This window comes from Chenopodium album, chromosome 6 (genome assembly GCF_948465745.1).
Source record: "Chenopodium album chromosome 6, dcCheAlbu1.1, whole genome shotgun sequence".
NCBI classification, from domain to species: Eukaryota; Viridiplantae; Streptophyta; class Magnoliopsida; order Caryophyllales; family Amaranthaceae; genus Chenopodium; species Chenopodium album.
Window position 1 is genome coordinate 71,369,791 of NC_137839.1, and position 115,900 is coordinate 71,485,690.

Consider the following 115,900-nt stretch of genomic DNA (forward strand, 5'->3'; position numbering starts at 1 on the left):
TATATATATATTTTTTATTTCCAGAATTTCAAACATATTAAAAAAATAATTTTTGAAATATAAAACATATTTAAAATAATTATTTTTAATTAAAATTACTAATTAAAAATAAAGTCGAATTCAAGACTTCTAACAAGAAATGGAAAGTGTGTCGTACTTTCAGGAATATAGAGAGTAATTCTTATTCTTGTGGCTTAAGTCTTTTGAATAGGTCTAACTCCATGATATTGCACATTATTTTTAGTAATAGGAAAACGTGTCATTAATTCTAGGACATGATCTTGCTTAGAGAGTGTGTAGGACTACGTAGTGACGTTTGTTTGTAGTACTCCCTCTGTGTTTTAATAAGTGTTACATTTATCAAATCCGGCCGTGCTTTAATAAGTGTTACATTTTCTTTTTTGGCAAAAAGCTCCCTTTAAATATTATATATCTCTCCTCTCATGGTTCTCACCCAAACCCACTACTACTTTATTTATTATATACTTTCTCTCACATTCATTAATTTTCAATAAACTATTAACCCCACTATTTTTCTTTACAATAATATTTTAATACTCCAAGTACCCTACTTAGTACTTGCCTCTTATTTTATTTAAGTCAATTAAATTGTCTAAAGCTATGTGCCGGTCAAATAGTAACACTTATTAAAACACGGAGGGAGTAGTTAATATCGTTTTTCATTTCACTCATATGTAGGTTTGTTTATGGACTCAACATTTCTCATCACATGCATGTGTGAGGTCCATAATTTCTGGCCCAAATCACAATTCAATTTAATCTGAGCTCTCATACCATGTTAAATGGGCCTTGGCCGAACATGTCATGAAAGTCTACTTTATAATTCCAAAGAGATTTCACCTCAAAATAATATGACAATGAGAAGAGTATACGTAGTTGCTATATGTATGCCTAATTCGAATGCTCAATCTTGAATTGTTGATGCATGTTTGGTATTATGGTGTTTGGAGCTTTAAGGAAAAAAGCATAGAAAAGGGATGACTTCAAATGATCATATCTTAAAAACTACAAAAGATATCGAGTTTACTCTAACTAGAGGTGATAACTTGTTTCAAGAGTTTTCCAACAAGTGGTCATAAGTTTATTTTCAATATGAAACAAGAAAGTTGTGACTATTTTACAAATAAATATCGGTCATTTGCACTAAAGTTTACTTGAAACCATATTAGGTTCACCCAAACCTATTGCTTGTGATAGTGTTCTCCCTAATCTTGAATGAGGTTCTCCCGGACCAAGGATAGGTTCTCCCAAACCTACCTTGCTTCAGTTTTCCGTTGTTCTCACGATGAGCTCTAATCTTGGCCGTTGGGTTGTCCTTATTTCTAAGCACTACAAATACATTTATAAAGTATTTTAAGATGATTACGGAGAAACACAAACGAGACAAAGATTTAAAATTAGCTCACCAAAAATACTAGCTTTCTCTGTTGTAATCCTTCCTCCATTAAAAAGCAATAAAAGGTTCAATTTTCCCAAAAGTGGATGTAGCTCATTTTGAGTGAGTCACTATAAATATTGCGCGTGTTTTCCTTTGTGCATTTTAATTGTTTTCTCATTCCAACTTGAATTGTTATTACTCAAAGTCTCAAAAAATCCTACTTCGTATTTGAATAGCCCCTTAACCTTTTAAAGTGGATATAATATTTTTTTTTTTCTCTTCAATATACTAATATAGGACAAACATTTAAACTGATTTAATGTAAGTGGGACAAAATATCACCTCAGATGTAAGTTTCTTCAATGACTCAATATCTTGAATCAATTTTAAGTCGAATGAAAGTGTACCTAACTTGAAGCCCAATCTTAACTCACTCGATTGTTACATTAGCACACTAACTAGGTAAAGGGTGTAGTTCTATGATTGGTAGTAGAACATGAGATTATGAAAGGGCGTGGGAAATGGTCGGTGTAAGTGGTGGGCAGGAGATGGACCCCAATGGAGCCTTTGTTTTATTAAAAATTCAACTTTTAACTTTTTTGAATTTTTGTTCTTTTAGACGCTCCAAATTAAATAACTTGTCTATCCCCAATGGCATGAAATTAAGGAAGGAAAAATCCTGTCTAACATCACTTTACTAATGTGAAAGATAAGTTAATGATCCAAATTATCACAAAAGTATTTCCTCCACTGAAAATTTGTAGGGAAATTGGGATGTTTAACCAAAAGATTTTGCGCCATCTTTCTCAAGAAATGTTCAGATCCTTGCCTCCTTGGTACCTGAGAACCCCTTTTAATTCAAGCACAATTTTGAAGCTTTAAATTAATGTTGAAATTGATGCAATTATTCATAATCATTTTTTTTTGGAAGACCGTCATAATCATTTTTCTAGAGATATTGGATTTAGAACTATTTAGAACTATTATGGTCAACTAAATTAGTTTGGAAGACCTATATTATGCATCCAAGTACAAATATTCTTTAGACCAAGTCCATTGTCGTAAGCCCACTGACCTAAAATTACGAAAATACTCCTTCATGATCCAACCCATCATTAATCATTGCAAAGTACAAGTTTACCCTTAATCTATCCAATTAAGTACAATTTATGTCACCGGAAAGTACAACTATAAATATCTCTCAAATCATTAATGAGGGCAATTTTTTCCTAATTCTCTCTCCTCTCTCTACGTACTTTGGTCCTTTTCGGCAAAAGTAGCGATAGCTTTTAGCGGTCAAGTAGCGGGTAGATGTTAAAATAGCGAGTAGCGGTCAATTAGAAGTGGGTATAGTAGAGTTTAGCTGTCAAAGTAACGGCTCATATTATGAGTCTTTGGCAAAATTAGCGGTTGTAATATTAAAATATATCAAAATTCATATAAACATTTTTAAAAAGTAATGAAAATTTGCCAAACGCTACCCGATACTTCTAAACGCTACTATTTTTAACGTTTGACTGATCAAAATGCTAAACGCTACCTCAAACGACGCTACCACCAAACAGAGTATTTCTCTCTCTAAGTACTCTCTCTCTCTAGAAAGTACGTTTCCCGACTTAAGCATCGGAGGGGCTTTCCCAAGTCACACCCTCGGGGCCCGCAGCTAACCTTCTCTCTTTTGCAGGCCGAGTTCTCGGACATCAAGGTAGAGCTCTCGGATATACCCTTGCTAGGGAAATTTGGACATTTATTGGACTTAGTCTCTAAGTCATCTTGATATTATTACCCTAATACCTCGAGGAGTATTTTTTTTTCCAAAAACAGGTGGACCCGTTTGTGGGAAAAACTAACAAAAAGTCATGGTGAACACTAGGCGTCTCCGTACCACATATCAATACCCTGTTAGAGAGGCTCCGATTCTCTCGGCTAGGCATTCCCATGTAGTCGAGGAAATAACACTCCATGTTCGAAGCGACCCCGCGGGAGAAGTAAATAGCCCTCAGGTGGTCACCCGTCGGGATTTGAAGCAGCTGGCAGCCCAAATCAACAAGAACCTTGAGGAAAGTCTAAGGGCAATCGTCAATCAGGGCGGGGTGCAAGCTAAGGTAGGTTGGGGAATACTCCACAGCTTAACCCTCAGCCTCACTTGTTCCAGCTCCATCAAGCCTCCTCCCGGCCTCAGCGCTCGGAGTCCCTTCGTTCACAACCACATCAATCTCCCAACTCCCAATGGGAGTCAAGGCAGCCAACCCGACTAAGAGATGTTAGAGAGATAATCGATGACCAAAGGCCGAGGAAAGGAACTTTAGATGCCAGTTAGATAATTAACTCTAGACGGGAGAACTCAAAGGAAGAAAATGATTCAAACCATCGAGGTCAAACTAGAGTTCACTCTCAGCATGGATCAACAATATACCGGGATAGTTTGGTTAACTCGGCTATTTCAAGACAAAGGAGAAAGACCTCTCCTCAGCCCGCTCTCTCAGCAAGTAGAAGCCCCGAACGTCCTCCCTCCCCTGGGCCGAGGAGGTTTGGGATTGTCAAGAATATCACCCCCTTCAGCTAGGAGATAATGAACACATCCATTCCCCCGAAGTTCAAAATCCCTACACTAGATACATATGATGGAAAGACAAACCCAACAGACCATTTAAACGCTTACAAGGTACAAATGGGAGTTCAAATCGGGTGTGAAACCTCTTAGTGCAGATTCTTCCCTACCACTCTCAAGGGCATAACCCATACGTGGTTTAACAATCTTACCCAGGAAGCATCAGAACATTTGACATGCTAGCCAGCTGTAGACACCTACTTTTGGCCTCTTGTCCCGAAAGGAAGTGCGATGATGTTACAAAAATCCTTTCTTCATGCTAGATCAAAGTTGAAGTGTTTATGGACTATGAAAAGAATTATGAAGTAAGTTGAAACCCATATTTGAGACCAATTTATCTTAGAGCCTTGTCCGATTACTAATTAGGCCTAAAACGCGTTCATACATGTTAAAACTTGATTAATAACGGACCCAAATGCGTCAAATGCAATGATTGGATCCAATGGAACCTACATTGTTGAAAAAACGATCCAAACAGATGAAACAACTATAAAATTCCCATAAAAGTCCTATAAAGATGGATAGCCCTTTCAAAGATCTTTCCAATGGTATATTATAAGCCCAATTCCGAGCCAAAACAAAGAAGTTATGATCAAAACACTAAACCGGGCCCTAAAACTGACACCCTTGCACTCCAATGGCCATAAATTTTGATACATAACATATTTTAACCTAATTCTAACGGAATTGGAAAGTAGACATTCAGAGCTTTTCAATTGTATCTCACACACCTTAATCCGACTCCGCAATCAAAAGTTATGGAAGTTTTAAAAACGTGTTTTTGTACAAGGCAAACCGCAAACCAGCGCAACTCAATCAGTTGTGTGCGCCTTGCGCACACGACTCATTGTGATGCGCGCGGAACCCAGCGCGACTCAGAGAGTTGCGCGCGCCACCTGACTTTAAATGGCTTTTAAATGGGTTCCTTAGATGCATGCCCATGGCTTTTAAATGGCTTCCTTAGATGCATGCCCATGGCTTTTAAATGGCTTCCTTAGCATTGGATATCCCTTGATATGATTGTAGACACCCATTTGTGTCTCCCCAAAACCAAACCCGGTGATGAGTACCTTTTGCGTCGAATCATAATCGAATGAAGTGAAAGTGTGGAAAGTTTAGTGTTGCGGATAGTTTTAATTTCTTTTCTCTTCTCTCTGTTTTTGAAAACTTATTTTAAGAAAACATCCAATCCAGTTTGGTTGGTCCATGATATGGGTCTAATAGTAGTGTAGTTGGATGGGGCTTGACAAGAGCTTTCCAACGATATATTATAAGCCCAATTCCGATGAATATTGAGGAAGTTATGGCCAATTTACTAAACTAGGCCCGGTTTGAGCCTTATATGCGGCCCAATGATCTAGGGGAGGGCCTAATATAGATTTATCATTCCTAATGCAATTAGGAATGGTTTTAGTCTTCTAGATTCTTCTAGAAGGTTCTTTTCATTCCTAATTCAATTAGCATTGATAAATTGATTTTTGTTGACTTTTTAGAGTTTTAATTAGAATCAAAGAACATTTTTGAGGAAAAATACGATTTTATCCTCCTGTACGGCAATTTTTATCTGATTTTAAGAAAACACGTGAATTTCTGAATCAGCGCCAAACGCCAGCTGTAGCGCCAGGCGCTACGCTTGGCGCCTGGTGCTAATGTTGGCGTCTGGCGCTAATTAATTTTTATTTGCGTCAGAACTCTGTTTTGATATTTTATTTTTTTGGCTGATTTTCTTTATAAATAACGTCGTAAAAACTCCGTTTTGATTCACCTACAATCATCAATTCTCTCTATAATCAACTCTCTTCAAGGATCTCTTGATTATTCTCTTATTCTCTCTCTCTTTTCTAAACTAGCCTTCTCTCAAATACAAAATTCCGCATTCATTAGATCTAGATACACCTAGCCATATTCAAAGTTGCCTTCGCCCTAGACGTGAAAGGTTTAATTTATGAGGGTTTGGTCCCTAACCTCTATTTCAATTATTTAATTTAATTGTTTTATTTATTATTTTCCTTAAAGTTACTAACGTGTGTATTTTGTTATTAGAAAGAGGTACGAGGCATCCAAGTAAGTGCTTTAATTGATTTATTGATTTTATGATATAGAGTTCATGCTTAGGTTGTTATTTTAATTCCTAGTATCATGTCTAGGGTAACTTTAATACTAAGTATGATTATTATGATGCCTTCTATTTTCTTCCTAATATTTATGATGTTAGTATCATGTTAGGGTTAAAGCTTTGATTTTTATTAGTGACATGCTAGGGTTTGTTATTAATCTTGTTAGTATCATGCCTAGGGTTTTGCTATTATTATGCTTTAACATGATTCATGATTATTTTTATAATTGTTTTAATTATGGTTATAATTGTTATTATTATGATTATGATTATTATTATGTTGCTTGATATAAATTTATTGTTATTGCTTGATAACGCCTTTTATGCATGTTTAAAGGGAATTGGTATTTGTAATCACGCTTAATAAGATACTTAATAATCTTATTTAGGGTTAATATGATTATAATTCAAGTGATCGCCAATAATAGATTTATTTGTGCATTAAATTCAACCAACATAGATAAACAGGTTTAGGGTTAACCTATTGATTGCATGTTAGTCAGAAAGCGCACATGAATACGATCAGAATAAATTAGAGGCCTATTATTAGGGCAAGTTCAATCTCTTTTAGGTTGGATTTATACCTTCATCCCCGAACCCTATTTGGTTCAAGACCTTATGGAGTTGACGATCTCTTAGATCGTTAAGGGGTGTAACCTTCACCTCGTGAACGGTTTACAAGTTCCTACAAAACTTGTTGGCAACTTTTTTGCTCTATCTTCTTTCCCTTTGGACGCCACCGTACTTTAGTGTATGATCACAGTGGGGTTCAAGCTAGGGGTTAACGCTTGAAATATTCCCTACAACAACCTTGTCTATTGCTAAATCCAATGAAATAAATAAATGAGTTAGTTAATATTAACTAGTGAAGTCTTAATAAATTTGATGGTTGAGTCATGCATGTGTTGAGTCTATAATTTAATGATGCTTTATGCTTGATTATTAGTTGCATGTTAGGTATTTCTTAATTTATTTCGCAGCTTGTATGTACTGAGCTTTGCTGATTGCGTGCTTTTGTGTGTGTCTTTCTTTGGTCATGACCTTCGCCTTTCAATGACCCTGTGACGATCCAATTTTAACACTTGTAATATTGGGGAGCATATTAACCACAGGTTCTTACACTTGCAACATCTGTTTCTAGGTGGTGGGATCTTGAGTGGAGAGTTGGTTACTTTTCTTATATTTTTTATTGCTATTTACATTTAAAGTTATTTAAACTCAACTTTACTTTCATACTATTTCTATTGTTTTAAGTTTTGAATAAGGGACTTAAGGGTTTCAAGTTGTAAGATTTAATTTTGTTTTGGTTATTGGTTTTGAAACTTATATATATATATATATATATATATATATATATATATATATATATATATATATATATATATATATATATATATATATATATATATATATATATATATATATATATATATATATATATATATATATATATATATTTGTTTTAGTTTTTCCGATGCTATTTTCTGAAAAAGACTTAACGTTTGAACACGTGGCGGTAGCACGACAGTAATTCTCTTGGAATTGTTCAGGTTATTCACAGGTTTTTAAGAGAGAATTATTGGGGTGTTACACGGATCGTATTTTATGACCACATATTTAAAGCCCAAGACCGAGTTAAAGGGATTTGATTCGGTGAATAGGGGTTCAGTTTTAGTGAAGGAGTCCACAATATACAACCAAACAAGTGTCACGGACCAAGAAGGAAAGAAAGAAGAAATGGCCCAAAGCAAAAGAAGGCGCAAGGCCCAGCCGCAACTCTAGTTGACCAGGCCCGATCGGGCGAGGCCTGGCCCGGTCAGGCGAATAGCTTCTGCATCAGATTATTTGAGCTATTGGTCTTATTAGTTATTGGGCTCGCTGACTCCTCCTGATGTCGATTTCCTTGTTTTAGTGGGAATTTGTTTTCGTGGACTTTCCTTATAAAAGGAGTAGTACACTAGTAGAAAAAACATAATGGGAAGCGGTTCAAAACCCCAAATGGGAAGCGGTTTTGAACCGCATGGGTTATGGGGGCTTCCCAATTGCCATGTAAATGGCCAGCGGTTCACAACCGCTTCCCATTTGGGGGGAATGGCAAGCGGTTTGGCGCCAAAACCGCTTCCCATTTGTATTTTTTTTTATTTTTTATTTTTTATTTTAATAATATATATAATAATTAATAATAATAATAATAATAATATTAGTGACCTGTTTTGATATGCACATTAATCCAGTTTTTTAAAAATTATTATTATTATTATTAATATTATTATTAATTAATATTATTAATTAATATTAATAATTAATAATTAATAATAATTAATTAAAAATATTACAAATTTTGGAATAATAATAATTCAATAACAATAAAATGCATAATAATAATAATAACATATATAAAACTCATAAATAATGTATAGTACTAATTACAAATAAGTAATATAATGTACATATGGATTTACTACATACTAAAAATATATATAAACTCAATCAAATTCATTATCTAACTAACACACACATATATATATATATTATATATTATACCTAGATGCCATAAAATGTCACAAAAAAAGCCCACATGTCGCAAATTTCATCAACTTCTTCCTTTGTCAAAGGGCCTTCCCTTTGAATCTTACAAACCTTTGAAAAGAAAAAAATACCAAACATTAAACATCATTCATATATTACATAAAATTCAAACTAATAATTAAAAAATAATAATATATATATGTTAAATATTTCAAACATCATTCTAACTTGCCTGATTTAGCATTCAACGAACTAAGTTTTAGGACGGCTTTTACCAATTTGCCCATTTTCTACATTTCTTATCTAATAAGCAGTTTCTTTATCATAAAATGTCAATTATAACTAGTCTTAGGTGTCTAATGTTTGAAATCATAGCAAATTAGCATTCTTCTAATTTTTAGGACGGCTTTTACCAAAAATCGCCTATTTCACTACTACTTTGCCCGTTTTCTACATTTCTTATCTAATGAGCTATTTATCTATCATAACATGTCAATTAAAACTAGTCTTAGGTGTCTAATGTTTGAAATCATAGCAAATTAGCATTCTTCTAAGTTTTAGGACGGCTTTTACCAAAAATCGCCTATTTGACTTCTAACTTGCCCGATTTCTACATTTCTTATCTAATGAGCAATTTCTTTATCATAACATGTCAATTATAACTAGTCTTAGGTGTCTAATGTTTGAAATCATAGCAAATTAGCATTCTTCTAATTTTTAGGACGGCTTTTTGATGTGTCTATTTTATATAGTATTTTACCCCCGTCCCTTGGTCATAATTAGTAGTGTTTTTGGCTCTTTAGAGCCACTTTTATTACTAATTGGTGTTTTCCAGTGTTTTCGTAGATTTAGTTGACTTTTGCAGGGATTTATGATTTTGGAGTATTTTCCCGAGATATTTTGGAGCAATCACGAGCATTGGAGAAACACGACCAGAGTTTATAGCCCAGGGCCGGTTAGAGACATCGAACCGGTGATTAAGGGCTCGGTATAGGTGATACCGGGGCATTTGGACCGAGTATTCAAGACCCAAAGAGGAAACCCAGATTGGCCTGAAGAATTGGAGCCCAATCGAAGTCCAAATAGTGGCCCAAATGATCCGCCCGGCCAAAAAGGCTGGCGCCCGGAGGCGGGCCCGGCCGGGCGGGAGAAGCGTCCGGTGACGCGCACGGTCGGGCGCGAGATTGCTATTAGAGATAAAAAAGGCGTGCCCGATCGGGCGGTGCCTCGCCCGATCGGGCGCGTGTATATTTAGGAGACGATTAGCGTCGTTTTAATTTGTTTTGGTTTAGGATTTTTGTACGGAGTATAAATACTCCCCCGTAATACGATTTTAGGACCTCTTCTTCTTCTCTTAATTCTTCTTCCTTAGACTTGCTCTCTCTACTTAGACTTCTCTCTCTAAACTCTCTCTCTAAACCTTTGTTTTTATTTCTTTGATTAATTCCAGATTATTTTGGTAACGATTTCTCTTCCCTTAATCTTAGTTATTTATTTTATTCCTTTCATCATGATTTATTCTATTATTTTGATTAGTTTAGTTTTTATTATGTGTGAGTAGTTTAATTTCTAAGGTTTATGGGGATCTAATAAATAATATGAAGGGGTAAATTATTGTTGTTGATTATCGATGCTAGATTAATTTCCTATTGATTGGATTAATGCTCTGTGACTAGATTAGGCCTATCTTTTATGCATGAGTTTGACAATATTGATTCAAGAATCGAGAGATGAGAATTAATGTTTAGGTCTAGTTTCAATAGGCAAGTTAATTTATAAATGGTTAAGTCAAGATTCGAGAGATGAGATTTAATACCGATAAATTAATTGTGTGATTGTAAGAAGTAGCGAGAGCCCTTTACAATCTGGTTAATTGATGCATTGATGATTAACTATTATTGATTATTGGTATTGCATGATAATTTCTTATTGGATTGTTTTAATGTTTTACAATTGCGGCTTGTAAAAGTATAGCAATATTAAATTGATGAATCGAGCAGATGTTAATTTGATATTAAAGGCTATTTTCAATAAGAACTTAGATCTAGTAAATTGCGAGACCCTGTTAGATCTATGTTGGTTAATAAATTGCGAGAGCCTGTTAATCATGTTATTTATGCAATGTCAATGATTGATTACCCTATTTTACCCCGGAGTATTATTTATTGGTGAACCTATGCCCTAGATCCTTTTATATATTATTTTCTCCCTACTCTTATTCTTTGTAGTTTAGTTTCTTATTCAACCTTAAATATTGGTTACTTAAATAGTTTAGATTATAATAATCAATTAGGAGTAAAAAGACTAGTTTCCCTGTGGAGATCGACCCTACTTCCCTATCTACCTTAGTTAGTGATTTAGGTAATTATTTTTTATTAGTAGATACGACTTTACCCTGTCAAAATTTGGCGCCGTTGCCGGGGACATGGTTTTATTTTTATTTCTGATTGTTTTTGTAGTCTAGATTATTTCTCTTTTGTCTCAGAGAGCGTTAGTTCTCTGAGACAAATCTCATATTTGCTTCTAGTTTTTGTTTATGCCCAGGTGTTCCAGATCAGGTTATATCCCATTCGATCCTGAGATCGAACGTTCCTTCCATAGACAGAAAAACTTCTACAAGCAAATCCTGGCGGATTCTGGTGATAACAACAATAATCACCGCGATCCTCCAACTGATTCTAGCGATTTAGAGGCATCATCAGACACAGAATCAGAGATGGCGGCTCCAAAGAAGCTTAGTGATTATTCTCAACCAAAGCTTACGGATTTTCCACATCTCACCCCTACTCCGGCTCTTGATGGAGTTCAATTTGAGATCAAGCCCCAATTTATAACGATGATAGAGAGGAAACAATTCAGTGGAGCCAAGGGTGAAGACCCGAATCTTCACATTGCCGACTATTGTCAATATTGCAACACCATAAGGCAAGCCGGGGTCACTCAAGACCAAATCAGGGAGATTCTCTTTCCCTTTTCTTTAACTGGAAAAGCTAAATTGTGGTTTAATGGCTTAAATAGAACTACACTTGGTATAACTGACTGGGAAACTCTTGTTTTGAATTTCTATAACAAGTATTATCCTGCAGAGAGAACAGCAGTACTACGGAGTGCGATTCAGAACTTCACCCAAGAAGCCGATGAGTCCTTATATGAGGCTTGGGAGAGGTTCAAGGACTTACAAAGAGAATGCCCCCACCATAATTTAGCACAATGGCAGTTAATCCAAGCCTTTTATAACGGCATTGGAAATTCTTCCAGAATAATTTTAGACTCTGCAGCTAGTGGGAGATTTATGAATCTTAATGTTGATGATGCAGGTCAGGTTATTGAAGATATGGCGATACACAATTCCCAATATGGGAATCCAAGAGGATTTGCTAACAAGGGGAAACATAGTGTCGACTCTGTATCCTTTTTGCAAGCTCAACTGACCTCTATTTGTCAAAAATTAGATAATCTGAGCACTGCTAACGTAGCTAATGTTTCTGCAATTAATAACAATTCTAATGAGGCTTTCTGTGAAAATTGTGGTATTGTAGGTCATTGGGAGCAGGATTGCAGGAGTTCCGTGGAGCAAGTTAATGCCTTCCAAGCTTATAGGCAGAATAACCCATACTCCAACACTTACAATCCTGGGTATCGGAATCATCCATACCTTTCCTACCGGAGCACTAATGTTCAAAATCCACCACCACAAGAACCACAGGTGCCACAGCAACAGCAGCAGAAGTATTATCACCCAAATGCTAGCCAGAAGAATCAACCACAACAACTCCCCTCATCTTCCGACCCTTCTTTGGGGGAAATTAGAGCAATGTTGGTCAATATGCAAAAGCACATGGAGAGCAGAGATGCGACAATTGATCAAATTTTAGCGCATAATAAAATTGTAGATAATCAAATTGCGCAACTCTCCGCTACTCTACAAGCACGCCGACAGGGAGCCCTGCCGGCACAGCCGACTAGGCCTACGGATCAAGCATTTGCAATCACTCTAAGGAGTGGTTCAAACTATGAAGGGCCCTCTATGCCCAGAGTTGATGAACCTATTTTATTAAATAATGCTAATCTTGATTCCATTAAACCAAACAATGTAGTTGCTAGCCCTGCAGGGCTAGAGGATAATACTAACACATCTAATTCTACATTGCAGGGTAAAACTCCAGAGAAGGTGGCTACTCCAGACAAAGAGAAGAATGCTCAAAAGCCTATTATCAAACTTCCTTTCCCCAATCGTCAATTGAAGACAAACTTGGATAAGCAGTTTGGTAAGTTCCTGGAGGTGGTTAAAGATTTGCTTTTTGCTGATTTGGTGTATTCTAAACCCATCACCTTCTCCCACCCTAGTTGTTTCCCGCCAAAACCAATTACTCGCCCAGGGTGGTATGGTTTTCCCAAAGCTAAGGTGAAAGGATCATGTTCGATGCTTGGAGTCAGCTTACCTTCAATTACTTCCGAAGTATGCTCGAGCTTTAACAACACAAAAATTTATCAGATCTTAGTACAATGTACTTTACAAGGAAATATAATTAATAAGTAGAAAAATTTGCTTACAAGTGCATCTGCTACTACTTTCTTATCCGGTTGCATGACATACTTGCCGGTTTCCTTGTCCATCCCATGCATACCACACCACCAGTCGATTGCATGATTAACCAAAGTTGTGACCGTGGAAGAAAGTGGTTTATCAGTTGATGACATTATGGATTTGGGGTATAGACCCGCTTTCACCCACTTTGGTCTTGACTCCGCAAAGGTCTTACAACCCATATGATGGCTATACAATTTCTTTCCGGCATTGATTCTAGCTTGTTCGGTTTTTTCCTACACATTCAGAAATATATGTTAGCATCAGTCATTGTAAGAAACTAAATATGAGTAGCCGACTCTATTGATAAATAAAAACATACAAGTGCGGCCCTAGTGGAAGATTTTTCCACAAACTTCTCCCAATCATCCACTGTTATTTGTGGATATAAATCCCACGGTTTCTTATCAGGTTTCTCTTCTTCTCCATCTGCAGGCACATTTTTCGTTGGTCTTCTCTTTCTTCTCTTATGGATCCATCTCGTCCTCAAGTAACTCTTGAAGTTTTTTAATCTCTCCTGTACAAAAGCTTCAAAGACTTTTCTCTTGGCCGGCTCATTAGGAATATGGAACATACTCTGTAATTGGCGCAAACATCCACGTTAGGCAAGAGAAAAAAAAATGAAAAAAAATGGAAAAAAAACCCCGAGATTCGGGCAAGGCAGCAGCCGAGGCAGCTGCAGCACCCAGGCAGCTGCAGCACCCAGGCAGCAGCCCAGGCCAGCTGCAGCACCCAGGCAGCAGCCCAGGCCAGCTGCAGCACCCAGGCAGCAGCCCAGGCAGCTGCAGCACCCAGGCTGCTGCCCAGGCCAGCTGCAGCACCCAGGCTGCTGCCCCGGGCAGCTGCAGCACCCAGGCAGCTGCCGGCTGCAGCCCTCGGGTTAGGCCGGGGGTTGTTTTTGCAATTTTTTGTTTTTTTGATTGAAATAAATACTTACCATAGTATCGTCCCAAAATGTTTGAAGCAACCCGTGAGGTATCTCGGCAAACTCAAGTGTGATTGGTATTTTACGAGTTACAATGCCAACTTGACTAGAAAATTTGTCGCGCCATTGGCCAGTAGGTTGACCTAACTCATCAAACTCAAGCACTATAGGAACGCCGGGTTTCTTGAAAGCTTTAGTTGCACCCCTACTCCTTCTGTTCACCGGTGGCTTTACCCCTCCTCCACCACCGGTTTTTTTCACTTGCCTTTGCATTTGAGTTTCACAATGTGAATCACCTACAAATTCGGTAACCACATTATCATCAATAGGTGGGGCAGTTTCAGCTATACGCTCAAATTCATCAAAATTATGTTGGAACTGGTCATAAGCTTGGTCTTCTGGTTCCCCCATATCCGTCTCCTTATTAACATCATACAACTCGTCACCACCATCATCATCCATATCCTCATCAGAATGAAGGTTCTCATCAGGATCCATGATATGCGCACACCTACAGTAAACAAGCAAAGCATGTTGTTAGTCATCAGTAATGGCAATCAATTCTGAGGAACGATGAAAGACAAACACTTACCCAACTTCTTTGGTTTCATAAAAAATTCACATATATATAATCCTCTAAACAATTCATATATTTAGTTCATATTACATGCTTATACGTTGAAAATACAATAAAATAACACTTCCCGAAATAAACAAAGTTGTTGGAGCATAAGATATTTAGTAAATAAAACATGCATTAATAAAAGTACCTCATTCGTGTATTCCCTCATTGTGGTCAGATCGAATATAAGTAGCATCATCATCTACATCAGTTGCTACATCAAGTGTAGGAGCAGTGAAAGAGGGAGAATCATCAAATGCATCATATTCTTCCTCGTCCTCAACCTCTCCAACCCCTAAAATTCTCCTTTTGCCAGACAGGACGATGGACCATCTTGGATCGGACGGGTCAGTTACATAGAACACTTGCTTAGCTTGAGATGCAAGGATGAATGGTTCAAGACTATCCCGCAAGTGGCCAAGATCTACAAGAGTGAAGTCATCATTTCTCACGTTGCGCCTATTATTATCGACCCATTTACACTTGAATAGACCAACCTTGAAGTCACGGTAATCTAGTTCCCATATTTCCTGAATTCGTCCATAGTATGATAAAAGTGCGTCAAATGGTGATGTATCCTTCGCACTTGCAAACTCTCTTGATGAAGCCACAAAAGTGACACCACTATTTTGAGTCAATGAGGATTTCTGATCCCGACTTTCAGTCCAAAATGTGTACCCATTTATATCATATCCCTCAAATGAATGAACATCTTCCTTTGGACCATAAGCTAGCCACTTTATTGTATCAGACACAGTCTCATCCAATTGACGCATCACACGATCATGGAACCACTTCACAAACATCTTATTATGCAATTGCATTAGTGCTCTTTCCCCTTTTGATGGATATTCAACACGCAAACTATCCATGTGCTCTTCTAAATATGGGTGAATCTCCGCAATATGATGAAGCACAAATAAGTGAGCTTGCATGATTTGATCTCGAGCAGCCCAAATCCTTTTTGACCCGATTGTGCCATGACCATCAAGTCTCCCTTCATGTCGGGATGTAGGAAGCCCAATAGGTTCGGCAACGGCAACATACTCTGCCACGAAATTCCCAATTTCCTCGGACACAATTCCTTGTATCATACTGCCTTCCGGATGGGCTGGATTTCTTACTTTATCTTGCAGTGTACCCATGTGTTGTTCAAAAGGGTAGCACCACCTCATAAATACTGGACCGCACAACTTAATCTCATGAACCAAATGCAGAATCAAATGCACCATTATGTCAAAAAGTGAAGGTGGGAAAAACATCTCAAATTTGCACATAGTTACCACAACAGTCGCCTGGAGAGCATCAAGTGTAAAGGGATCAAGAAATTTTCTGCAGATAGTATTGAAAAACCCACAGAGGCTTGTTATAACTTCTCTCACGTGCTTTGGTAAAATTCCACGAAGTGCAATCGGTAGGAAAACTTGCATCATCATGTGACAATCATGGGATTTCATACTTGTCAACTTCAATTCTCCATTTAAGGAAACAAACCTTTTCATGTTTGACGAGAACCCAGAAGGAAGCTTAATGTCATACAAACAAGCACAAAACCTCCGTTTTTCTTCCTTTGATAATGTGTAGCAAAAAGGAGGTAAATACACCTTTTGGGTTTTTCCTTTTCCGTCACCTTTCTTCTTTGCGATACCCGTGGCCTTGTCCTTGCGCTTCCCCTTACGGTGTTGACCACCATCTTCGTTTCCCTTTTCCTTAACCTTCGTCATCCCTACCTTAGCTTGAACCCACAACTCCGGACGAACACCCTACTCTTGCAAATCTAACCGCGCATTCTTGCCATCTTTCGTTTTTCCAGGAATGTTCATAATTGTCCCCAGAATTGCATCACAAACATTCTTCTCTATATGCATCACATCGAGACAATGTATAACATCATGTTCTTTCCAGTACTCAAGCTTCCAAAAGATTGATTCCTTTTTAAAGAGAGCGTGTGGGTCAATTGGTTTCGTTGTTTTACCAAAAACACATGGAATACCCTTCACTCTCTCATAAACCTCCTTTCAACTCAATGGCCTAGGCGCAACCCCCTCCTCAACTTTCCCATCGAAGGCCTTTTTCTGCTTACGATACGGATGATCGTGCCTAAGAAATCTTCGGGTCCTCACGTACACATCTTTGCCATAGTGGTCAAGGTACACGTTCGGTGTGTCATCAATACAAATGGGACATGCTTTATGCCCTTTGTTCTTGTACCCGGACAGATTGCCATATGCAGGAAAATCATTGATGGTCCACATAAGGGCAGCACGCAAAAGAAACATCTCGTTCTTATGAGCATCATAAACGGTAACACCTTCGTCCCACAACTTTCTCAAATCATCAATAAGGGGCTCAAGGTAAACATCAATGTCGTTTCCAGGTTGCCTTGGCCCCGTTATCAAAAGTGAAAGCATTGTATATTTCCGTTTCATACACAACCACGGAGGCAAGTTGTAAATCAATAAAAGTACCGGCCATGTGCTGTGTTTAGTACTAAGAGTGCCAAATGGATTCATACCGTCAGTGCACAACCCAAGCCTTAAATTTCTGACTTCACCACCAAATGCCCTAAACTTCATATCGATGTTCTTCCATTGTGGAGAGTCAGCAGGATGCTTCAACAAACCATTTTTCTTTCTTCCCTCAGCATGCCATCTCAGGTTCTTGGCGTCTTTTGGAATTGAAAATAAACGCTTTAACCTTGGAATAATAGGAAGATACCACAACACCTTGGCAGGAGGTCATTTACTACCAGCATTGCAGCTTGATCGCTTGTAACGCGACTTACCGCAACGTAGACACTCCTCCAACTCTTCATATTCATTTCGATACAGAACACAGTCATTAGGACATGCATGTATCTTTTTATACTCCAAACCAAATGGACACATTAGTTTCTTTGCATAATAATAGGAATTAGGAAGTTCATTCCCATCTGGCAACATATCACATAACGCAGTCAACAAAGAAGTGAAACTAGTGTCACTCCAGTTATGCTTAGACTTAATGTTAAATAGTGTAAGCACGGCTGAGAGTTTTGTGTATTTTTTGGACCCGGGATACAAAGGCTTTTTGGCAGCCTCTGATAATGACTCAAATACATCAGGTCGGTCACCAAATTCACCTTCAACATCACGCATAATCTCATCCAAGTGATCATCACCACCACCATCCTCGGTGTCATCCCCTTCACCACCATCATCACTCCCATTTTCTTCTTCAACATGAATCTCGGCACTTTCAACATGCGTCTCATTACCAACAACATTCTCCCTATACGATCCCTTCTCACCATGCCAAACCCAAACATGATATTGAGGCCTAAACCCATGACATTGTACATGAGCCATGATGGTATCCACACTATTGACCCTTATGACATTATTACAATTGACACAAGGACAATAAAGGTAATTGACACCCGTTCTAAGTTGATACTGTGAAGCACTCTTGCAAAACTCTTGAACCCCATTAAAAAATTCCAATGTATCACGTCTACCATACATCCAACCGCGATCCATTGACGATTTAAATTGCCTTTAAACATACCAACACATTTCAAACAATGATAAATGTAACATATATTATGTAATCAAAGTACATAGCATATATATCATCCGTAAATCGTAAAAATGAATGCTCCCAAAAGGTCCTTATCACTCCAACCTAACCCATCCTTGAACGTCTAATCTCACTAGTGAATGTATGTCAACTTTTCAATTTTAAGGAAAATCCGGCAGCATTTCCCCCCAGTTCTCCAAGTACACGATGTAGGTAATAACTTACCTACATATGTACCCAGAGAACATGGTGAGAAAATGAGAAGCCCGGATATTCCTTAAAATCGAAAAAGAGACATACATTCACTACCTAAGTGAGATTAAACGTCCAAGAACTGTCCCAACTGGGGACTATTCAAGACTTTCTCCTATTGAGAAAGACTCGAGCGGGTATCTAGGCAAATGATGATGCAAGCATTCAATTATTATTTGCATTTATTTGACATTCAACAATAAACAAGTTCATTAATTTAAATAGGGCTAATAATTAAATTAACATACATACAAAATCAAACTAAGTTTACTTATATATATATATATATATTCATACATTGCAATTTACTAACCACATTTAACAAACTAAAATGTTAACTAACATATATTCTATTCATAAATTTCATTCAAAGCTACTCAAATTCAAACAATTTCATTCAAAGCTACATATGAAACTTGGATTAACTACTTGAAACCCTAACTTGAAATTTTGGAATACCAAACAATTAATACTAATTAATACATATGAAACTAAAATTAAGCAAGAACACACCCTAATTTGAGAGTGAGAAAGACAAAGATTGAAGAATGCGTGCTTAGCTTGGGCTCGACCCACCACCAGCAACCAGCAGCCTCGACCCACCACCAGCCACCAGCAGCCTCGAGCAACCACCAGCAACAACCTCGACCCACCACCAGCCACCAGCAGCCTCGACCCACCACCAGCAGCAGCCTCGACCCACGACCCCCCAAACACAGCTTCAATTAATAGCCAAATAAAAAAAAATTGAATATGAATGGAGTGGTGGTGGTGGTGGCCGGAATCTGAAGAAGTGAGAAGAGAGGAGGAGTGAAGGCGGGAGACAGAGAGGAGGAGTGAAGTGAGAACGAAGAAGTGAAGTGCGCTGCTGAAATTTCGTGGGAGGAGAAGAAAAGGGTATATTATCCCGCTTTTTTTAAAAAAAATGGCCAGCGGTTTGGCCTTGAACCGCTTGCCAATTTAACTAATGGTAAGCGGTTCAAGGCCAAACCGCTGGCCATTACACTTCCCTCTTTTTTTATTTTTTATTAATCTAATGGGAAGCGGATTTAGTAAACCGCTTGCCTATAACCGCTTCCCATCACATTTATTCTACTAGTGGTAGTACGTACGTAGGTTGGGGTGATTAGCTGTAGTTTAGTTTTAGCTAGCTTTTAATTAGTTTTAGTTTTCTTTTCTCTTTCTCTCTCTAACTTTTCTCTCTCTCTGCTCTTAAACTCTTAGTATTATTTTCTCTCTACAACTACTCTTGGTTTAATTCCATCCCTTGTTCCCCTAACTTTGGTAACAATTTCTTTACTTTTAATCTCAGTGTTTTATTATCTTTCTTTGATCATGTCTTATTTAATTACTTTGTTTAGTTTAGATTTGATTATGTGTGAGTAGTTTAATTCTAGGGTTCTTAGGGATCCGTAATTAATATGAAGGGATAATTTGTTATTGTTGATTATTGATATTGCATGATAATTTCTTATTGAATTGTTTTAACGCTTTACAACCGAATTATGAATCGAGCAGATGTGATTTGCTTGTAAACGTATAGCAATATTGAATTGATGAATCGAGCAGATGTTAATTTGATATTAAAGGCAACTTTCAATAGGAACTTAGATCTAGTAAATTGCGAGAGCCTGTTAGATCTATGTTGATTAATAAATTGCGAGAGCCTGTTAATCATGTTATTTATGCAATGTTAATTATTGGTTGTTATGTTTTATCCCGGAATATTAATAATTGGTGAACCTGTGACCCTAGGCCCTTTATTAATTGATTTCTCCCTACTCTTAATCTCCTTAATTTAGTTCCTTTTTAATAACAACAATTTTGGTTACTTGATAATCTAGATTATGTTAATTAGTTAGGAATAGAAAGACTTGTTTCCCTGTGGATTCGACCCTACTTCCCTATCTACATTAGTTAGAGGACTTAGGTAATACTTTTAATTAGGTGATACGACTTTAGCCTGTCAAAATTTGGCGCTGTTGCCGGGGAAATGGTTTAATTTTTATTTTTGATTGTTTTCTGTAGTCTAGGTTATTTATTCTTGCCTCAGAGAATGTTAGTTCTTTGAGGCAAGTCTCATATTTGCTTCCGAGTTCTTTGTTTATGCCAAGGTGTTCCAGATCAGGCTATATCCCATTCGATCCTAAGATCGAACGATCTTTCCATAGACAAAAGAATCTTTACAGGCAAATCCTGGCGGAATCTGGTGATAACAATAATCGATGTGACCCTCCAACTGATTCTAGCGATTCAGAGGTATCTTCAGATCCAGATCAGAGATGGCGGTACCTAAGAAACTCATTGATTATTCGCAGCCAAAGCTTACAGATTTTCCACACCTTACTCCCACTCTGGCTTTTGATGGGGTACAATTCAAGATTAAATCCCAATTTATCACGATGATAGAAAGGAAGCAATTCAGTGGAGCTAAGGGTAAAGACCCAAATCTTCATATTGCAGACTACTGTCAGTATTGTAATACCATAAGGCAAGCTGGGGTCACACAGGACCAAATAAGGGAGATTCTCTTTCCTTTCTCTTTATGTGGAAAAGTCAAATTATGGTATAATGGATTAAATAGAACTGCACTTGGTATAACTGACTAGGAGACTCTTGTTTTAAATTTTTATAATAAATATTATCCTGCAGAGAGAACAACTATACTAAGGAGTGCTATTCAGAATTTTGCCCAAGAGGCCGATAAAACTCTATATGAGGCTTGGGAGAGATTCAAGGATCTATAGAGAGAATGCCCCCACCATAATCTGGCACAATGGTAGTTGATCCAAGCCTTTTACAATGGGATTGGAAATTCATCTAGAATAATATTGGATTCTGCAACTAGTGGGATGTTTATGAACCTTAATGTTGATGATGCAGGTCAAGTTATTGAAGATATAGCAATTCATAATTCCCAATATTGGAATCCCAGAGGCTTTTCTAACAAAGGGAAGCATAGTGTCGACTCTGTATCCTTTTTACAAGCTCAATTAACCTCTATTTGCCAAAAATTAGATGATCTTAGTACTGTAAATATAGCTAATGTTTCTGCAATTAATAATAATGCTAATGAGGCTTTCTGTGAAAATTGTGGAATTGTAGGTCATTGGGAGCAAGATTGCAGGAGTTCCGTGGAGCAAGTCAATGCCTTTCAAGCTTATAGGCAGAATGACCCATACTCCAACACCTACAATCTTGGGTTCCAGAATCATCCATATCTTTCCTACCGGAGCACCAATGTTCAAAATCCTCCACCTCCACAAGAATCATAGGCGTCACAACAAACTCAGCAGAAATATTACCACCCCAATGCCGGCCAGAAGAACCAGCCACAACAACCCTCCTCATCTGCGCGCTAACCCTGCTTTGGCAAAAATAAGAGCGATGTTGGCTAGTATGAAGAAGCACATGGAGAGTAGAGATGCCCAAATTGATTCGATCATAGCACATAATAAAATTTTAGATAATCAAATTGCGCAGATTTCTGCTACTCTGCAAGCCCGTCAACAGGGAGCCCTGCTAGCACAGCCAACCAGGCCTACAGATCAAGATTTTGCAATTACTCTAAGGAGTGGTTCACACTATGAAGGGCCCCCTATGCCCAATGATGATGAACCTGTTTTAATGAATAATGCTAATCTTGATTCCATTAAACCTGACAATGTTGCTAATAGCCCTGCAGGGCTAAAGAGTAGTACTAATATTTCTGATAATACATTGTAGGGTATGACTCCAGGGAAGGTAGCAGCTTCAAATAAGAGCAGTAATGCTCCAAAGCCAATTATCAAACTTCCATTCCCCAATCGTCACTTGAAAACAAATTTGGATAAGCAGTTTGGTAAGTTTCTGGACATGGTTAAAGAGTAACAGTTCCCTTCACTGAATTAATTACACAAATTCCTGCATATGCAAAATTCATGAAGGAAATATTGACTAGAAAGAGGTCTATTAGTGAGGTAGAGACAATCGCTTTTACTGCAGAATGTAGTGTCGTACTTCAAAATAAATCTCCACCTAAACTGAAAGATCTGGGTAGTTTTCTATCCCTTGTCATATTGGAAATCTAATGATTGATAATGCATTATATGATTTGGGTGCTAGCGTTAGTGTCATGCCATTGTCTGTGTGTTCCAAGCTAAATATGGGTAAATTAAAAGCTACTAATATTACTCTACAAATGGCAGACCGTTCTTTTAAATACCCCTTAGGTGTTTTAGAGGATGTTCCTGTTAGAGTAGGTAAATTTTATATACCTGTTGATTTTGTTGTTCTTGATATGGCTTAGGATATGCAAACCCCAATTATTTTGGGTAGACCATTCCTTAACACTACAGGAGCAATTATAGATGTGAAATGTGGCAAATTGACACTATCAGTAGGGGACGATAAAATTACTTTCAATTTGAATAATACCCCTAAAAGCCCCATGACAGAGGAGAAGTGTTTTAGTGTTAATGTGGTTCATAATTGTTCTAACAAGCCCCAAGCTCTTGTAAAAGATCCCTTGGAGGCGGTATCTTGTGTTGCATCTTCTACAGATGAAATAGACAAATGGCAAAAGGAAGTTGATGCAATAGAGAGAGCCCTATACACTGTCGGTCTTGGCTTTGAAGATGAGAAGGTGGAAATAAACAAGAAAGTTGTGGAAATTGAGCTTACAGTAAGTGTTCCGCCAAATCGAGTTGCAATTGCTCATCAATCTAGTGATAATTTGAAGCAACCATCGGTCGAAAAGGGTTCTATAGTGTGTATTAAAGAACCCCCAGTTCAAGTCAAGGAGGATCCACCAGATAAGGTAAATTGGCGTCCCACAGGGTCTAAACACCGCTCGACCGGGTGAGAAACCACCCGACCAAGCGGTAGGCCATGGGTCCTAATTTTTAAACTTGGTAAGAAGGTTGTGCGGGGCCTAGATAAATCAGCGCTTTGCGGGAGGCAATCCGTATTTTCTTGCTTTTTTAGACTAGTTTTTCTTTCTTTTTCTTGTGAGAGGAGAGAGAAGGGAGTTTAATGAGTTTATTGAGTTTTTGTACAGGTTTAAGGAAAAGAGTTGGTTAAAATTTGAAGAAAAGAGGAAAAAAATACCCCCTTACTAAGGTTATCTCGGGCCCGATCGGGTGAAGCACCGCCCGACCGGGCGCGAGACGAAGGGCAATAATTGAAGAATTTTCGCCCAATCCGACGAAGGGCGCCCGATCGGGGGCGAGACTTGACGAAATACGGAGCATTTGATTGCCCGACCGGGCGCGAGAGTCGAAGAAAAATCGAGCGAATTTTCGCCCGACCGGGCGCGACATCACCTCCGCTCGGGTTTTTCTTCTTCTTACTTCTTTATTTTCTCACTTCTTTCTCTTTCCACCATTTTTTCTCTCTCTAAAACCTTAAACTCTCTAACTTCTCTTCTCCATTTCTCATCCAAATTCAATAATTTTTACATATTTGTAACCCTCTCTTCATCCTCTACATTCCCATACCAAAATCCCCAAATTCTAATCAGAAAAAATCTTACCCATTTTTGAAATATGGCATCAAAGAGGTCAAGGTCAATTCTATGGAGGAGTACTAGCTCAAGTCAACAATACGATCCGAAATTGCAACTTCCGCAATGGCCGACCATCAGAATTGCTACCCCGGAGCAAAGAGAACGGCTAGAGCAACTCTACGGGCGTGAGGTAATCCCTTCACGGTGGTTAAACCGCCCTACACTTGAATCCTATGGCTTATATGATTATGTGAACCGTTTTTTGAACGATATAGGGATGAGAAAATTTGTATACATGCACTACCCTACTTATCGTGAATTAACATGTGAATTTCTATCTTCTTTGTCTGTTGTACATAGCAAAAATGGTCCGAAATTAATGTTTAGGTTAAATAACAGAAATATTGTTTTAACCTTTGTTGATTTTTGTAAGATTTTTGATTTAAATTCTGAATTACCCAACCAATGGCATGAGAATTATAAAATAGAAGATATTTATCATGTTTTGACTGGTTTATCGGCGCCTAACGCCCAACATGCTAGTGCCAGACCCATCCATCACCCCGTACCTAAAATCTGGCAAAGATTTGTAAGTGTTTTTTTTTTGGTAGGAATGAGCCGCACAATGCCCAAACCAATGAATTAGTTGTAATTGGACACTATGTGTTTGGGTAGGGTAAGCTAAACATTGCTAGATACATCATCTTCCACCTCAGTAGACATGCCTCGGCTAGTGACCATGCTAGTACCTCGATTCGTCTAGGAGGCCTCATCACCAGAATATCAATTAGGAAGGTCGGGTTTGTTGAGAGTGGACCTCACGGTCTTACTAACTGTGGACCAGACACCTACATGACTGGTACATACCTAGAGGATTTGGGTTGGGTACGTTTGGATAGCCAGAGATTCCCCCATTGGTGCATTAGGACAGGGTCGGAGCAACCATTACCTATCTTTCCCCTGCCTAATCCTGAGTTGACCGCTTTTCCCCCTGGGCAAGAGTCTTACACATATGACCTATTAGTTTCCCACGCTAGGGGGCAAGCACCACAAGTTCCACCACCCCATCCTAAGCCCGAGGTAGTGCTTTCACCACCTCGCATGTCTCATACAGCCCCACCTCCTCCCCACAGTGACTCTGAGACAGTTTGGGATCTTCAGAGTATAGGTTAGTCCATAGGGCGTATAGAGCATTCACACAACGACCTTAGGAGGATGGTAGGCTCCCTTGACCAACGACTAGGGTACCTTGAGAGGAACCAGGGTAGAGCCTTGTATCCTATGTATGATGATTATGCTCGTCGGGGCAATATTCCCGACGATGTTATTTACCCTGATTGGTTTCAGCCCCCACCCCAGGGATACGATAGAGATTCCACTGCCCGTGGTATTTATACTGACTATTCATATTTCCACGGGTACGACCAGGACATACCTTTTGGGGGACCGGCTGGGGGGATTTTCAGCCTAACTATTTTGGTGGTAGCTCTTCTGGTGCAGGTGGTGCAGGTGGTAGCGGTGGAGGATTCGGCTCCATGGATGAGGATGATGAGGATTAGCCAGCTGGGCTAGTTCCCGAGCCAATGAGGACATTGTCTGATTCTGGCTTGAGGGAGATTTTTGGATTTGGTATTTTTCTTTTTCCCTTTTCTTTTATTTTTGGTGTGTTTTCTTAGGTTAGATTTTTTTGCTTTCTAGTATAGTTTTATTGCTTTCTTATATGAAAAATACAAAAAATTGAAAAAAAAAATCCAAAAATACGTTCCAATGAATTATAAATCATGCTTCCCTGTGCCCCTTGATGAAAATTTTTCGAAATTGTTTTGATTCTTGGTTATTGATGATAAATATTGTGGATTAGTTGATCATGATTTGATGTTTGATTGCCTTGAAACCTTAACATGAGTCAATTTTGCCTAACTACTTGTGAATATAGTGCTTGACTAGTTGATTTGGTTAGGAATGTTAGTTCCTGGTATGTCAATGAATTTGAGTATTGATTTGCAACTATGAGTAATGTTTGTATGACTCATTATTATGCACATTGAGGAGGACGAAGGCGTTCATTCTTTTAAGTAGCCTTCAGATGATTTAGATACATTTGTTCCCTTCTTGCTACCCATGTTGTTGCCTTGACCTTTTTGTTGTTTATTAGCCACATTACAAGCCTATTTTGCCCCATTGGTTACTAGTCTCAAGCTTGGCTTGGGGGAGCTATTAGTGAGTGAGGTGAGGGAGTTTGTAGTGTGCTTATTATTTGCACAATTTGGGTGGGTTTTGAGAAGTTATTTTGTTCTTGATCGTAGTTTATTTTTGATGAGCTTGATTGTTTAATCTTCTTGAGAAAAAATAAAGTATGATGTTATGAAGAAAAAAAAAGAGAAGTTCAAGAAAAAAAAAGTGAAAAAAATAAGTGAACTTCAATAGAAAAAAAAGAGCAAAAGAAAAAAAAATGTTTAATATTCAAATGTTCTAGTTAGAGGTTGATCAAAAGAAAAACAAAGGAAAAAAAAGTGAGTTTCAATGAAAATCAGAGTTTGGAAAATAAAGTTTGTTTATTCACTCAAGTTCTATATTATTATATTTTTGTGAGTGATATGTAAGTGTTGGATTGTTTGTTGTGTTTGGAGTTATTTGGTGAATTTTTGTTGGAATTAAGTATGTTGGAGATGATTGGTCCATTATTTATTTTTGACCTTGGTAATATTAGGATTTGGCTCCCTTTTAGCATGGCTTTTCTCCCACATTTTCCTAAATATTTTCTACCCTTTTACCCTAGCCTTACATTACAAGCTTTAAAGACCTTCCGACCTTGTGCATAGAGTTGTGTGAATGTGAAAGTGTTGTTTATCAATGCAAGTTATGATTTGATATATTTCGAGTCGACTAGTAGGTTGAGTGTATATCTTTTTAAACACACGAGAGTGTGAGTTTGGGAGGCATTGTTCACATTAAAGGGGTTGGGATGGAGAGCGATCGAGTACATATTTTACTCGCCACATAAATGAGAGTTGAGTGTGTGAGCACTAGTCTTAAATTCTATATGCTCTTGTGGTTTGCTCCACTTGACAATTGTTAGGAAAGATTGGTAGTTTGATGGATTTGATTGATTGACTTTGATACTTGTTTGTCAGATTTACCTTGAATGGTATTTATTGATTTTAATTATTTTTGGGGCGAAGTATTGATTTATTTATTCATTGCTTTGCTTAAGGACAAGCAAAGGTTTGGCTTGGGGGAGTTTGATGAGTCTATTTTATATATATTTTTATTCCTCATCCCACGGTCATATTTGTGCTTATTTGAGCTCTGCAGAGCTATTTTTATTACTAATATACGTTGTCTAGTGTTTTTGTAGAGTTGGTTTATTTTGTAGGAATTTGCAGATTTATGACAATTCCCGAGCTTATTGAGCCACTACAAAGATATTGGAGTCGGATCGTATTTTATGACCACATATTTAAAGCCCAAGACCGAGTTAAAGGGATTTGGTTTGGTGAATAAGGGTTCGGTTTTAGTGAAGGAGTCCACAATATACAACCAAACGAGTGTCACGGACCAAGAAGGAAAGAAAGAAGAAATGGCCCAAAGCAAAAGAAGGCGCAAGGCCCAGCCGCAACTCCAGTTGACCGGGCCCGATTGGGCGAGGCCTGGCCCGGTCAGGTGAATAGCTTCTAATTATATACTCCTAGACTCTAGTGTAGCTATCTATCCCTACACCCCCATCCCTAAACAATGCATAAACAAACTCAACAACCCCTTTTTCTGCAATTGTGTAGTAACTGAATAGTAACCACACTTTTTACCCACCTATAGATAGCAAAAAAAAAAATAATTCAAATCATCATTTCATTTCATTTTCTCTCTCCTTACCCATTTTCTCTCTCTACACCCATTTTCTCTCTCTAAACCCATTGATCTACTTTTTCAAACCCAAAATTTCTACGAATTTGAGACAAATTATCAATAAAAATTGTTCAATCACTACAAAGTTCAACAAAACAAGATTGAAATTCGAAAGAATAAGTGGTTTTGCTCATATTTGGTTCAAAAAGAGTATGAAACCTAGGTTTTACTAATTTTTTTTTTTTTTTTTTTTGTTTTGTTTTTGTTGTGATTGTATTTCAAAACAATTATTGAAACATCAACTGCGGAAAATGCATCATGTAAGTATTTACTATAGTTTTAGTGATTTTTGTTCAAAAACTAGTAAATCAAATCATTACATTCTTCATTTTTTTTTGTACAACGAAGAAAAAAGTTCCAGAGAAGGAAAACAAAGATTCTGGAAAAATGTAATTATTAATAAAATTGATTCGTAGTGAAATTTTTATTTTGATGAATGTTCATTTCCATTTGATAAATGTTCATTTATACATTAGTATACTATCATTCACATGTTTTTTTTTCGAAAAAACTCTCATTTAATTAATACAAATGCTCATAGATCATTCAATTCATATGTATTTAATAATTTATAGTCATTCGTGTAATAATGTTCATTTTTTCATAGTTTGAAGTGGAGAATTATTTTGATGAATGTTCGTTTTTATTTTGGTAAATGTTCAATCACATAATAATACATGGTCATTCACAATTTCACATATTAACATACAATTATTAGAATATCAAAGGTGTTTGATGAATGTTCATTTTTATTGCAGTACGAAGGAAATAGTTTTAGAGAAGAGCATAGAAAATCTGGAGAAAAGTAAGCATTAATTAAATTAGTTCGTAGTGGTTTTTTTATTTAATAAATGTTTTTTTCCATTTTGATAGATGTTCATTTGTATATTAGTATACAATCATTCACATGTTAATAGATAATTAATACAAATGTTTATATATATATATATATATATATATATATATGATGTTCATTCTTTTTCATAGTTTGGAGTGGAAAATTATTCTGATGAATGTTCATTTGTATTTCATGTTCATTGATTGATATCTTTCATAGGCATTTTTAAACTAATGCATGTTCATTTATATATTAATAGATGGTCATTTTAATATTCAATTATCTAATTATGTTCATTTATGTATTAAGAGTTGTTCATTTCCATATTAATGGATGATCATTTCTATACTATTATATGATCATTTATTTATTAATATATGTTCATTTTCATATATATCGATCACTTCAATTGTTCTACTATTCATATTCATATGAAAATTGGTTCATTTCAACACTTATTCTTGCTCAAATCTAACTAAAAATTCATTTGTTTTTGTCTATTAGTTAAACAAAGAATTGTGGATATAGTGAGTTAGTTACACCACATAATAGCAAAGAGAAAAAAGAAGACGACAAAAATAAGGAAATTAATCAAGAAGACATGAATTTGCGCAACATGAACCAATAACATGAGCTTGTATTTTTCAATTTTGGATCGAGAATTCAGTATGTATAATAATATGTGTGGAATTGTGTTGTATATTTTAATATCCAATATTTTAATTTTTTGGTGATATAAAATTTCTATTTGATTTTAATAAAAAGGAAATAAACTTTTTTTTTCCCAAAGTATTATTACAAATCACATCCTTCAAAAGCAAACATTTAAAAGGAAATAAACTTTTTTTCCCAAAGTATATATAATGTTCATATTTTTTGATGACTTATATAATGTTCATATTAGGAAACCAATATGTTCATAAACAAACAACTAAATATTCATAACAACTTGAATTTGTGGTTGAGCATTTACAATTATTGTCGACTTTGAACCATTATTCAATAACTATATATATTAGAATATTTGACACTATCAATAGAAAACTGTACAAAAGCTAAACATTCCGTTCTTGTATCAAGTCTCTCATAGGACATAATATTTCTACACTTGTTATCTTTCTAACAATCCTCATTAGAACAAATATATATTTTCATAGAAAATGAGTTATCCCTTTACCTCTTACTACTCCCAACTCTAATACCAAAACCTTTCATAAAAGCATACTCATTATACATTTCATATGCATCATCTTCAAAAGGAAATTGTTTTCCCCAAAAATCAAATTGACTTGCTTCTTCAAAAATAACAGCATTCTCTTTTTCCCACTGCAATAATTAAACATGTAACAAATGAACACATACAGTTGCAATAATGGTCAATCACAATAATGCATTTGATCAATTACAGTTAAATTACCATATGTAAAAATATATATGATCATCTATAGTTACATAACTGAACATTATTTATGAAACTACAAAACATTGATAATCATTAAAATTCACATGTACAACTTATAATCCCATAAAAACACACACACACACACACACACACACAAGAATAAAAATTATTGAAATTCACGTGTACATCATTTATATTTAAATACAACTACAATAAACCTATAGTTTACTACAGAAAACATACATTAAATATAAATGAACATTGGATGGTGGAAATGTTCACTTTCGTGTTTATGAAACAATTACATGTAAAAGTATAACTGCATGGAAATTCATTATTATTGTAATTAAATTGAATTTATTTTATGTTGGAAATTATTTTTAACAACTCTTTATTTATATAAATACAATTCTAAGACGTATGTATTTGCATACATCTTACTATAAAACTTACACATAGCTTTTGAAATGAACATTTAATGATACAAAAATGAACATATGTTGAAACACGAATAAACAAAAATGTACATTGGATGATGCAATACTTCTAATAATAAAAATGATTTGAACGCAACAATCCATATAAATAAATTTGCTCTCATTTTTATTTATAAAAAATTCTTAAAATGCAATTCATAAAATATATCAATTTGAACAAAAACTCCTTATTATAAAAATGAACATCTAATGATTTATAAATGAACATTTACCAATACAAAAATGAACATATTAAAAAAAATTTACAGAAAATTCATAAATGAAAAGGGACGGGGGGGGGGGGGGGGGGGGACACGCGCGGAAGGGGGTGCAGGCAGTGTTCCCTGCCGTAGAGTGTAGGTAAAAATTTGTAAATAGCTTCTGCATTAGATTATTTGAGCTATTGGGCTTATTAGTTATTGGGCTCGCTGACTCCTCCAGATGTCGATTTCCTTGTTTTAGTGGGAATTTGTTTTAGTGGACTTTCCTTATAAAAGGAGTAGTAGTACGTAGGTTGGGGTGATTAGATGTAGTTTAGTTTTAGGGCTTGTTTGGCATTGTTTTCTGTTTTCAGTTTTCTGTTTTTTTTTTTAACTAAAAACCAAAAACAGAAAACAAGAAAAACGTGTTTCCACTTTTCGGTTGTCAGTTTTCAAAATTATCATAATTTTAATAAATTTGACTAATTTTTAATTCATTACATGATATATATCATATGATTTAAAAAAAACAAAAAACCAAAAAACAGAAAACCACAGTGATGCCAAACGAACCCTTGGTTAGCTTTTAATTAGTTTTAGTTTTCTTTTCTCTTTCTCTCTCTAAATTTTCTCTCTCTCTCCTCTTAAACTCTTAGTATTATTTTCTCTCTCTACAACTCTTGGTTTAATTCCATCCCTTGTTCCCTTAACTTTGGTAACAATTTCTTCTCTTTTAATCTCAGTGTTTTATTCTCTTTCTTGGATTATGTATTATTTAATTGTTTTGTTTAGTTTAGATTTGATTATGTGTGAGTAGTTTAATTCTAGGGTTCTTAGGGATCCATAATTAATATGAAGGGATAATTTGTTATTGTTGATTATTGATATTGCATGTTAATTTCTTATTGAATTGTTTTAACGCTTTACAACCGAATTATGAATCGAGCAGTTGTGATTTGCTTGTAAAAGTATAACAATATTGAATTGATGAATCGAGCAGATGTTAATTTGATATTAAAGGCTATTTTCAATAGGAACTTAGATCTAGTAAATTGCGAGAGTCTGTTAGATCTATGTTGATTAATAAATTGCGAGAGCCTGTTAATCATGTTATTTATGCAATGTTAATTATTGGTTGTTATGTTTTATCCCGAAATATTAATTATTGGTGAACCTATGACCCTAGGCCTTTTATTAATTGATTTCTCCCTACTCTTAATCTCCTTAATTTAGTTCCTTTTTAATAACAACAATTTCTGTTACTTGATAATCTAGATTATATTAATTAGTTAGGAATAGAAAGACTTGTTTCCCTGTGGATTCGACCCTACTTCCCTATCTACATTATTTAGAGGACTTAGGTAATACGACTTTAGCCTGTCAGGGCTCGTTTAGCCCTTAGCCCGCTTCAAAGAGGGGCAAGCTCAGCTCTTAGACTCTCAACAACTTAGAGCTCGTTTAGCCCTCATCCTATTCTAAAGAATTGGAATAGCATTACTCTCATACAACTCCCAACTTGGAGCTTGTTTTAGCCCCTAACCAACCTTTATTATCGAAGTCCATCAATATAATATATATAACTAAGGGCTCGTTTAGTCCCTCAGCGAGTTTTAAAAATACAAGATAAAAACCAAAAAACAACACCTGTTCTCATGCATCAATAATATGGGGCTCGTTTAGCCCCCACCTAACCCGAAAAAGCAAGAATAGCATGTTAGGATTACTTGTCAATTAATAGAGGATTTTTGGCCCCTATGGTTCAATAATCCCTAGGGAATCAAGCAAAGTGTGAAAACTCAACAAAAAAGAAGTCAAAAGGAGACATGCAACTCCGTTACGTCAATAAAACCAAGCCAAAGGAGGATATGCAGTTTCATTACATCAAAAGATAAGTTAAAAGTTCATTGAAACAAAGACAAAGTGCCACAAGTTTAATACATCCTAAGAAACATCAACAAAATCTAATGCAAAAGGCCAAGCTAGAGAAGCTACCCATCGATCCCGCCCTGCTGGTTCATGTCAGCCAAGATCTTCCTCCGTTCCTCCGCCTCAGTCGCGGCGAGGAGATCCCTAACCTTCTCCCGCACCTTGGGATAAGATTCTTGTAGACCAAGGGCAGCAAAAGTCGTTTCCATGTGGGCCAGAGCATCTGCAATCCCCGCCTCGAAGGCCTCATATCCCAGCTCATTCTGAAAATCAACAAAGGTGGGAGACTTCTTCCATTCAGCAATCACCTCCTCCTGGGACTGCTCCGCTCTCTTCCGAGCCTGAGTCAACTCTTTCTTCAGGTCTGTCAGCTCATTTTCCTTCTTCTTAAGCATCTCGGTCATCTTTTTCTTCTCCTCCTTGGCCTCAGCAACTTTAGTCTCAACAGCCTAGATGCTAGTCTTCTTAGCCTCCTGGGCGTCAATAAGGTCTTGCTTGGCCTTTTCCAGTGCATCCTTGGCCGAGCTGAGCTCCAGTTTCAGATTGTGAATCTGAGTCCGAGCCTCTGATAACTCTACCCGCAGTCCCTCCATGTCCTGCACGGCACACCTCTTGTACTCCTTGGCCAGAACGCTCAAAGTCACGCCGACCTACATCAAAAAGGAGAACGGATGGTTAGCATAACCCCAAGGACATAAAAACCCATTGTAAAATGTAAAAATATATACCTTCAATATACTATCAAAAGCAGAGGAGACAAACTTGGACGGGTCTCTCCTCAAAGCATGAAAGTCTCCCGGCGAAGAGAAGCGGGGCATGAGATCCTTCACTGTAGATTTACGCCCCGACTTAGTCAAAGTTAAGAAAGGCTCGCGAAACAATGGTGGCTTGGGGTCCTCGGCCTCACAATCCTCGGCCTTACTCCCTTCCTCAATGCGAGGTCGTTTTCCCTGCTTCCCATAGCCTTCAGCTTCCAAAAGCTCAATATGCCGTGAGTCCGCTGGGGAAGCATGGTGAGACCCTTAATCATCCAACTCCATCGTCGTCGCTTGGGAAGATCCTTCACCCCTCTCAGTTGGCTTATTCATTGACTTCGAATTCTGAAAGACAAAACACAAGTTGAATAAGTTAGCAAGAAAGACAATTATTTAAAGGAACCAACTCTAGAAAAAGGGCCATACCGAAGGAGGTGAAATGCTCATGTCTCCTTTCAAGGATGCCCTGATCTTCCCGGCTCGGAAGTTTACTTCTATATCTTGGGCTGAAGCTTGCCTTTTAGTTGGCTATATGTGTAACACCCCGTCTAAAAAGAAGGCGAGATGTTAGTGAAAATAACGTCGAGATGGAATATCACTATAAGGGTTACTAAAAACTAAATAAAATAAATTAATTAATTAAAGAAAAATAATAAAGAAAAAGAAATCTCAAATGATCAATGAAAACATTCAACGAGGCAGAACAACATAAACACTCTGCCCTCTGCCCAAACTCAATAGGAGAAAATAACATTTAGGTTCCATAATCAGTGGGGAGTAGCTAGCAGTTCTCTCAGTACTTGTAGAAACACAAAGCTAAGTAAAGAAAAGCTTAGACACAAACATAAAACATAACAACAAGAAGAAACGTTAACTCAAGCAAGAATAACATAATGAACCTAAAGTATAAATAAAACATTGAAACATGACTACGATACAAGACAAACACGTATATTGATCAACGTACAATTATTACCACAAAATAAAAGAATTAAAACTAGCAGCACCCAAAATAGATGCGATAAACTCATATAAACATTAATTAACACCTTTAAAGATTCTTTAAGCAGATTAAGAAAAATTCTTGACTTGACTTAAGAATACCTTCTCAAAGTAGTAATAATTTTAAAATATGAAATTTTAACTTTAAAGAATCCAAAAACAAGAAATTGAATTGAGTGGACAAACAATATGGATTCGATATACTTCGGTTTTTTTTTTTTTAAATGCTGGAGTATATTAGATTAATCAAACTTTACAATAGATAATACTTAGATTAATCAATCCAAGGGGAATTTACGCATACCAGGTAATGCAGAAATCGCCAGTCCTCAAAGCAGTATCTTCATTTTTCCGAAAGAGGGTTTCAGTAGGAGAATCCTGAAAACCCAAACCACATCCACGTAAATAAGCTCTTGAGAATGAATGAAGCAATCCACATAAAAATAAAATGAAAGACAATAACATCAAAAGCAAGTCTTGAGTGGAATTTGATTTTTCAACAATTTCATTACAATAAAGAAGTAGAAGGGACTAAATCAAAAGCTGGGAGAAATTGTTATCAATTGCACAGATATTAAAATTACACAAATTTAATTTACAAGCATCTAGATCACATTATTGTACAGAATTGAACTAAAATACAAAACTATCATGATCATTATTATCAAAGGTGCAACACCAGTATCACAAATTGACATATTTGTAGATGTATCTTGGCAAAATCTTTCAAATGACTGGCTCACCAAAATAATACAGAACCTGAGTGCCTATTTAGTGAAAAATACAGGAAGCTTTATATTTCTCAATTGAACCCATTTAGAAGCATAGGATTGAACTTTGAACCTCATTTAGGGGCATTTCTGTTAGGATATTTAGTGAATAGGGCCTCATTTCAAGTATGCTAAATGAGAAATACTGAAAGCCTTTTATCTCATAGTCGGCTGCGACATTCAGAGGAGAATGCAGTAATAATGCTTTCATGATGCAGTAATAATGCATTAAAAACTCATTAAGAATCTTTTGTAACACCAAAATATGTATAGAATTGATTTATCAATTAAAAAACAGATGGAGAATTCAAAACACAGAATATTTTTCTCAATTAGAGCAATAACCAACAGAATTGATCTGTAAAAGATGTTGCATCATGTCCCTTATGGATGAAAAAAAAAAAAAAAGTACAGTAATAATCTATTCGCTATGAAAAGATTTTAGAAAATCGATAGCTCATACAAACAAACAAAAAGAAATTACAATTATCACAAATAACAACTCCCAAAAACTTGCAGAATCAACAAATTGACAAAAAAAAAAAAAATTGACAAATTTAGAGCAATACTAACATGCAGGAACAAATTGACAAAAAAAATCAACAAATTTAGAGCAAGGATTTCGAGAATCAACAAATTCTTACAAAATCAAAAGCTTAATCACATAATTTAGAGCCAAAATTTACCCATACATGAATGACGTTGCAATCTGACCGACTTCGAACAATGATTTGGAGCAACAATGTGTATAATCTGAACGTCTATTTGGAGAGAAGAATTAGAGTAGCAATTTGTGAGAATCAGAGCGAAGAATTAGGTAGCAATTCGAGCAGGAAAAAAAAAAGTAGGGAAGTTTTTGCTGGTGAATAAGTTCAGAGAGGGTACTATATGCAGGATATAGTAACTTAATAATTTTAAATTTTCATATTCCTAATTGTACCCTTGTTTTAATCTAAATCCTTAATTACTAATACTTTTTTTTAAAAAAAATCCTTAGTAATACTAATTAGATACTCCTAACTAGATAATCATTCTGTCATATAAATTACAACCATATTTTAATGTATTCAATCTTTCATCCTATTTAATATTCAATACTATACAAAAAATTCATAGACAATAATGAAGTGCACTACGACGATTTTTTTGAGGTATGAAAATTATGTGCTGTAATTTTTATTTCCACAAAATCTAATTTATAAATGAACAATCAAACAAAGTACAATTTTCATATTGTGCAAAACGTTTTATTTGCGGGCGTATCAGGGTACCAGGATGTGTTTTCGGGGGTCAACGGTACCCCCCGGATAAGATTTCCGGGGATCAACAGTACCCCACAGATCAGATTTCCGGGGGTAAATAGTACCCCTCGAATCAGATTTCCGAGGGTCAATAGCACCCCCCGATCAAATTTCCGGGGGTCAACAGTAACCCTGAAAAAAGGACGAAATATTATATAAAAAACAAATAAGAACGAAATTACACATATAAATTACCTTAGATGGGAGGGGGAAGATGAATGTGGATTTTGTGGGATTAGCAGAAATTTTTGGGATTAGCAAAATCTTTTGCGATTAGCAGAGGTAGAACTGTAGAAATGGAGAATTTTGAGGTTGAATTTTACGTTCAAGATGAAATAGGATATTGGGTTATAAAAATTAAATAAGGGTATTTTAGTCTTTTGTTATTTCCATATTAATATAAATTCTTGCATTTAGGTTATTTTGTACTGCATTTAGTACTTGTGTTTTATGCCAATTTGCCCTCTTTGCTATTGACCAATGAGGGCGAAAATGAAATTTGTCCTCTTTGCTTTGAAATAGAGGACGAAAATTAAATTCGTCGTCTTTGATTTAAAATAGAAAGACGAAAGTAACTTTCGCCCTCCTTGATAGAAACTAAGAACGCAAAGTACAACTCGCCCTCCTTATTGATTTATGTCCCCCCTCTTTTATAATTTTTTTTTCTTGTAGTGTAATAAAGTACGTCATACATTCATATAATATAATCTAATTAGAATGTATGTATGATGTAATAGATAATATGAGCCTAATTTTGCCCCGACTTGGCCACAAGAAAACAGGCAGAGTGCCAGGGCAATGGTATTAGATGTTAAGGAGAGAGAAGTTAGTGGGTCTCGATGAGAGCCCAGGCGAGTCTCGTGTGTGATAGTCTAACCTGGATTAAGGATATAGTTCCCTTCCAACCAGGTCTAGGGTAGGGTTCCAAACCTGCCTTATCCCTTAAAGCCCCAGAGCTAGAGATGGCAACAGGTAAGACTCGGAGCGGATTATGTTAAATCCAACTCCGACCCGACAGGAAGTCGAAGGTTAAATCCGACTCCGACTCCGACATCCGACTCCGACTTCAATATCCGACCTCCGACTCCGACTCCGACTCCGATCCGACCCGACTCCGAGTTTTTTTTTTCATTATTCAATATACTTTGAGATGTTGGGCTATTTGGGCCTTTACAACCCACACCCAATGCCACCATGACCCACACAAAAATCCACTATCCATTGGAATCGGAGTCGGATAATCCGTTAAAGTCAGACATTTGTCGGAGTCGGATTTTTTTCTCAGATTTTTTGTAGGATCCGACTCCGACCCTCCTCCGACTCGAAGTCGGATTATTTTAACGGAGTCAAACTCGGATTACTTTTTTCTCGAACTCGGAGCGGATATTTTACCTCGGATCAGGGCGGAGTAGGGTCGGATTCGGACTAGATTGCCATCCCTACCCAGAGATCGAGGTCTACTTCTACCTAAATACATAAAGCTTGCATTACTATCATTTTAGAGCCAAGTTCTTTCCCTAACAGGGAAAGAAGAGTGAAAAAAAGAAAACGGATCGCCTAATTCAATAGCTCAAAAATAGGTGAAGGGTGAAGTTCGCCCTGTGAAGAAATAATTAGATAATATAATCATAAAATAAATACTACGTAAATTGCACATTGTTCACATTAATTTTAATCTAATTTTTTTATAGTTAGGCCACATTTCTTCTTTACAATAAGGTGATGCAAATTTAGGGGTGTAAGTAATTCGGATTAAAACTGAACCGAATCGAAAACCAAATCAAATTAGTAATTCAGTTTGGATTTTTTTAGAATTCGGATTGGATCGGTTTGGAAAAAAATATGGGTTACGGATTGGATTCGGTTTGGGGTTTAAAAAATCGAAAACCGAATTTGACCGATTACGTTAAGCCCATTTTTTTTTCTAAGTATCCAACCACTTTCCACTTTCATATATAAACTTTACAAAAAAAAAACCTAATTTTCAATTTTACTTTCTCAATATCTTACTCTCTCACAAAGAATGTTGTCAACAAGAAATGATTGCAGGAATTTTCTGGGTGAAGTTCGGGTTGAGGATTTGAATGTTGCAAAAGAATGGAACAAATTTCGGTTTGGATTGGATTCTAATTTTAAAACCGAATTAATTCGGTTTGGTTTGGATTGGATTGAATCTTAAATCGGTTTGGATTCGAATTGAGATTTCCTAAACTGAATTAATTTGGATTGGATTCGGTTTTGGCTATAATCCAAACCGCAAACCGAACTTTCACCCCTATGCAAATTAAAATAAATATTCTTATCAGTAAACATCTAGTTCTAAAAATTTAATATATTAAAATTCTCCATGTAAATTTTAAAAAAAATAACTAATTGCACATCTAATAGACTAAGGCCCCGTTCTTTAGAGCTGCTTTGCTGTGCTCTGCTCTGCTGAAATCTGCTTTGCTCTGCTCTGCTTTGCTGAAATCTGTTTTACTCTGCTCTGCTCTGCTCTGCTTCAATCTGCTCTGCTCTGTTCTACTTAAAATTAATACTTAATATTGAATTATTATAATAAATAATTAATATTTAATAATAATAATTAATATTTAATAATAATAATTAATATTTAATAAGAATAATAATAAATAATTAATATTTAATAATAATAATTAATATTTAATAAGAATAATAATTAATATTTAATAATAAATAAATAATTAATATTTAATAATAAATAAATAATTAATATTTAATAATAATAATTAATACTTAATAATAATAATAATAATAATTAATTATTGATATTTAATAAAAATAATAATTATTATTAATTATTAATATTTAATAATAATAAATTAATAATAATAATAATAAATAATAATATTTAATAATAATAATAGTAATTATACTAATATTAATAATAATACTTATAACTAATAATATTAATTATAATAACAATAATCGATTTTTATAATAACAATTAATATTAAGATAATAACTAATATTTAAAGATAATAATAATTATTAATTTTTAATAATGATAATAATTAAATATTATTTAATAATAATTATTATTATAATTAATATAATAATAATAATAATTAATATTTAACTTTAAAAATTTAATGATTATAATAATAATGCGATAATAGTAATAGTAGTAGTAGTAGTAGTAATAATAATAATAATAATAATAATAATAATAATAATAATAATAATAATAGTAGTAGTAGTAGTAATAGTAGTAGTAGTAATAAATATTTAATAACAATAGTAGTAGTGGTAGTGGTAGTGGTAGTGGTCGTGGTAGTGGTGGTGTAGTAGTAGTAGTAGTAGTAGTAGTAGTGGTGGTGGTGGTGGTAGTAGTAGTTGTAGTGGTGGTGGTGGTGGTAGTAGTTGTAGTGGTAGTAGTAGTAGTTGTTGTAGTAGTAGTAGTAGTAGTTGTAGTGGTAGTGGTAGTGGTAGTAGTAGTGGTAGTAGTAGTGGTAGTTGTAGTGGTAGTTGTAGTTGTAGTGGTAGTGGTAGTGGTAGTAGTGGTAGTGGTAGTGGTAGTGGTAGTAGTAGTGGTAGTGGTAGTAGTGGTGGTGGTGGTGGTAGTAGTAGTAGTCGTAGTAGTAGTGGTAGTGGTAGTAGTAGTAATCAAATCTGCTCTGCTCTGCTCGGCTCGGCTCGGCTCTGCTGAAATCTGCTATGCTCTGCTCTACTCTGCCAGAAGCTCAAAAGAACAGGGCCTAATTAGTAAAACCCTCCTCCTTTTTATATGTACTCTCTCCAGTATGTCTCCACTCCTTGATGAAATTTGTCATGATTTTAAATTGTCCTTCTGAATTTACCTCATACTATAAATCATGCATAACGAGGGTTCATTACTTATTCTGTTATTCGTACATTCATTATTTTTTATCCCACTAATTTTACTCCTAGCAACTCTTATTCTTTTTTTTTTCTTTTCTTTTTTTTTTTTTTTAACATATGCTTAAACAAGAAGAAACTATACTAAGTAATAAAAAGACGACAAGCCACGATTGTTGTTGTTGCTAGGTCATGAGCTTTGTGGACTCTTCCTCGATGAGCCTTGGGGATGCTACACCATCGAAAGAAGTTGCTAAGGAGTTTTATTTGATCAACCGTCCATATGTGACTTATATTTGGCTCCCCTTCGTGCCTGAGAATCTGTAAGAATGGTAATCGAAGACACCAATCTCTGCATTCCCCACTTCAGCCCTTCTAAACAAGCCAACATCTCTGTCTGCAGTGCTAAAATCGCCAAACCACAATCCCCCCCCCCCCCCCCCCCCCAAACAGCCTTGCCCCCCTGCTTCTCCCCTATCCAGTATACCACCCCTAAAAATACTAATGAAAAAGGAACTCGATGGCCATGTCTCCCATCCTTGCTTATAAAGAGCCGGATATAGTATAGAAACCACTCGATGAAAGAGTGAAAGACTGATCTCCATTAGCTTCTAAGTGGATACCAAGTATACCACCCCTCCACACATTTTGAGCTATGGAGCAGAATTGAAAAATATGTTGTGAGTCTTCTTCAGAGTCACTACATAGGTCATAACAGTACAAGTGTTAATCTGCAATCCTCTTCTTCCCAGGTCCCTTTTCATGGCAATGCCATTGCAAAGAAGCTTCCACATAAAAAGCTTCCATTTGGACTAACAACCACAAAGTCTTATGAAAATCAGAATAATGATGGCTATTTTTAATCACCATAGACCTCTTGATGAACGCGTATCCTGATTTGATTGTGTATCGACCTGACTTGTGACCCAACCAGTACATAAAGTCATCTGACTCTTGTTCCGATAATTCCATAGAAGCAATCAAAGCTGCATCCCTGTAAACGAAACAAGAATTTATCTTGGTTGTGATTCCAGACCTTCCTTAATTGTTGTATCAATAAAATCCATCGCCCTTAACACTCTAGCATCATGAAGAGGCACAGTAGCCCTAAACTCTGGCACACTACCCTCCACCCATCAGTCTCTACCTGCAATAATCTTATTTACCCTTCCAACTTTCCTGTCGTCGCAACCTTTAAACAGAACACTTTCAGCTCTTGCTAGACTGCGCATGCCCCAGGAGTAGTTCTTGTTTGCATGAGTGACCTGTTTTCTAGTGTGAATTGGAGATTTAAACGTCGCACCACAAACCTTAGAGAGCAGTAGTTGAGGATTATGGCTAATCCTCTATACTTGCTTCATCAAAAGAGCACAATTCAGACTTGACATACTACGAACACCAAGTCCTCCCAAGCCTTTCGGTAGCTGGATAGTATCCTTGTTGATCCAATGCATGCCTCTACCATCCTAGCAAGTAGCAACTCTATCAAACAAAAAATTTTGTAGAGTGCACAAACAAGATCAATACATTCAATAAAGTGCTGGTTTGCCTGAATTTTTACTCAAATATTTTCCAGGCCAACTTCTAAGTTCCAAGCACCAAATTATACAAATTAAACCATCAAAGTTAGTAGTAAAATAAAGTTCAAACAATCTTTGCTATCTAGCAACTACGGAGTACTTGTTTTTGTAATTCGATCATTGTTGTTATCATACTTAATTTCAATCAGCTTAAGCTCTGTAATTTGATCGTGTCAAGGGAGCAATTTCATCAATGGCACGAAATATGTAGACGTTAAAGACGGATAAGGGCCCTTTTTGAATCAGCTCGAACACACACGTATCGTGCTCCTCCAAATTATTGTCAAACACAAATTTCTGCCAGTTTGGATTGAGGTAGTGAAGAACCTTATTACGAGACTTGTTCAATCTGTATCCAACAATCCAGCTTCGGTCTCCGACCTGCAGCTTCACGTCCTGAGGGCCATGGACCATATGCTCTATTGCCCATTTCTTTGGGATAGTCTGCTTACACATCCAAATATAGAAATTGGCAAATTACTAAATTACAGCATATCAAAAACGAGTGAATAATTTACAATATGAGAAACAAAGAATATTTGTCTTCACTGAGGTTAGTAACGCACTAACATACACATAAAATGTAGTGAAGTCCAATTCAACAATTTAGAATACTTTTTAACCTGTTTATCTAGTGGATAGATTACCAAACGGACAAATGTAGCATAGTCCTTCTAACATGGCCGAAGCCTTTCAACATTGGTAACTCATTAATGAGTTTACGGGCATTAGCTTGTCTTAATAACTAAACCTCTACACGACTACACTTGTACAAAACTGCAGTCACACACAAAGATGCAAAAGGGTAGATTTATAGACCTTGTCCACACTAAAATATTGGTCATATAAACCGAACCAAGTAAATTGTGTGTTATTAAATTTTTTTCGCTCTTTTTAGTTTAGGAAATCATCTAAGATTCCCGGCATAAGAAACAAGACAAGATCAGATGTTGCACATCTGAACTATGATAAGAATTTTTGAGGTTGGGGAACTAGTAAAACTAACATGTTAACTAAAAGTTTGAGTTGCAATTACTTTTAAACAGAGTAATAAAACACTCTCAATTACATAAACAAGAAATTGAATTAGAAAGAAGTAAAGGGTATAGAAAGGAAAACTAACCAGCATAAATTTCCTGCAAACATGTGAAGCCAGCAAGGTTATCTGAAACATAGGCGGGCTCGGAATCTTGTTCTCCATCTTAATATAACGTTCAGCCTTCATAAATCTAATAGCCTTTTCCAAAGCTCTATTCTTTTCTTCTTCTGTAGGAACCCTTCTATTAGATATGAAGCACAATTTGGTTCGGGAAGTTCTTTCTGCGTAGCAATATGCTGATAAATTCATAGGAGTTAGAAAAGAAAAAATTTCATATGTCACCTATTTTCTTTCAAAGATATAAATTTGGCCTACATTCAAGGTAGTAACATTTTCTGTTTCTTGTATGTAATAGATTGAGCCTTAAACTACATTCTGAATCGATATCAGCTTCAAAAGACGAATTATGCAGCAAATAATCAAGAACACACTGCCACAATTAACCTCAATGATATTACTTACCCATCAACGATGGCCTTATAATTTGTATCTCCATATTTAACATTACTCTAAGACAAATGAATTGTTAGTGAACAATTTCACTGAATTCGCTCTATATCAGCTATCTAAAACAGTGGCGTGATCACAAATTAGATCAACTAAACCCTACTCAAAGATCATTAGCCTAGATCATTTTAATCATTTTAAAAAATATTCATGTGTTTGTACTATGAGGTCAAAATTATTCCGCCACCAACACTATCAAAACAAGCCAATCAACTCTTTTTTGTACCATCAGATCATGCATTTTGAGCATATATTGCAAAATTCTCCATCTGCTGTTACTATTTTATTCTAGATCATCTCAAAAATTGTTTAACATAAACATCATTCATTGATAGAGTATAAAACATATTCCTGGGCCTCAACCATCAACTTAAGCTTTTGGTTGAGTTGGTCCTCTAACATTCATGAGCAAAGACCCAACAGCCAAAAAAGAACACATATACTGAGCCGTATGCAGATATAACATGAAAATTCTAAAAACACCTTTATAAGAATTTACATGCTGAGATACAAAATCCACAGTTCAACATTTCCCCCTCAACAATCGCGCTACATATTATATGAAATGCAATTAGCACATAAGTGTCATGAAAATTAATGTGGCATTATCAAAGTATCATGAAAATAAACCTAGAAAGTTTACCAGAACACATGCAATTTGAATCACATAGCACATAATTTCTTAAAGATGGTGCTACAAGACTTATTACCTGTAGTAGAGTAATATAATCTTGCCCTGGTTCTCCGCCTCCAAACAGCAGGCTGGTACTCAGACTCAGTTTGATAATCTTCCTCATTTAAATCAATAGTAGTATCACTGTCATACTCAGACTCGTGGTCATGTTCGTGATCATTATATGTTCCTTCATCGTCCTCATCAACCACAATGGGTTTTTGCGAACTGCCAACAGCAGGAGCAGGAGCAGGAACAGGAGTAAGAGCAGGAGTACTCGTACCCAAACCATTGTTGTCACCAGCTCTCTTGAAATGCAAAGAGCTTGTACAAGTAACATTCTGCGAGCTAGAAGAAGTATTACTCGCAAAGTGAGAGCCTTCCCTTTCACAACAATTCTCCCCGTCGAATACAGAGACTTTAAACGACGAATCTCCAGCATAACAAAACACCACAATGTCATTGACTTCTATTCCATGATCACTAACAAACTTCTCCCATCCGTCTGAGAATTTCATCATATCACTAACAAACTTTACTCTCCATTTGTTTTCATTTGGTCCGATTAGTGTACACCATGTTGAGAGTTTTTCTTTGAAGCAATCTATGAATTTTTGAGGAATTTTCTACCAAAACAAACAAAACTTTGTGATCAATTGGGTAATTATATGAAAAGTTATATATTGATATTATTTTGAAATTAATTTGACAAGTATCATACTCATTTCCTCTACTAAATTTATATGTTGGATATTATTTTGAAAGAATACCCAACAAAATTTTAACAAAATAAATTCTACTATTCCATTAACTATACTTTTCGTTTTATGACTAGTTCAATACTTCCTCGGTTCATTATCATACTCAGCTAACTAATGCACAATTACCTTTTACTTAAATCTATAAATTGTTTATATAAGATAGTTTTAAAGTGCATTCCAAATGTAACAAAGAAAATTCTCACGTGATTATATTTTTCTTTATGCACAATTGCAAATTATGTTCTTGTAAAACATGCTAGGAACTTTAGAGTAATTTTCTACCAAAGAAAAAAAAGTAAAAACTTGGCTAATAATAATGAGTTAAATAAAATGGTAAATAACAAGAAAATTACCAGCTGTTGATGGAAATTGTAGGCCATGATCACAAGAAATTGGTGATTTGTTGAAGAAAAGTCACTCCAATAATGGTAATTTTCCTTAATTTTACACCATTGGCATTTATTTGCCATTTTTGCTAAACCTAAGCTTTGAGAAAGAGAAACAAAAGGAGAGAGTTTTAGAACAACGAGTACAGTAAAAATTAAAAGAGTGCATATCTTTTGGCAGAAGATCATATAAATATATGGTTGAATTCACTTGATACAAGTACATGTTATTAATCAATGAGGATATTGGAGACTGGTAAAAGTTACCTACTTCTAACCTCAACTGCTAAGGCATTGAGAGTTTCCTATTTAATGAACGTAAAGATAACTTGCTTTATTGGCGTGTCATATTCACCAAATACATAAGGAAATACTTGTAGTATCATATTTTTTTGGGAAATTATCAACGGTGCTCTTTAAGCTTTTATTTTTCTCAATGGTAAACACTAAAATATTAAATTATCTTTGGTAATCTATAATTTGTAAAATTAATTCAGTGGTAACATTAGTTAAGCATTTTAAAGAATATTAATCATGGTTAATGTTTTAAAAGAGAAGGAAAAGAAAAATGCCTAAAATACCCTTTATAACAAAAACCCACCACCCCACTTCTTCCCCCTGCCACCCCTACCCACCCAACTCCCGGCCGGCGCCGACCGTGCCATCCAAGATTCCATCCCCGACGCCGGCGCCAGGTTGAACACCTTCTCCCTTTGTCGCTACGACCCTTACCACTCAATTCCCATCTCCGCAGTCATCTCCTCTCTCTTTCGCAGCGCCGCTAAAACCACCAACACCAACACCATCTCAAATCAAAGCTGGTTAAATAAAGATTCGCAAGTGACCAGAGGCATAGATTGAAGTTGACTGGAAGGATTGGGGGTGTTGGTCGACGTTATCCAATGAGGGTTTCGGTCAGTGGGTGGCGCCAAGGGCGGTTGTCAATGGAGGTTGGGGTTGCTTCATTGGGGTTTTCAATTAGGGATTTCGTGGGTTTTACGGGGGGATCCGAGAGGGAGGAAAGGGAGGCGTCGCGACAGGGGGAGGGAATTGGCGCCGACGCCGGGGGAGGGAGGTCTGGGAGAGGTCGGCGCCGTGGGCAAGTGGCCGGATTGGGTTTGGGCATTGGGCAAGTGGAGTATTAGAATTAGGGGTGAGCATGGGACGGGTACCCGTACCATTAGTACTAACGGTTCGGGTACCCGATAACCAATATCACTAAAAGTGATATCCATAACCCGAACCGATAACTTCGGGTACCCGAATTTCGGGTACCCAGATTTTTGGAACGGTTATCGAGTACCCAATAAAGTATCCAATAGTGATAATTAAACTTAAAAAATTAGTTATTATGATATTTTTTAACACTAATTAACAACAATACCACATGATCTTGACCAAATTATTAATAACATTACTAATTATTGATATTATATAGTGATTATGAAGTAACGTAAGAGTTTAAATGTTGAAAAGATAGATTTAAGTAGGAAAAAAACAAAATAATTGCTTATCGGAACGGAACGGGTAACCGTTAATTTTAAAATGATACCCAAAAACCATACCCGATAAAAAATTATCGGAACGGGTACCCGAACCGTTATGGTTATCGGATCGGGTACCCTAATTTTCGGAACGGGTTTTCGGTTTTTCGGGTAGTTTTGCTCAGCCCTAACTAGAATGGCTGGTGGGTGATTTTTTTTTAATTTTTAATTGTTTAAAATAAAGAAAAATCTGATTGTTTTTTCAAGGGTATATTAGTCAATTTGCCTTTTATTAACTATGGTTAAGCTTATATTTGTAGATTAATCTCATTAATGTCACCATTGTATTAGTAATACAAATAGTTGATTACCAAAGATAATCTTATTTTTAGTTGTTTACCATTGAGAAAAATAAAAACCTTAAGAGTACCATTGAGAATTTACCTATTTTTTTTTGTTTTATATCAAGAATTTACTCGTATGATGTTTTAAGCTAGTCTACAACGTACTCCTTAAGTCACGTAGGGTCTGTTCTATTTAGCTTATTTTCAGTCCAGTTCAGCTCTAATCAGTTCAATTCAGTTTAGTTTCTAATTTTCTTCTCTCATAAAATATTAAATTCAGTTTAGTTTAGTTTAGCTCCAATCAATTCGGTTCAGTCAATTCCTAATTTCATTCTCTCATAAAATATTTAATTCAATTCAGTAAATCACAACAGGCCCATACTCATAAATGAGAGTGTTATTTGGGTAGTTAAATTCCAGTTCCCGTAAAAACAATTAAGAGGGGACTGGAACCTAACTACCAAGAATTGATCTTCGAATTCAAATTAGTCTATTTTGTAAAACAAGTGAAACACCTAAAACAATAAACACAAATACTAAATGCAGTATAAAATAACCTAAATGCAAGATTTAAAAAATAACACTTAAATATAACTAACAGGTAACCCTATAGGTTCTATTCAAAAAAAAAAAAAAAAAAAAGGTAACCCTATGGGTTATGGGTAGAGCTGTCAATTTGGGTAAATGGGTCAGGTTTGAGTCGGGTTAGTGTGGGTCGGGTCATCTCGGGTCGGGTCAGTACGGGTTAATGTCGGGACCTATGCGGGTCGGGTTCGGGTTGGGTCACGTCGGGTCATACATCTTATCGGGTTTAGGTCGGGTCAATAAAAGGTCGGGTTACATTCGGGTCGGGTGAAAAACCGGTCGGGTTACATTCGGGTTTTTACGAGTTTAAACGAGTTAGGGTCTTGTTCGGGTTCGAGTCGGGTTCGGTTCAAGTCAATTATTTGCGGGTTATAATCAAGTCGGGTCATTATCGGGTTCGGTTCAAGTTAATAATTTGCGGGTTATAATCACGTCAGGGTCATTTCCTAGTCGGGTCATTCTCGGGTTCAAGTCGAGTTTGGTTCAAGTCAATAAATTTTTTTTTAATTTTTTTTTTAAAGCTCCAAATCAAATTGCATAATTTAAAACATTTAAAAAATATTAAAATAAACAAGTGAATACTAAAATTTGAAAAAACGGATCAATAAAAGGATTATAAGTAGTTATATGGAAGTTTATTTTGAAGATAAATTTAGAAAAAAAAAAAACATTTGGCTGATTTAATTAGACAAAATCACTATCATCGATTCACCTCACTCACCTCATATAGCCTCAAATACGTTTAAATTCGGGTTAGTAATAGGTCGAGTTTAAATTCGGGTTAGTAATAGGTCGAGTTTAAATTCGGGTCGGGGCAATAACAAGTCGGGTTGAATTTGGGTCGGATCAATAACAAGTCGGGTTGATTTCGGGTCGGGTTTGTAACAGGTCGGGTTTAAATTCGAGTCGGGTTAGGAACGGGTCGGGTTGACCTCGGGTCGGGTTAGTAACAGGTCGGGTTGAATTCGGGTTTTGACGGGTTAAATCGGGTTTGGGTCATTCTCGGGTTCGAGTCGGGTTCGGTTCAGGCCAATAATTTATGGGTCACATTCGGGTCGGGTCCTCTCCAGGTCGGGTTATGGTCGGGTTCGGGTCTCAAATACTCGGGTCAACTCGGGTCTAGGGTCGGGTTAGGTTGGGTTAGGTCGGGTTCGGGTCACCATTTTTTTCGGGTTCAGACGGGTTAGGGTTAGGGTCGGTATTTCGGGTCGGGTCAGCTTTTGACAGCTCTAGTTATGGGTAGATCATGTGTTTTTTTCCAGGCTAAGCTTGTTTTACTCCATAACAAAAGGCGTGGGAATGCTTAGGATCACGCTAATCTATCTATAATAATCCATTAACTAATACTAAAACATAACTTTGCTGACATCATACTTAACCTAAATTGTACACATGTCACTTTGACATAAATTTTTTTCACGCCAATTTGCTTTGATGATATCATTATTTTTTATTTTTTTACTTTTGCTTTTTTTTTTTTATTAGTTTACCTTTCATATGTTTTATCCTTTGTCCTCATCAACTACTTTTTTTTTTTAAGTATGTTAATATTTTAATGTTCAAAAGTGTTCATTGTGATTTTTTTTTTTTTTTATTTTATAAATAATATGCTATAGTGTACACAAAAAATTAACGAAGTAGAAAATTTTCTTTCTCCCCATTATAAACAAATATCATAATATGATTGTTTAAAATTGTGCATCGCACAGGAACTAAACTAGTTATAACTAAAGTAGAAACCGCTGACATCACCACTGCCTATGTGTCAGCTTTAGATTAAAATATTTCCCGCCAAAATTATAAGTGCTATCATCCTTTTTTTTTTCTTTTTCTTTTCAAGATAAAGCTAAAGTTTGAAAAAGCTAAATTAATTACACATTTTTTATAAAAAATGAATTTTTTTTTTTTACTAAATTGACTAACAACACTATTTTTTTATAGAGAAAAAAAATAATAACTACGTAATTGGTGGTAGGCTCTTTCATTTTTCCTTCTTTCCTCTTATGTTAACCACTAAACAGTAAACACTAATGCTAGCATTATTATATAATTTATTTTATTTATGAATTCAATTAGAATATTTAACATCATGTCTTCTAATATCTATGATCAAATATTTTATTGCTAAAACCGTGCATCGCACGGAACTATCCAAGTTAGAGTTATTACATGAATGCAAACGATCACTTAATACGATTTTACTGTGTACCTGTTTTAAATTGGTAATTAAATTTGTGGAACTATCTGCGTACCTAAGCGCTAATATCAAAGCTATTATTGAGCAAAACACAAGCAAAATAACACAAGCTATGGATTTTTACGTCAAAGAAGGCACGTCATGAAGGTCAGCTAGAAAATACCCTGAGGAATGAAACAATAGTAAGGGCCGAAAAAAAGTCTCAAACTAAATTATCAAATTGTGAGTTTATCTAATTAATACGTAGTATTACACCATACATTCATACAAGTCTTTAGATGATCATAAAATAAATAAGTTGCACCATAAATCCAATTATTTCAGAGAGTAAGAGATAGTAAAATATAAAATGTTAGGAGCAAGCTACAAACCTAAGACCTCTAAAATATATCTAATTACTCTATTACCAACTGAACTATGACACGCTTAACATAAATTAAATAAAAACTAAAAAAAATGTTAAAAGCAACGTTTAATACATAACCAAAACCAAGGGAGAGGTCATGGCCCACGCCAACCTCCCTTGGTTCCGTCACTGTTTTCATGAATTTTCATTTCCCTTATTTTTAAAGGTAAACCAAACAAGCACTAAATAGTAATAACCCTCTTCAATTTTATTCTCTACTCACCAATCCTTGAAATTGTCACGGTTTTAAATTATCCTTCCGAATTTACCTCATACTATAAATCATAACTTTTAGTATGTTCACTACATTTGATCCCACTAAGTTTCACTCCCGTCAACTCTATCCAACCAAATTTTTTGTACAAAATTACACCCATAAGAGCAAACAAGGGGATAGAGGGAGCTGAGTAATGTGTTTTTTGTGTAAAATGCCCATGCTTCCTTTATTCTATCTATAAGGATCATTACAAATAATCATTAAAAAAAAAAGTTAATTTAATCATTTTTCAAATCATAAAAACTCAATTTAATAGGATCAAATAACAGAGGTGTTGCTCCAAGTGTAAATATCATACATGCACAAACAAGATCAATACATTCAATAAAGTGCTGGTTTACCTTAATTCCTACTCAAATATTTTCTAGGCCAACTTCTAAGTATTAAGCATCAAACTATACAAATTAAACCATCTAATTTAGTAGTAAAAGTTCAAATAAGCTTTGTTATCTAGCAACTACAGAGTACTTGTTTTTGTAGTTCAATCTTCCTTGTCATTGTACTTCAATCAGCTTAAGGCCTGTAACTTGACCGTGTCAAGGGAACAATTTCATCAATGGCACGAAATATGTAGACGTTAAAGACGGATAAGCACCCTTTCTGAATCAGCTCGAACACACATGAATCGTGTTCCTCCAAATTATTGTCAAGCACAAATTTTTTCCAGTTTGGATTGAAGTAGTGAACAACCGTATTATGAGACTTAGTCAATCTGTATCCAACAATCCAGCTTCGGTCTCCAACCTGCAGCTTCACGTCCTGAGAGCCATGGACCATATGCTCTATTGCCCATTTCTTTGGGAGTGTCTGCTTACACATCCACATATAGAAGTTGTTAAATTACTAAATTATAGCATATCAAAAACGTACATGGTTTTGTAACGCGCTAGTATACAAATAAAAACGTAGTGAAATCCAACTCAACAATTTAGAATACATTTTAACCTCTCTAACTAGTGGATGGATTACCCAACAGGCAAATGTAGCATAGTCCTTCTAACATGTTCAAAGCCTTTAAACATTGGCAACTCGTTGATGAGTTAACGAGCATTAGCTTATACACTCACAATAGCTTAAACAAAAAATTTAATTAAAAATAACTTAAGGGTATAGAAAGAAAAACAAACCAGCATAAATCCCCTGTAAACATGTATAGGCCGCAAGGTTATCTGAAGCATAGGCGGGCTCGGAATCTTGTTCTCTCTCGCAGTATATCTTTTAGTGTTCATAAATTTTGTAGCCAATTTTGTAGCCTTTTCCACAGCTCTTTCCTTTTCTTCTTCTGTAGGTTCCCTCTGATTAGATACGTAGCATATTCTGGTTCGAGAAGTTTTTTCTGCATAGCAATATGCTGATAAATTCATAGGACTTAGAAAAGAAAAAAAATCGTATGTCACGTAATTTCTTTCAAAGATATGGAGTATAAATTTGGCCTACATTCAAGGTAATAGCACTTTCTGATTTCTTGTATGTAATAGATTGAGCCTTACACTACATTTTGCATCAATACCAGCTTCAAAAGACGAATTATGCAGCAAATAATGAAGAACACAATGCCACAACCTTCATGATTTTAATCACTAACCAAAGATTGTCTTATAATTTGTATCTCCAATTCAAAACATCACTCTAAGATACACACACAGACAGGCTACATTTTGCTATACTATTCCAAATAGGATTGTAGTCTGCTCGTAAATCTGTGATTGTTATGACACTGACAGGAAATTTCCCATGTGTTTGCTTTACTATGATTGCTAAATGCCTTAAAGATTTATTGTCCATTCTTATTAAAACATAAAATAAATTGTTCGTGAACAATTTCACTGACTTCGCTCTATGCCTCTATATCAGCTATTTAGAACAGCGGCGTGTTCACAAATTGGATCAACTAAATCCAATTAAGAGATCATTAGCCCAAGAGAGAATTTTTACTCCTGTTCCAAAGAGCAAAATTTTCAGCTCAAAGATCATCTTAAAAAATGTTCATGTGTTTGTATTATCAGGTCAAAATTATTCCGCCACTAATACTATCAAAACAAGCCAACTCTTTTTTATACTATCAGGTCATGTGTATCGAGCACATATTGCTGAATTGCTCCACTGTTGCTGCTACTTCATTCTAGATCATCTTAAAAATTGCTCAACAATCTTTTTCAAAAAAAAAAAAAGAAAGAAAGAAAGATCAACAATCAACAAATACATCATTCATGAGCAACGACCCAACAGGAGCACGTATACTGAGCCAGATGCAGATATAATAGCTCTACAAACACAGTTCAACATTTCCCCCTCAAGAATCGTGCTACATATATCATGAAATGCAAGTAGCACATGTATATCATGACAATCAATGTGGCATTATCAAAACATGTAAACCTTCAAACTTTACCGGAACATATGCAAATTTGAATCACATAATACATAATTTCTTAAAGATGGTGCTAAAAGACTTATCACCTGTAGTAGAGTAATATAATCTTGCCCTGGTTCTCCGCCTCCAAACAGCAGGCTGGTACTCAGACTCAGTTTGATAATCTTCCTCACTTGAATCAATAGTAGTAGCAGTGTCATACTCAGACTCGTGGTCATGGTCATGGTCATGATCTTGATCATTGGCATTATATGTTCCTTCATCTTCCTCATCAACCACAATGGGTTTTTGCGAACTGCCAACAACTGCAGTAGCAGTAGCAGGAGCAGGAGCAGCAGCAGCAGGAGCAGGAGGAGGAGGAGGAGCAGCAACAGGAGTAGCAGGAGCAGGAGCAGGAGCAGCAGGAGTAGGAGCAGAAGCAGGAGGAGGAGCAGCAACAGGAGTACTCGTACCCAAACCATTGTTGTCACCAGCCCTCTTGAAATGCAAAGAGCTTGTACAAGTAACATTCTGCGAGCTAGAAGAAGTATTACTCGCAAAGTGAGAGCCTTCCCTTTCACAACAATTCTCCCCGTTGAATATAGAGACTTTAAACGACGAATCTCCAGCATAATGAAACACCACAATGTCATTGACTTCTATTCCATGATCACTAACAAACTTCTCCCATCCATGAGAGAATTTCATCAAATCACCAACAAACTTCACTTTCCATGTGTTTTCATTTGGTCCGATTAGAGTACACCATGTTGAGAGTTTTTCTTTGAAACATACTATGAATTTTTGAGGAATTTTCTACAAAACAAAAAAAAAATTGTGATGAGTTGGGTAATTATATGGAAAGTTTGATATTTCCTCAAAGATGGTTATTTTACCATCTAATCCAACTATCAACTTTGTTATAAACATGAAAATAAATATATATATATATAATTGATAATCACAAGTTCTAATTAAAAAAAATTATAAATATCAAATGCATATAATTACAAGGAATAATTAAAGTAACAACCCGGTACAACGTCCGGGCTACACACCAATTTGAAGTTTAAAGCTAGGTAGTGCACAATTAAATATTCAAGCTTAACACTCTTTCTATGCTTACCTTTTACTAATTCTATAAAATGTTGATATTAAGATGGTTTGAAAGTAAATTCAAATCTAACAAAGGAAATTCTCGGTGATTGCACTTTTCTTTATACACAATCACAAATTATGTTCTTGTAAAACATGCAAGAAACTTCAGAGTAATTTTCTACCAAAATAATAAATAAATAATCAAGTAAAAACTTAGCTAATAATAATGAGCTAAATAAAATGGTAAATAGCATGAAAATTACCAGTTGTTGATGGAAATTGTTGGCCATGATCACAAGAAATTGGTGATTTTTTGAAGGCAAGTCACGCCAATAATGGTAATCTTCCTTAATTTTACACCATTGGCATTTCTTTGCCATTTTTACTAGAGCTAAGCTTAGAAAGATAGAAGCTTAGAGAAAGAGAGAGTGAAGGAAAGAGAAATGGAGTTTTGGAATCAAGTACAGTAAATATTAAAGAGATTAAGAGAGCATATCTTTTGGCAGAAGATCATATAATATATGGTTGAATTTCAGTTCATACAAGTACATGATGGTTGGTAAATGTTTACTGCTAATGCATTGAGAGTTTCCCATTTAAAGAAAGAAATGATTACTTGCTCTTTTGGCCTGTCATATTCACCAAGTATATGAAAAAGGAAATTCTTGTATCATTTTTTGTTTTATATCAAGAATTTCCGATGTTTTGTGCAAGTCTACAAGCTAAGTCACATACACATACACAAAAGTACATTCTTCTGTTTGAACTATAATGTGTCTTAGTAACCCTTTTTATCTCTAAACTTAAGCAAGAACGGGTAACCCGATGGGTTATGGGTAGATCATGTCTTTTACAGTGTAAGCTTGTTTTACTCCAAAACGAAACGCATACAGAAACGCATACGATTACTTAATCTGATTTTGTTGTGTTGTAGAACTATCTGCGTAGCTAAGCACTAACATCAAAACTATTACCAAGAAAAACACAAGCAAAATCCCACAAACTATGGATAACTACGGCAAAGAAGGGGCACTTCATGAAGGCCAGCTACAAAATACAATCCCCCCTGAGGAATGATAAAAATATAAAGGACCAAAAAAATGTCTCAAATTAAACAATTGTTTAAGTTAAGAATGTAATAAAGTAAATCCCAACCCTACTAAAGTACATGCTAAACATCAGCTCAACCGCCTTCCCTAAATGAAAATTTTGTCATTTGCCAGTCAAGAGCAGTTATGGTACATTCTATGGCACAGCCGCGTTCCTTGTATATAGCTATCCGAGTTCCAACCAACTATTCTTCCACTTCCAATTGCACGTCAATTATCAAAAGAAACTGAATCCGGGGAATTTTACCTGTAGCCCCTCCCTCTACCACGTCCACCCCAGCCTCCTCTTCCCCTGCCCCCTCTACCACCACCACCTCCTCCTCTCCCTCCGTGGGAAATACCATCTAATGCCCTGTTAACAAGCTGGTTCTGAAATCCTCCAGCACCACGACCTTTTTTGGCTGCATTGCTGTTGGAGCCATTAACAGCAGCACCAGCAGGTCGTTTTACCCTGTAAAAGTACAAGAATTTACTAAATCTAGCCAAAGAAACAATGATACACACATCTCAAATAAAGTACAGATATATGTTCAGGGAAGCCTCTGAAAAGACCCATATCATGCCTATGAGATCACGAATAGTCTCTGTACATACAAACAAATTATTCTTTACTAACAGGCAAATGCTATTGACCGGAGCAGCCCCTCCACCCCACCTCCCAAGAGTGATGGTTAATATAATTCAGATACTAGAAATTATACATATTTAACAGAAAATAATTTATCATATGTTGAAATTTTAACACTGTACGGGGGTTATTTCACCCAAGTAACAACAAGTCTCATAAAAGGAACATTTAGTTCTCCATAATGAATCTCTTTCCTAATAGCCCAGTAATTATGATGTCTATCATGTCTGATTAGGGTAACTAAGCTCGATACATAAGAATGGCCATTTACCCCTGCATCACTAATCAACATGACCAGCAGGATTCAAGAATTGAATTTTTTTTTTATTTAATGATATTGTTCTTCCAGAGATATTGATCGTAAAATTTATCAGGTAAACCTAGTTCCAGTAATTAAGATGTCTTATTAGGCTAAGTACTCAGTTCTCGATAGGCATGAACAGCATCACCAGCAGGATTTGAGAATTGGGATTTTTTTTTAAAAAAATGGTATTGTTAGCCCACTGTACAAGTACATTGATAGTAGAATCTAAATTTTAGTGATTAAGATTTCTTGCTCGGTTTTTAAGAGTGGCCATGTACCCAAGAAGAAGTTACAATGATGGTTAGATACAAGCTATGTGTTGGCATGCAATTCTCACCCAGCATTAGCAGCAACTGAAGGGACAGCTGATTTTACTGGTTCTTTCCATGATAAGTTGATCCTCTTGTCACCAATAAATGAAGGTGAATTTTTATGCAGTGGCTGAATCAGAAAAAGCACAAGTTAAGTAGACTCCTTTGAGACTTCATGAAGGACGCAGGCTTGAAGGTACTAGTTTTTTCATACCTGAGTCATAGCCAGAATGTTGTTGCAGGTTTTCAATCCTGTCGTAGCATTTTGTTTTTCAGTTTTCTGCACAAAATTAAAGACATAGTCAGTTAGTCACATACAATGTGATTGATATTACACACCCTAGTACCCTACAATCTATTCTATAAAATTACTTTAATTAAACATCAAAACAGAAATCACTCCATATCGGGGTCTAGAACTAGTAATCCTCTCAAGTATTCTTATAAAAAATTTAATTCTTTTAATCTTTTAAAGTAACAGTACTTTTGATATAAAGTAATAAATGGGGTAATGATAACTAGTTTACAAATAATTTGCAAGGGAAGTCCCAAAACATTTTTCCTGGTAATGCTTCTCCACCTTAACAATCTAAACAATGTGTTTTTCTGCATAACTTTACGTTCAATCAGCATCACCAGGGAGCTCATTACAACTACCACCATTTAGTAGTGCTTACCAAATACCAAGTAGGTTGCTGCAAGTGAAGGATTACACCCCCCCCCCCCCCCCCCTCCCTCTCTCTTTTCTCCTCCCTCATTTTTTTAAAGTTGTGGCATTGAGATGCAGTAATGTAGTATGAAGACAATTAATATTACTTACAATCTTGTCTTTAACTTCATTGGAAGCGGATGCCATCCTCTTGTTTTGCTCATCCATACCCTGAGTTAACTTTTTCATCGTAGCCCTAGAGAGCTCCTCAACACAACTCAACCTGTACAACCAAATTATAATAACATTAACCAGTGATAACCTCTTGCAAGAAAACATGAAGTAAAAGTAACAGGCTTTACATGCTTCGGATGAATGGATGGAAGGGTTGCAACTCTTTAGTTAACTTTAGCAAGCGCCAATAAGAATTTGTGAATCCACATCTCCCTACCCAATCCCAAATCAAAACTAAGATTTACTAGCAACATTTATAATTTCCCTAACATCTACAAGAAGAAACCAGTCATCAAACTCGTGCAACTGAAAGGAAACTTTTGAAGTTCCATCTTAGAGCAAGAGGACTAACTAGATAATACCTTGAAATCATTCTAAAGATCCAGGTATGCCTAAGCATAAATAGGTAGTCACACAACACCTTCCCAAGTAAGCACAAGAGGCTGTTTCAGGACAAGTCAACACTCAACAAGTGACAAAAAGCTTCCTGAAATCTACTAGTGCTCAGGTCACTGCACCCAGCCTCAATTCCCGGGTAAGGCAGGCTGGGACCTGGCCCCCCAAGTCCTTGACCTAAGTATGTAGCATCAAAAGTCCAATGGATATTGTTGTGCCACTATTCAAGGGTGAACCTTTACCAGGACTAGTCAAACAAGAAATTTATGCTTAAAGTCTCTTGATCCTTGCTATTTAAAAACCATTGGACATTGACTAAATCTGATTTCACTAATCACTATTTTTATTATCAATGAAACATCCTAGGGAAATCAAGTGTAATAGATTTCAATTACCTCTCAGTGAAGTCTTTATAGTATTCTGAGAAATCTTCGCCAATCCTATCTGATGGTTGGCCAGTTACAATTTTGTAACCACATAAGCTGTTGGAAGCATTGGGAGCCTGAATGCAATCGACCAAGAGAAAACTACCTTTAGTATGAAAAACAACAATAAAAGCTCATACATAATGAGGGACAAGAAAGACAGATAGTGAGCAAACTATAACCTTTGAAGCCAAATGATGAAACGTGTACAATAAGCACTCAACATAAGTGAAGTTCATCTCTTCCCCAGTCCTCTTTCGAGGCATGTACTTCTGAAACAAATTTCAAAAAAAAAGAAATTCTAAGAAGAGCCAATACTCTATAACCACATGTACACAATATTAGCCTTTTCTTTGTCTGGAAATAATAAGAGAATTTACATCCTGCATTTCAAAAACAAATGAAATAGGTAACACAACACATACCTTTAAAAGCTGAACAATAGAAGGAAGGATCTGCCGTGCATCCTGTGGTGTGGTATATGGAGAACTTTCAGCTAGATTTTTGAGCAGATCTAGCTTTCGTTCCTCTGGAAGCTGAGAGGAGATGGGAGGTAGCAAAACAGAATCAGAATATAGGTTTAAAAAAACTATACTTCAAGATTTGATCCAAAACCCAATTGTCCAGTTTAAAAATATGAAAGATACTACAGAGCCATTTCATTTAGCCAATTTGATTTCTGTACTGTATTTTCCCTGAAATCTTGACTTTTAATACCATGAAGGAATCTATAAAATTAATACTCTTTCCATCTCAAATTAGTTCTGAGTTTTTGACACATATCATGACGCATAGTTTTCGGTGATTAAGTGTAATTTGGTTATCATATGTTACTTGATGTGAAAGGAGATAGTAGGATATTATTTTATTTGAAGTAGATGTGATAAGTAATAGTGGGGTATTTTCTAATTGAATGTGAGAGAGAAGGATCCCAACTTTAGAAAGAAACACGCTTGAGTAAAAAATTATTCTGGGCTTTAGCTCAACTTGACTAATTTTTAGCTAATTCACCACCCCAAAAGGTTAGCTTGATAAGCCTGAATATAGACAATTTAGAAATGTCATCCTAGGCCTCTTTAAGATAAGCCCATCGTATGGATCTCGCTCATCTCAGTCAGCCTCCATCCTTTTGCCTAAGTTGTTACTGATATGAATCATAAACCCCTGTTTTACATATACCCATCCAAGGTTCTTATATTCTACTTTGGACTATTTACTAAGCTAAAATTCAATATAATTGAAGAAAAACCCAGTAAAACAAAAATTGAACAGAGAAGCAATTAAAGCATCACTTCTTCTATACACAGGTTGAATGCTACTAGCAATTGGAAAATAACTTGCTGCAATGAGTAATTACCTTTTCAAAAACTGGAATTATATGTTTGTTCACATAATTGAGGAAATTGCTATTTGATGCACCCCGCTGTGCAAAACACAAAAATCATTATAAGGAGGAAATTTAATTAATGGACTAAAGTAAAACAAAAGACAATATTTACCATGAAAAAGGGAATGGCTATGTATTGGCATGATATAAGCCGGTTAATATGATCTACATCTAGGACCTGCAATTGGGAGAAGATCAACAAACTTGAATTAGGCAACTTATTTTGAATAGCCCTACCCTACAAACAGAATTTTGCATGCAATCCCCCCTCGCTTGCCCCAAGAGATAAAAGGGATAAAGATATGATATACAGAGAGAGAAAAAAACCAGAAGCAACATTATTTGCTCATCATCCAGTAGAAAAGAAAAGGATATTCAAAATGCAGAAGCATAATTCATTAGAAACACGCTTAATTGGATTGCTAAAAAGGCAAGGAATCTTACTACTGCTTCATTGGAAAATATATTTAATGTTTGATTAGTCACAGGGATATATATGTTATGAAATAATGATACATATCTGTTGAATTCCAAGAACTGGTGTGTATAAAACAACTAATTAAGACCAAGAACTACACGAAGCCAGACATCCAGCTTGTAAACTATGTACAATGAACAAAACAATGCGATAGTCATAATCGTACACAAAATAACTTCTTGAGGTATCAAACGAAGGTATTGGCAATTAATAGCCAAAACAAATAAAAACTCACATCAAATTGTGCATCCAGATCAGCTTGGCTTTCTATAATTTCAATGAGTTCTTGGACGCGCTCGGGAGAAGCTTTATCACCAAATAGGTTCAAACTCTTTAAAAAGTCTATGAACATTTTAAATTCAGCACCAGTTACGTCTCGCAGACTCTGCAAGATATTAACTAGTCAATAAAATTACATAGAAATAATTAAACATGCTTTATTTTATTTTTTTTAAAAAGTAGTTTTATGCAGCTACCAGGAGTCATCAGCAGAGTCCAGATACTTCTATTACTCAATATGGATGAATACTGGAAGATAAATGATACCTTTTTAACTAAATCAGTTATATGTCTTTCCATTTGCTCTTGTGGCTTCAGAAGTTCAGCTTTGAGAGGAAAAACCTGCACATACAGCTTGATCAGTTCTTAAACAGAGAAGACAACCTGCTATTGTTACTCTACACAACCATGGATCTGTCTAGATATTGCAGATCAGAATTGAGTAACAGGTAAATAGGAAACTGTACCTTGTCTCTTATAAAGGCCAAGACCTTCTCCCGAATATTTTCATCAGTACTCTCTTCTATGCTCTCAATATGCTTAAACAACGCAGATAATGATGCTGCAACAGAAAATTCATCAAATACTAAGAAGTACATCAACAATGAATTAAAGTAGCAACAGTGATGCCAAATTCAAACACCTTAGCATATACACTTCTATCAATGAAGTTGAAGTGAGCTTAGAGGACTAGAGAAAGAACCCCATTAGCCATGAAATGGGGCAGGAAGAAGGTATAACACCTGTCTTCTTAAGCGACTATGTCAAACCCTTATTATCCACCTCCACACTACTGCTCCCTCAAGCTCTATAGACACTAGTAAGCCAGTAAAACTGGTTCTGAGCTGTGAGCGAAATTTACCAAACTTACCTCCATCTCAAAAACACAGAGTTCAAATGCAATCTGATATCATTCATTACAACCCTATTCACTAGTCCCCATCAAGTATCACAGCTTAAACTGCAAAAAAATTATATTTCTATCCAACCATCAAAAACATGGTTTGGACCCCAGGAAGCATATGCAACAAAAGTCATGCACTAACGCATCACAGAAGTATACTAATTGTACAGCATAGAGGCTTGAACTCTCAATTGACGTACAAGATTATTACTTTGCCCTAGCAGCCACATTACTTCAATGCCTCTTGTCTTCAACAAAATGTGCTCTCTTAAACCTAAACCTAAACAAAAAAAATTTAAACAGAAATTCCCTCCATGGAGAATGGAAACCTAGCATTTAGAGACTACAGGCAAATATTTTGGTAAAGTAATCCCATAAGGAAAAATGCCCAATCATATATTATGACCATAAAATGACCTCGCACCTGTCTATCTTTAAAATTAATTGACTCGCATCCAATTTATTATGTAGACTAGTCTTATATTTCAACTTCAAGGGTAGATAATGCAACTATTGACAGTCTCACACCTTTCATATTTCCAATGTCAGCACATTCTCATAGAAGCTAAACAGCAAGATCTTAAACAAATCCTGTTGAGAACCCAACTGAATCTATAATAAAGCCTTTTCAGATATCCTTCACGGGATACCAGATCTATATCTCCTATCAAGCATGTATTATTGGCAAAAAAATGTCCAAAAGGAAGAAGCATGCAATTCATTTTGTACGATCAGCTTCTCCAATTTATCCAGTCCAACACATTTCAGCCCCTATTAGTTGAATAGTTTTTACCTAAAACAATTCTGGTTTTGCTGGAACTTAATCATATTGAATCCTAAGCTAGTAAGCTCTACAAAAAGAGCTCTAACACATGAAAAAAAAAAGAAAAAAAGGCGCCAAATAAAAGTACAGCCCCACTTGGAAACTTTTAGGTCAGGACAACATGCGGCACATAAGAGGCTAAGAAGACTAAAATTTCAAACTCAAAAAAAAAAAAAAAGGCAAAAGCTAACTCATTAAAAAAAATAATAATAATAAATATACAAACCCCCGCAAGATACTTCAAGGTGTTCCTAGTATTAAAGACCAACTAATACTGGCATGTCTAATTGGAATGTTGCCTTATTACTCCCTTAGCTCTACAACTATTCTATATTTCCTCCGTTTCTATTTTGTAGACGCGTTAAATTTAGGCACACATATTAAGGAGAGGAGAGAGAGTGAGAGAATGATAAAGTGGAGTAACTAGTAAATGCAAAGTAAAAAAACTTACCCAAAAAGGAAACATGTCAACTAAAAAAATTTCCTAAAAAGGAATATGTGTCAACTAAAAAAAAGAAGTTAGGTAAGTACTAAAGAATCTATGTAAACTGGAGGCAAAAACACTGGCATATGAATCAGTCCTTCAGAAACAATGAGTGCCTTTAGAAAAATGTACATCACTCATTCCAAATAAGTGTCTTTCAAAGAGTACAAGTTGATAATTATTGCTAAGTATCCCACACTGACAAGTTACAAATAATAATATAGTGGTTTTTCAACAGAGAAATAACATTGCATTAAATTTCAAATAGAAAGCATGGAATAAGAAAAGCTAATCATGAGGGAAGATTGGAAGATAATATAGATTATAGAATGAAGGTAAACAGATCCTAGACAAACACAGCCTCATAAACCAAACTAGACACAGCTTAATTATTTTTATTATTATCTAATGAAACAAATGAACAAATCTAGAGTGTCCAGGATATATCTTAAACCATCCAAGAGTAAATCACTCAGAAAATTTAGTGCAATTAAAATCAAAGAGAGGTAAGAGACATAGGAGTTGCAGCTGTCCATTTGAAAATTAATTGATGGAATAGATGATGTGCATTCTAATATAACGCACCTTTCACATCTTGCCTCAGAAGAGACATCAGGGCTTTCTGAACTGCATCCCTTTCCACGTTCTCCTCTGTCATGGAATAATACATTACAATCTGGAAAGTAAGCAAAGGTTTTACCAAGTAAAGCAAAACAAACATATCTTACCAGCCATGAGCAATTGAGCAAGAATGTCCACGATCTTAGAGACATATTCTGGTGTATCCTTGCAGAAAAGAGGAAGACCCCTTATAGCTTGGACACGAACCTGCAAAGAGACTAAGAAGTTAGTGTTTCAGTCATACAAAGGCCCAAAGATAGAACAGCCATAAAATCAAAACATATGATGGCTATCACAACCTTTGTAATACAAAAGGAAGATGTGATTTGTCTCATCAATCTTGTAATACATATAAAACAAACTGTGGGGTGAAAATCTACTAGCAGATGAAATCTCCAGAGCTCTACTGACAATAGAAGCAGCTTAAACAACACTTTTTTAATAAAATAAACTAAGAATGCCTTTTACTCCACTATCATTGTCACCCTAACTTAACTGATTTCAAGGCACAATCATAAGACACAAAAATTAATTACCCCCAAGTCAAGGAGCCTAAAGAAAACCACAGCTGATGAAGCAGGTAAAAATCTCAAAGCTACAGACACACATAAGCAAGTACACATATATGCACAAGGATACATTGCAAAAAGCATAAATACGCCAAAAATAAACACAGTATCATGTCAAAATAATTTAAGTCGGAAAGGTATGCTTGAGTGGATAAACAAAAGGTGTAAGGATACTAGAGGACACTCTTGTTGTAAAGCATCTCATCCAAAACTTCACATTTGAAAAGATAGGATAAAATTAGGAAGAAAAAAAAAACAGGAAAAAAATGGACAACAGCTGTAACTCTCTAAGGCATGACATGACATGTAAGAGGTAACTAAAGATCTTACAACTCGTTCTTCATAACACTTGCTTACACAAGAAACTCCTGCCCTCTAAAAATAATCTTGTAAAGAATACTTTTGCTTGGTGAAGAATAAAAATCTTAAAAGGTCTACTATAAGACCAAGAATACTTGCAACACTCTAAGTTAACTATACCCTCCAGTAAAATTCTCACAAGGTAAAAAAGTATCCTTCTTGATTTCTTCCATACGACCATTTACATCGTGGAGCCTAGTGGGATTGACTACCATTTGTAGAAATATGGTAACATCAATTTTTGTCTCATGAGAAAGATCAAAAGAGCACATAAGCTACACCATCATTGATATATCAAGCTATACCATCATTGATATATCACCCACCTCAAATTAGGTTGTGCTTATTGAGGATTGTACATGTTCATAACAACACTCAAATCACTGCCTCAAAACAAAACACTTCATCTACTCAAAGAGTCACCTACTCTCATAACCAAAACAGCATAACCTTCGACAAGGCACACTCTTTAAACAATGTAACAACCCATTATCCATCAGCAGACTTGCTACTCCAAGTGATCAGCCTTTCCTCCCAATTATTCTTTTATTCAAAGCTCCATATTTGCAAGAAGCTAGAAGAAACACATTTTGAAGATATAAAGGTCATGATGTCATCTCCATTTGTCAAGAAGGCAAACATACATTATTCGTTTCATATACAATTTCCGAGCTATGTGCACAATATCACCCAATCCCAAAAGCCATAAGAGTTGCATTTATACCTAAAGCAACCATTTCATTAAAGCAGCAACTTCAACCATCACTTGATGCAAACAAAGACCCCAAAGATGAGGGAGACATTAAGAAGCAACTTCACATATGTCAATAACCAACCTTTACGACGAGAATCTTATCTCTAACTACTAGTTTCACTTCCATTAAACCTTAAGATTACCAAAATATACTAAAATACAACTAAAAACGGAATTCGAACAAAATACTTCCATCCAAACTTAGTCGTCACATCATTAGTTCAAATTAAACTATCAACGCGACTATCAATCCAATTCCGAACGCATAAACAATCACAAGCAGTCACTGAAAATAGTAGAAAACACTAACCCCAAGGTCCTCTTCTTCACACAAATCAAGATGAGCATCGACGGCACTACTCGAAAGTTCCGGGAAGTGTTTAAAAAACCTCGGAATAAGCTGAGCAGACAATTGTTTCGCCTTCGAACTACCTTTCGCAGCCTTAATTATCCCCTCATAATCCTTCACATTCTACAATTCAGGCACAAAAACAAACAAATTCAGCACCAAAACAATCAAATTAAACACCAAAGCAAACCTAAAAAAAGAAGAAACCCTAGAAATTGAAAAAAGAGGAGAGAGAAAAAGGAGAGGAAACCTGAGACTTGTCCTTAGCTTCATTGAGACGCTCGCCATACTCGTAGAGGTTCTCAATGTCTTTGGCGTCGTCGGAGGCGGCGGGAGTGGTGGCGGAGGTGGTGGTGGTGGTGGCGGAGTCAGCCATTGATGAAGGAGAGGAGAGAGAAAAGCCTGGAAAGTAGAGGAGAGAGAAAATGAGGAAGATGAAAATGGAACATGAAATAAATTGAGTTTATAAAAATATATAGTGTGGGTTTTGGAGACTTACAGAGAAAACTGCAGAGGAGCGAAAATTTGAAGGTGTGTGTTTATTGAGAGAGTGGAAGAGTGTAGAAGAAGATGGGGGTGGAGTTGGAGGAAGGAGGGTTTTGTGGGAAAAACAGTATAATTGGGAGTTTTGGGAGTAAAGGATATGGAGGTGTATTTGAACTTTTGAAGACTTCAATAATTTCACTTTAGTTCAATTTATTTATTTCTTAATTTCATTCTCTTATAAAATATTCAATTCAGTTCAGTTCACCTCCAATAAGTTCAGTTCAGCTCAATTCGGTAAATCAGTTGAGGCCCTTAATAGTAGTAGTCAAACTTGCTAGTAGCCTAGTAGGAGGTTATGGTTTTGTTTTCCACATTTATGGTGTGCGGAGGCGAGTAATTGTATGTCTCTTTGTTGCCCTAGTTTTATTTGGCTAGGTTTTAAAATTCAGTGCATTTTATGTGCGGCTGGCCACACCATGTGGCTGCTTGTAAAATATAACATAGTAACCTATATATCACTAGATCGAATAACTTCTGAAACACTGACTGAGTAACATTTATAATACTGACAAAGTATCCCTATAACACTAATGAAATAACCCCATGATGGTTGGCCACATGAATACATGATATGGTAACCACATATAAAAGTTGGGGTTTAAGATTTTGTAGTTTTTTTCTAGTTAATCATAAGATTTTATAGTGGATGTCAACTAGTTTAATTGGTTAAGTTTTACATATGGTATTTTAAATCAAGTCTCATCTACTTCATTGTTTATTTGTGGTTCTTTTTATAAATTTCGTCAACTTCCCCCCAATGTGGGAGAAGGAAATCGATCTCCATTAATAGACACCAAATTTTAACCCTTAAAGAAGACTTATATTTATACCATTATTTAAGAAAGTGCAATAAATTTTAGATTAGTTTAGCCTAATAATGATATTTTACTTTCTCCGTTTTTTTTTTAAATACATCACTTGCATTTACACGGAGTTTTAGAAAAGTTATTTGCTTTAATATTATACTATGTATTATGCATGGGTGATTAATTTATTTTGAAAAAAGTACAATGTGAGTCATAAATTAGATAATATATGAGAAAGATTGATTTATATAATTATATAAGTGGGGACTATCATTCCTTTAAAAAAAAAAAAAAAAGTGGGTACTATCAAAGAGAGAGAAATGATAAAATATTTCAGTTGGAGTATTTTAGAAGAGAGAGAAATATTAAGATACGGAGTATAGTTTAAAGTTAACAAAGATAGAAATAATGCTTTAAAAAAAAAAAAAAAAGAGTTATATTTACTCGTGAGGTTCAAACAACATTTATCCCTTCATTAACTTTGTTTTATAAATCGATGTATAGTGAACTAGACAAGTTTTTTTTAGATAGTTACATCAACTATCGAAGAACATGTATACCTTGTCAAAAACCAAAATAAAAAGAACATGTCTACATATGCTATATTACTCTGAATCATCACTAGAAAAAAAAAAAAACATAAAAAAATCTTGAGCTACTACTCTTGTATCCTCAACTTGTTCATTTTCGTTTTAAACCTCAAGACCCATGTAGTGCAAGCTTGATTACCGCGAAGAGAAGGCATCACTAATATTTAAGCGTACTCCTGCTAGCAGGCAACCAACATGGGGTTGGGGAGGGAAAAGTTACAATATTGTTATTGTTGTGGTCCAATTGGGTGATCAATATCAGTATCAGTTACACACGGAGCATTACAATACAAGCATTGAACATTGAGGCAAGTAACAGAAAACTTTAATAGGAGCGGGAAGCAAGAAACTCATCTGCATCTCGAGCTTTATTCTACATAGTTTCCCAAATTCCACAGATATAATAAAGCTATCATCATTTTGAGGAAAAAAGTATAAAAATTACATTGAAGGCATATTCAAGGCCTGTAACACATCCTTGAACTCGAAGTCTTGGGTCTGTTTGTTGAACCGTTCCACTAATTTGTACCTTACATCATTAAGATAAAAGGATTGAGTGGTCTCCAAAAGCACTTTTGCTTCCTCATCAGTGAGCTTGCTGGTAAATACTACGTCTCCGCGAACAAGTACCAAGTCTTTGGTATCTGCAAATTCAGTGTAGTGTGTAACTGTAATATAAGGAGATGCTTGAGTTCCTCGAGCTTTATAATCTTCCAGTCCAGTGAAAATAATGTGTGGGATCTTCACTGCAAATGATTTTACAGGAAACGTTTGAGTGGATAGAACAATAGATGCCCATAATTTAAAGAATCTCATCATTAGTCAACTAATCTGCAGCTGATACATGGAAATATCAAAAGTTGTCATTGTCATACAGAAGAAAAAAGACTGATTGCTAGTTGCTGCTTAGTTCATGCTACTTTGAACAATGACACGCACATCTTTACAGCAAACATTTCATTTGGGGAGGACAATCAACAGAGAGAGTGTACAAGCATACATTTGATCTATTAAGTTTGAAAACTCACAAGCCGACCGCAAGATGCTGACCTGACTGCTTAACTCAATAATGCTAGATTCAGGACATGACTTGGATTGACTGTCAAAGTCCTAAAAATGAACAGCCTATTACATATTACTGTGTAGTGCGTATGAACCAGATGGTATAGTCAGCCACAATCTAGTTTGGGCAGTTGGGCCTCTAAGTTACACCTAAAAGCCAAGAATAGAAAAGAACTTGAAGATGTCATGAGCCATGCATACCAAAGTTGAGAAAAGCATGTCATTAACACTGACCGTCAACTGAATCATTTCACTGACATGTTGAATCCTGGACACTAAAGGAAAAGATAGTTTGGCTTTAGGGAGCTCAAACACTGTATGAAGGGGAATAAAAATGGTAGCAAGTATGCAACAAGAATTAGACAAACAGAAATTCTCAGATATATGTGTCTTGTTGGCAGGAAGGTAACAGTTTTAATGGGCAATATGAAGTGTTCAGCCACACCACTGCTGAAGAACATAAGTGAATCATTTGGACAGCCTAAGACTCTCCCTTATCTCTTCATCTGCTTCAAGAGGGTTCCTGTGGTTAAAACTATTTTGGAATTATTTGCAGCCCACAATTATGTATACTATTACCAGGGCATCTGGTGCTACTGTAATCGCTAAGAAGATACATGGAGGCTACCACAAAATTGATTACATCACATGTCAAAGTTAAAGTCAATAATGCTAATCAGCGTTACTCAAACTCTTCAATTCACCATAAGTAGCATGAATATGGATATATTAAACTTCTTTATGGATCAACAAACGGAGATAAGTCCAAGTAACATTGCTGCAAATAACTTTGCTTGGAGGAAAGAGTGAAAGACAAATATTTTTAAATTACATTGAACATGGCGGAAAAAAAATATGAGCTGATGAACATGAGCTTAAATAATACTCCCTTCATTTCATATTGATCTTCCTACTTTGGCCAATTTTGTCTCACAAAAAGATTTCAAATAGGAAGAACAATAAGAAACGAAGAAAGTTCAAAATACCCCAATGCTCCAGCTCAAGAATAATAAGCAACGTAGAAGCAGCAGAATAGATAAAACAACTGTAGATAAGGTACAACCATACAAGTAGAAGACTCACAATTCTATCCAAGCAAATTTTTTATCTAAAAGTACACTACGAGGCATGGGCTAGCAGCCAACATTCCTACTAAAAAGTGACTACATCATCTAAGTAGGCAATTCTGGTAATTTGCTAGGCCTTACTTGTCACAACATTTTTATTTTATTTTTAACGGGACACATCTCACAAAATTAACTATCAGAATTCTAAAGCACCTACACAAGTACTCAGGTTCCAATTGATGATCAATTCCAATCAGTATTATATCATAGGGGCCTAGGTTAGTAGTCGCAGCAACCCTCAAATAGAACTTCTCACATTCTTCCTTATATGCCCTATTCCAGTTTCACCTCAAACCTTCCCATCTTCCTCTTCATTCTCTCTACCTCTACATCTCTCTTTTTCATGACTTAGAGCCATTACAAAGGCTCGAGCGTAACCCCCCTCATAAATTTAAGCCTTTTACAGGATGGCTTGAAGTAAGTACAAAGTTGGGGGGAGAAGAGGAAAATCACTATAAATTTATGCTGTTCATGACACAATGCACTATATAGCATGCATACAGAATACAGTAGCATTTGTAGGCTATCTGTAAAGCTGTCATGTTGGCACCTCCAACTGTTGAAAAATGTAAATCTTAATACTAGTGTGCCTAAATTCCTATGCTGATATACATACAAGTGATACAAAAATACAAGAAAAATCCAACAAAAACAAAGACGTTACCTAGGGACAAATAAGCTCATCATAAAATCCAAAGAAGTCTAAGTCAACAGCATAATCAATTCTATTCAGCCGAATTATTGAAACTATTTTCGTTTAGGTCAACAGCATACCTATCACTAAAAACTGAAGAACGAACTAGAGCCAAATTATCAATCAATCAAAGTCTAAATCTCATAAGTGGGGTCGGCTACATGAACCAAAAGTGATTATTCCGTGTAATCCTCAACAAAAATCTTCCTCCTCCATCCCTTACAATCCAATGTCTCATCCTCATGAAATTCATACACTTCATATCCTTTCTAACTCCTTCCAACCAAGTCATTTTCGGTCTCCCTCTCCCTAATTTAACCCCTCCGTGGTCCCACTCTTCCATTCTTCGTACCAATTCAACGTCTAAAAAATTTGCATGCTGTAAAAATAAAACAAAATTTTCAAAGTCTGTTTCTTTCTTCTAAAAAGTGCTAAAATTAATTCTTATGAAATGATTTGTTCTTTAGGATGGAACACCGAATACATAGTAATGAGTAATCTAGAATAGAGCTTTACTCACTAAGCTGCTTTGGGCTTTGGAACATATAAAAAACAAAACAGCAAGACAGCAAGTCATATCGATGGACAGGTATTATTATATCAGAGGCAGAAACCTACAGTATTTCACCATACCAAGCATTATATCTTAATTCGCTAAGAACCTCCTGAGTTACAGAGTATTGCAATTCAGAGCAGTAAGAAGAGCTCAGCACGATTTTTTGCCAAAAACTGCAATATTCGAACTTATTGCAGACATTCTTTTAGAGTGGCACACTGGCATGTAGAAGTATAGACAGTTGCTTTGTAAGTTTGTGCTGTAATACCCAAGCAGATGCTAGAGCCTAGAAGGTGGGGGTAGAGGTTATACTGATTCTTTTATTGGGATTTAGGACTATTTCGATAGTGTTATAGATTGAGCATATTATCTTGTATCTACATTCAATATAGTAATGACCAAGAAATTTATACATTTTTTTATTTCACACAGTGAGCCATTCTAAAACTCTAAAGTCCCGATGTAAATTAGCTTTAAAATGTGCAGCTTTTCATTATCTATTCTGTAAGGAATCTCACCTTGAGAAAACATGGTTGTGTATCCATTTCCTCTCCACAAGGGAATGACAAAATATTGACTGCAAGAACAACAAAAAGGCATCAGAAGAAATTTTCATAGCCTAACAAGAAGCAATTTATATGATGAGCAATACTACAAGAGAATACCAATCAATTGCCCTTTGCTCGAATAACTTGTACATATTTGCTTTCATTGTAGCACCAATATGACCTCTTCCTAAGTGAAACTGAAAATGAAGGAAAGCCACATGAAGTGCATATTACAAAGGCATGTAATGCAAGAAAAGAAACAAAACATACCAACTCCCACAGATATGAAAGTAAAAAATACACTCTTTTATGATTAATTGCGCGCATATAAGTTATTTCAAAAGCCCAAATTGTCCAAAGCTTGACAGAAATCGGATTATATCCCATTTATAGTTATGAACATATCCCGAGACTGCAAATGACACGAGCAAAGCTAAGTGAGATGCTAATACATCTTCAGGCATATACAATACAACTCACAAAATCAGTTCAATGCACAATCAACACACTCATTGCAGTAGACTAAGCTAATTGTCAACTGTCATTCTGGTTCTTAAAAGTAGCAATGTGAAGGCATGGTAACTTGACAGCAAAGCACTAATATTTCTCTACATACATAAAATCAAACAATTTATACCCACAAATTACCTAAACTTAAACCTAAACATTTCAATTCAATAAACACAATTCCAGCATTGTTCTTTCCCACACACTGCCAGTCCCAAGCCTGAGTAAAGCCAGAGGATCGCGGTAACAACCGGTATAAAACTTAGTCACACCCATTTACTAATCCATTCAATTGGGATTAAGGCTTCAACATTGTAAAGCAAACCAAACAACAAATAAATTCAAATTCAACAAGAAATAATTGAGAATTTATTTAAAAAATTAACAAAATAAAGTCAAAAAGCATTTACATCATCCCAAATTGTAGCAAGATCCTCAGGAGTCTTATACTTAGCTCGCTCAACATCCATGATTGAATTCAATGGTTTCACTTCAAATGGAGAAAACCCAGATGCAAATTTTGATGTACGAACAAAACCCAGTGAACCCCATTTCAGGAAGTTTCCTGGGGTAGCAGTCGCAGCTTCTTGTAGTGAAGAAGACGAGGTTTTGTTGACAATACCATGGATTGAAGAAGATGCAAGTTTACAAAATCGTTGCATTGTAGTGATGGTATAATCAACTCTGCAACAATTAAAAGATTAATTTTGAGAAGGTTGAAATTTGAATCCAGGTTAAGAGAGGGATTTTTTTATTGAAGAGTTCGATCAAGCATTTCATCGAACAGGTGGTGGGCAAATTTACGAAGAATAATTTTGGGTTGCATTGCATTGGACTTGGTTAGATAGTCTGGGTTGGGTCATAGTTTTCAATTTTAAAGTAGTGAATAAAGTGAGATCATGTCACAAAAATGGGCTTGAAATAGCCTCCTCCACTTATTTTGTTTGAATTTATTTTATGAACTTATTTGAAATAGCCTTTGGGTTTTTTTTTTGTCTTTATTACACGGCCAATGAAAATAAAGGAATGCATTTGTAATCCATGTGATTGATTTTTAACCAATCAAATTAGCTGAAAAATTACATCATCCAATAGAATGAAAGTACACGGATTCATGACTAATGTTAAAACAAAAATCCTTATAAAAATCACTCATTCTCAAATTTTCAAATCATTTGAGAGGGAATTTTATAGAGAACAATTCAAGAAAAAACATTGACACTTTAAAAGAAAAAAAAATTTCACAAGACACCCAACTCACATCATTGCCTCCAACTCCAAATGGCTTCAGACTTCAATTTGAATGATGACATGGATGAAGATGCTGCTGCTAATGATGCTGAAATGTTTGAGTATGATCTCAACTTTGCCTACGATGATGGGATTAACTCAAAAAATAACCATGACAACATTGGGTTTGACTTAAACCAAACTCCTTCCCCTGATGCAACAAATGCATCTGAACCAGCAAGCAACCATATAGAGACAGCAGGTAACAACATCAATCAGCAAGCAACATCAGATCACCAAGACACAGCAAGCAACAACAACAATCAGCAAACACCAATCAACCCAGAAAACTCTGAAGGTCATCATCAGCCAACAAGGAGGAGGCTCAGTAGTGGGGCCAAGTTAGACATTTTGATATGGCTATTAACAAGGTCAACAAATGGAAACCTGAAATATGGATCCATTCAACAGGCAGCCAATCATTTCAATTTGTGCTCAAGAACTATTCTCAGAATATGGAAAAAGGGGAAGGAACAAAGGGATGCACAGTTACAGTACAACATGTCAACAGGCTTCCACAATTGTGGAAGAAAGAGAATAACTATTCCAAATGATGCCATAAGGGCAGTGGCAATGGGGAACAGATCATGCCAAAGGGACTTGGCAGTAATGCTAAATGTTGGTAAAAGCACAATCTAGAGACTGATTGAGAGAGGGGAAGTCAGACCTCACACAAATGCATTAAAGCCAAAGCTTACACCAGCAAACAGATTAGATAGGCTGAGATTCATACTCAACAGCATTGTAGGAGATTCACCAGGCACAAAAAGAGTGTAAATGTCAATGTACAATACAATACATATTGATGAAAAATGGTTTACACTGACTAAAAAAACACATAGGTCATATTTAGAAAAAGGAGAAAAAGGTCCACATAGAGTAATGCAATCAGCCAAGTTCATTCCAAAATTCATGTTCCAAGGAGCAATTGCAAAACCTTGGTACAATGCAGAAAAAGAAGTAATTTTTTATGGGAAAATAGGCATTTTTCCATTTGCAAAAAAGGAGTCAGCACTTAGGTCCTCAAAATACAGGAAAAAGGGAGAAATGGTCACAAAGGTAATTGATCCAATCAACAGGGATGTCTCAAGGTGGATGTTGATTGAAAAAGTCATTCTAGCAATTATGGGAAAATGGCCTCGCACTGGTCAACACAACACAATCTACATTCAGCAAGATAATGCAAAGGCACATATTACTCAAGATGATGTAGTTTGGCAAGAACATTGTGAGCAACCAGGGTTCACTTTTATATTAACTCAACAACCACCAAACTGTCCAGACATGAATGTTCTGGATTTGGGCTTTTTCAGAAGCATCCAATCACTTCAACACAAGAAAATGGCTAAGACACCAGACCAGTTGATAAAGGCTGTTGAAGATGCATTTAGTGAGCTACCTCCTAATAGGCTGTTCAAGGTGTGGGTAACTTTGTGCCACACAATGAACCAAATTTTGAAAAGTAAAGGTTCTAACAGATTTGAACCTCCACATGTTAACAAAGATAAGCTGGAAAGAGAGGGAAGGCTACAAGATCCTATAGAAGCTCCTATGTGGGATGTGATTGATGCATGGGAGAGAGTGTACATGGACAAGCCAGACTCAGATGATGAGCAAGACACTGAAGAGGTCAACATTGACAACACACAAGCAAATGAAGAGCACAACACACAAGAAAGACCAAACACAGAGGCATATAGGCCTGTTATGGCCAATGATCATGAGGCATCTACTTCAAATGCCAATGCAGAGTAGTGAATAGGGGTCAAGTGTAAAAAAATTTGGCATGTTTATTTTTATTTTTTGTTCTTATCTTTTGCTTAAGACATTAGGTGAATATAAATATGTAATCAAATCCTTTATTATGGAATGAAACATGCATTTTATTTTGGAAAACAAAGTTCTCTAAAAATGTCATTGCACTCTTTTATTGTTAACTCAGATTGTCCCCAAGCATCATTGACACACCAACCAAACATCCACACACAATCCATAGTCAGCAAAGAAAATAATTCAAGAGTAGTCTGAGTTATTCTCTAAGGACAGCAGAATGATAGGGCATTTAAAGTTGGGCATCTCAACAAAAAAAGACTCATCATTGTCAAATAAAACCAACACCTTATGTTGTTTCAACAGATGGAGTGTATAAATAGGTAAATACCATTGTTTAAACTACTTACACACCCCAAGTGTTGAACAACATAAGTATCATAAGTTAAATTACAACATACACAAGGTCTCAGGGCATTTAGTGCATATTCATTGAAGACTTATATTGTGGAATACAAGCTCACACAAAGGACACACAAGCAATCTCATCTAACCAAACAGGAAACCAAAACACAATACATGTTATATGGCAAAAACAAAATGCCTCCTAACATCATACTCCCATCATTCATCATTGACCTTATCAAATCACATTCACTCACATAATGTCTTATTACCTAATGGGATAATTGTGAAGTGGTCAATAATTTGAACATCTAAACATATATCCCATTGGTAATAACACACTAAGTGTAAGGACATGTTATGACAAAAGGTCTCAGATTTTAAAGTTTTTATCATAATAGGCACATTGAGCAGCCAAATAAAACTTATATCATGCTTTATAAATTCCTTGAGGAAGATGGTACCTTGTGGTCTAAATGACATGAACAAGATCCTATATGCCTTCTAAATGCACAAACAAAATATCATCACAGACCTCATCCTAGGCATATACTCAAGACAGCAACACATCAAACCAACATGAGTATACAAGTACTCAAAACAGCCACACATCAAACCAAGATGAGTATACAAGTACTCAAAACAGCCACACATCAAACCAATTAACATGAGTATACAAGTACTCAAAACAGCCACACATCAAACCAACATGAGTATACAAGTTCTCAAAACAGCCACACATCAAACCAATTAACATGAGTATACAAGTACTCAAAACAGCCACACATCAAACCAACATGAGTATACAAGTTCTCAAAACAGCCACACATCAAACCAATATGAGTATACAAGTACTCAAAACAGCCACACATCAAACCAACATGAGTATACAAGTATAATTTTAGGCAACCAACAAGGCATATCCAACCAACATATCATGATAATAGGCAACAAAATTAAAACTCAACCCAAAAGAGCATATCAACAAGACTACCAAAGATCATCATCATCAACTACAACAAAAAAAAAAAAACAAAACCAACAAGATAATCCTCATGTTCTAAATACAACCAACCATCACATTCAATTATCCCCAATCTTAGAAAACAAAAGAAACCACAACAAATAACACCAAGGCATTCTGAAACTTAGTTGTGAGATTCATTATCAGAATCCTTTCTCTGGGACATAGGCAACTTAGAAGGGGAGCAACCACCATCATCATCATTGGAGTATGAGAAGTCTGAGTCAACATTGTCATAAGGTCTTGGCAAACCCTTCTTCCTGCATTGCCTTCTGTACCAATTATGAGGCCAATAGTCAGAGTCTGCAGGAGGCATTCCTGTTGGGACAATTCCAAATCTAATTCTCAAAGTCTCATTGCTGTAACTGTGCTCCCCATCACAGCCACTGCCTAATTCACAGTCACGGTCAGTGCATTGGTAGGACTCAGATGTGTAGTGTGATCTGGAATCAGCAAATATCCTGTTAGCAAGTGAACTAGTTTGTTGGTCCAAAGGAATGGGAACACAGGATTTGACAGGAGAGTTGGCAGGAGCTTTCACATTAGAGGTAGATGGGAGTTTTGCTGGAGATTTTGGTGGTTTGGCTGGAGAATTAGATGGTTTATCAACCTCTTCTCTACTTGCCTTCTGCTTTCTATACATTTCATAGCTGTGAGTATGATGAGAGTGTGATTCTTTTGAACCAGGGGACTGACTCATGGTCACAGGCAACCTGAAAAGCAACCAGGGGACTCACTCAATCATGACTTAATCAACATGTAACCAATTAAGACAGCCAACCATCAAAAAAGCAAGTGTAAATGAGTTTACATTGACCCAACATGTTTAAATGAGTGTACAATCACTCAAGACAGCCACACATCAAACCAATATCATTATATGAGTACACAAGTACTAAAGACGGCCACACATCAAACCAATATCATTATATGAGTATACAAGTACTCAAGACAGCCACACATCAAACCAATATCATTATATGAGTACATACACAAGTACTAAAGACAGCCACACATCAAACCAACATGAGTATACAATCACTCAAGATGCATAACAATGAGTCATTTGTTCCTGTTTCAACCATGAAGCATTCAAACAAAAGGACTCATGTTATAACAATGTCAACAATACATAACTAAACCTCTAACATTGTTTCATAAGTCATAGCTCTCATATATTGAATAGTGAAGTATACATGCAATTGAATAGATAAATATACATGCAATTGAACAGTGACCCCAAAATCATGTGAACAGTGAAACCCTAATTCACAAAATTGAACAGATAACCTTACTCTAGGGCAAACATACAAAATCACAAATAAAAATATTCACAATATAATCATGATTTAGGGGAAGATATTTTAAATCCAAATCATACTCCATAGCATTGAACGAAATCAAGATCCATGGCAAAGAAGTAAACATCGGCAAAAATAATCCGAAAAATGTAATTATTTCAGTAAAACATCATAAAGAATCAAGAAATACCCCATATAATCAAATTACTCAGAAGAGAAAATTGCAATAATTAAATATACAGGAAATCGAAAAAAAAACGATACCTATCACCTTTAAAAAGGGCGGATTCACAAAATTAGTTGAGGGCTTTGATTCGTTCGAACACGTACAGCAAAAATCAACAATTTTTCCGCCGATTTTGAACCCCAACTTGCTCAATTTGAAGAGAGAGAATGAAGAAATGAGTCGTTCTTCAATGGAAGAACCTAGAAAACCAAAGAAATGAAGAGAGAGAAAAGAAGAGAGAGAAATTAAGAGAGAGAAAGCAACGTTACAAAAATATTCAGAACACCAAAAATCAAGGGAGACAATTCATTCATTATGGCACAAGTACAAATACAATTTTAAGGGTATTTTGGGTATCACAGATAATAAAGCCAAAAAAATTGAGGGCATATAAGTAATTTTGTGTTATTGTATGGGAACAAAAATTGTGAAAATGTGACTAACATTTTGGGTGTCCAAAAATGGAAAAAGTGACTATCATTCGGGGACGGAGGGAGTATATTTTTAATACTAATATATTTATTTTTATTGCAGTGGCATACATGTCAAGTTTGATTGTGCCAATTATTGTGGGACAAATCACAATTGTAGTAAATAAATTCGAGTTGTGCCCAGTTAATTCCCCATATAAACATGGGGGTATAATTGTCTTTTTCAAGTACCAGTGGAGAGGTACATATCTCTTTTCAAGTACCAATTGAGAGGTTCATATACTACTTGAGGGATACATGTGTAATTTTCTAAATGCACGTTGTAATTGGACAACTCACCAAAAGTACTGAATAAATGACCAAGTTTTTTCAATATATTTACAAAAATACCACCAGATTAACAAAAATTCGTTTATCTGGCACATAAACTTGTATTTGATTGTTTGCCTCATAAATTCAAGCTATTTTTAACATTGTACATGTCTCTTTAACTTTTAAGCTGTACAATTTCTAGTGAATCGATACCTCTCTTAGCTAGGTCAAATTCATTTGAAAGTGAGAGGGAAGGATAATGGAATCCTCACCCACAAGAGCCCCCAGTGGACATGACCTTTAAGCTAAATCATGTTTGGTTTAAGTTGTACTCTTCTTTTCAAATTGTCTACATTTTACATTGTAGTAGTAAATTTAATCTACCACAACATTATTAAATTATGTTGCTTATGAAATTTATTTTAACTTAATTTATCTAAACTAAATTAAAGGTATTGTTTACAGTGTAACCTTGTGTTTCTTTGACTTTTAAGTTGTACTTTGACTTTTAAGTTGTACTCATTCTTTTCAAATTGTTTATATTGTACATTATAGACGTAAACTTAATCTAACATTAATAAATTATGTCGTTTATAAAACAAGCCGGGGATTTTTCTACATTACACATTTATAACCTTGTTTTTCTTAAATTTCAATATTGTAAGTATGCCTTTTTATTGTCCAATATAGGGCCTATTCTCTTCAGCTAATTTTCAATTCAATTCAGTTTAGCTCCAATTAGTTAAGTTCATTTTAGTTCCTAATTTCCTCCTCTCATAAAATATTCAGTTCAGAAGTTCAGTTCAGTTCAATTCAATTCAATTCAATTTAGTTTCTAATTTCCTTCTCTCATAAAATATTCACTTCAGCTCCAATTAGTTAAATTCAGCTCAGTTCAGTAAATCAGATTACCCCTTACACCAATTTAATCATTTTTAAAATCTGTTGCTAATACTCATTTCTAGCTTTGCTACTTACATCTTTGCTTCTTTTAGGAGGAAAAGATGGAGAATGTTATCATACATTGGTAGAGAATAAAGAAAACGGTAATGAATTCAAGTCTAGCTAGGCCATGATTTTTATTTTATTTTTGTTGTGAAAATAGCTTAACAAGATAAGATGCAAACAATCTAAGAATCAACAGAGTAAAACACGTTAAATTAAAGCGAAATTTAACTTAGGTACGCAAGCATGATACAAGATATTGTACGCTAGCATGCATGAGTCGTCACTGAGCCACATGATTGAACATTTTTTGCCTTGACAAAACATGACACGTAACCAGTGAGCTGAACTAAGTTGCGAGACGGGCCTCAGAAACCCTAAAATACTCTAGCTGAGTCATGTTCTTGCACAACCTACTTCCATAGTTCTATGTTTAGATTTGATAGGGTACTTATAAAACATATTCCTGATACTCAACCATCATCTTAAGTTTTTGGTTGAGTTGATCCACTAACGTGGTATCAGAGTCAACGTAATGAGGTCACGGGTTTGAATCTCATCCACCCCTCCTTCATAATGGAATTAATTCGCGCCATGTATGAATGAATATGTGTTGCATCCACATTTCAAGGTCAAAGGGCCTCTCAAGTGAGGGAGAATGAGAGAGTATAAAACATATTGTTGAACCTCAACTATCAACTTAATCTTTTAATTGAGTTGGTCCAATAACAAGATTGAAACTTTGAAAGTAAATAGTAATAAATAAAAAACTAGGAAAGGGGTGACAAGGGTGACTACCCTCAATGGTCAGAGAATGAGGGCAACCACAACTTGTTATTTTGTTAAGGAAGAAGATGCGAGTCATAGTGTATGTTCAGGCTACTTTTACTATTTGAACAGGCTTATTAAAACAATATTGCTATATGAAGTGAATGATGGCCCTACGCCTTTAAATTATCTCATTCATAAAGGCATGCTCTCCTATCCCCACATCTCTTCTTGCATGGATGCATTCAATTCAACATAATTTTCACAATTATTTATCAAATTTTGCAATTACCCTGAAAAGCATGATATTAAAGTCCTAGTTTGTATCAATGTAACTTAATTCTATGTTTTTTTCCTCAACTTAAATCATTCTTTTTGATGAGGAGGTAATCATACTTTTATTACAATTGTTTTCTAATTGGAAACATAAGAAATAATAATGAATGTTTCGATGTCAATAATCATTATACACTTGTTTGATTAAACTTAGAAATACAAAATGTTACAAAGTATTTTTCAAGTGAAATTGCTTTGTAAGTCGAATGAAGTGTTGTTTTTAGGATTATGAATACGAGTAGGATTCCACGTTATTGTTTGGGAAGTAAACTCAACTTTCTCAACTAAAATTTCTTGTTCTAATTTTTTTGTTTTTGTTTATTTTCATTATAAAAGGTCAAATGACTAAAAGTTGATAAAAAAAGTAGAGACAAAAATTGGAAGAAAAGGTGAGCAAAAAGCTGGCCACTTGTTACGTAAAATACGAAGTAAAGCAATAGTTGAGACCATGTGCAATTTGAACTGGGACCTTACACGGTTACACCTTACTCGTAGAATTTATGCACATCATAAATTCTCACTAAATAACGCAGCCATATATTCATACTAGTATATTTCTCTAATTATGGTCGAGTTTTCGTTTTCAAGGGGGGAAAAGACTCAAAGAGTGACAAACTAAGAAGAAATGAAATGAATAGTGAGGGATAGTTCTAATTAAAGTACTTAAATAATTGGTGTAAATTTAAAGTACTTCCTCTCTTACCGTCATGATAAATAGTTACTTACTCTATCCGTTTTATAATAATTGCAAGTTCGTAGTATTTTGACTGACACACATGTCAATGCATAAATTTGACCATTAATATTTGTAGTTATATATTATTAAGAAATATAAAGGTAAGCATATGAATAGTGCAAAAGTCAACGTGTTGCGATTATTACGAAATGGAGAAAGTACGCTATTTAAGGTGTCGAAGAAGCTTACTTTAAAAAACAAATATGTTTTCCAAAAAAAAAAAAAAACAAATATGTTTATGTTTGAAATTCATATTGTATTATGCTTCAATTAAGTAGCTTGGGTAGTACATTCTCGTCTCAAAATAAAATTCTTATCCTTCTTTTGACCTAAAATTCTTATCTATCTATGGTTCAATATCTATGCTTAGCCTAAAATAACTAGTACGAGTAGTAGTTGTTTAATGTTTATTTCACCTAAAATTCTCAATCTATGCTTCAATGTTTAGCATAATAGCAAATTAAATAAACAACTACCGGAGTACTCCCTTCGTTTTTAAATACTTGCTCCATTTCTCTTGGACACGTATGCCGATGCTAATCTTTGATCACTAATATCTTTAATTATCAATAAGTATAAATTCTAACAATTGAAAATTAATAATCTATTCATTGAGATGATTCCGACAAGTACTCACAAGATTATATTTTTTCTTATGTAGAAATCACAAACATTAGTCAAAGTAGGACAAATAAATAGTACAAAAAATAGAATTGGAGCAAGTATTTAAAAACGGAGGGAGTACTAGTTAATAATACTTGTAATTAGTTGGGTTATGTGAGCATTAGTATTGATTCACAAGAGGATGTGGGAGAATGAAGACAAAAATTAAAGGACAATAATAGAAGATGGAAAAGTTATAAAATTTAGCTCATCTAATAAGCGACAATCTAATTATTATGTTTCTTGATGAGAATCATTGACTAACAATAACTCTACAAATACCCGTGAAAAAGTTTAAAGATCTATGAACTTCATTTGATCATCTCAAGAAAAGAAGTATATATACTAATTAGTCAATTAGATAAGGTAGGTAAATCATGATAAATATTAATAAGAGCTATTTAAGTTGATTAAAAATTATACGAGTTTGTTTCAAAAAAAAAAAAAAATTATACTGAGTAATAAGGTTTAGTATGCTCAAATAATATATTAGATGAAAAAACATACCACGATGTGAGTGTTTATATAAGCATGTAATACATATCTTGTACAAAACTTTCAACATAGTTAGTTGTATTGTTAATTTGTTATTTGCCCGGTCAGACTACAATTTGCGGTAACCTTCAATCATAGAACATTTATAGAATCAAACCAAAACGAAAAAATGAGTTATGTCAATAAGTAATGAATTGTTTAGTATGTATATAACCTCTAATTATTTACTATCTCCGTTTTATAATATTTGCAACGATTAAACATTCACTACCACAAAATAAGGAATAGAGATCGCCTAAAACAAGCAATATAGATCGCCTGTAGGGCGCTCCTCTGAGGGGGTGCCCTATAAAGTCTATAGAACGCCTCTTTGAGGCTATCTATATCTAACACCATACAGAGCGCCTATCTAAGATAGGCGCTTCATATTTTATATAAAAAGTAACTAAAAAACTAGGAAAATAGAGCGCCCATCTTCGCATAGGCGTTCTCTAGCTACATAAAAACAGAACGCCTATCATAGATAGGCGCTCTCTATTCCTCACCTTTTTTAATAAAAAAAATATATTATTATTATTATTATTATTATTATTACTATTATTTTAATAATAATAATAATAATAATAATAATAATAATAATAATAATAATAATTTAGTGATACATAAACACCAATATATACTTGTATGATAGAATTACATTTGATTACAATCATTGCAAAAAAAAAATATATGATATATGATTACATTAATTTTGAATTTGATACAATAAAGCTAAAATCATCACCATCATCGACAAAAAAAAAAAAAAAAAACTCCGTACTCAACGAGCTTAATACGCCTTGTGAACATCATCTTTCAAGTATCCATATCCTAAAGAAAAAAAATTAACATAAAGAACTTAGAAATAAATGAGTATTAAAACCAACAAATTAAACCAATTAGTTCATAATTAAACCAGAAAAAAAAAAATCTAAGATGAAAAACACCCTGAACAAATCTAAAGACGAAAATCACCCCAATTCAAACAAATCTAAAGATGAAAACCGCAACAACTAACAATTTTTTTTTCGATGAAAATTCTAAAGATAAAAACTGCAACAGAGCACAAAAACTTAAGAGATCGATGCACGAAACACCCACAAAGTAAAAGATAAAAACCAGAAATTTTAGATCTAATATGATTGAAAATGAAAACCACATCTAAAATGAAAATCAGAATTTTAGATCTAAATTAATGGAGAATTAGAACCAAATTTTATAAAGATAACAAGAAATTTGAATTAAAAGTATTGAGGGACAAGGAGATTAACTATTACCATAACAAGCTTTAGGTGGACGAAGAAGCGACACCGAGCAAGGATGAAAGTGCCTCATCAGCGGCAGTGCGTACGGCGGCACATCGTCGAGAAGAGTGGAGAACGAAGGGAGTTAGAAGAGATAAATGAAAGAGTAAGGGTTAGAAGAGGGAGTGAAGGGAACAAATGAGGAGAAAGAGTGAAGCTATAGAATTTAGAAAATGAAAGGGGAGAAAAAATGAGGACCATAGAAGATGAAGAGAAGAAAAGTGAGGGCATGGGCGGCTATGAATAAGGGTAAAGGAGAAAGAAGATACCGTACTGTGCTAGGGTTATTTTGTCAATTTTTCATTTATTTTTAAAAAAATAGATAAAATAATATAGAGCGCCTAACAAAGATAGGCGTTGTATAGGTAAAGTGACATTTTTATTAAAATAACATAAAAATCAAACACAACGGTTAACTATGGAAGGCGCTCTATAACTTTTGACATATAAAACGCTCATCTTACATAGGCGTTCTATATAATTCTATAGATCGCCTATCCAACTTGACAGTTATGTATTGTGTGTTGCTTATTCCACATTTTGTGGTAGTGATTTTTCCTCTCTACTTTATGTCAAATCGTTGCAAATAATATGAAATAGTGGTATTATAAATTTTGTTAGGTTAAGCTTTAACAAACAAACTAAATAATAACAGAACATCTTGAAAAAAGTAACTGCAAGAATTTAAATAACGTACTTGATAGGATCTTTTAAAATAGTACCTAGTTACTTTTGTGGCATTCACGGGTAGGTGTTGAAGCTTGAAGTTGATTCCCCTATGGATCCCACTACATTGCTTTCTGTTGCGCAAATGCGCTATACCATCAAGTACACCAAATTTATACCTCTATTTTTATTTTACATTTATCTTCAACTTACTACAATATTATTTATAGTAGTAAAATTAAACACTTTTATTAATAAAGGTCTATTCTGAACTTCTGATTTACTGAACTGAGATGAACTGAACTGATTATAGCTAAACTGATGAATTGTTTATGAGGAAAGCAAATTAGAAGCTGGACTGAACTGAACCGTTTGAAGCTGAATTGAACTGAAATCTACACTTAGTATTTAAAAACTATAACCAAGAAACTAAGGAAGACATATGTCTCCATCCATTTTATTACACTTCTCTAACCATAGTGCCACATGTCATCTTACACTATTAATTTTTTATTACACCATTTTGTTTAATTCTTTCATTTAACTTATACTTCATCTTTCATACACACTTCATCCCTCCCCTTTAATTCAACCTTTTCCTATTCTCTCTCTAATTTTAGCCCTTCTACCTTCTATTTAAGCCTCTTTTTCGATTAAAGTTCCAAAATTTTAATTTATTTAATCATGATTCCGATTACATATTATACCCTATAATGACTTACTGATATTTCCTCACTTATCTCTCAATAAAAATTTTCTGATTACATATTATACCCTATAATAATTAACTTACTCATATTTCCTCACTTATCTCTCAATACAATTTTATATGAATAACCCGTGCATTGCACGGGCAGAAGGCTAGTTAATTTGAAGAGAACAAACCCTATTCCATGAATTTATAAAATCCACATTATCTAGTTTTGAATTACATGCTTTCAAACAAAAAGTGATTACTTTAATTTGTTGGAAGTAAATTAAACTTTAGTTCTATAACTTCAACTTCTAGGAAGAAACGATGGTAGAAAATCGTTTAATTGATTACAGAAAGGTGCTCCTTTAGACATATATTGATATTTACCATCACTATCAAAGTGGTATAGATAATCCTTGCAATTTAAGGCCATACACTTGAAAATAGTCTCCTTTTATTTAATCCACTTATCCTTTCTTAGATTAATAGATCGAGTTTCTGCAAGATATTAGGGTAATGTTAATATTAATAGTAAAGTTACATAATTATAACCATATTCAATTAATAAATTGATATTTTATCTTAGTTCTTATAACAAAATTTAACATTAACACTCTATATACTATTATATTTTACAAAAATTTAACGAAATTTTTAATTTTTTTTTTTTAACGGGACTATTATATTATACGGAGTACTTTGTAATATAATAATCCATACAATAAGTCAAAATTTACAAGACTATACATGAAATGACTATCCTACACCATAAGTTAAAATTTTCGTTCATAAGTGGTCCTTAAAATATTTTTCCATATATTCTTTCTGCACTGTGCACACAAAATGACTCCTGGACATACACTTTTCACTTTGTCCTTAAGCTGCCCATATCCTAATTCCTAAACAAAACATGTCCTCTCTTTTTTCTTCTTCTTCTTCTTCTTCTTTTACCACCTACGTTACCCCTACACTATGTACCATCCTTATTATTCTCCTGACCACCATAACCACCTCACATTCTATCGTAAGCGGTCCGCCACCACCGGTGATCAAAGCCGCTAAAAACGCCACTCACGGCCACCATCGGCAGCTATCGATAGATTACTACGCCAAGACGTGCCCTGAGGTGGAGAAGCTTGTGGCTTCCGTTACGTCGGAGCAATTTAAAGCTGCTCCCGCTATTGCTTCCGCCACTATTCGGCTTTTCTTCCATGATTGCTTTGTTGAGGTACATTATATTCATGCACAACATTACATTACCTGTCTAATAATTATAATTTTATGTTATAAACACACATATATGTAGGTTGAGGGCTACTTAATGATTATCATACAATTGTTATATAAATAGTAACAATTAATGTAGTGTAATATACTTTTAATGTATCATATACTTTCCAAACTATTCTTCTTTAATTATAATTTTAATCCCAAAAATTACTAGTACACTAGGCTCCTTGATTAGAGTCTTAATTACAAATTCGTTTTTACACTTTCACTATTTTAAAGCACGTATGTAATTCATATCTATATGTTGTGAAATGTTGATTATAACAATTTGCTATTTGTTTACGTGCTCTCAAAAAACAAAAATGCATATATTAATTAGTTAATATGTTCATTACTTAATTAACCATTTCGGTATGTATAAAATGGTGGGGGATTTCTTGAATTTAATATAAGATATATTATACTTTGCTAATAGTTCTTTCTTAAATGTTTTTTTTATTTAATTAATTTTTTGGTACAATTCTTTATTGTTTTTATACTTTCATTTTGTTCCATTTATTGCAAGAAAATTTTACCCTCACTCACCCACCACAATTTTCTCTCTTATAATATTTTTGTACTGTATAAGATTTGACCACCCTGTCCTATTGAGCTGTTGTGGTAAGCTATGCTCTGCTCTGTTCTACTTAGAAGCTCAAAAGAACAGGCCTAATATTGTTACTCCATAAATAATTAATAGTCACTCATTTTTCCCCTTGTTGTTTCACCTTTACACTCTCTTTGTTAGTGTCTTAACTTAATTAGTTCTTGTGCAAATTGGAGTAAGTGTCTAGGGTATTTTGTAGCGTAGGTAGTAAATACATGATATGATGATGACGGTCCAATGATTTCGGGTTAGTTCTGTTAGTTTGAGGGAAGGACCAATGCATGTTAAGAATTTATGATGGTACACTAATGAGTATAGTGTATTGCACCAAAAAGGAAAATAATAATTATTGAAAACGATGGAAATTTATGTGTTCTTGTTAATGGAAAATTGACTAGTTGTTGCACACAGTAAAGTGTAATGTGATGCAACTCTAGCGTGTATAATTACTCGAACATAAAAAAAACAATGGTGTCCTTAAAAGGTACGGAGTAGAAAGTAAGAATATTATTTAGGCTTTTAGAAAGACCAAAAGGTCCATGACAAATTGACAATCTTACTCACCCCTTTGATCATCTAAACCCCCCACCCTTCAAACCCCCCCCCCCACCCCCCTCCCTCTCATAAAAAATGTGTTACTGTTAAATCTTATTATTGGCGAATTCAAACCACAATATAATAATTTGATCTAAAAGTAATTAACATAAGTTGAACAATCGATCACTAGAGTTTTGTTATATATAACAGTTGAGAATTATTAAAACATGTTATGTTCTTTCCGTGTTTAATTCTAATACATACTTAGGAATTATCAAAATAGGTTATGTCCTTTTTTGTGATTAATTATGACATACTATTTTTTTATTTTTTTATTTTATTTTTTTTTGTCTAGGGATGTGATGCATCAATATTGATATCGTCTAAGCTAGGAAGCAAAGAATTAGCCGAAAGAGATGCATCACAAAACAAGAATTTACCTATTGAAGCATTCGAAGGTATCAACAAAGCCAAAGCTCTAGTAGAGGGCAAATGTCCCGGAGTTGTATCTTGTACAGACATTCTTACAATCTCAACTAGGGATTATGTTCATTTGGTAAGTTGTCCTAATCTTATTTCTTTTACCTACTTGAAAACTAATGTGTCAAATTTTTGTACATAAAAATTTCTAGGAGCTAGACTATATAAACGTGTATTGACAAAATTATTCATCCTTAAAGGCTGAGAATTATAATAGTAATTACTCTCAAGCCGAATTTTGGACTTTGTCTTCGTATGGGTAGCCTTTTCTAACCGAAAATGGATTTGAACCTTGGAAAAGATAACTATAAGAATCGAAATGTTTTTTCAACTATTTTGTCTTAAAATTCACTCCAATTTGATTGAATACATATGATTTGATTAGGCTAGGTCAATTATTGATTATACGCGATTTGACTTCAGATCACCTATTCATCTTCACGTAAACCTCATTTAAGTTGTTAATGATAGGACGATTGATCATTTTTAATTTGTTATAGCTTGAGAAGGACAAGAAAATAGTGCAACTCAAAGCCAACCTAAGACAATTACAAAACGTATCCATGCCAACTTTTGCACAAGAAAACAAATTCAAGTTAAGATTAAACAAAAACTCTAATTTGGTTTATTGTATTATCTTGGAGAAGAGGCTCTTAAACTGAAATCAAACGACAAAATCAGATCAACCTTTTTCTTATTTCGAAGAAAAAACCAAAATTAACCCGTGACAATGAAAAATCTTTCTAGATTTCTTAGCAAGTAGGACAAATTATATTGAAATAATTAGTGCATGATGAGACCATATAATATGTATGTTTCCTCAAATTATATGGGGCAAATCATAATACTTCATTAGTTGGGAGTCAAAAGCTGCACAAACTGCAAGGTCAAATTGTGGTGCTTTGAGCTATGTACAGAACACTGCAGTTGGAGACTTGTAAAAAACAAGATGTTAAACTACCCAATAGCCCAATAGTGGGAATTAATATATGGACAATATGTAGTGGTCAATTTATATTGTTTGAACAATTTACAAAGACAATAACTAATGAAATTTTTGACAAAATTAATCTAGATTTTGGATGATTAAATTTTTTTAAAAAAATCCTAATTTTTACCATCTTCAGATTATATTCTAAGTATAAGAAGAAAAAAATTCTAAGGGCATATTATGAATATTTATACTCATATGTTAATCACATACGTGTGTGTATATATATATTGACATGCTTTACATGATCAACTATAAGCTTTTAGATCGATTATACCTACATGTGACAATTGTTTTGAAGGTGGTAAGGAATAATTGTATGACCTGTTTTTCCGCCAAAAAATAATTGTTATTGAATTATTGTATGAATGATTACAGGCAGGAGGTCCTTATTATGAAGTAAAGAAGGGAAAATGGGATGGAAAGATATCAAAAGCATCGCGTGTGCCTTCTAACATTCCTCACACTAATGCCACAGTTGATGAGCTCTTGAAGCTATTCAACTCAAAAGGACTAAATATGAAGGATCTCGTTGTTCTTTCAGGTTAGTGCCCGATCATATATACTATTGTATAAGTTAAGGTGTAAATTTATCTATCTCTATTTTCCGCCTTTAATTTTTATATTGCTTTACTTTGGTACCTCAATTTTAAAATTTAAATTTATATTTGTCTATGTGTCAGGTGCACATACAATAGGGTATTCACATTGCAAGTACATTATCAATCGAATATACAATTACAAAGGTACTAAACAACCACAACCAAACATTGATCCGAAGTTGTTGCAAGCTTTGAGAATGTATTGCCCACATCATGGTGGAAATGAAGATATTGTGGTTCCATTTGATGTTACCACACCTTATACATTTGATCATGCATATTATGGAAATCTAGAGAAAAATATGGGAATTTTGATGACGGACCAAGCCTTATACTTAGATCCAAGAACTAAGCCTATTGTACAAAGTCTATCCAAGGATAAAGAGAAGTTTTTCAAAGCATTTGCTCAAGCTATGGAAAAAATGGGAAACATTCATGTGAAAAGAGGAAGAAAACATGGGGAAATGAGGAAAGATTGTAGTTCACACATGTAATAATGGGATTTTTTTTGACGGGCCCATGTAATTGGATTTTATACATATACCCATCAATTTTTTATTTTTAATTTGTTTTTGATGCAAGATTTTCTCTCTAGTTATTGGATATGTCCAATATTGTATTTAAAATAGTTATACAAAATTGGACCCAACCAATAACATAGTGAATTTAATAATAGACTAGCTAATTACCAAAATAATTAGCTACTTATTGAAACTCATTGTAGCCCACTTGTGAGTGTCCCACATTGGAGAAAGAGGAGAGGTGGTTCCACTTTATAAGGTAGAGGAGTTACTTCTATTATTGCCAATTGGTTATGGAAGCTCCTAATCTTTGTTTGTGGACTAAATTCTCCTCCTCCTTGTTCGTCTTGCCCAGACCCATTTCATATTATTTTGAAATTTAACATTACTCATTATCAAATAAGAAGTCCGACATTAGAATACCTTCACTAGAAATGGGCTAATTTTGATTGTTTGAAAACTACTCCCGTTAATTTAGGGCTTGTTTGGCATTATTTTATATTTTCAGTTTTTTGTTTTTTTGAAAACTAAAAACAAAAAACATGAAACAAGAAAAAGGTGTTTCCACTTTTCAGTTGTCATTTTTCAAAACCACAGCGATGCCAAACAAACCCTTAGTTGCAAGTTTAAAATCTAATATATATATATATATAAAGGGGAGTTTTTTCCCGAGTTTTTAGAGAGCCATGTAGGATTATAAATTTTAGTAGTAATCAATTAAATAGGAGATTATTAAAATATTTTATAATTAAATAATTCAAATGCCACGTAAGAAAAATTGGCGAATGAGATTTTTCAATTTAAAATAATTAAATATAAAATATTATCTTTTCATATTAGGAATTTTATCAAAATATATAACAAATTTTACCACATAAATATATGTATAAAAAAAATTAATTTTAAAAATTCAAACAAACCGTGCATCGCACGGGGTTCATCTAGTATTATATACGAGTATCTCACAAATAATGTCCTAAACTTACAACTAAAAGTTAACGAAGTTAATAAAATACTTTCTACATCCATTATATTCAACAAATCCGTTGTAGTCTAGTTGGTCAGGATACTCGGCTCTCACCCGAGAGACCCGGGTTCAAGTCCCGGCAACGGAAAATCCTTTTTTTCCCTTTCCTATCTACAAAATTGGCGGGAACATCAACCAAACAACAACACTCCCACTACTCAATCTTCCCAACGAAGCTTACATTTTCCAATTTCCACAAAATTAGGGTTTCCAATTTTCTATCCCCAATTTCATCGAAAGAGGAGAGAGAAAATCAAAACTCTAAAAATGGAGAAGTTCAGAAGAAGAGCAACTACTACTAACAGAGGAATGGAAGAGAATACCATGGCTATTCTTGAATCTTTTTGCGCGCATGATTCTTCTCATGTTCATGATGATCGTAAGTTTCCTTTTTTCTTAAAATTTTTTGATTTTTTTTTTTGGATTTTATTTGAATTTCGAAAATTGGTGATTTGAAACCCTAGGTTTGGCGTTTCTGGAGGCGGTTCGTTTTGCTTCGATTGTTCCTGAAAATGGAACTCCTCCTACCAAGTAATTTTTCTGATTAAATTTGGTGTCAATATTTGATGATTTTGTATTTTGTTGTGTGAATTTTAATTATTGGTAATAATTGTAGTAAAATGATGGAAGCGATTTTCGAGATAATGAGGGAAGCGAAGTCTTTGGAACTTGTAGTTGCTAGCTATCAGCTTCTTTGTGAATTAGAGAAGGTATAACTTGCTAAAATTGATTAATTTAACTATTTAAGTGAGTTTATAGTTATACAATCATGGTAATTCTTATGTTTGATAATGTAATGTGCAGCACTTTCCTCGGGTTTATTTATCGAATGAGGATGATAAGGAAGCGCCTTCTAGCAAATCTGCTCAGCTAATTGTATTTGAAGAGGTATTATGGGGTTGTTGATTTCTAATTTTGAGTAAATTTGGTACTCCGTGCTTCGGTATTGAAATGCGGTTTGTACTTTTATATTGTGTTTATAGGCTTGGTTGCCGTTTGCTGTTGGCTCTGACATGGCTTCGAGTGACAGGAGTGTAGCGAGTAAAGGATTTCAAGAACCTATTAGTCCTTCTGTGAGTTACATTATCCTATTTTTTGTGTGTTTATTTATGGTAATTGCAAATGCAAGTAATTTTCTTATCCTTTGCCTCGATAACTTTTCTCTTGTTTTAAACTAATGGTCATGGTCTCATAGTCATGGATATTAGTTTTTGGAATAGTTGTCACCTCCCTTAAAGCGCAATGCTTTAAAATCGGACTTGGCAAAATGTCCTCATGTAAATTGAGCAAAGGGGAGAGTGCGTGAATGGTTTATCTATGAGCAAAGGGGAGAGTGCGTGAATGGTTTATCTATTATTAGCTTAATGGTCATGGTCATAGTTTTGAAACCATGTTTTTATAATCCACATGGTGTTGGTTTGATGTGGCAACTGTTTTCGTGTAGGGAGTATTTTCTTAGATGTCGCATACTTTTTTAAGGAATACAATATGTGTCATAGTTTCTACATTGTTCCACGCCTTGAATGCCTATAAGGTAATTTGATTTGTAAGTTGTAACTGTTGTTTATTGACGATTTGAGGGGAATGGAGGGAAGGGAGGAAGAAGATGAAGCTTTCATAATTACTTTATCATGTAATTTTGGGTTTTGTTAACATATGAGAAATTATCTATTTTCTTTATACGAAGTATATTATTTGCTTCACACAATGTAGCTTAGGTTTTTTCACATCCTCACCAACAACCAAGTTGTTCTCCTCACTTCTCAGTCATAAGCCCCTCAAAATAATTTAGCATAAGGATTATCTGAATCTCATTTTTGATTGGTATTTCAGGGATTTAAGCTTCTGTTAGAAAGTCTCAATGAAGAGGCTGAAGGAATAGAATCATCAGAAACAAAGGTATACTGTTGCTATCTCACTCCAAGGATAGAAAGTTATGTGAATTTAGCTATTATAATTATTTTGGATTTCAAGACCCAAGTGATATCATTTGCAGCTACTGAATTCATTTATCTTTATTAATATCATTGTATATATATATTTTTTTATGAATAAATTTTATGGTACAGTTAGAGCGCTTGGCGAAGATGTATTTGTTGCAATACCTCATCTATTTTTTTGAGGCAGACTTTTTACCTCGTAACCGTGACTTTCTAGGTAATTCAGAAACTGTCTACGTTACTTGCTTTTCAAAGTGTGTAGTTTTTTTTTTTTTTTCTTTTCTTTGGTGTATTGACTAGCTTTAATTTTTTGTCTCAGAGAACTCAAATTGGATTTCTCTTAAAGACTCCTTGCTTAACAAGTTTCTGGTATGTTTTTTTTTTTCTTTCTTTTTTTAAATGATAGCAAAGAATCCGTTTTCCGTCCACTGAACTACTCTGTAGTTTAAACAACCATTTTTGCACAAGGGACATTCATAGTGGATTTTGTGACAGGGGTCAAGGCGAATTAATTACAAAGACGTGGCAAAGGATACCTTCTTTGTTCTATGTAATTTGTTCCTTGCTCGGACTCCAACAAACAGTAATTCTGGAACTACCAAAAGCTCTTCAGATGATATGCATAACAATAATGATTCAGCTTTAGCTCTTTCTTTACCGGAGGTAGAGAAGTGTACTCTTAAAGCTGTAGAGAAACTTCTTAAAATGGTATGCTTATACACCGTAACATCATTATATGAGAGAGAGGTTACACGGCAACTTTATTTCAACCCTTATAAACTGTGATGGTTGTTGCTTCCAGATGATAAATCTTGATTTGTCAAAGAAGAAAGCAGATGCGCAAAGCCTCACTACAAGAGCAGATGGTGTAAGGTATCCCCTATCCTATTATGAAATGTTGGCGTATTGCTCATTATTTGTTCCCAGTATCAAGTCATATTCCTGTAGTAAGGCACATCCCAATTCATCAACAATACTATATATTTGGCTCTAAAATTCATATGAGATTTATAGGAAAAGAAAGGAAGTGATTGAAAAAAAGAAGATTCTAAACTGTTCATGTTCCTTCCTTATAATTTACTTTTGCTATCTTTTCCCTTCTTTTTGTTCCCTTCTTTCTGTTTCCATTATTAAAACAATACCGAATAACCTATGAATGTAGTTTGTGCATGATTGGTTTCTTCTAACATGCCTTTGCTCTGCATTCTCTGGTGTCTGTCTGGTATTATTTTTTATAAAATTAAAACCTTAGTTATGTTCTGGCATGATTGCAGAACCCCTATGGTTGAATTGATAATGGATGAACTCTTTTATGACAAAGACCTGCTTTCTCCATTTCTTCAGGTATAGTTTCTAGAAGTACAAATTCTTACTCCCAATTGACTCAGTGGTGCTGCTCCTGCTGATTGCTCATAATTTGATTTTAGGTTTTTGCTCTTTGAATTATTTTGAAATGGTGGTCTAATGTTTTATGACATTTTTTTTTTGTTTTTTCGTTTCATGTTTAGAAGTGTAGTTGATTTATTCATGCCATTTTGTTTAGGAAATCATCATGAAGATAATAGAGATGACCTTTTCATGTTTGTAATGTCTGACATCGTTGTATGTTCTGCAAACTTCCGCAGGCCTTTGATGATCCTATATTGAAGCTGGAAATAGTTTCACAATACATTCATAAGTACAATGTCAAAGTAAGCTCTATATCTGACTAGTGCATCAAACTGCAAAAACAATCTCAGTTTTCTATTAGTTTGTCTACAGTATACTTGATTATATATGTTTATCCAAGTACTCATTTCTGAATTAAAATGTTGGTAGCATTTAAAGTGCATAGTAATGTATCTTCGAAAAGACTTCCAGTTAACAGTTATTTTTTTTTTTTACCTTGTATGCCTGGGACTCTTTGTAAGTTTGATCACGCCCCGGATTGGTATAAGTAGTCCCTATCATGGAGTATTTCTTCTTGCTTCCACACGTCATTGTCTCTTCATACTTGACTTAAAGTCTTTTCTGAATTACCTGAGCCATTTTTTCCTTGTTTCCTGTGTTATAATTAGCTGCATTAACATTATCAAGGGTCTTCCATGTGGTGGTGTAAGCATTCCATTCAATGTTGGACCAAAATGCTCCTTAACGCTCAATGAATCTAATCCTTTTTTACCTTCTTCCATGTGGTGGTGAAGACATTGTATCCAACTTTGAACCAATATTTTCTATATTGCTCAATGAATTTAATTCTTTCCACCTTTCATTTGGTTACGCATGGCTGTAATTGGCATTAACAAATGTTGTTAGTTGTAAAGATTCTAAAATCATTTAGTGTTTTATCCTCTTTAATTTGTTACATATTGGTATTTATTGTGGTTTGCAGCCATCTACTCGCAAGAGGAAGTTAGATGACTCACAAGATGATATGGCAGTTATTGGATTCTTTAACTGCTTCTTGAATAGCACCAGTACAAAAGCCATTGTTAAGAAAGTTGGTGCTGAGGCAGTTCAAGTGATGTTAGCTCATGCCCTGCAGGTGATTATAGTCATTATACTGTCTTCCACCGATCCATTATGGAGGCATATTATCTTTGTTGAACTGTTTGCAAATCTGTTTTGTTTTTTAGTTATTGAAAAAGGTACTTTTAGATTAATATTTGACTAAAGATAAACTGAGAATAGGATCATATGGGATGAGGTGGTAGTTTCCCCAACAAGGACTAGAAATCTGTCAAATAAATTTTGCATATACTTTTGTTTGCTTGAAAGCAATATATAACATGACATTACTTTCTTTGAACATGTTTTTCTGTAGGCTTGCATGTCAATACCCAAGGAGAAACTTCATGAATTAGCATCTGATTCAAAAAATGATGCTAGACGTAGTCCACTGGTAAACATTTGCAACAATATCATTTCAGCCTTCACCAAGCTCAGGGAAACAGATGAGTAAGTTTCTGAAGTCTACATTCTCCATGTACATGTTTCTCTATTTTAATATACCATTGGATTTGCTTAATTATAAACTATATGTGATCTTAAGATTGAAGCATGGAACGATATTGTTGCACTTTTTTGACATGAATACTCACTACTGTCTTGTTGAGTCTTTTAATGCCAATAGACAAATGACATGGCACTAGATATATAAAGGAGTGTATTTGATCAATCAATGATTTTAAAGTATTAAAACTAGCTATAACATGATAGTATACTTAGCATAGAGTAAGTTAATTGATTGATCATGTGTTCATTAATCAATATAATAGATATAATAAAACAAACAAAGATAGAAAGGTGGTCAATATTTCGCCTTTACAATTTTAGCTCTATCAGATGTCTTTTTCAACTTTCAAGTATTTCTGTTTTTTCATTTGAGTAATTGATTTTGGAAGTATGCACCCATTGAAGAGCTAGTCGTAGATGGTTGCTTGCCAAGCTGTCATGATGTTTCTATACCCTGAACTAACATGGAAATGCTTTACAATTTATGTGCAGGCACTTACAAATATTACCTATTGGTAAGGAAGCACTATTTACAGCTGCTAGTGTACTTTCTACTAAGTCATAGGGGCTCTCAAATCCTTCCAGAGTTCATCTTTTTACAAATCTTGAAGGTATCTGCAGGCGAGTTGCTCTTTAAAATTTAACTTGCTCACGCTTGCGTTGCCTGTTCATAACTTGCTTGTTTGCCCATTTCTTTTGTTCTGAGTAGAACATGCTTTTTCCTGGCCATGCAAGGAATGATTGTGAAGTTAATCAATACTTCTGCTTCCGTCCACCAAGAGTGATACTTTTTGTTGATTTTGTCAACCAGATTTTGGAAGTTACATCATTTAGCTATCCTGTAGGGAGTTAGCTAGCTTATGAAGGTGCTTGTAAAGAGTTTTCATCTCTGGACTGCAGCAAGGTAGCACTTAATATGCGACATTATAGTACTAGATGATGCTACTGTATATAATGAATTTGACTAACCATTGGTTTCCTTTGCTCTTAGTAAGTATCTAATTGTCAGTTATTTTTTTCCTTCTGGCTTCTACCAATTAGCATATTTATGTATAGAATTGCTTCGGCTCTGGTGTTTTATAACAGCAAAAGAAAGTTCAGTGAACTAAGAGTACGAAAAAAGTTCAGAAACTTTAAATGTTAGAAAGTTTAAGCTAATCATTTTTTCCTATACATGAGATTTTGAGCAGAAAGAAAGACTGCACGAAGTGTATAACTTGTTACTGCAATCTCTATACAATCTCTATGGTGCACACCAAAACTCTAGTAGCATCTTAGCTCGTATCAGAAAAAAATATAATTTGCATAATTTTGTTCTCGTAACAATTTATATAAATCAGGGAAGTGTTGTCAATAACCATTGCAGGTTTCAGAAAAAAAAATTGTGGCCATAAAAAATATCTGGCAATCAAAGCTAGTAAAAAAGTCATAGAACTTGAACTTGTGTATCCTTTTCTATTGCAATTTGCAGTAAGGTCTTCTTTCGTTCAACCTATGGCTTGTGCCTGAATGCACAATGAATAGACAAGCAATAATCGGAAATATTTAGTATAAGTAACAATCTCTACTCCCTCTAAATTTTCCTAAGTTGCAACAATATCATTCTCTGGTACCGAGTAACACAAACTACCCTGAAAACTGTTTAAGTGCAAGCCTTGCAATTTCCGCATTAGCTTCAAGAACACAAGTCTTCGATCTTCCACCAAAATATATTCCAACAACTTTCTGGTAAACACATAAACACAAGTTCAGCTTCTGATCCAATAACCATGGTCAACGGACTTATGGTTCTTCCGCATCATTGTTACTCCTAACATGACATTGCTAGCTTGTCAGCATAACAAAATAATGTAATAGTAGCCCTAGATTCTGATAAAGTATAGTATAAATAAACTTGGAGTAACTAGAAAGCCTTACTTAGATGTGCCTAACTTAGATGTCTGTGGTGATTCCAGTTGTAATGTTACTGGTCCATCATTAACCAGATTGACCTAAACATCAAAGCAGTAAAAGCATAAATTTTCGAAGAAGTATGCAACATAAACACAGATATTGAACAAACTAAATACTTAATACAAAGTAAGAAGTATTACCTTCATCATTGCTCCAAAGATGCCATCTGCAGTTATGAAAATGAAACAGAGCAAAGTGAGATCTTACATATTACCATACTATCAACCATTGAACGAGCATGTCAAACCCTAGCAAACAAATCCAATCTTATGATCAAGATCAGTCTAATGCTTCTCTTTTACATGATCAAAATTCATTCTAGGTCTATAGCCATAAGCCATCCAGATTAGGTTCAGATTTACCATACCAAGGGTATCTCAAAAAATTCAAGGGATTAAAGCTCGTGAAATAAGACCTTAAGAAAATTTGGTATGTTATTTCGAAGATATATGTAGAGGGCAACTTGTGGAGAATTGAAATAATTTTAGTCTTGCAAAGAAAGAGATAAATTAGAGATACTATCAAAATGTAAATTTATTAATGAGCCTAGAAATTTTTTTCCACTATACTTAAACGCATGTCATTACTAAACAAACCCAAAAAATTTACCTAGGCACTAATGACTCGTTTGGTAACCAGTCATAAACAATGGTATGTGAAAGAATCTGTATGTAAATTTGGAAATAAAATCAATGTTCATTCCCATGACCTTAAAGACCATCCCAAATTGTCTCTTTTCTTCATAAATTTCTACTCCCATCTAGTACCATCTTGCAAATGGTAATGGATGGTAATGGAAAAACATGAAGAAAACACATTGCTTGAGGGGTTGAGATTGTGTTCCTATGGAGATTATGGGTTGTTTTACATACTAATTTACACTATAATTCATTCCCATTACCACAATTATTAAGGCCAGCACAATTATTATGGAGATTATGTGATGCTGAGTACATAAGGCCAGCAGGCCACTGCTCATCTTTACAAAGAAAAAATCTACAGGTGAAATGATAACAATGTAATTTAAAACATCTAAATATCTTATCATATTTGGTTTAAGATCATAGTTATTATAGGGTACATGTAACTTCACCTTTTCCACTGCAAGTTAAAGTACAGCTTTTCTTGGCTGCAATTCATCAGTCCTTGTTAAAACAGGCAAACTAGGTACTTTATGTTATAGATATTAGATTATAGTTACGGATGCTGTTAACATATGAGCCACTATTATCTAAGAACACTCTTTTCTAGAAAGCAAACATGAAGCCCAAGGTGAGAAATTGGTACATACAATGTGTCATAGACTCAGAGATAAAGAGCAACCATACTCCAAATGTATACTTCATATATAAGAACACAAATCATGTTGAGTTAAACCACTAATTCTTTCCTAATTTCCCGAGCTCCACTAGAAGCAATTCAAACTTTGCATGAAACTTTCTTTGTGGACTAATTCTTATCTAATTTTCGAGTAAATAAAAGTTTCTCACAGTGAGAAACAAAAACTGTTTCTCACAAGGCAAGCCCCTAATTTCCTGAGCTCCAGTGCTCCACTAGAAGCAATTCAAACTTTGCATGAAACTTTCTTTGTGGACTAATTCTTATCTAATTTTCAAGTAAATACAAGTTTCTCACAGTGAGAAACAAAAATGGCAAGCCCCTAATTTCCTGAGCTCCAGCGCTCCACTAGAAGCAATTCAAACTTTGCATGTAACTTTCTTTGTGGACTAATTCTTTCCTGATTTCCCGAGCTCCAGTGCTCCACTAGAAGTCTAGAAGCAATTCAAACTTTGCATGAAACTTTCTTTGTGGAAATCACTTAAGCAATGAGGCAGAAAGAATCTTAAACAGTCAAACAGAATTCCTCTTCTGAAACTAAAAAGGAGGTAACTTGATATCCCTTCTTTTCTTGCAAATGTACACTTATTAGGATACTTCTTTTCTTGCAAATGTACACTTATATTTGCATAGCCACATGAAAATCCGGCTTGTTATGTGAGCCGCTATTATCTAAGAACACTTATATTTAAGAAAAGAATTTGGGTCACTTAGAGTAGAATACCTTCAGTTAACATATCATAACAGTTATCGAATAGTTGACAGCAATGATAAATAACATATCATAACAGTTATCGAATAGTTGACAACAATGATTAATAACAGCATAATTCAAATTTCGATATGGCAAACACTCAAACAGGTGAAATTTAGTAGAGTCTATTTGTGTTCTTTACCAAGTTGTACTTGTGGAGTGCAGATAAGGTAATCACATTAAGAGCAAGTGTTTCACATTTCTCAGAGGATAAAAAGAAGCTACCTTTGATCGAGTCAGGGTTGTAACTCTTGCGAAAATTCTCCACCACAGATTCGTAGAATGGTTTTGCTCTTTGAGGAGGCATAGCCACATGAAAATCCGGCTTGTTACCCTTCAATGTTCCATAGAGTGTAAATTGACTCACTGACAAATTCACAAAAACAACTTCAGTTTTCCAACACAAAACAAAATCTCAAAATTCAAAACAAAAAACTTTTATCTTACCTAATAAAACCTCATAATTTTTCTGCATAACCTGAAATATCACATCAAAACAATCAACAAACTATATATACTTTCCAAAAAAACATCAAAAGTAAAATGATTTTTCAAAAACTAAAAACAAAACAAAACTTGATACATACATATAAATGTAGAGGATAGTGGGTCTTACACTTTGATCCCAAGCTTTACCTGTATTTTCATTTGGGAATAATCTCATATTTAACACCTTCCTGCATCTGTTAAAACTTCATTTTCTTAGATTCATCTCCCAAAAACATTATCATAAGGTCATACAAATACCCAACAACAATAAAATCATGACAAATCCACATTGACTGATTAACTAATCCTAAATTAAAATTCTACTCCATCAAATAAAATCAAATCGAGTTAGTGTCCATTATACACCCGAGTTTTGTACACCCAAGTCTATCTCGATTTAAATTAAAATAGCCTTGGGTGTACATAACATAACTCTAGGTAAATCCGGGTGTATAATGGAATAAAACAAATTCAAATTTCCGCAAAAATTGAAATATGTCAATGAATAGAAAATGTACATGTAATTGGAGTCGGAATCGGAATCGGAGTCGTGAACGCCAATGAGGACAAGAAGGCCAGGGCCAATCTGGGACACAATGCTGCCATCAACCTGCACAAAACCCACAAAAATATGAAGATTAAAAGCGTCAAAAAAATGAAAAATCAGCAGAAAATCAGAATGAGGAGAGAAAGTGAGTGGACAAACCTCAACGCTAGCAGAGGTGACGCGTTGAACAACAGCTCTCATTGCTCTGGTAATAAAGAAGGAATTTCTGGTTTTTCGTTGAATTTGGAGTTGTTTGTTATTGTAGGAGTAATTTTTTACAAGAAGAAGAGGATTTAAGAGGGATGAAGAGAGGTAATGGGGAGAGTGAGATGATAATAATGTCATTGCCATGGGATTTTTGGTTGGTGGATTGTTAAAGGAATAAAGGTTAAAGATCAAGCTTTTTATTTATTTATTTTTTTTTTTTTTTTTTTGCTTTCAAAGTAATGGGTTTTATGTAGAGCTGGACAAGGGCCGGGTTGGAACCGAAAAGATCCGACCCAAAATGAGCTTGTCACAAGCTCGCCCTACGGCGAGGGAAAGTTGATGGGCCGATTGTGCATGAACGTTGATATCAAAATTTGACGTCGTGTCAACCCGCATATTCTTAAACGACCTGCCAATTTTATAAGAACTATTTGAAAGGGTTCTAAATGACACGAGCCTAATAATATTAGTTTTTTAGCTTGTTCTAAGCATGATTTGCTTGAGCATGCATGAGGCTCGTTGGTATAACACATAGGCCTACACGCTTGTTGGCATAACACATAGGCCTACACGCTCATTGGCACAACACATAAGCATACATGGCTCAATCCATGCCCAACCCTTGGGTGAAAGCAAACACAGATGCTCACGCCTCTTCTTGCTGAATGTACTGAAAGTGTTGGGCGTCCGATTAAAGCTGGGCGTGGGCCGGGTCAGCACGCGGGCGGCCCGGGCACGGCACGAGGATGGCCCGGCACGGCACGGCCCGCCGGCAGGCCCGGCCCGGCACGATGGCACGCCCCTCGTGCCTCGTGCGGGCTGCGGTTAAAAAAAACCAAAAAACAGCCCGGCACGGCACGAGCCCGGCCAATAGCCCGCAGGCACGGCCCGCAGGCACGGCCCGCAGGCACGGCCCGCAGGCACGGCCCGCAGGCACGGCCCGCAGGCACGGCCCGCAGGCACGGCCCGCGGGCTAACGGCTATAAGGCTGGTTGTGTTTTCCCTCCAACGGCCATAAACGGCCATAAACGGCTATAAACGGCTATATTTTCACCTATAAATACCACCCTAAACTTCCAATTCTTTCCACAACTCAACTTCTCATCTCATTCTCTTACTCTCTTATTCTCATAATCTCATTATTCTCATATATTATAATTTATAAATTATAATCTCTTAATATTTCTTAATCTCTTATTCTCTTATAAATTTTACATTTTTAATATTATTAGTCTACTACCAAAAAAAAAAAAAAATACTTTGTTATATTTACATTCGGGAAATTATAATTTCGGGAAATTATAAATTCGAGAAATTATAAATTTGGGAAAGCGTTGAAGCGTCGTTGTAAGATCTAACTCAACTTTATTTTAATTTGTTATTGTTATTGTTATTATTATTGTTGTTATTATTATTATTATTATTATTATTATTATTATTATTATTATTATTATTATTATTATTATTATTATTGTATACTTGGAACTACTTAATTACATAAAAACTAATTTCTATTTTAATTGTGGGTTATTTGGATTGTTGAAATCTGTCTAAGGCGGGATTTGGGCTCTGGACAACGTCGATCCTAACCATAACCTACCTGGGATCTCATTGATTTAGATAATCTACTATTATTATAATTATTTTTGAAAATTTATTAACTTACTAATTAAGTAATAATTAAGAAAAAAAACTTACTTATACTTGTTAATTGTTATAATTTGTTACTTTGTTAGTGTTATAAACTTATAATTGTTAATTTGTTATAATTGTTAATATTGTTGTTAATTATTATTTATTAGTTAATAATCTTAATTAATCATGGCATCAAACCCGAACCAATCCTCCTCTAAAAAAGCCAAATCTAAACGACCATTGGAAGGCTCTTCTATGCCCCCCCCTACAATGCAAATCCCTACTATGCAAATCCCTACAATGGCCACCACCCACCCCGGGTTTTCTACCGGTTTTCCCACCGGATTAGATCAACAAGGGACATTCCAACCATGGCAAAGCACCCAATCTCCACCTTATTATGCCTCCGCACATGATATGCCTTTTGAATTTAACTATCAAACAACTCAAGCAAGCAACACACAACCTGCCGGCTCTAGTGACCCATCCGTCCAAAATACTATTCCCCCATCTGATAACCCATTCATTGAATGGTACACCGAAGAAGAAATGACCCTTTTGAAAAACCGAAAGAGTAAATGTTGGCAATATTTCTTGTTAAGTAGAGATGGTGAAAAAGCCAAGTGTAAAACTTGTGGTAATATTTATTCGGCTCCAGCCAAAGGCGGTACGGGGCACCTAAACCGACACAGTGAAAAATGTGGTGCCCCAAGTACTGACCCAACTCAACCAAAAATTTCTCAATTCCATCCTTATGGCTTCACTTACAATTATGAGAGAGATAGGGATGAACTTGGGAGAATGATAGTCCAAGCCGAACAACCTTTTCTTTTTGCTGAAAGTGATCCGTTTAACAATTACATTAAACGAGCACTACAACCCCAACACAAAAAAATCTCCCGAAAAACCGTTAAAACAGCTGCCATGAAAACTTACTTAGAATACAAAATGAAATTAATTGAAGAACTTAAAACTCTTACTTCAAGAGTTTCTATAACTTCTGATGCATGGGATGGTGGTTATGGTTTACATTATTTGTGTGTTACTTGTCATTGGGTTGATAGTGAATGGTTATTGCAAAAACGTATTATTTATTTCAAATTGCTTGAATACCCCCATACGGCCTTTAATATTTCTAATTGTATTATGAGTGCTCTTGATGAATATTGTCTTAGGGACAAAATCATGTCCATGACGTTTGATAATGCAACATCCATGACAGCTAGTGCTAATCTAATTAAACCAAACTTGCATAATGTCATAATGGATGGAGATGCATTACATATTAGATGCATTTGTCATGTTTTAAACTTGTGTGTTAAGGATGGACAAGAAGCAATTGGTCCATACTATTCCAAAATTCGAAATGCTGTTTTGTCTATTATGTCTTCTAGCAGTAGGTATCAGGAATGGAGGCGATATCTTAAGCAAAATAAGATAAAGCCTATTAGAATTAAAACGGATTGTCCAACTAGGTGGAACTCCACCTATGACATGTTGAGTCAGGCACTTTCGTATAGAGTTCCATTTTCATTGTTTTACAATAATAAGTATCCACAATTCATGATAGCAGACTCCGATTGGGATAATTGTGAAAAATATATGCAATTTTTACAATTATTATATAGTATGACTCACTGTTTTTCTTCTGTTTATGTTCCTTGCATTCATTCTTTCCTTCAAAATGCATGTTTATTTGCTCAACTTCTTTATGAACATCGATCACAACAAGATTACAATGATTATGTTCCACAAATGGAGGCTAAATGGCGTAAATATTACACTAAGCTTCCTATGGTTTATATGTTTGCTTCTATTTTAGATCCTAGATCAAAGTATGATGGCACATTTATGCTAATTGATATTTACTATGAATGCATGCAACTCGGTGATGGTGTCGAACAATATAAAAATCATGTGAAAGATAAATTTTTTGAGTTATATAGAGTTTATGAATCTAAATATGGAACCGTCACTCATTTTGCCCCTTCTCAAACATCCAAAAGCGTAAGTAAAACGGGCAAAAGTTTGGCGGCCCAAGCTGCTAACATGTTATCTAAGTTTTCAGGTAGTGGATCATCATCAAGGCGAACACAAAGCGATGTTTCGGAGTTGCAAATGTACTTAAACTACGACTTCATGAAAGGCTTGGACGAAGATTCGAGGTTGGGGATGGACATCCTAGATTGGTGGAAATCCCAAAGCACAAAGCATCCAATTTTGGCGGCAATGGCACGTGATATTTTCAGCATCCAAGCCTCCTCCGTTGCCTCGGAACGAGCTTTTAGTGCTTCGGGAAGGGTTCTAGACGATAGAAGAACAAGTTTGAAGCCCGAAACACTAGAAATGTGTGTTTGCTTGAAGGATTGGATGGATGCCCAAGAACGCATCCAAGATCGTACTTTTACGGCCAACGACAACATCGATGGTTCCGATCGTTCTGGTTCAACTAGCTCCTCCGCATTAGCTAGTGAACATGAAGCCGAAGATGAAGACGAAGAAGATAATGAAGACCTTGATTGAAGATTACCAACAACTCGAGAATTAATATTAATTAGCGAAAATTCTAGTATTTCCTATGTACTCTATTAATTAGTGAAAATGTTAGTATATCCTATGTTGGCTATGTACTCTATTAACATTAGCCGTATAATAAAATAACAAAATAAGTTATTCATCAATTATTGTTAGTTGTACACTTGTACTTCATATTATCTTTTACTTAATAAATTTTTATGAATGAATTTTTTCAACTTTTAATTTTATGGAATATGTTATATTGTTATTTAATTTTTGTCTAATACTTATATAGTTATATGAATAATATGATATATAGTAAATTATGAATGAACAATAAATATTAATATAATTTAAACAATATTTAATATAACTTAACTCCATAAAAAATTTAATAATTATTATATTCAAATATTAAATTGTATAATTATTCAATTCAATTTTTTCTTTCATAAAAAAAATTCAAGTTTTTTTAAAGTTTTTTTTAATTTTTTTTTTTAAAAAAAAAAAAGAAAAAAGGGTAAGCCGTGGCCCGTGGGCCGGCACGGCCCGCCTCCACCGTGGGCCGGCACGGTGGCCGGCACGACGGGCGGCCCGGCACGGCACGACCGGCACGGTGGGCCGTGCCGTGCCGTGGACAGGGATGCTTGAAGGCAGGCCCGGCACGGCACGGCCCGCCTCCACCGTGGGCCGTGCCAGGCCCGGCACGACACTGTACCAGGCCCGCCTAGGCACGGCCCACGGCAGGCCCGGCACGGCACGTGCCCAGCACTACGTCCGATATGCTCTCCAACTAGTGCAAATATTGGGCTATAATCGTGTGTGGGCCGGGTGGAATCAGATGCCACAAATGTTGTTCAAGCTATGAGTATGGTGGATGATAGCAAAGCCCCTATTAACATTATCTTTGATGATATTAGGAAAGATAGTCTAGTCTTTGATGCCTGTAATTTTTCCCATGTTAAGCGTAATTGTAATACGATCGCTCATCTTGCTGTGAGATGGGATACCGGATATAATATGGAGAACGTTATTTTGGGTTCCTTCCCCCAAAGCCTTACAACTTTGACGGAATTGAATTAGATATAATTTAATAATACGGGTTACTATCTTTCCTAAAAAAAAAAAAAGCCTAACCCTAGCCACCTAGATAGATGGCCATAGGTTAAAAAGTAATCCCCCACGTGCCCCAGGCAAGAAAAATCAACCAATTGTCCTCACCAACCTTACCTTCAACAAAATAAGAGTAAGCTTCTACCTCATGCTCCTTTTACTTGTGATTTAGATATGAAACTAGTTTTGCAATTGCCACTCACACTAACAATTAACTAAACAAGAGCGGCAAGCAACCAGCCATGATCGAAAAAAAAACATGACAAAAGCAAAGACAAGTTTATTATTGTGGGAAACTCGAGAGTTAGGAGAAAAACCAACCTTTGCACTATGGAGTACTCCCTCCGTCCCTTAATTAGATTCCTACTTCTCTCTATTATGTGAGGAATAAATGTTAGAAATAAGAATCTAATAAAGGGACGGAGGGAATAGTATTGATAACGAATGAGTCAAATATACAAGCATGAATTGTATGAAAGTCAACTGCTTCTCATAAAATTTCTCAAGTTAGATGTTCAAAGTTTAAGGCAAAATGTACAATGTAGGGATGGAATTTATAAAAATCCAACGATGAAGAAGCATTCACATCGAAAAGGAAGAAATTGAAGGCCGCTAAATAAAACAAAGCATCAATTTCGAGCGAGTTCATGCAAACCAAGATGAAATTCAGGCGAATGCTCTCTTGTTTTTAGCTTTGAGTTTGATCAAACTTATTTAGCTTCAATTGTTTCCTTCAGATGCATAAGCAACTCCTTAATTATGACTCCACTTTAAAGGATCTTTTCTCTACACTAATACTAATAACGAACATTACTTTCTTCTATGTATAACCTTGATCAAAGATATAGAAATGTGTTTATTTTGAAACAAATAGAGATATACAGAATTGTATCGTCATTCTCTTAAATATGTCAATCTAATTTTATTAATTTACCAACACGTTGAATAATGGAGGACATGTAGCCATGAGTGTACTAAAAGAAAAGGAAAATTAAAATTCATCGATCTACATGAGTGAAAGTTGCACAACTCTATAAGGCCGTTTTTGTAATAGTGTTAGTAACTTGATCAAGAAATGAAACATGGAATGCCTAACAACCCAAGGTAATATAATTACTGCAACATCTTCACACATATATTTAACTTTGGTTACACTTCATTCAATGTAGCATTTTTTAAAAAAGAAAGATGCCCAACGTTAGAATAGTTGCTAAGTTAGAGAGAATATATTAAATTGAACAAACTCAATTGCTTGATTTCCATTGATACGGCCATAGCCAATATATAATACAAGGTTTCCCTAATCTGATAAAATTAGGAAATATCACAAAGATCTCAAAAGATTATATTCTAGGCACAAGATATAGCAACTAAATATTATCATATAATTTCCTAAAATATAATATCCTCAATACCCCCCCTCAAGTTGGAGCATGAGGATTGTAAATGCCCAACTTGGAAAGAAGATGATCAAACTGAGACTTCCCAAGCGCCTTAGTGAAAATGTCTGCAATTCAAGTTGCTCCTTAGTGGAAACATAGGAAGGATCAATTAAGCCCTCTGTAATGGCATCACGAACAATGTGACAATCAATCTCAATGTGTTTCGTACGTTAATGAAAAACTGGATTTCGAGCTATATATAAAGCAGATTGATTATCACAAAACAACTTGATCGCCTTAGGGTGTTCAACACCCAAACTCAAAAGCAAGGCCTTCAACCATTTCAACTCATGTGTGGTTGAAGACATGCAACGATACTCAGCCTCAGAAGAGGATGTGGCAACTGTGGGATGTTTCTTGGTCTTCCAAGAAATAGGTGATTTACCAAGGAACACAAGCCAACCTGTCAACGAACGACGAGTAAGAGGACACGCCGCCCAATCTGAATCACACCATCCCTGCAAAGTCAGGTCACTATCTGCACTCAACAAAATACCCTGTCCTGGGGTACCTTTTAAATAACGAACCACCCTGAGAGCTGCTTCCCAATGCTCAATCCGTGGCTCGTGCATAAACTGTGAAAGAATATGAACCGAATATGCCAAATCCGGTCTAGTCACCGAGAGATAAATCAACCGCCCTACCAGTCTACGATAAGACTCGGGATTCTCAAGTAACTCACCACTAGCAAGACTTAGCCTGTGGTTCTGCTCAATCGGGAAACCACTTGGTTTCGCACCTAATAGCCCTGCTTCAGAAACAATATCCAAGGTGTATTTTCGTTGACACAAAAACAAACCTGACTTACTACGAGCAACTTCAATGCCCAAAAAATATTTCAAAGGACCAAGATCCTTCATCTTGAAACAATCACCAAGATAAGCTTTGAACACATTTAATGCAGCGGAATCATTCCCAGAAATAATAAGATCATCAACATAAACTAAGACATTAATCTGAACATTGCCTTTAGTGTATGTGAAAAGAGAATAATCAGAGTAAGACTGAATAAAACCGTACCCTTTTAGAGCCGTAGTGAGTTTTGCAAACCAACATCTCGGAGCTTGTTTCAACCCATACAAAGACTTTCTCAAACGACACACCAAACTCGAATTCGAGCTCTCAAAACCTGGGGGTAATTTCATGTACACTTCCTCTTCTAGATCACCATGTAGGAAAGCATTATGAACATCCATTTGCTGAATCTCCCAGTTTTTTGAAACTGCTATAGCAAGAAAAGCACGAATAGTAGTCATTTTTGCAACCGGAGCAAAGGTCTCACCATAATCAATGCCTTCTCGTTGATGATTACCAAAAACAACCAAACGAGACTTGAGACGTTCAATATCACCATTAGACAAAAATTTTGTCTTATACACCCATTGACAACCTAGAGCTTTCTTGCCAGGAGGAAGATGCTCCAATGTCCAAGTCCTATTATCTTCCAATGCCCTTATTTCTTCTTTCATAGAACGTCGCCAACCTTCGGATTTCATCGCTTCTTTAAAGGATTTTGGATCCTTTCCCAAAACAACAGCTGCAAGAAATTTGCGATAATTCACAGAAAACATGTCACAATTTATATAGTGTGCTAGAGGGTAAGGCGTACCTGAAGGAGGGATTGAAGACGGAGTGGACGGAGACAGACTTTTAGCAAAAACTGAGTGAGTCACATAGTCACGATGATGAACATTGGGAATTTTTTGTCGAAATCCACGACCCATTTGATGATCATTGGAGCCGCTTAAATTATCTAACCCAAGTGAAGTGGGCTGATTTGGAGATGCTGAAACAGGCTGCCCAATAGGCCCAACATGCGCTGTGTTGTCAGCATGAGCAATGGGCTGCGTTGGATCAGAGGCAGCGTTGGGCCGCATATGAGAAGGCCCAGCAACCGATGGGTTTCCAGCGGCCTGAGCAGACTCCAACTCGGGTTGTTGGTTTGGAGACCCATTGGGCGCTGGTGATGATGGGCCTATCGCTGGGTCTGGACTTGGGCCTAGTTGGACGACCTGGTCTCCAACATTTAATTCCTCCTCAAAATTAATGTCAGAAAAATCCTCATGAATTTGTTGAGCCTCATACTCACTATGTGAAATGTTCACAGCTTCAGGATTTTCAAAAGGGAAAACCTCTTCAATAAATTTGACATCCCTTGAAACAAAAAATTCTTTTGTAGTCAAATCAAACAACCTCCATCCCTTTTTACCAAACGGATATCCTACAAACACACACTTTCTACTGCGGCTAGCAAATTTGTCTCCATTTGTCTTTTGATTATGAGCAAAACACAAACATCCAAAAATACGAAGAGCATCAAATAAGGGTGGTTTATTGAACAAAATTTCAAATGGAGTTTTATTTTGTAACAAAGGAGTGGGTGTACGATTAATTAGGTGAGCAGCGGCAAGGACACATTTCCCCCAAAAATAAATAGGCAAATTAGCTTGAAACCTCAAAGATCTCCCAACTTCAAGAATGTGTTTATGTTTTCTCTCAATCCTCCCATTTTGTTGTGGAGTCCCCACACAAGAGGTTTGAAAAATAATACCGGTAGCGCTAAAATAATCACGCAATCAATTAAATTCCGTGCCATTATCACTTTGCACAACTTTAATGGTCTGAGAAAATTGTCTATCAACCCACTACAAGAAAATAACCTTTTCGTAGCGATTATTTTAACCTTTAGTATCGATTGTAATTGCAACAAAAAGCTTTCCCAACGAATGGTCATTCGATACAATATCCCCCGTTGCCTTAGCCTTTAGTAGTGGTTTTCAATATCGCTGGGGTTGGCCTCAATAATCGATACGAAAAACTACATCCAATCGTGGTGATTATTGTAGCGATTACAATCGCTATAAATGTTCAACTCATTTTCTTCAAAAAAAAAAACATGCGTATGATCTTTACAAGATTCGAACATGCAACCTCAAACTCTTATATTAAATGTTTCACCAATAAGCTATGACATATTTTATGTATTCTTTTTCAAACAATATTTATATATCTAGTGTTGAAAAGGCTTTTCGTATCAATTTTTAGGATTTAGTGGCGATTGTAAATGATACGATTTCTCAAAATTATATAAATGTGTAAAAATAGTGTGGATATGTATTATTATGCTTTCCGTATCGATTTTGTATGGGAAACCATGGCGATTGTAAAAATGATACGACATCCTTAATTATTTCACAAACATACTTGCATATTGTAGGGAATGAACAATCGCTACGAAATAATCGCTACGAAAAGTGATTTTTCTTGTAGTGACCATTGCAACAAATGCTAAAAACATTCTAAAAACCTCAGTTTTATCAACCAACAAATAAATCCAAACAGCTCGGGAATAGTCATCAACAGTAGTCAGGAAATAACGAGCTCCGCACGACGAGACATGTCGATATGGACCCCACAAATCACAATGTATTTTCTCAAAAATCCTAGAAGCTCTACCATCACTCAAAGGAAATTTATCTCTAGGATGTTTAGCACGCATACATACCTCACACCCTTTAGCAAGATTATGTTTATCGCCACTAACATGAGGAAGTAACTTAACTACTTTTTCGGAGGGATGACCCATTCGACGATGCCACAACTCCCAGGTTGAGGTTGCTTCACCCACATCAACATAATTCACCGAATCTGAATTGCTAAAATAGTATAGTCCGTCTCTCCTAACTCCCGTTCCAATCAGCTCCTTCGTTTGATCCTGTATAGCACGTATATAAGGGTTAAATTGGACAATACAATTAATCTCATCGGTAAGTTGTGACACAGAAAGCAAATTACAACTCAAGTGAGGAACATAAAGAACCCTGGTTAATTTAATTTTTTCTGACAAACAAACTGAACCAATTAAAGAAGCCACCACTGTGCCACCGTTGGGAAGACTGACCGGACATTCAAAACTTTGTATATCAAACAACCAAGATTTATCTCCGGTGACATGATGAGTCGCCCCTGTATCAATAATCCAAGAGGTAACATCAAATGAATTATTCAAGTATTTTTCGGCATTAGCACACAAACCCGTAATCACCTTCCATTGTTCATTAGAAAACACATGACCATTAGTAGAGTAGCTTTCGGCTGAAACCTTCGACCCCAAAACTGCATTAGTACGCACATGGAAAGCACAACAAGCAGAGTGCTTCCCCCCTTGCAGCAATCATTTGGTGTTGCATGAAAATCACAATTGACCTCCACATGACAGTTGTTGTTGCAAATTCTATCAGATTTATCATGGAAATTGGTAACTTTGAGTTGGGTAGAAGTTAAAAAATTCTTAGGTTGACCTTGCAACCCAAGGGAAAACGGTGTAATGGGTGTAATTTCGAGAGAATGAAGTGACAATAATGGAGACGTGTTGTCTCCGACCATTGTTGGAAAAAAAATTTCAACCTGCTCTTGATACCATGCTAAGTTAGAGAGAATATATTAAATTGAACAAACTCAATTGCTTGATTCCCATTGATACGGCCATAGCCAATATATAATACAAGGTTTCCCTAATCTGATAAAATTAGGAAATATCACAAAGATCTCAAAAGATTATATTCTAGGCACAAGATATAGCAACTAAATATTATCATATAATTTCCTAAAATATAATTTCCTAAAATATAATATCCTCAATAATAGTTTATCTCAAAATTGATTCATCGTAGCAATTACAACACTTTAGAGTTGAAGGCACAACTATTTCTTCTCCACCCCCACATTTTGCCATGATGATTAGAAGCTTAGGAGACATAATTTTTTCTACAACCCCACACTTTAGCATGAATACAAGAATATTTTTTTTTTAAAAAAATTTACATTATCAATTTGAGCATTGAGAGTTCGGTTTATACCTTTATGGCGAAATTGAAGTGTACGTTTAGCAATTGACAATGATAATTTTTTCACACTTTTGTACTGTCACTCATATAACAAGCTTTTTGGAACTAATTATATAGTATAAATAAATAAATAAATAGTACGAGTACAAAATAACATATAAATAATGTTATTTTAATAATTTTTTTATGTAATATATATATATATATATATATATATATATATATATATATATATATATATATATATATATAGAGGAAGGCTCATATAAGAACCCTCCTCTATATAAGAATCCAATCTTATATAAGAATCCATCCCAACCGTTCAATGATTTTGATCTAACCATCTAAAATCCCCCTTTAGTAATGGCATTTTTGTAATTTTAATAACTCTTTTTCAATCTTTAAATAAAAGAAAACCCTAAATCTCTCTCCTCAACATTTTCTCTCTCCTCAACATTTTCTCTGTTCTCTCTCCTCTACCTCAAGGAACTTGGTAAGTTTATTTTTTTGGTTTTTTTTTTCGATTTTTAATAATTTATTTTTTTAATTTCCAGTTTTTTTTTTTCAAGTTGTTTTTTCGATTCTTTTTTTTTTACGATTTTCCAGTTTTTTTTTATTTTTTTTATTTTCCAGTTTTTTTTTTTGGCGATTTTCCATTTTTTTTTCGATTTCTTATTTTCATTTTTTTTTACGATTTTTTTTTCGATTTTCCATTTTTTTATTCTATTTTTCAGTTTTTTTTTCCAGTTTTTTTTTTTTTTTTTTTTTTTTTGTCGATTTTCAATTTTTTTTACGATTTTTTTTTCTGTTTTCCATTTTTTTTTTGTCGATTTTTTATTTTCAATTTTTTTTTTTCGATTTTCCATTTTGTTTTTTATATTTTCCAGTTTTTTTTGTTTTTTTTTGTCCATTTTCCATTTTTTTTTTCGATTTTTATTTTCAAGTTTTTTATTTTTATTTTTCGTTTTTTTTTCCAGTTTTTTATTTTCGATTTCAATTTTTTATTTTTAATTCGTTTTTTTTTTCCTCTGTTTTTATTTTTCAATTTTTTTTTTGATTTTCCATTTTGTTATTTATATTTTTCAGTTTTTTTTTTTTTTATTGTCCATTTTCCATTTTTTTTCGATTTTTATTTTCAAGTTTTTTATTTTTATTTTTCGTTTTTTTTTCCAGTTTTTTTTTTTTCGATTTCAATTTTTTATTTTTATTTTGTTTTTTTTTCCTCGTTTTTTCCTCTGTTTTTTCCCTAATTTTTTCGCTTTTTTTTTTTTTTTTTTTTAAGTTTCTAGTTTTCATTTTCAATTTTTTTTCCAAATTTTTTTTTTTTGCTTGAGTTTTTCTATTATTGGATTTTAATTTCAAATTTTTTTTTTACTATATTAGAAAACTTTAGAACATAAGGCAAAATTTTAGAACATAATAGAAATACTTTAGAACATATAGATAGAAAATGTTAGAACATAATAGAAATACTTTAGAACATAAGGGAAAACTTTAGAACATAAGTAAAAAATATAATAAAACATAATAGAAAACTTTAGAACATAATAAAATACTTTAGAACATATGGGAAAACTTTAGAACATAATAGAAACATTATAACATAATAGAAAACTTTAAAACATAATAAGGGAAAACTTTAGAACATAGTAGAAAACTTTAGAACATATGGGAAAACTTTAGAACATAATATAAATACTTTAGAACATAAGGGAAAACTTTAGAACATAATAAGGGAAAACTTTAGAACATAATAAGGGAAAACTTTAGAACATAGTAGAAAACTTTAGAACATATGGAAAAACTTTAGAACATAATATAAATACTTTAGAACATAAGGGAAAACTTTAGAACATAATAAGGGAAAACTTTAGAACATAGTAGAAAACTTTAGAACATATGGAAAAACTTTAGAACATAATATAAATACTTTAGAACATAAGGGAAAACTTTAGAACATAGTAGAAAACTTTAGAACATATGGAAAAACTTTAGAACATAATATAAATCCTTTAGAACATAAGGGAAAACTTTAGAACATAGTAGAAAACTTTAGAACATAAGGGGAAAATATAATAGAACATAATAGAAAACTTTAGAACATAATAAAATACTTTAGAACATAATAGAAAACATTATAACATAATAGAAAACTTTAAAACATAATAAGGGAAAACTTTAGAACATAGTAGAAAACTTTAGAACATATGGGAAAACTTTAGAACATAATATAAATACTTTAGAAAATAAGGGGAAAAATATAATAGAACATAATAGAACACTTTTGAACATAATAGTAAACTTTATGGCATAATAGAAATACTTTAGAACATAATAGAAAATCTTAGAATATAAAAGAAATACTTTAGAACATAAGGGAAAACTTTAGAACATAAGGGAAAAATAATACATAAACTTTAATTACCTTTTTCTTCTATAAGTAATTTTAGATTGGTTTTTTACTACAATTTGTATTTATGATAATTAGGTTTTGGCATATTCATGGATTTAGATGATGTTCAAGATAATTCTCCTTCTTCCGTTGTTACTCATTCAGGTAATTTTCATTGTTTTAATACTTTGAGTTTTAAACTTAATACTTTATGTTTTAAAATGCATCAAATATGTTCTAAAATTTATAATGTGTTTATGTTCTAATTATTAATTTTTTTTTCAGGTTGATTATGCTATTCGTACAACCGCATGGGACTTTTTATTTTTAGGAAATAGCACATGGAAAAAATTTTGTGTAAATTTTTCTTTTATACATTTTTTTAATTATTTTGAGAACATAATGCATATTATTTTTTGTCCAATTATTCTCTATATTCTTATGTTTACAATTATAATATAACATGATTATATTATAACTCTTATTCTTTTATTAACATAATTTTTGGCAATATTATAATATGAGAATGGGGTTGGATGAGTATG

General features: G+C 34.9%; 10 protein-coding genes and 3 non-coding genes across 13 annotated transcripts; 4 read left to right on the plus strand and 9 right to left on the minus strand.

Annotated features, from left to right (window-relative positions):
- Window positions 1–11,752: 11,752 nt before the first annotated feature.
- Window positions 11,753–11,859, minus strand: LOC145637462 (small nucleolar RNA R71). Its single transcript, XR_014114243.1, has one exon. It is a non-coding gene; the product is annotated as a small nucleolar RNA R71 (small nucleolar RNA).
- Window positions 11,860–21,263: 9,404 nt separating this feature from the next.
- Window positions 21,264–21,370, minus strand: LOC145637420 (small nucleolar RNA R71). Its single transcript, XR_014114206.1, has one exon. It is a non-coding gene; the product is annotated as a small nucleolar RNA R71 (small nucleolar RNA).
- An 11,346-nt stretch (window positions 21,371–32,716) lies between these two features.
- LOC145635157 (uncharacterized) lies at window positions 32,717–36,041 on the minus strand. Its single transcript, XM_081686443.1, has 4 exons — window positions 34,895–36,041; window positions 34,015–34,136; window positions 33,562–33,933; window positions 32,717–33,483 (listed from the first exon to the last, which is right to left on the minus strand). The coding sequence occupies exon 4, from the start codon at window positions 33,235–33,237 to the stop codon at window positions 32,896–32,898; it is 342 nt and encodes a 113-aa protein (XP_081542569.1). The 5' UTR covers window positions 33,238–33,483; window positions 33,562–33,933; window positions 34,015–34,136; window positions 34,895–36,041; the 3' UTR covers window positions 32,717–32,895.
- Window positions 36,042–42,173: 6,132 nt separating this feature from the next.
- On the minus strand, window positions 42,174–45,782 carry LOC145635158 (B3 domain-containing protein REM16-like). Its single transcript, XM_081686444.1, has 4 exons — window positions 45,472–45,782; window positions 44,395–44,983; window positions 43,202–43,413; window positions 42,174–42,522 (listed from the first exon to the last, which is right to left on the minus strand). The coding sequence occupies exons 1-4, from the start codon at window positions 45,691–45,693 to the stop codon at window positions 42,229–42,231; spliced, it is 1,317 nt and encodes a 438-aa protein (XP_081542570.1). The 5' UTR covers window positions 45,694–45,782; the 3' UTR covers window positions 42,174–42,228.
- Window positions 45,783–51,310: 5,528 nt separating this feature from the next.
- On the minus strand, window positions 51,311–52,582 carry LOC145637178 (B3 domain-containing protein REM19-like). Its single transcript, XM_081688664.1, has 4 exons — window positions 52,446–52,582; window positions 52,293–52,360; window positions 51,925–52,148; window positions 51,311–51,604 (listed from the first exon to the last, which is right to left on the minus strand). The coding sequence occupies exons 1-4, from the start codon at window positions 52,580–52,582 to the stop codon at window positions 51,311–51,313; spliced, it is 723 nt and encodes a 240-aa protein (XP_081544790.1).
- A 2,615-nt stretch (window positions 52,583–55,197) lies between these two features.
- LOC145635159 (apoptosis inhibitor 5-like protein API5) lies at window positions 55,198–65,946 on the minus strand. The gene is made up of 17 exons (XM_081686445.1): window positions 65,812–65,946; window positions 65,563–65,714; window positions 65,274–65,435; window positions 63,388–63,487; window positions 63,245–63,310; window positions 60,916–61,010; window positions 60,716–60,790; window positions 60,405–60,554; window positions 59,804–59,869; window positions 59,662–59,727; window positions 58,730–58,840; window positions 58,487–58,576; window positions 58,275–58,381; window positions 57,421–57,532; window positions 56,815–56,880; window positions 56,627–56,730; window positions 55,198–55,808 (listed from the first exon to the last, which is right to left on the minus strand). Exons 2-17 carry the CDS (start codon window positions 65,686–65,688, stop codon window positions 55,601–55,603), a joined length of 1,704 nt encoding a protein of 567 aa, XP_081542571.1. The 5' UTR covers window positions 65,689–65,714; window positions 65,812–65,946; the 3' UTR covers window positions 55,198–55,600.
- Window positions 65,947–67,448: 1,502 nt separating this feature from the next.
- LOC145635160 (uncharacterized) lies at window positions 67,449–72,589 on the minus strand. Its single transcript, XM_081686446.1, has 4 exons — window positions 72,159–72,589; window positions 71,359–71,438; window positions 71,212–71,270; window positions 67,449–68,000 (listed from the first exon to the last, which is right to left on the minus strand). The coding sequence occupies exons 1-4, from the start codon at window positions 72,408–72,410 to the stop codon at window positions 67,696–67,698; spliced, it is 696 nt and encodes a 231-aa protein (XP_081542572.1). The 5' UTR covers window positions 72,411–72,589; the 3' UTR covers window positions 67,449–67,695.
- A 1,226-nt stretch (window positions 72,590–73,815) lies between these two features.
- Window positions 73,816–74,793, plus strand: LOC145637179 (uncharacterized). The gene has a single exon (XM_081688665.1). The coding sequence runs from the start codon at window positions 73,816–73,818 to the stop codon at window positions 74,791–74,793; it is 978 nt and encodes a 325-aa protein (XP_081544791.1).
- A 1,318-nt stretch (window positions 74,794–76,111) lies between these two features.
- On the minus strand, window positions 76,112–77,971 carry LOC145635161 (uncharacterized). Its single transcript, XM_081686447.1, has 2 exons — window positions 77,810–77,971; window positions 76,112–76,950 (listed from the first exon to the last, which is right to left on the minus strand). Exon 2 carries the CDS (start codon window positions 76,935–76,937, stop codon window positions 76,362–76,364), a length of 576 nt encoding a protein of 191 aa, XP_081542573.1. The 5' UTR covers window positions 76,938–76,950; window positions 77,810–77,971; the 3' UTR covers window positions 76,112–76,361.
- Window positions 77,972–85,913: 7,942 nt separating this feature from the next.
- Window positions 85,914–90,204, plus strand: LOC145635162 (peroxidase 19-like). Its single transcript, XM_081686448.1, has 4 exons — window positions 85,914–86,381; window positions 87,922–88,122; window positions 89,416–89,581; window positions 89,721–90,204. The coding sequence occupies exons 1-4, from the start codon at window positions 86,064–86,066 to the stop codon at window positions 90,131–90,133; spliced, it is 1,098 nt and encodes a 365-aa protein (XP_081542574.1). The 5' UTR covers window positions 85,914–86,063; the 3' UTR covers window positions 90,134–90,204.
- A 998-nt stretch (window positions 90,205–91,202) lies between these two features.
- On the plus strand, window positions 91,203–91,275 carry TRNAE-CUC (transfer RNA glutamic acid (anticodon CUC)). The gene has a single exon. It is a non-coding gene; the product is annotated as a tRNA-Glu (tRNA).
- On the plus strand, window positions 91,244–97,181 carry LOC145635163 (negative regulator of systemic acquired resistance SNI1-like). Its single transcript, XM_081686449.1, has 16 exons — window positions 91,244–91,566; window positions 91,652–91,718; window positions 91,804–91,897; window positions 91,992–92,075; window positions 92,171–92,260; window positions 93,021–93,086; window positions 93,257–93,344; window positions 93,447–93,496; window positions 93,623–93,835; window positions 93,930–94,000; window positions 94,402–94,471; window positions 94,753–94,818; window positions 95,499–95,651; window positions 95,931–96,064; window positions 96,614–96,732; window positions 96,831–97,181. The coding sequence occupies exons 1-15, from the start codon at window positions 91,455–91,457 to the stop codon at window positions 96,684–96,686; spliced, it is 1,431 nt and encodes a 476-aa protein (XP_081542575.1). The 5' UTR covers window positions 91,244–91,454; the 3' UTR covers window positions 96,687–96,732; window positions 96,831–97,181.
- A 369-nt stretch (window positions 97,182–97,550) lies between these two features.
- LOC145635164 (uncharacterized) lies at window positions 97,551–101,568 on the minus strand. Its single transcript, XM_081686450.1, has 8 exons — window positions 101,362–101,568; window positions 101,174–101,265; window positions 100,783–100,849; window positions 100,614–100,644; window positions 100,392–100,532; window positions 98,215–98,240; window positions 98,039–98,112; window positions 97,551–97,931 (listed from the first exon to the last, which is right to left on the minus strand). Exons 1-8 carry the CDS (start codon window positions 101,551–101,553, stop codon window positions 97,904–97,906), a joined length of 651 nt encoding a protein of 216 aa, XP_081542576.1. The 5' UTR covers window positions 101,554–101,568; the 3' UTR covers window positions 97,551–97,903.
- Between the last annotated feature and the right edge of the window lie 14,332 nt (window positions 101,569–115,900).

What these genes read in the sequence shown, in the direction of transcription:
- LOC145635164 (XM_081686450.1), bottom strand. Translation starts at nt 101,553, where the DNA reads ATGGCAATGACATTATTATCATCTCACTCTCCCCATTACCTCTCTTCA. An exon ending in GATTCCGACTCCAATTACAT is followed by an intron (nt 100,850 to 101,173) that starts GTACATTTTCTA and finishes AAGTTTTAACAG; the next exon opens with ATGCAGGAAGGTGTTAAATA. An exon ending in TCTTTGGAGCAATGATGAAG is followed by an intron (nt 98,113 to 98,214) that starts GTAATACTTCTT and finishes TTTGATGTTTAG; the next exon opens with GTCAATCTGGTTAATGATGG.
- LOC145637179 (XM_081688665.1), top strand. Translation starts at nt 73,816, where the DNA reads ATGTCAATGTACAATACAATACATATTGATGAAAAATGGTTTACACTG.
- LOC145637178 (XM_081688664.1), bottom strand. Translation starts at nt 52,582, where the DNA reads ATGGACAATAAATCTTTAAGGCATTTAGCAATCATAGTAAAGCAAACA. An exon ending in AGCTGGTATTGATGCAAAAT is followed by an intron (nt 52,149 to 52,292) that starts GTAGTGTAAGGC and finishes TGAATTTATCAG; the next exon opens with CATATTGCTATGCAGAAAAA. An exon ending in TTTACAGGGGATTTATGCTG is followed by an intron (nt 51,605 to 51,924) that starts GTTTGTTTTTCT and finishes ATGTGTAAGCAG; the next exon opens with ACACTCCCAAAGAAATGGGC.
- LOC145635159 (XM_081686445.1), bottom strand. Translation starts at nt 65,688, where the DNA reads ATGGCTGACTCCGCCACCACCACCACCACCTCCGCCACCACTCCCGCC. An exon ending in ACATTCTGGCTATGACTCAG is followed by an intron (nt 56,731 to 56,814) that starts GTATGAAAAAAC and finishes TTTCTGATTCAG; the next exon opens with CCACTGCATAAAAATTCACC. An exon ending in TCAGTTGCTGCTAATGCTGG is followed by an intron (nt 55,809 to 56,626) that starts GTGAGAATTGCA and finishes GTACTTTTACAG; the next exon opens with GGTAAAACGACCTGCTGGTG.
- LOC145635161 (XM_081686447.1), bottom strand. Translation starts at nt 76,937, where the DNA reads ATGAGTCAGTCCCCTGGTTCAAAAGAATCACACTCTCATCATACTCAC.
- LOC145635158 (XM_081686444.1), bottom strand. Translation starts at nt 45,693, where the DNA reads ATGATCTTCTGCCAAAAGATATGCACTCTTTTAATTTTTACTGTACTC. An exon ending in ACAATTTCCATCAACAGCTG is followed by an intron (nt 44,984 to 45,471) that starts GTAATTTTCTTG and finishes TTGTTTTGGTAG; the next exon opens with AAAATTCCTCAAAAATTCAT. An exon ending in TTTGCAGGAAATTTATGCTG is followed by an intron (nt 42,523 to 43,201) that starts GTTAGTTTTCCT and finishes ATGTGTAAGCAG; the next exon opens with ACTATCCCAAAGAAATGGGC.
- LOC145635162 (XM_081686448.1), top strand. Translation starts at nt 86,064, where the DNA reads ATGTCCTCTCTTTTTTCTTCTTCTTCTTCTTCTTCTTTTACCACCTAC. An exon ending in TCCATGATTGCTTTGTTGAG is followed by an intron (nt 86,382 to 87,921) that starts GTACATTATATT and finishes TTTTTTGTCTAG; the next exon opens with GGATGTGATGCATCAATATT. An exon ending in GGATCTCGTTGTTCTTTCAG is followed by an intron (nt 89,582 to 89,720) that starts GTTAGTGCCCGA and finishes TCTATGTGTCAG; the next exon opens with GTGCACATACAATAGGGTAT.
- LOC145635163 (XM_081686449.1), top strand. Translation starts at nt 91,455, where the DNA reads ATGGAGAAGTTCAGAAGAAGAGCAACTACTACTAACAGAGGAATGGAA. An exon ending in AGCTAATTGTATTTGAAGAG is followed by an intron (nt 92,076 to 92,170) that starts GTATTATGGGGT and finishes TTGTGTTTATAG; the next exon opens with GCTTGGTTGCCGTTTGCTGT. An exon ending in CCTTGCTTAACAAGTTTCTG is followed by an intron (nt 93,497 to 93,622) that starts GTATGTTTTTTT and finishes ATTTTGTGACAG; the next exon opens with GGGTCAAGGCGAATTAATTA.
- LOC145635160 (XM_081686446.1), bottom strand. Translation starts at nt 72,410, where the DNA reads ATGCAACGATTTTGTAAACTTGCATCTTCTTCAATCCATGGTATTGTC. An exon ending in GAGCAAAGGGCAATTGATTG is followed by an intron (nt 71,271 to 71,358) that starts GTATTCTCTTGT and finishes TTGTTCTTGCAG; the next exon opens with TCAATATTTTGTCATTCCCT. An exon ending in CACAACCATGTTTTCTCAAG is followed by an intron (nt 68,001 to 71,211) that starts GTGAGATTCCTT and finishes AATCATTTGCAG; the next exon opens with TGAAGATCCCACACATTATT.
- LOC145635157 (XM_081686443.1), bottom strand. Translation starts at nt 33,237, where the DNA reads ATGACCGAGATGCTTAAGAAGAAGGAAAATGAGCTGACAGACCTGAAG.